The 144,179-nt window shown below is 42.1% G+C and overlaps 1 protein-coding gene across 1 annotated transcript; it reads right to left on the reverse strand.

Annotated features, from left to right (window-relative positions):
• Positions 1–1,265: 1,265 nt before the first annotated feature.
• LOC126278887 (uncharacterized) lies at positions 1,266–73,557 on the reverse strand. Its single transcript, XM_049979161.1, has 5 exons — positions 73,491–73,557; positions 59,300–59,379; positions 29,474–29,627; positions 22,590–22,908; positions 1,266–1,387 (listed from the first exon to the last, which is right to left on the reverse strand). The coding sequence occupies exons 2-5, from the start codon at positions 59,365–59,367 to the stop codon at positions 1,266–1,268; spliced, it is 663 nt and encodes a 220-aa protein (XP_049835118.1). The 5' UTR covers positions 59,368–59,379; positions 73,491–73,557.
• Between the last annotated feature and the right edge of the window lie 70,622 nt (positions 73,558–144,179).

Consider the following 144,179-nt stretch of genomic DNA (forward strand, 5'->3'; position numbering starts at 1 on the left):
CTCAAAATTCTACCAGGTGGCTTCCTCTTTCGTTGCTTACCCCCAATCCATATTCACCTACTATATTTCCTTCTCTCCCTTTTCCTACACTCGAATTCCAGTCATCCATGACTATTAAATTTTCGTCTCCCTTCACTATCTGAATAATTTCTTTTATCTCATCATACATTTCATCAATTTCTTCATCATCTGCAGAGCTAGTTGGCATATAAACTTGTACTACTGTAGTAGGTGTGGGCTTCGTGTCTATATTGGCCACAATAATGCGTTCGCTATGCTGTTTGTACTAGCTTACCTGCACGCCTATTTTTTATTCATTATTAAACCTACTCCTGTATTACCTCTATTTGATTTTGTATTTATAACCCTGTAGTCACCTGACCAGAAGTCTTGTTCCTCGTGCCACTGAACTTCACTAATTCCCACTATATCTAACTTTAACCTATCCATTTCCCTTTTTAAATTTTCTAATCTGCCTGCCCGATTAAGGGATCTGACATTCCACGCTCCGATCCGTAGAACGCCAGTTTTCTTTCTCCTGATAACGGCATCCTCTTGAGTAGTCCCCGCCCGGAGATCCGACTGGGGGACTATTTTACCTCCGGAATATTTTACCCAAGAGGACGCCATCATCATTTAAACATACAGTAAAACTGCATGCCCTCGGGAAAAATTACGGCCGTAGTTTCCCCTTGCTTTCAGCCGTTCGCAGTACCAGCACAGCAAGGCCGTTTTGGTTAGTGTTACAAGCCCAGATCAGTCAATCATCCAGACTGTTGCCCCTGCAACTACTGAAAAGGCTGCTGCCCTCTTCAGGAACCACACGTTTGTCTGGCCTCTCAACAGATACCCCTCCGTTGTGGTTGCACCTACGGTACTGCTATCTGTATCGCTGAGGCACGCAAGCCTCCCCACTAACGGCAAGGTCCATGATTCATGGGGGAAAGTTACAATATTCCAGCTGCCATACCAGAGGAGAAAGAAATTATTATGTGTCACTTTCCGATCCTCCCTCGTAAAAACATTGGGGCCGGGATACAATTAAGTCAATAAAACGAAAATACAGGGAAATAAATCGAAAATAACCTGCGGTAGGACTTGGCACAAAGTGCTAATTCCTTTTCCAACAAATTATCATGTGAAATTTTAATTGTTATAGCTGTCAAGCTCCATGTTTTGTCCACACATGTACTGTGTTTGAGAATGCAAATTACGCTACGAACACGATGCTACTCACGCCATGCAGACCCTGGCACCGTGTGAGCTCAGTGTTTCTTGCCGCGCTTCTCCTCCGGGTAGAGCAGCTTCTCGTTCATGATGCGCGCGCCCGTCGCGCTGACGCCGTCCTGGTACTCCGTCCTGCCCGTCACGACGCGAGCCGGCAGCTCTGACATACACAAGCAAACACATACCACGACGTTAGGCATATGACAGCGACAAAAACACTGTTGGCGGCACTTTGGTGTACCGCACCATGGAGATAAAGTGATTATACAGGTTGATTTTTTCCACCGTGTACAAACTCTAGGAATTAATCAATGAGAGGGTACAGAAAAAAGTCTAATGAACATATCCGGAAATTTATGGTTTCCATGCTGAAGACGATGTATTTAATCATACTTTGTTACAGAGACTGCGGTCTAATACGCGCTGTTAAGAGTACGCATGTTGTCCGCCCCCGGTAGCCGGCACGGTGGCTCAGCGTGTTAGGTCAGAGAGCCGATGGCCTCTGTAATAAAAAACTGAGTGGAAGGATCAACCACCGAACTTGAACAGGATGTCTTGCGACGTCCGCAACGACCAAGTACAACGATCAATAAGGAGCTAAAGAGCAAAGAAAAAAAAAGTGGTCAGAGCGACAGAATGTCAATCCTTAGGGCCCGGTTTCGATTCCCGCCTGGGTCCGACATTATATCCGTTTAGGGACTGGGTGTTGTGTGGTCCTAATCTTCATCGTTTCGTCCCCATCGACGCGCAAGTCGCCGAAGTGGCGTCAAATCGAAATACTTGCACCCGGCGAACGTTTTCCCCGACGGGAGGCCCTAGTCACACGACATTTATATTTAGTAAGCATGGTTTCCTCCTAGAGGGTGCTATGACGACAGCAAATAATCAGTATCGGTGCAGACGGGATGTATGGGCCAGAATAACTGGCGACAGTATTTTGGGACCAGTATCCTTTCCACGTTGCCTAACAGAGTTCTTGCGGGTGACTTTGCCTGTCCTGCTGGAAGAAGTGCCATTGATGATTACAAGGGTTATGTGGCTGCTACATGATGGTGCTCAAGCCCACTTCGCCCTTAACGTCCGGACGCATCTCAATCGTGTCTTCCCTGGTCGATGGATCGTATGAGAGGGTCCAGTGGCATAGCATGCTTGTTGATCGGATCTCAATCCGTGAGATTTCTAGTTGTGGGGTCATCTCGAAAGCTTTGTGTTTGCAGAGCCCATTCTAAATTTCGAGACACTGCCTTTGACACAGTTCGGATGCAGCCTGTCCGATGTGAACGTGTGAGACAGAACATGCTACGGTGTGTACATGCATGGGTTGAGGCACATGGAAACCATTTTCAACACATACTGTAACTGTGGCTGCATGGTACAGCCCGTATTAGAAAAATAAAAAAAGGTTCAAATGGCTCTGAGCACTATGGGACTTAACATCTGTGGTCGTTATTCCCTTAGTACTTAGAACTACTTAAACCCAACTAACCTAAAGATATCACACACATCCATGCCCGAGGCAGGATTCGAACCTGCGACCGTAGCAGTCCCGCGGTTCCGTACTGAGCGCCTAGAACCGCGAGACCACCGTGGCCGGCCAACTATTAGACCGCAGTCTCAGTAACGAAGTATGATTGAATACATGGTCTCTAACATGGAAATCACGCATTTCTGGACATAACTTTATTACACCTTTTTTATTCCGTATCCTCTCATCGATTAAGTGTGTGTGTGTGTTAGGGCTTATGGGCGCTCAACGTCGAGGTTTTCAGCGACATGACACACATTAAAAGGACCGAATGTGAACAGACCTAATAAAACCGAAGCACACACGTAAAGAAAGCAGGGAAAGAAGGTAAACGCTACATAAGAAAGTAAAACGCAAGGAAAGCGAAAACGTAGCAGCAAGAATGCCACAGGAAATTGTCAATGGCTGGCCACTTACATAAAATATGGGGAGCTTGTCACACAGTGAGCAAATTAAGACCCTCTCCCTAAAATCTTTGTAAAAACATTTGACAAGGTACAGAACTTTAAAACTTTAAACACATTCGTCTGAGTGTTTCCTAAAAGAGATAGCAGATCCGCTGGACAGAAAATAAAACGCAATCCGATAAAACGTGGCGCACTGTGACCTGGACGCCAAAAGTACCACACATTGGTGGGTCCTCTCGCCGGAGCAGGAAGCCATGCGCCATAGGGATGTGGCCTATCCGAAGCCGAGTGAGGAGAACCTCGTCTCGTCTACGTGACTGGAAGGAAGTACACCACACACGCTTTGTGGGCTTGACTAAACGGAGGTTATTGTCAGTCATTTCCAGCCACTCATCCTCCCACCACCGCATGGCTATTGAGCTCAAAAGCGAGGTGAGTGCGAGCAGAGGGATGGCACACTGAAATACTTGCGGATCGAGACACACCTCCTTGGCTGCGAGATCTGCCCTTTCGTTCCCAGCAATGCCGACGTGCCCCGGAACCCAGCAGAAAGACACCACCTTCCCCAGTCGCTGTAGTTGGAGGAGGGCACCCTGGATGGTCTGGACTATTTTATCTGCTGGATACAAACGTTGCAATGAGTGAAGGGCACTTAGTGAATCGGAACAGACAAGGAATTTAGGACAGGAAGAATGTCTCATCTACTCCAGTTGTAAGTAGGCTGTTTAGGTTTTTTTATTGGTAACGGCGTCACCACGTAGCGCTCTGTATAAAAATCACTGGCTGTGCCGTGTGCAGTCTGTGGCTGGTTTGCATTGTTGTCTGCTATTGTAGTGTTGGGCAGCGGCAGCTGGATGCTAACAGCGCGTAGCGTTGTGCAGTTGGAGGTGAGCCGCCACCAGTGGTGGACGTGGGCAGAGAGATGGCGGAGTTTTGTAATTTGTAAGAATTGGTGTCATGAACTGATATAAAGACCCAGTAAAGAATAACTTCGTGATATACTTCCAAAAAAATGAGGGAGCACAAAAAGACATTGCCCTTCACAGGAACTGCATACATAATTTTCTTTTCAAGTACTTGGTAATTTATTTCATTGAATAAGTAGTGGTGCACCATTTTAATTACATAGACATTAAGATGTGAATGTACATTTCCCTTATCTGTGTTGTTGTCTTCAATGTACTATTTTTTCTGCTTGTGGGTTTGTCATGTTTAGATATAAGTTATTACATTTATTGCTGCTTGCTTTGCTTACCTGCACCTTTTTTTAATTGCTGTTTGTATTAATTGTTTTGATCTGCTGCATTGCCTCGTCCCTTAGTTAAGCATCTGAGCTCAGTAGATTTAAGTTAGCTTGAGAGGGGTTAGCCTATGTAAGAGAATGAGTTGCGATGGATTTGAAGAAATGCACTGGGAGGTTATATGAGAAAAGTACAGAAAGCAGGTATAGGTCGAATTTTCTTGTAAATAAATGATGAGGTAAGACACTAGAAAATAAATGATGAAGTAAGAAATATGTGAACATATAAATACAGAAAGCATGCTTGGATAGGATTTTTTTGATGGAAACAAATGTTGAAATAAGACGAAAGATCTAAGGAATGAAGTTTTGGGTTGTACTGCAGTACCAAATGTTACACTGAAAACAAATCCTGCCCTTTCCTCTTGTGTTAACCCACTATGTGTTTGTGTACCCTTGGGTATTTGTGTTCTTCCTGTGTTTATGTGTTTATCTGATGAGAGTTACGTAGTAGAATTTTTATGATAGTGTGTTATTTACTTTGTAAAGATGTTTAGACATTATTTATCTGTTCTGTTTTATTGCTCATGTGTGAAGTTGATGTTTCAAAAGTTATTCTGATCTTTTATGTATGTACTTATGTCATAATTTTTGCAACACTGATGTATTTGTTATTTCGATTCTTTTGTAAAGCCTGTACTACTACAAATGTTATCTGTATTGTTTTGTTCTTTAATGATGTATTTTGTACCTTTGTTATTGTATTCTTATAAAATTGTAATTGACACCAGTTGATCAAATTAAGTAATTTGTAAGTTACATTTCACTGCACACATTTCTGTTGGTCATAGTATATGGACAATATGTGAGAAGTAGGGACTGATAGTGTTTGCACGTGTGTTAATAACTCAGTAAGGGACTGGATAACAGCATTGCTGGTTCTAAGGACATTTCAAAAACAATTTTTGTGAGTGCACAAGTGGTGGTTATGGACTTGCTATATTATCCGCAAGACTCTTCAATGGTGATTGTGCACCTGAACAGTCAAACAGATGGCTGCTGGCCATCTCTACAAGGACTACAGTGGGTCTACACCTCTGACGACCCACCAATACCATTATTTCTACAAGGACTGCAGTGGGTCTGCACCTCTGGTGGCCCACCAATAGTAATCTCTACCAGGACTACAAGGGGTCTACTCTGTGATGACCTACCTACCAATAGTCTTCAACTTCGACTGACTCTGCTGTGGGTTTGCTCTGTTGTGGCCCATTACCTGTCAGCAAGTCAAGAGTCAGCACTGTCTTTCCGTTGGAAGGACAACACTACTTCTTCAAGACTGCATGGAAATCCGCTACTGCCGTGTGAATTTTCTTTTACTACTCAGACTTTGAGAAAAACACTGCAATTTTACTTTGATGAATGATCAGGACTGTCTTAATGGACTGTGAGAAAATTTTAGCTTTTGACCAACATTGTATCGATAAGTGTGTGCATTTCATTTCTTTGTCATTGTAATTATGAAAAAATTTTTCAAATCTGTATTGGCCACTGCCCAAAACAATTTGTAAATTATTTTGTGGGGAGCATGGGGGCTATGTAAGTAGGCTGTTTAGGTTTTTTTATTGGTAACGCCGTCACCACGTAGCGCTCTGTATAAAAATCACTGGCTGTGCCGTGTGCAGTCTGTGGCTGGTTTGCATTGTTGTCTGCCATTGTAGTGTTGGGCAGCGGCAGCTGGATGCTAACAGCGCGTAGCGTTGCGCAGTTGGAGGTGAGCCGCCACCAGTGGTGGACGTGGGCAGAGAGATGGCGGAGTTTTATAATTTGTAAGACTGGATGTCATGAGCTACCATATATATTTTGACTATTAAGGTAAATCCACTGTTTGTTCTCTATTAAAATCTTTCATTTGCTAACTATACCTATCAGTAGTTAGTGACTTCCGTAGTTTGAATCTTTTATTTAGCTGGCAGTAGTGGTGCTCGCTGTATTGCAGTAGTTTGAGTAACGAAGATTTTTGGTGAGGTATATAAGTGATTTGTGAAGGGTATAGGTTAATGTTAGTCAGGGCCATTTTTTGTAGAGATTTTTGAAAGTCAGATTGCGTTGCGCTAAAAATATTGTGTGTCAGTTTAAGCACAGTCGTGTACAATTGTTCAAAGGGGACGTTTCACAGTGCCCGCAAGATCGTAGACAATTCTGCATCAAAGACAGTGGACGCAAGCTGGTGAACCAATAAGTTTACGCCTCTGCACGCGGTATTTACCTTAGCTGCGATGAGTTGTCTGCATGGCTGCTCTCGCCCACTGAAATTCCTATAAAATCTAATTAAGTCTTTCCTGACTTTTCCAGCTGAAACTCTTCCAATGTCCAGATTGTATACCAGTCAGGTTCCTCTCAGAGTATGCTGATATAATAGCTCCATATTTAATAATTATATACAACCTCTCGCTCATAGAAAGATCCGTACCTAAAGACTGGAAAATTGAAAAAAAGTCACACCAATATCCAAAAAGGGAAGTAGGAATATTCCGACGAATTACAGGCCCATATCACTAACGACAATTTGCGGTAGGGTTTTGGAACATATCCCGGAGTCGAACATTATGAAGTACCTCGAAGAAAACGATTTATTGACACGTAGTCAGCACGGATTCAGAAAATATCGTTCTTGCGGAACATAACTAGCCCTTTACACTCACGAAGTAATGAGTGCTATCGACAGGGGATGTCAAATTGATTCCATATTTTTAGATTTCCAGGTGGCTTTCGACACCGTTCCTCACAACTGTCTTCTACCCAAAATGCGTGCCTATGGAATATCGCCTCAGTTTTGCGACTGGATTCGTGGTTTCCTGTCAGAAAGGTCACAATTCGTAGTAATAGACGGAAAGTCATCGAGTAAAACAGAAGTAATATCCGGCATTCCACAGGGAAGTGTTATAGGCCCTCTATTGTTCCTGATCCACATTAACGACATAGGAGATAATCTTAGTAGTCCTCTCAGATTGTTTGCAGATGATGCTGTCATTTGCCGTCTTGTAAAGTCATTAGATAACCAAAATGACTTGCAAAATGATTTAGATAAAATATCTGTATGGTGCGAAAAGTAGCAGTTGACTGTGAATAAAGAAAAGTGTGAAGTTATTCATATGAATACCAAAAGAAATGCGCTAAATTTGGATTACGCGATAAGTCACACAAATCTGAAGGCTGTAAATTCAACTAAGTACTTAGGAATTACAATTACAAATACCCTAAATTGGAAAGATCACATAGATAATGTTGTGGGTAGAGCCAACCAAAGTTTGCGATTCATTGGCAGAACAGCTAGAAGGTGCAACAGGTCTACTAAAGAGACTGCTTACGCCACGCTTGTCCGCCCTATTCTGGAGTATTGCTGTGCGGTGTGGGATTCGCTTCAGATGGAACTGACAGATGGCATCGGAAAAGTACAAAGAAGGGCAGTTAGTTTTGTATTATCGAGAAGTAGGGGAGATAGTGCCACAGACATGATACGTGATTTGGAGTGGCTATCATTAAAACAAATGTGTTTTTCGTTGCGACGGGATCTTCTCATGAAATTTCAGTCACCAGTTTTCTCCTCCGATTTCGAAAACATTCTCTTGGCATCCACCTACATAGGGAGAAATGATCGTGACAATAAAACAAGAGAAATCAGGGCTATCACAGAAAATTTTAAGTGCTCGTTTTTCCCGCGCGCCCCTCTAGAGTGGAACGGTAGAGAGACAGCTTGAAGGTGGTTCACTGAACCCTCTGCCAGGCACTTTATTGTGAATAGCAGAGTAATCATGTATATATAGATGCAGATGGGGTACGTTCTCCCTTCGTCTTTATGATGATATGAACTCTGCTGGGGACACTCTTATTGAGGAGTCTGTGGAGGAATGGCAACCCATTCTCTCTGAAGAGCAAAAACAAGAGAAGGTAGTGATGAATGATGCTGCGGTCCGGAGTGAAGACCACGTCCTCACGCATCACAAAGGTGTTCTATTGGATTCATTTTGGGACTCTGGGGAGGTTAGTCCATTTCAGGAATGTTACGTCCACAAATGTTTCCCTTGCAGATGTTGCTTCATAAGAAGGTGCACTTTCATGCTGATACAATCACCGTCTCTGAACTGTTCCTCTACCGCGCGCAGTACAGAATGCCGTAAATGTGTTCATACCCTTCCGCATGTAGCGCTTGCTTAAGCCCAATAAGGGAATCACATCGTAGCCATGAAAAACACCTCCGAACAATAACATCTCAACGTACTTCATTGTAGGTACTACACACAGTGGCAGATAACCATGGACGAAGCCAGGAATTCGCCCTTACATGGGCACTCGACACCACGTCAAGCGTCATTTAGTATTGAGTTTGTGAGGAGCTGTCGACGATTGTCCACGATTCACCTCCTGGTAGCTGAGTGGTCAGGGCGACAGAATGTTAATCCTAAGGGCCCGGGTTCCATTCCCGGCTGGGTCGGAGATTTTCTGAGTGCAGGGACTGGGTGTTGTGTTGTACTAACCTTCATCATTTCATCCCCATCGACACGCAAGTCACCGAAGTGGCGTCAAATCGAAAGACTTGAGCCCGGCGGACGGTCTCCCCGCCGGGAGGACCTAGTCACACGACTTGTACTGCTTAAGCCCAGTCACTCTACTTTCTGGACTGCTGGTAGCACTTTGGATTCCTTTCCGTGATTTAATGTGATTTCTTACAACCACGCTCCTCAGTGCGTAACGGCCCTGTCGAACTGTATATGTGGTCTGTGTGGTCTTGGTTTAGCTTTGGTTGTTCCTTCGCATTTCTACTTCACAGTCACGTTACCACCAATACTTCTGAGCAGCTTTGGAAGCGTTGACTTGTCGCCGATGGGTTTTTTTTTTCTTCTCCCAGACGGCATACACTGACTATTCCACGTTCGAAATCATTGAGTTTCCCATGCCGACCCATTTGCTGCTTCTGTTCCTCTACCGACAAATTAGGCGTTTCGCCCACCCGCTAATACTAGCTCGAGCCCACCGCGCTCGGTCATGCCTTGCTCGAGTATGAACGCTTGAGCCGGCAGGTTGTGGTCGAAAGAGGCGCCGCGGGGAGAATGGACAGAGGCCGGCCGATCTGGCGGGCTCGCCGCTCTGCTTTTGCGACCCTCCTTTTAGCAGCTCTGTGCGCCTGCAGGCTGGAGTCGCTCGTGACATGCTCGCACCAACTGATGGACCTACTCTCACATCACTTTAGTTATGCTGTACACTTATGTTCCTGGGTGGTAGTGTCTAATAGCGACACCGTTATAATAGACAGAAGAAAATGGTGTGCTTTATGCAATAATGAAATTTTTACAGGAAAACTAAGTAACTACAAAGTTTTATCGGCCTCATAACGAAAAATCACATTGTTGTTTTTATCACAACATCTGCTTTATTGATTCAAATCTGCGTTTGTGAACTTGACAACCTAACTAACTGCTCGCCCGGTTGGCCATACGATCTAACGCACGGCTTTCCGGATTGGGAAGGAGGGCCTCGTCCCCGGCTCGAATCCGCCCGGCGGATTTGTGTCGAGGTCCAGTGGGCCAGCCAGTCTGTGGATGGTTTTTCGGCGGTTTTCCATCTGCCTCGGCGAATGCGGGCTGGTTCTCCTTATTCCGCCTCAGTTACACTACGTCGGCGATTGCTGCGCAAACAAGTTCTCCACGTACGCGTACAACACCATTACTCGACCACGCAAACATAGGGGTTACGCTCGTCTGGTGTGAGACGTTCCCTGGGGGGGTTCACCGGGGGCCGAACCGCACAATAACCCTGGGTTCGGTGTGGGGCGGCGGAGGGGTGAAGTGGACTACGATAGTCGTCGTGGGGTTGTGGACCACTACGGCTGCGGCGGGGACGGAGCCTCTCCGTCGGTTTTAGGCCCCCGGTTAACATACAATACAATAGCTAACAAATTAGGAATCTAACAAGAACAAAATTATTTGGAAATTATTCCGTTGGCGTAATTACAATGAATGGACTTGTTTCGGATCAAGTTCGCTTCGTCCAAAAAATGGTTCAAATGGCTCTGAGCACTATGGGACTTAACATCTGAGGTCATCAATCCCATAGACTTAGAACCATTTAAACCTAACTAACCTAAGCACATCACACACATCCACGCCCGAGGCAGGAATCGAACCTGCGTCCGTAGCGGTAGCGCGGCTCCAGACTGAAGCGCCTAGAACCACTCGGCCACAACGGCCGGCCCGAGCAATTCGAGCGAGCGAAAACGTCAGATACAGACCTATAACTTACAACTCATACTCCCCTCCTAGACGTATCATAATCTTTACAGTAGTTCCTCAGACTAGCCCGGACACAGAAAAGGAAGTTTATATAGTAGGTACAGAAGATTTATTAAACTGTTTCCTATTTGCTTACTAAAACATGACTATATTTTGCGTTTTGTGTTTGCATACAGTAATGTTAATCTATTGTGCCCCTGACGTGTGATGAATGCAATGTAAAACAAGAGATTTTTCATGTGACATAACTACAATTTAACCATTCTCAGATTTTTTCTAAAATTTTTACACCGCTATGGGACGGTAGTCCTTTGTATGTGACACACATCTGAACTTCGTACGCCTACTCCTTCCTGAGGAAAAGGATCTTAATACACGGATGGATAAATGGACAGACGGGAAGAATGACAAAAAGTTTTGTCGCTTCACGCAATTACAAATTAACAATTATCGGATTTTTCCTTTACTGGTACTGCGAAACCTTGCTTAGTGCCAAATTTCATGATTCTGGGTCAACGGGAAGTACCCTACAGATTTTGACGAGTATGTTGGTGAGTTTCGAATTATGCGAGATAAATGAACGAATCTTTTTACTGAACTGACTTAGAAGGTTAAATATTTTACGTCGCCAAAGTATCATGGACGTTAGTATGTGGCACAAATTTCCCAGAGAAAAACGGTTCTTAACAGTGGGACAGACAGACAGACAGACAGACATCAAATCGATCCTACAAACTGGCGAGTGGGAGAGCTGCCATCTGTGTTGACCTAACGAAGGCTCTTGAGACGAGTTTGTACAGCGAGCGGGGACAGTACTCTGTCAATCCACTGCAGTGTGTAGACCGTTGAAGGTCACAGCAGTAGTGCAACCGCCCTAACATCAAGTTTACAAAGAAGAGCAGTGGCCTTGGCTCAGAACTGAAATGGCACGAGGTTGGAGTACGCAAGAATGTTTCTAGGGACTACTTGAAGCATATGGTGACGCAACGTTGCCATACAGCACAATCGTACGATAGATTAAAGCTTCCAGATGAGGCAGAGATCGAAGAATCACCCCAGTACAGGACGACCCCACGTGGAGGGCAATCAAGTCAACTACTTGTTTCCTTACTGGACGTTGTCGCCGCTAGACTGTGCGTGAATTAGCAGCAGAAAATAGAGCATGCCACAAAACTGTGCACCACGTTCTGCACGACTTTCTGGGATACCGCAAAATTGCGGCATGTTGGATACCCCATGAGATGTCCGAGGTGCAACAATGGCACCCCTATGCCGTTTAACAGGATATCTTTGGCCTGGACAAAAGGGAAGGTAACGACTTTCGTCGACGTATCATCACCATCGACAAAACCTTGGCGCACTCGTACGAAACAAACTTGAAACGGAAATGATTGGAGGCATCCCGGTTCTCCTCGTTCACAGAAAGTGCCCGCTACACCGAGTGGTGTGAAGGTGACGTTCATTGTGGCGTATGGAAATGTTGCGGTGATACTGCATTACTTTGTACTATCAAGGGTGACGGCAGACGGTGCCTATAACTGCACATTCGTGCAACACCAACTTCGTCCAGTGCTCAGCAGAAAGCAGTAGCCCATCGTTCTGCATGACAATGCACGATGTCACACCACTGCTGCTGTCCAGGACCTCTTGCGTCGCTGGCATTGGGAGAGTCTGAAACATTCAACGTACTCACCCGACATGAGTCCCTGCGATTACGAACTCTTCACTGAAGTGAAAGAACCACTGCGAGGGACCCGGTCAACGCCAGAGATGACGTTACCCATGTCGTGCGGCGGTCAGATGGGACTCAACCAAAAATGGACGCGCAGATGGTATACGACGGCTTCTGGACATTTGGTTGGTTGGTTGGGGGAGGGGAACAAACAGTGTGTTCATCTGTCCCGTCGGATTAGGGAATCTTGGTGAAGGAAGTCAGCCGTATCCTTTCAAAGGAATCATCCAGGCATTTGCCTGAAGCATTTTAGGGAAAGCGAGGAAGAGCTAAATCAGGATGACTGGAAGCGAGTTTCAGCCGTCGACCGCCCGGTTGCGCCGGCCGCTGTAGAAGAGCGCTTCTAGGTGCTTTAGTCCGGAACCGCGCAGCTGCTACGGTTGCAGGTTTGAATCCTGCCTCGGGCATGGATGTGTGTGATGTCCTTAGGTTAGTTAGGTTTTCAGTAGTTCTAAGTCTAGGGGACTGATGAACTCAGATGTTAAGTCCCATAGTGCTCAGAGCCATTTGAACCGATCCGGTTGCGACCCCAGGTGTTCTAACCACTGCGCCACCTCGCTCGGTCGGACATTTGGCAAAAACGGGGACGTTTATGTAGCATTTGTGTAACGATAAGTACCTCTGTTAATAAAGTCATTTCGCAGAAAAATAATGGTTCTCAGTTCATTTTATACAGTAATTGTATTAGGGTTCCGTTTTTACAGCCTGAGGTACAGAACCCTAAAAATCAAAGTAATTCTTAAGTCAGTAACAGATCAAGAAAAGGTAATAGTCAGTCATGTGAAACTGTCACTTTGCTATGCCATTTATGTGCACTTTTGTTTTGTATCGTCAGTATTCTGACTAGTTTGATGCGGTCCGCCACAAATTCCTCTCTTGTGCCAACATTTCCATCTCAGAGTAGCAGTTGCAACCTACCAATTATTTGCTACATGACTTACAATCTCCGCCTTCTTTTACTTTTTTTACTCTTTTCGCGTCTGTAACATCTCAGGCTGTAGGAAGATTTCGAAAGTTACCAGCGCGGCTTCACGCTCTGGAAATAAAACGCTGAAAAAATGTTAAAAGGTTCAAAATGGTTCAAATGGCTCTGAGCACTATGGGTCTTAACATCTGTGGTCATCAGTCCCCAAGGGCTTAGAACTACTTAAACCTAACTAACCTAAGTACATCACACACATCCATGCCCGAGGCAGGATTCGAACCTGCGAACGGAGCAGCAGCGCGGTTCCAAACTGAGGTGGCTAGAACCGCTCGCCCACACCGGCCGGCAAAATATTAAAAGCGGCCGATATAAAGTATAGAGGAGGTCGTTAAATATGAATTGATGTGGAGTAGTTGCCGATGAGGAGCCTGTGGATAGGTGAGAGTTTGAACCAGGGCAGTATGTGGTTTGAGCTCGCTGCTGTCAAGCAGAGCAGGTAATGTGCAGGGTCGACTCACAGGACGCGTGGGCAGAGAGCGAGGGCGTGCCGCGGTCGGCAGTGAAGGTCAGGCGGCAAGCAGAGCGCCGAGTCAGCCGGATTCCACGGCAGTGTCACGCTGAGGTCAACAGGCCGGCCACCGAACACGAGCACCGCAGCCAGTACGTTGCATATGGCGGGCGTGGCCGCTCTGGTAGTGAAACATAGCCATCACTGTCTAACACAACACCATTTACACACTACACATGTATACAGGGTGGCCCATTGATCGTGACAGGACCAAATATCTCAAGAAATAAGCGTCAAACGAAAAAATTACAAAGAACGAAACTTGTGTAGCTTGAAGGAGGAAACCAGATGGCGCTATGGTTGGCCCGCTAGATGGCTGCCATAGGTCAAACGGATATCAACCGAATTTTTTATAAATAGGAACCCCCATTTTTATTACATATTCATGTAGTACGTAAAGATATATGAATGTTTTAGTTGGACCGCTTTTTTAGCTTTGTGATAGATGGCGCTGTAATAGTCACAAACAAATGGCTCACAATTTTAGACGAACAGTTAGTAACAGGTAGGTTTTTTAAATTAAAATACAGAACGTACGTACGTTTGAACATTTTATTTCGGTTGTTCCAATGTGATACATGTACCTTTGTGAACTTACCATTTCTGAGAACGCATGCTGTTACAGCGTGATTACCTGTAAATACCACATTAATGCAATAAATGCTCAAAATGATGTCCGTCAACCTGAATGCATTTGGCAATACGTGTAACGATATTCCTCTCAACACAGAGTAGTTCGCTTTCGGTAATGTTCGCACACGCATTGACGATGCGCTGACTCATGTAGTCAGGCGTTGTCGGTGGATCACGATAGCAAATATCCTTCAAATTTCCCCACAGAAAGAAATACGGGGACGTCAGATCCGGTGAACGTGCGGGCCATGGTGTGGTGCTTCGACGACCAATCCACCTGTCACGAAATATGCTGTTCAATACAGCTTCAACCGCACGCCAGCTATGTGCCGGACTTCCATCATGTTGGAAGTACATCGCCATTCTGTCATGCAGTGAAACATCTTCTAGTAACATCGGTAGAACATTACGTAGGAAATCAGCGTACATTGCACCATTTAGATTGCCATCGATAAAATGGACGCCAATTATCCTTCCTTCCATAATGCCGCACCATACATTAACCCGCCAAGGTCGCTGATGTTCCACTTTTCGCAGCCATCGTGGATTTTCCGTTGCCCAAAAGTGCATCTTATGCCGGTTTACGTCACCGCTGTTGGTGAATGACGCTTCGTCGCTAAATAGAACGCGTGCAAAAAATCTGTCATCGTCCCGTAATTTCTCTTGTGGCCAGTGGCAGAACTGCACACGACGTTCAAAGTCGTCGCCACGCAATTCCTGGTGCATAGATACATGGTACGGGTGCAATGGATGTTGATGTAGCATTCTCAACACCGACGTTTTTTAGATTCCCGATTCTAGCGCAATTTCTCTGCTACTGATGTGCGGATTAGCCGCGGCAGCAGCTAAAACACCTACTTGCGCATCATCATTTGTTGCAGGTCGTGGTTGACGTTACACATTTGGCTGAGCGCTTCCTGCTTCCTTAAATAACGTAACTATCCGGCGAACGGTCCTGACGGCTGGATGATGTCGTCCAGGATACCGAGCAGCATACATAGCACACGCCCGTTGGGCAGTTTGATCACAATAACCACATCAACACGATATCGACCTTTTCCGCAATTGGTAAACGGTCCATTTTAACAGGGGTAATGTATCACGAAGAAAATACCGCCCACACTGACGGAATGTTACGTGATACCAACTACTTATACGTTTGTGACTATTACAACGCCATCTATCACAAAACGAAAAAAGTGGTGCAACTAAAACATTGATATTTCTTAAGTACTATACGAATATGTAATAAAAAATGGGTGCTCCTATTAAAAAAAACGCGGTTGATATCCGTTAGACCTAAGGCAGCGCCATCTAGCGGGCCAACCATAGCGCCATCCGGTTTCCACCTTCAAGCTAGATGAGCTTCGTTCTTTGTAGTTTTTTCGTTTGATGCTTATTTCGTGAGATGTTTGGCCCAGTCACTATCAATGGACCACCCTATATATATATTTTGTTTTGCTTTGTTTCTACTGGCACTTCAAGAACAAGCAGTAAATGGTAATTCCGTGTCTGCTCCGCCTACGTATTTTTATTACTGCGTCACGTGCTCGCAACGCCACGAGGCGGCATGCAACGTCGCGGTGAGCAATGGCCGTAATGTTTTGGCTTATCGCTGTACAAGCACCGCTGTGTAGGGAAAGGATTCAGGTGGCATTCGTGTCTCCCCGACATTTGTGTGGCAAATGAGGAAACGTGAACTATGGCGGCATTATTACCTCGTGCTTCCAGACTGGACCAACGTCCTGTTAATCTTTTCTTGGTTGTCGAAGGACAAACACCAGTAGACATCCATCGGGGAGTGACTCTACACCGAGGGTATCCACTAGGGACATGCCCTACGTTACTTTCTTTTCTGTGTAACATTTGTCGTCCAGTATAAAGTACTGGGTTTGATTAGTCAAGTATTCCTCGAGACACTCATGTCTTTGCGAATGCGATCTGTATGATCGTAATCAGATGCCTGTCCAACAGAAAGGAGCATAGTCACTCTCCGACATTAACCTGAATTCAATTATTATAAAATACTACAAAATAGAAATACACTAGAAAACATTACAATTTAAATAGTGTAAGAGAAGATAAAAAAATGTAAATGTCGTGTGACTAGGGTCTCCCGTCGGGTAGACCGTTCGCCAGGTGGAAGTCTTTTGATTTGACGCTATGTCGGCGACTTCCGTGTCGATGGGAATGAAATGGTGATAATTAGGACACAACACCTAGTCCCTGAGCGGAGGAAGTCTCCGACCCAGCCGGTAATAAAACCCGGACCCTTAGGATTGACATTATGTCGCGCTGACCACTCTGCTACCTGGGGCAACTAACTGACAACGATATTAGGAAGTTAAAGAGTGCTAGAGGCCATATCCAGCGGCGGAGAGACAAGAGTTTGCTCAAAATAAATGCACATCAGATAAAAAAAAGGTACGTCAAACCTTAAGAGTCAAGTAGGTTATCTGCACCCAGATTCGATATGAAAGTGTCACCCTGATGTAGATACATAAACAGCAAAAGGCTAAAGAGACAAGTGTGCCAACAACTAATCGCAATGTATTTCGTAAGTCATACATTTAAGAACCCCAAGAATAAATGTCACAGTAACAACTTATATTAATGATGCTCTGCGTTGCGGTAAGAATCCATTATTACTCAGTGGCTGAATGACATGCATAATCACCCATCCTGCTGCGCTGCTGAATGCCTTTTAGATGAGAGAATTATATTCTCTGTATCGTCACTCTTAGTGGCACTTGGAACATTAAAAGTTGCTACAGATTATGCGGTGCTTTTTAAATTACATTAGTCGGTTAAAGGGTTGCTGTTTTGGGTATTGCAACAGTTAATTAAACAAAGAGCAACCTTTTTTCGTCCTTGTGGGAATTATTTAATTATTCGCATTACTTTAAAAGTGGTATGTTTTATTGTATTTTATATCTGTGGTATACGCCACTTCTAACAAACACTGAACAACGCGCTCCAGTACGCGGCCTCCAAAGACATCGCTGGTCACACTTGTCTGGGCGGCCCGCTGCTTCCATCGCTGGCCGTCTTCACACGCACGCTCCCTTACGTGGCCGAGAAATACATCGCTGGCCGCACTTCTCCGGACGGCTCGCGGCTACCATCGCTGGCCGCCTTCGCGTGCGCGCGTTTGTCAGCACACAGCAGTTGGCTACGCCAGGAAACATTGCGATTGGTTTTCCCTGGAAAACAGCGACCCCAGCCGACGGCTCCATTAACTAGCAAGCCTTATATAAACCCGGCCGCCGCCGCAAACGACAGCTCTCATCGGGGAGTGCAGTACGCCGTGTTCCAGCTGCTTGGGGATTACTCACCGCACCACCCGAGGTTACCTGGCTGCTCGGCGGGAATCTTGCGACTTCACTCGGAGAGACTGAACTTCACTGGACTTGGGAATAATTACCGGACGTGCACCTCACCATGCACATTTGTACATTGGTAGAACCAAACTTTAATTATGCGTTACTTCTGAGTGTGAGCCTGGGTAGACGCTTGGCTAACATAATTGTTAAAAAGTGATTTGTGATTTAATAAACCAAAGTGAAGAGGTTATTGTGTTATTCCTGGTTATAACACAATCAATTACATTTAACGTCACAGTCAAATAGTTACTTCTTATTGTGTAAACATTGCATAAGGGAAGCAACTGTAACTATTTGTGAAAACAGTTAATTAATGGATAGTGAGAGGTTGAGGAACTCATCATTTCTTATTCTGTGGTGGCCAGAAACCCTCAGCACCCCTCCCTTAACATACAGAAGACTCCATGAGATTTTTAAAGAAGTTGTGGTGTTGTTAACGACCAATATTTGGAAATATCGCCAGTAATCTACGGAAAGTGGTTGCCATTGGCATTCTTAAACTACCACTGGAGTATCTACCCAGCTTGAAACTATGTACAACTGATTTTTTTTGGTGGAGCTAATTGACTAGAAAATCAACAACAGCACACTGCACTTTACAGTTTCTCACAGTCTCCACACAATGTTTCGGCATAATTCTTGACTATAAAAAAAGATACGGCGAGTGATAATGTTAATTTGTGTTTAATGAAGTGTTTCCAATTTCAAAATGTTGTAGTCAGAAAGTGATTACGAAAATGTGGATTACAAGAAGTGGCATTGAATCGTGGAATTAATTGCCACAGTGGAAACGCAACTGACGTGCTGCCTGCGCCCGAAGAATCCAGCGGACAGTGCCTGTTGGCTGGGGTAGTTAAAGGGCAGATTCAGCAGCAGAAGCTTGCGCAAGAAAACGACTAACCTAATAAACGAACAAAAAAGAGAAATTTCCTGACGAAGCAGTAGTACCAACGTGAGTTGCTTGGGCATTCCCGAGAGACTAGTTATAGAAATCTTTCTATGGCGAGACGTCGTATGTCGTTTTGAAATCCCCGCAATATTTTATCGGCACAGATGAGCGACATGTTCCCTTGCGACGGACACACTAGTGAGGTACAAATAAAGGCTCCATTTCATACCTGTGAAATCAGAACGCACGGGTCGACAGCAGTCCGCTCTTATTCCGAACTTTATGAAACTAATTCAGTTCTTCCTATTCCTGTACAGGAAGGAGATGGCGAAAGAAGTAAATACGTTCAATAAGCTTCGGAATAAGACGAGCAGACTGCTATGTTCACTCAGATGTCGGTCAGCTGCGCCGATGAAACATTGTGGGGATTTCGTGATGATATCTGACGTCTCGCTTTTGAACCATTTCTGTAATAGTACTAATGGTTGAATGACGCTACGGTGTCAAAAGTGGTTTTGTGGGGTAGAAAGTAGTTCTCTTTTCTCTATTTCCTTGTTATGATATTAGGTTTCTTCATTGTCGTACTGTCATAAGATAAGTGTTCTTCATTGTAGTTTTTAAATTGCCAGGTAGTAAGTATTATTATATAACGGTTTGTATTAGATTATCATCTAAGACTAAATCCCAAAGACACGAAGACGGGCGCATTTTACTTAAGAAACATTTACATCTACATGGTTTCTCTGCAATTCACACCTAACTGTCTGCCAGAGGGTTCATCGAACCATTTCCATTCGAGCTCTGGGTCGGTGTCAACAAAATATTTTCGCATTCGTAAGAGAAAGATGGTGATCGAAATTTCACAAATAGATTTCGCTTCAAAGAAAACCGACTTTGTGTAAGTGACTCCCACCCCAACTCGCGTATCGTATCTGTGACACTCTCACCCCTAATGCGTACTAACACGAAACGAGCTGCCCTTCTTCGCACTTTTTCGATGTCCTCCGTCAATCCTACTTGGCAAGGTTTCCATACAGCGCAGCAATATTCCAGCAGAGGACGGACGAGTGTAATGTCGGCTGTCTCTTTAGTGAGTTTGTAGCATCTTCTAAGTGTACTGCCAACGAAGTGCAGTCTCTGTTTCTCCTTCCCCACAATATTATCTATGTGGTCTTTCCAATATAAGTTGCTCGTAATTGTAATTCCTAGATATTTAGTCGAATTGACAACCCTTAGATTTGTGCTATTTATCGTATACCCAAAATTTGTCGAATTTCTTTTAGAACCCATGTGGATGTGGATGACCTCGCACTTTTCTTTGTTTAGTGCCAATTGCCACTTTTCGCCCCATACAGAAATTCTCTCTAGATCATTTTGTAATTGGAATTGACATCTGATGATTTTACTAGACGGTAAATTACAGCGTCATCTGAAAACATCTAAGGGGGCTACTCAGATTATCACCTAGGTCATTTATGTAAATCAGGAACAGCAGAGGGCCTATGACACTACCTTGCGGAACGTCAGATATCACTTCTGTTCTACTCGATGATTTATCCTCTATCGCTGAGAGGAAATCACGAATCCAGCCACAAAACTGAGACGATATTCCATATGCACGCAATTTGATTAGTAGTCGCTTGTGACAAACGGTATCATAAGCCTTCTGGAAATCTAGGAATATGGAATCGATCTGAGATCCCTTGTCGATAGCAATCATTACTTCATGTGAATAAAGGGCTAGCTGTGTTGCACAAGAACGATGTTGTCTGAATGCGTGTTGGATATGTATCAATAAGTCATTTTCTTCAAGGTAATTCATGATGTTCGAGTACAGTATATGCTCCAAAATCCTACTGCAAATTGAGGTCAGTGATATGAATCTGTCATTCAATGGGCTACTCCTATTTCCTTTCTTGAATATTGATGTGACAACGGAGAAGCTTGATGGGGACTTGGTGTCACGTGGCAAGACAAAAAAGGCTTCAACGTTGCGCAACACTTGTGTGTATGTGAATTACTATTGACCGTACACTGTCGTTCAAGAAACATTCCCATAATACCAGGCAGAAGATCAGAGCAAGGGTCAATATTTTGAGGGAGCTAACAGCCATCACCTGGGGAGCTAAACGTCACAACCTGAGAACTTCTGCTCTTGCGTTGTGTGTTTCAGCTGCACAGTATGCACATTGTACGTGGAGCGCATCTGCTCACTCCACAGAAGATGCGGTCCACTAAAAATAAAGTTTTAACAAAACGTCAGTTCGGTTTCCAGAAGGGTTTTTCAACGGAAAGTGCTATATATACTTTCACTAATGAAATATTAAATGCTCTGAGTAACCGCGAGTCAGCCGTTGGGATTTTTTGTAATCTATCAAATGCTTTTGACTGTGTAAATCATGGAATACTTCTAAATTAGCTCAAGTATTGTGGTATGAATGGGACAGTGCTCAAATGGTTTCAATCATACCTAACTGGAAAAGTGCAGACATTTGAAGTATTCATTTCACATAATTGCAAAAAACTGGTGATTTCTCAAACTGGGGAACAATCAAGAATGGGGTGCCGTAAGGTTCGGTCTTGGGTCCTCTGCTGTTCTTAATATATATTAATGACTTGCTATTCTATATTCACGAAGATGCAAAGCTGGTACTTTTTGCCTATGACACAAGTATAGTTATCACACTCAACACACAAGAATTAACTGGTGAAGTTGTAAACGATGTTTCTCGGAAAATGATTAAGTGGTTCTCTGCAAATGGGCTCTCATTGAACTTTGACAAAATACAGTATATACAGTTCCACACAGTAAATGGAATGACACCATTAATAAATATAAACTTCGATCAGAAATCAGTAGCTAAGGTAGAATATTCAAAATTTCTTGGTGTAGGCATTGATGAGGGGTTGAACTGGAAAAAACACACTGAGGATGTGCTGAAACGTTTGAGTTCAGCAACTTATGCTGTTAGGGTCATTGCATATTTTGGCGATATACATCTGAGTAAATTAGCTTAACGCGCCTATTTTCATTCTCTGCTTTCGTATTGCATCGTATTCTGTGGTAACTCATCATTGAGTAAAAGAGTGTTCATTGCACAAAAGCGTGTAATCAGAATAATTGCTGGAGCTCATCCAAGATCATCCTGCAGACACATATTTAAAGAGCTAGAAATCTTCACTGTAGCTTCACAACATATATATTCACTTATGAAATTTGTTATTAATAATCCAAATGAATTCAAGAGTAATAGCTGTGTACATGGCTACAGCACTAGGATAAAGGATGATCTTCACTACTTACGGTTAAATCTAACTTTGGCTGAGAAGGGGGTAAATTATGCTGTCACAAAAGTGTTTGGTCACTTACCTAATACCATCAAAAACCTGACAGATAGCCATAGAGCATTTAAAAGGAAATTAAAAGAATTTCTTAATGACAACTACTCCTACTCATTAGATGAATTTTTGGATGTAGTAAGGAGGTAATTTCCCCAACCCACACACAAAAAAATTAAAAATATTAAGTGTCATGTAATATTTTGTGTAATGTAATACCTTCCATAGACACCTTTATTAATCTAACTTGCTCCACATCGTTACGAAGTGTCGCATTCATGACTATGGAACAAGTACTAATCTAATCACTTGCGCGTATGACCTGTACTGGAACAACCATGCACGACCATCAGAGTTGGTACGTGCTGTAAATGCTATGAATGAGTTAGGCAGTGAAATGTCGGTCGTGCGACCTGTGTCGGCTTCCTTACCGCCGCCCTCCTTCTTCTCCGTGGTGTGCGGCTGCTTGGAGACGGTGGCGGCGCGCGCCGCGAGGCACGAGGGCGCCTTCATGCGGGGGCGACACTCGTCGCCGGGCAGCGACGAGCCCTGCGTGGCCGGCGGCGCCACGCCCCCCGCGGCGGGGGCGGCGGCCACCACGGCCGCGTACTGCTCCGGGGGCAGGTCGCCGTCGCGGCAGTAGTCAGCCTGGTAGGTGGTGCGCAGCCGGTCGCGGTACACGCGCGCGATCAGGTCCTCCGGCGGCAGCCGCTCCAGCACTTGGAACAGGAACGGGTACTTCTCCTGCAGCTGTGGGCACAGCCGCGCGGCGTCAGTCAGGGGCAGTGGAATACACTCATCAGCCACAACATTATCACCGGCTATCAATATAAACCAAGTAGGGACTGCAGCGACAAAACCTACTTGGACAGTCCAGTGTCAGGGACACTCTCACTGGGATTAGCTCGGTGAGCAGGCCACAACAGGAGGTTTATATATGAACTGGCACAACTGTAATCGCTGCAGAGTATTTTAGATTACAATAGATTAACCTTGCTCATAGTTATGCCAGTTTTAGAAAATTATTGTAACAATGCTGCTGATTCATGTTGTATCATATATATGGACCCACTCCTTAGTTAAGGTGGTGGGTTTTGTTGTGTCATATTGTATTGTGTTAATAAAGATTTCTTGTTTCGTGTTATCGCACAATAGGGGTGAGAGTGTCACTGATATATATAATTAAGGTGTTACAAAAAGGTACGACCAAACTTTCAGGAAACATTCCTCACACACAAATAAAGAAAAGATGTTATGTGGACATGTGTCCGGAAACGCGTAATTTCCATGTTAGAGCTCATTTTAGTTTCGTTCTTCCACCAACGCTCAATGGAGCACGTTATCATGATTTCATACGGGATACTCTACCTGTGCTGCTAGAACATGTGCCTTTACAAATACGACACAACATGTGGTTAATGCACGATGGAGCTCCTGCACATTTCAGTCGGAAGTGTTCGTACGCTTCTCAACAACAGATTCGGTGACCGATGGATTGGCAGAGGCGGACCAATTCCATGGCCCCCACGCTCTCCTGATCTCAACCCTCTTGACTTTCATTTATGGGGCCATTTGAAAGCTCTTGTCTACACAACCCCGGTACCAAATGTAGAGACTCTTCGTGCTCGTATTGTGGACGGCTGTGATGCAATACGCCATTCTCCAGGGCTGCATCAGCGCATCAGGGACTCCATGCGACGGAAGGTGGATGCATGTATCCTCGCTAACGGAGGACATTTTGAACATTTCCTGTAACAAAGTCACGCTGGTACGTTCTGTTACTGTGTGTTTCCATCCCATGATTAATGTGATTTGAAGAGAAGTAATAAAATGAGCTCTAACATGGAAAGTAAGCGTTTCCGGACACATGTCCACATCACATCTTTTCTGTATTCGTGTGTCAGGAATTTTTCCTGAAAGTTTGGCCGTGCCTTTTTGTAACACCCTGTGTAAACCCCATCGAGAAATGACTGCTAGTGAGGCACACGCACGGTGCATGTAGTATCAGTGAGCATGCTCCCAGTGAGTAGAATAAGGAAGCCGCACGATCTGTTCGAGTTTGACCGAGGGCAGATTGTGATTACCCGGAGGCTCGGCACGGGTATTCCGGAAAAGTGCACGACTTGTCGGGTGTTCGAGGAGTGGCCTGGTAACTGCCTTCAACACGTGACGAAACCAAGGCGAAACCACGCCCACACACAGTGGGGTTGGCCACCCCTCATTACAGGTGTCGGACGACGTAGACTGGGGCCACTGGTAAAACAGGTGGCGAACTGTGGCACAACTAACATCAGAGATTAATGCTGGGCAGAGTACGAGTGTATCTGAACACACATTGTACGGAACACTCCTAACGAGTGGCCTCCGCAGCCGACGACTTATGGACGTGCCAATTTTAACACCGCGATATCAGCAAATACGACTGAAATGGGCACGTGGTAATTTGCACTGGGCGTTGGCGCAGTGGCACAGTGTTGCATGATCTAACGAATCCTGATATCTTCTTCACAACGCCGATGGGAGGGCTTGTCTAGGGGAACAGTTCCTCGACACCTGTACTGCACCGACCGAGGTGGCGCAGTCGTAAGCACACTGGACTCGCATTCGGAAGAACGACGGTTCAAATCAGCGTCCGGCCATCCTGATTTAGATTTTCCATGATTTCCCTAAATTTCTTGGGTCAAATGCAGGGATTTTTCCTTTGAAAGGGCACGGTCGATTTCCTTCCCCATCGTTCCCTAATCTTATGGGACAGATGATCTCGCTGTTTGGTCCACTCCCGGAAACCAACCAAAAACTGTACTGCGCCGCGGAGAGAAGCTGGCGGTGGCTCCGTTATGATGAGTGGAACACTGATATGCACATCCATGGCTCCAGAACAGCTCGTGCAAGTCACCATGATACCCAAGTAGTATGACTATCAAGTTTGACGATGGCAGTGGCAATTTTCAACCAGGTAAAACACCATGTCACAAGACCAGGAATGTTATGCAGTTGTTCGAGGAACACACTGGCTGCTTCAAATTGACGTGGCCAGATCTGAACCCTGTCGAACACATCTGGGGTGTGACTGAACTTGGCTTCAGAGCTCAAAAAATATTGAAAGGTTCAAAATGGTTCAAATGGCTCTGAGTACTATGGAACTTAACATCAGAGGTCATCAGTCCCCTAGACATAGAACTACTAAAACCTAAATTATCTATGGACATCACACGCATCCATACCCAAGGCAGGATTCGAACCTGCGACCGTAGCACCAGCGCGGTTCCGGACTGAAGCACCTAGAACAGCTCGGCCACAGCCGCCGGCAGGGAAAACAAATGGTGTCTACAGTAAACGAAATATGAGGAAGAAATCACATTTTCAGGGAAACTACGTCACAGACCTTAAAACATGACACAATAAAACCACATACACTTTGGAACTGCGGCGATAAGACGAGTTATTTGTAAGCGCGATTCTACGACAAGTAGCGTATTAAGAAAATTACTTTTACTTTTAGTTTTGAATGTTACACAACAGTCAATAGAAATCAGCAAAAATTAAACAACTGGAGCGATTACATCATATGAAGTATCAAATGAAAGTTGAGGACATAAAGAAACACTACCACAAGCTGCATTTCAAAACCTGCATGTACTTCGAAAGTTGCTGATGTATTTATAAAATATAGTTAGACAAATGTGCCGGAGTCATGAACACTCCACAAGCTACAGCAGTACGAAGATCACATGAGTTAACTATTAAACGACTTGCTACAGTTAACTATTAGAGATACTTTAATGATTATAATAAAAACGACGTATGTGCGTACGTCCTTCTGTCCTGTAGCCGTATGTTCTTTCTAAGGCATTTGCTCTACCGGTTGAGTTACCCAAGTAGGAATCATAACTTGCCCTCACAACTTCATCACATTTACTTGCGATGGTAATGTATTCTTACCACTTGACTCACGTCCTAAAAGCAGTGTATCGTATGACAATTGCCAAGACGACAGAAGAACAGACACGTCAGTGACCGGACGGACAGTTCATACTTTTGTGAAAAAAGAGGGATACGATGAAAATTTGAACACGGATCTCTCGCTTCTTCGTCCAACACCGTGACCACACAACCATGACCCCGTGAGACTTGCAGTGCGCTCTATGTTGCAGATCTTGAGCTTGGACAGTTCACTGTGTCTCTTTAGCTTCTTTTTTCACAATTAAGTACACGTTCTTCCTGTTTCCATGCTTGATCTGCGTTTAGTTTTTGACGGGCTATCCACTAGGCCATCTAACCACTAAATCTGAGGGAGCTGCAGTGATGAGTTTGTCTTGTCAGAATCACTACTGCTAGACGCACGACTGTAAACAAATTTAGAAGTTGGTCAATGTGTAGTGAATGTCGGATCATTGTCATCACTTTCATAACTGTCAACGCTGTTGTCACTAGAAGGAATTTCATCAAATAATATTCGGTTACATTCTTCCTCTGTTATTCTTGTTTGGCGAGACGTACTGGATGAAGCAGAAGGGTGGTGGTTAGCGCCATTAACCATACAGAAATCCATATGTGAAGTACAGATAATTCTGTTCGAATAAAAAGTGATATAGCCCGCCCGGCTAGCCGTGCTGTCTAACTAGCAGTTTCCTGAATGGGAATGTGTGTAAGTCCACGCCACGAATCCGTCAAGCGGATTAGTGTCGAGGTCCAGTGTGCCGACCAGCCTGTGGATGGTTCGGTGTGCGGCGGCGATGGGGTGGGGTGTATTGCTGTGGCCTTTTGTGGGGATGTGAACCACTGAAAGTTATGCTGGGACGAAGAATCTCCGACGTTTCTAGGTCCCCAGTTTAATACACAATATACAAACAAAAAGTAATATTAGTTGTAGAGTTATGAAAGGTCAGCACATAAATGTAATCAATTACTTACCAAACATAGCCCTATAGAGAAGAACTAGAGAGAGAAATGCAAGACTCTTCCACGAACAAGTACAACAATGTATGAAATACCATTTCGTGTAGTAAATTCGCGGCAAAAATGCCGCACTGTGATTCTCCCTGTATCTAGTGAATCTTCAGTGGACAATTAGTTTACTTGAGAGAACTACCGCCCCTGAGCGGTAAAATGAGAAAATTAACGTGTTTAGTGATGTGAAGATCGATGACAGCATGTCAACATCTCACACAAATGCAGGATGCTTTTCGATCGGTATTTGCAGTGGGATGATACAGGCTAACACGAGTGGGGTGATTGTAGGAATCTGGAAGACTTTAGTAAATAACTTTTAACTAACTTTGTCCTGCTACTGCACTCCAGGAACATAACTAATGACAACTATCTTTCTTGAATACAAATTACTCATTAACAAACATTGAAAATGAAATGTCGTATGACTAGGGCCTCCCGAAGGGTAGGCCGTTCGCCTGGTGCAAGTCTTTCGATTTGACGCCACTTCGGCGACTTGCGTGTCGATGGGCATGAAATGATGACCATTAGGACAACACAACACCCAGTCCCTGATTGGAGAAAATCTCCGACCCAGCCGGGAATCGAACCCGGGCCCTTTGGATTGACAGTCTGTCGCGCTGACCACTCAGCTACCGGGGCGGACACTAACAAACATTATTTATATTATACGACTTTGAGTCAAATGAAAACCTTAAATTTGTCATAACAAATCGAAATTTCGCGCCGTTATCCTGTAAGTTGGTAGGCGTACTACAAACAGCGTACAGAATTGCCTGTAGGTGGCAGCATAGTGCAGATGCACACATGCCGTCGCAGTATCAGTATAAAGATGGCCGCCCCACTTGCGACTTACACCAGGGAAGAAGAGTGTTCTGTTATTCGGTTTTCGCGTAGTGATGGTGTGAAACCTATTGAAATTCATCAACAAATGATGGTTCAGTACGGTGATGCATGTTTGACACAGCAGCAAGTCTACAGATGGAGTAGGAAGTTCGCAAATGGTGTGACTTCAGTGGAAGATGCTCCTCGTCCAGGTCAGGCACAACGAGTTGTGACTCCACAGAACATTGCAGCAGTTGAAGCCATAGTGAAGGAAAACCGCCTAGTGCCACTGAATGACATTGCAGCATGTTTACAGATTAGTCATGGGTGTGATGTGCGTGATGTGCTCCAGTTTCACAAAGTGTCTCCAAGATGGGTGCCACAGCAGCTGACTCATGAAGTGAGAGAACGACGTGTTGATGCTTGTGAAGAACTTCTTCGGCGCTTTGAAAGAGAAGGTGATGGCTTCCTTGCAAGAATCATCACTGGGGACGAAACCTGGGTTCACTTCCACCAATCGGAAATGAAGAGAGCGAGCAAGGAGTGGTGCTATTCCTCATCACCAAAACCAAAGACGTTTGTGACAGAACCATCAGCAGAGAAGGTTATTCTGACTCTCTTTGGGGCGAAAAAGGCGTCATTTTGGAGCATCACACGCCTAGAGGGACCACTGTTACCAGTGCATCATACACAGATCTCCTAAAAAATCATCTGCGGCCTGCAATCAAATCAAAGCAACGTGGTTAGCTGTCAGCAGGCGTCGTTTTGCAACATGACAATGCAAGACCCAACACTGAGCGTACAACAGATGCAACAGTCACAGACCTGTATTTTGAGAGTCTTCCTCATCCAACCATACTCACCAGACCTTGCCCCAAGTGATTTCCATATGTCTGGACCAATCAAAGACGCAATGGGAGGAAAGAAATTCCGTTCTGATGAAGAGGTTATGCCACGCGGAGCATGAGTGGTTGCGCGGACTACCAAAAGAATTTTTTTTTTCGAAAGGAATTTATGCACTTTGTAATCCCTGGAGGACTTGCATTGAGCGTGGGGGAGATTATATTGAAAAGTGATACAGCTTTGTACTTCTTCTGCACAATAAATAATATTTTTTAAAAATATTTAAGGTTATGATTTGATTCACTCTCGTACAAAAAGTAAGATAACACAATTCTGGTATAGCGTGCATAATGCATGCAGGAACTAGCGGCTGCGAACCTAGCGAGCTGAAGATTATTCTAATGTGACTTCGCTCACGACCTGTAGCTGACTTGGCCGGTGCGATCTGCAAGTCTCTGTCTGTGCCGGTGCTGAAAGCGCCTTCGTGTCCAGTGAGGTTTGCAAGTGCTGAATCACTGTCGATTATCGTAACCTCTAGCGTGGCGTCTAACGCTGACACCACAGTTAGCTACAGCGACCACGGCTTCTACGTATGTGGTAGGTTACAGTGGTGCCCGCCCGCCAGAGAGTTAAGGCGCCTGGCGTGTTCTCCTCGTGAGTACTGCAATTGTAGGCAGCCAGCTGCCGCGGTACCGACCTTGCGCAGGTAGTGGCAGGGCTGGTCGTAGAGCGAAGTGTCGGCCACGGGGGGCGCGCAGAGGCTGCCCGTGACGCCCGGGAAGCCGGTCATGCCCTTACAGCCGCACTGCGGACACGGCTGCGACGCGGGGTCCACAGTGCCGGGCCCGCCCCTGCAACAGCGCAGCCACTCTGCAGGCGAGGCACAACGCTACGGGAGACGCTAGATTCACCTCGGTGATATTTCTCCGTGAAGTCACTTACGTGTACCGCGGCCCACGAGAAAGACAGGCCGCGGTGCGTACGTCACGTGGGTAGGCCTGACCGCGATGCTCGCTCAGCTTAGCAGACAAACCACGTTCTACACCTGTTAACTCGCGACTAGGTGTTTACGTACGTACCAGAATTACTTCTACTGAAATCTGCTATTACAGTCTGAGGTGTGGGGTTGATCTGTTATTCTGCGCAACGGATTAATCTGAGATGTACCCTTTACCCTGTGGTTCCTGCAAGATGCAATTTCCACCCCCACACTACTACAGAAGTCAGACAGACGCTCCTAACGTTCTAAAGAAAAATGCCTGAAAAAATTTCAGCAATAAATATCTTCTGGAGTCGTCCGCTGTAAGGAAATGACACAAAAATTCACAAAATTTCTTACGTAATTAGTGGGATACTTGGGTACTGGAGTAGTGCTTGTTGGTGTAAGAAAAACATGAAACTAACGAAAGTTATTATTATTTTGCAAAAATTATGAGAAATCACAATGGCACTTTTAGTTATGATTTGAACAAGTTATATCCTGGTTCTTTTCAGAATGTGAACTTACCTCTCAAGGATAGGATTCGCTAATGAAATTTCTATACAAAGTTTAAGATGGTTGTTGACTTCGCAGAATGGCTGAGAGGCGTGCCTACTCAACCTGAATAATTATCCTTTAGAATGTTGCTAGGTAAGGTCGAAGCTGTCATGTCTGAAATGCAGTGAAGTGTACTGTTGTGGAGGAAATATGGGGCTCACAAGAGCTGTAGCACCCAATACCATAAGCTGCGATGACTGCTGTCTGCGCCGCTCGCTGCTGACAAATAAGATAATTCTCGTTCTATCTGGATTGACCGTCGCCAATCAAACTCTCCCTACTCCTTGATGAAGTCAAGGACTCCTATTCGCCCCTAGTCTACCTATTGGCGTGGTACACCAGTCAGATAACCAGTCCACCGCGATGCCACTCACAATTCGCTCGCAGGCGTTTAACTATGACTCGGTCCATTCACATCGCACAATAAGTGTGTCAGCCAACACAGTGAACAACGCTTAATCGCAAGGACTCAATATAGAGTCGCACTTCGATTCGCTCTCGACAGAGGTGCTCTCCCAGTGAAGTACTGAGGGGAGACTTGTTCCTCGCCCCAAGAGCGATAACGGAACGGCGCCTCTCCACATCAGACGTGAAGGGGTATATCTTTCGGTCTCTTCCATTATTCCTTCAGCTCAAAGCGTCAGAAATATCGCCTGCCAATCTGCATTGCTCTTCTAAAACGGGAGAATGACGTTTCGTTTAAGGTGACCAATCCGGAAACCTGTAGCATTGGCGTTTGCTGTCTCCCTGTGAAAATCTCTGAAACTGCGTGCTATGTGTAAACAATGCGTAGGCTGACTGCTCCAACACAATGTAGCGGAATTTGCTTTTATGTCGAACACGGGATGATTCCCTCCTTTCACTCGGGCCCACGCTGTCCGCTACACGGGCGGTCACCGGCCGACATGGCGGGTCGTGCTATGAAGGGACCAGCGTCCCATTGTGCGGTTTCTCTCCCGAACTAAAAGCTTCTGTGACCGTCGTGTCTGGAATATATGTGTGTACGCCAGCCTCGAGTATTTCAACCACGGTGCGCTTACTTGTTAATTGCATATCGTTTACATGAATTCATACAACATTGGCTTTATCTTATCGAGTTTGCGTTCGAATGAAGCCTCTTGATGTGCGGAATATGATTGTGAGGGCGGAATATGTAAGCAATGAAGGTCGGGAGACCACGACGTCTTACAACAGACACTTACTGATTACTAGTAATACACACATCAAACTAAGTTTTGCATCAGTTCGGTTTCGAGAGTTCTGGAACCTGTAGAAAAAATTGCAGTAGGGATCAACATAAACATCACTTCCGCCCTTTTTATTGATCATGAAACATTGCATGTTGTACCACGATACAGCGAGATCTTCAGACGTGGTGGTCCAGATTGCTGTACACAACGGCACCTCTAATACCCTGCAGCATGTCCCCTTGCATTGATACAAGCCTCTGTTCATCAAGGCTCTGTTGGTTCAGATTGTCCCACACGTCAACGGCGATACGGCGTACATCCCTCAAAGTGATTGGTGGGTCACATCGTCCAAAAACAGCCCTTTTCAATCGATCCCCAGGCATGTTCGATGGGGTTCATTCCTGGAGAACAGGCTGGCCAGTCTAGTCGAGCGATGTCGTTATCCTGAAGGAAGTCATTCACAAGATGTGCACGATGGGGGCGCGAATTGTCGTCCATAAAGACAAATGCCTCGCCAATATGCTGCCGATATGATTGTACTATCGGTCGGGGGATGCCGTCCACGTATCGCAAAGCTGTTACGGGCGTCTTTTATGACCACCTGCGGCGTACGTCGGTCCCACATAATGCCACCCCAAAACAGCAGGGAACCTCCACCTTGCTGTACTCGCTGGACCGTGTGTCTAAGGCGTTCAGCCTGACCGGGTTGCCTCCAAACACGTCCGACTATTGCTTGGCTGAAGGCATATGCAACACTCATCGGTGAGCTCATCTGTATCGCGCCGCTGCATGGTGTCGTGGTTGCAAAGATGGACGTCGGGAGTGATGCTGCACATCATGCAGCCTATTGTGCACAGTTTGTGTCGTAACACGACGTCCTGTGGCTGCACGAAAAGCATTGTTCAACATGGCGGCGTTGCTGTTAGGGTTCCTCCGAGCCATAATCCGTAGGTAGAAGTCATCCACTGCAGTAGTAGCGCTTGGGCGGCCTGAGCGAGATATGTCATCGATCGACAATTCCTGTCTCTCTTTATCTCCTCCATGACCGAACAACATCGCTTTAGTCACTCAGAGACGCCTGGACACTTCCTAGTCGAGAGGTATTCCTGGGACAGCGTAACAATGCGGACGCCATGAAACTGTGGTATTGACCGTCTAGGAATGGTTGAACTGCAGAAAACACGAGCAGTGTACGTCCTTCCTGGTGGAATGACTGGAACTGATCGGCTGTTGGACCCCCTGGGTCTAATAGGCGCTACTCATGCATGGCTGTTTACATCCTTGGGCGGGGTTAGTGACATATCGGAAGAGTCAAAGGGGCTGTGTCAGTGATACAATATCCACAGTCAACGTCTATCTTCAGCAGTTTTGGGAATGAGGGTGATGCTAAACTTTTTTGGATGTGTCTATAATAAAATACACAACTTTGCACTATGCTTTAGTTCGAGATCCATCCTCATTCGCCGATGACACGGCGGTCGGACAGTCCCGTTGGGCCACTTGTGGCCTGAGGACGGAGTGCTATAATTCGAGATCACTGTTCGACAGGAATGGTGTAACGGCTTGTTTACAGCAGTTAGTCTCTTCTGCTTAACAGTCGGCATATCATACAAGATGTGATGCCTCATGCAACCAATAATCCTAATGGTACAATTTTAATTTTCTTGTACCGCAGTGCAGCCGTAACAAATTGTTGGTTGGTTCATGGCCTTTCAATCGTTGAAGGTCAAATAAACAGTAAGACTCCATAATAGTGGATTTAAGTAGAAGATGCCATTCTCGGTTGTACGTAAACACTAGTTACGAGTTAAGAAGTGTAGAAACCTATTTTTTCTGCTGAGCTGAGCGAGCGGGCTCAGGCCACCTTCGTGACGTACCCGGCGCGGCTTGTCTTTCTCGTGGGCATCGAACGTGTACATGCCTCGTTTTGACCATCTGGGAATGTCTATAGACTTTCGTGGTCGTACCGAGTTCTGAGAAGTGGGAGAAGTCGTGCTTGATAGGTTTTAAACTAGTGTGGTCTATGAATATATGCAGTCTTAAACAGTGTATTATGTCGTAAACGCGTCGTTGTTGTACGATTTGTTATAATTAAACGTAAGGTAAAAACACTAGGGCAGTTTATCTCTTCGTGGTGTTTAAATGTAAAACCGAGATCCAAGTTGCAAGTGTCCACAGTGGCTTAGTGGTTACCGAAAACGCGTCGTTGTTGTTACAGTTTATTACAGTTAAATGTAAGGTAAAAACTTAATGGCAGTTTATCTCTTCATGGCGTTTAAAGGTAAAACCGAGGCCCAAGTTGTAAGTGTACACAGTGGAGTAGTGGTTAGACTGTTGAGTTATGAGAATGTGTGTAGCTGGTGCCTCTGTTCGAGTCTCGTCATTTTTTAATTTTCGCTTATCTAAAAGATTCTGGCACCTTATTAACTTAAGGAAAGTATGTTCTGGTATATTGTAAGTAGGCTGTTTAGGTTTTCTTATTGGTAACGCCGCTTAGCGCTCGGTATGAAAAATCACTGGCTATGCTGTGCGCAGTCTGTGTTTAGTTTGCATTGTTGTCTGCCATTGTAGTGTCGGGCAGCGGCAGCTGGATGCTAACAGCGCGTAGCGTTGCGCAGTTGGAGGTGAGCCGCCAGCAGTGGTGGATGTGGGGAGAGAGATGGCGGAGATTTGAAATTTGTAAGAATTAGTGTCATGAACTGATATATATATATATTATGACTATTAAGGTAAATACATTGTTTGTTCTCTATTAAAATCTTTCATTTGCTAACTGTGCCTCTGTAGTTAGTGACTTCTGTAGTTTGAATCTTTTAGTTAGCTGGCGGTAGTGGTGCTCGCTGTATTGCAGTAGTTCGAGTAACGAAGATTTTTTGTGGGGTAAGTGATTTGTGAAACGTATAGCTTAATGCTAGTCAGGGCTATTCTTTCGTAAGGACTTTTGGAAGTCAGATTGCGTTGCGCTAAAAACTATTGTGTGTCAGTTTAAGCACAGTCGTGTAATAATTTTACAAAGGGTACGTTTCATATGGCGACCCTGCCAGGATACCTCACTGGAATCTTCTGATTTTTTTCTTGTAGTTTGTGTAGTTAGTGTAGCCTCTGTTTATTGCTAGCGCGTAATCGTAGAGAGAATTTCCTTTGTAGTTGTAGTCTTTCATTGTTGTACAGTACAACAGTTGTGGCATGCATGTAGAGTTGCACCAAGTATTTCGCAGCTGCGCTTGCAATTAACTAGATATTATTTTCAGTGCTGTGTTAATGTGTTCTCTTATTTTTGCTCTTCAAATTGTGCTTTTATGTGTTATCGTGTGAAACATTGTGACAATAATGGCGTGTGAAAAAGTTAATACTAGGCTCCAAAGTAAACAGAAATGACAGTGAACGGACGACACAGTGTTGTTATTTGTACATTCTTGCTTGTTAGTTGCACGATTACATAACGACTATAAGGCTTACATTCTTAGAACATATATTGTTAATGAGATTTTAATGCAACATTTTGGTTTAGTTGATAAGACATTCTTTATTTGAAGTACTTTCTGTGAGATTAAAGATGACTTAGCATTTGGTTTCTTTGATAGCTACACGATTATATCACAATGCAACTAATGAGTGACAATTTACAGTGTTGCTTTTGCGGTGTTTCTGTTTTATATCTGCACAGTTTTCTGAATTCTTCAAGAAAGGAAAACATGTTTTAGTAGTAACTTTTGTGGTATAGCTACAATGAGACAGCCTTTATAGTAGCACAACAATACGTTACATTATAGTACTTTCTTGATCACGGTAAGGTATGTAATAACTACGATATCTATACGGAAAGCATTTCAGCTTCGTTTATGATGGGGTAAGTACATTGACTTCAGCAGAACTTTGCTTACAGAGGACGATAACTACGACAGTTCTACAGAATTATCTTACAGCAAAACGCACATTTAGCACTACAAGGCACGCATTTGAGTGATTAATTTGGTACTTAAAACATTTATTTATCAATATTGTTGAATTAAAAAGAAAGTTTTTTGTGATACATTTTATTCCATTGCTGTAATCTACAACACCTGAGGGTATAATTACATTAATCCTCAGAGGGGTACACGCTTACTTTGTGTACCATGTGTATGGCAAGCACAAGGAGCCCTAGCTAATATGGTATTTGCTTATACAACTTTACACATCGGTACCACATTTCTCTAACACATTAATTACACAGCTATTTGATCATTTAACTGGGAGAGACAAACATTCATTTTACTACATCAGTGACAGATGTTTCCGTAATTACACAGTTGGATAACTTCACACTTACGAAATTGTATTTTGTCTGTATTTTGTGAACTGTTCATATTTTTTCGGAACCATTGTGATACTATGAGAGCTTTGAATGACATATTTGGTATGAGATCATGATTTTTAAAGTACGTTTGAGGTAGATGACACTTTTGACATGAGCAGAGAATTTTTTTAGGTTTTGAAATTATTGGAAGAAGCTACGACGATTTTGAGATTTGGCTGAGGTTTTATGATGTTATGATGACGATGTGTATTACGCTGTTGCGGTATGTTTATGATCAATAAGCTAATGCTATATGAGTTATTTGGTTATGCTACGTATCTGTTATGATGACATATTGAAGAAGTGTCGACGAATAAGATAAGGAATAATGAGTAGTGGTTAGGGACTCGGGTTTGTGAAAAAGGTTGTTGGAAACCAAGAATCGTACTTTAAGAGTTATGAAATGTGTGTACATGCGTGAATGTATTACAATGCCGACGAAATTTTTTTTAGCACTGTTATATCAATAGGATTTTTTTTCTACAGATGTGTAACACAATTTCTTGACCTGTGAAATTTTTTATATGGGACTGCCACTGTAGCGGAAACTGGTGCCGTAAATATTTCGGTATGAAAGTTAAGTGACCGTGACGTAATGCGTTGTGAGCGGCCAGGTGTGCCAGCCGCCTTGAGAAAAAGTCATTAGTGTGTGCCTGTCAGAGGCACAGGTAGAAAAAAAAAGGAGGCCATTATCCTCGCTATTGTCATTCCTTTGTAGAAAGCATCGCAAATACGACACGCTCAAACTTAAAAACATATGATTATACTGTGGAGCTCTTAATTGATGATATTCATTAAAATGCCTAATGAAAGGACGAGAAACATTTCACGTCTATTGTCTTGCTAGTTGAAAGATTGTTTACTGCACTATGAAACGTTTTGCCTATTTTGTTTAATATCTAGTTTCTAACTGCACTGAAGCATTGGTTAAAATAAATTTTATGGATGTACTAACATAAATATTTTATGCCTACAGATCCAGTAAATATAACTTTATGATGTACTTAGAAAAAAACGAAGTAGCACAAAAAGACATTTCCCTTCACAGAAATTGCATACAGAATTGTCTTTTCAAGTACATGGTAATATTTTTTTACAATAAATTTTTGTGGTGCACCACTTTAATTGCATAGACATTAAGATGTGTGAATAGACATTGTCCTTATCTGCATTGTTGTCTTTAGTGTAACATTTTTTCTGCTTGATCTTTGTCATGTTTAGATATAAGTTATAGCATTTGCTGCGGCTGTTTGCCATTCATAGTGCTACTGAATGTCACTTTGTATTACTAGGTTAAGCCAATTTTATTATTGATTTATTTTTCTTGTTTGCTGCGCATTGCCTTATATTAGTTGTAATATTGCTGCCTTTTTTTGCCAATTTCCATTTTTTAACATTGCTGTTTGTGTAAATTGTTTTGTGCTGCTGCATTGCCTCATCCCTTAGTTAAGCATCTGAGCTCAGTAGATTTAAGTTAGCTTAAGAGGGGGTAGACTGTATAAGAAACTGACTATGATGAATTGGAAGAGAAGCATTGAGAAGGTATATGAAAATGATTTGGCCAAAAAAAAGTAGTGTATAGTGGAGAAAAACTATTTTTGAAAGAGGATGAGAAAAGTACAGAAAGCAGGTATAGATAGGACTTTTTGGAAATAATGAAGAACGAAGGGAGATCTCCGAGAAGTAAAGAAAGTTTTGTTTGCAAAATACTGCAGTAAAACAAACCCTGCCCTTTCCTTGTGTTATCCCACTATGTGTTTGTGTACCCTTGTGTATTTATGTTCTTCCTGTCTTTATATGTTTATCTGATAACACTTATGTTGTAGAATTTTTCTAATACTAAGCTACATTCACTATGATGAGGAATACTGTTATCCTCAAATATAATTTGCATTAATAACATGTTATTTACTTTGTAAAGATGTTTACACATTATTTATTCCGTTTTGTTCTAATGCTCATTCGTGAAGTTGATGTTTCGAAATTTATTCTGATTTTTTATGTATGTGCTCCTGTCATAATTCCTGTAACACTGATGTATATGTTATTTCGATTCTTTTGTAAAGCCTGTACTACTGCAAATGTTATCTGTAATGTTATGTTCTTTAAAGGTGTATTTTGTACCTTTGTTATTGCATTCTTATGTTATAAAATTGTAATTGACACCAGTTCATCAAATTAAGTAACTTGTAAATTACATTTCACTGCACACGTTTCTGTTGGTCATAGTATATGGACAATATGTGAGAAGTAGGGACTGATAGTGTTTGCACATGTGTTAATAACTCAGCACGGGACTGGTTAACAGCATTGCTGGTTCTAAGGACAATTCCAAAAACTTTGTGAGTGGACAAGTGGTGAGTTATGGACTTGCTATGTTATCCGCAAGACTCTTCAATGGTGATTGTGCGCCTGCACAGTCAAACAGATGGCTGCTGGCCATCTCTAAAAGGACTACAGTGGGTCTACACCTTTGACGACCCACCGGTAGCATTATTTCTACAAGAACTGCAGTGGGTCTGCACTTCTGGTGGCCCACCAATACCGTAATCTCTACCAGGACTACAGTGGGTCTGCTCTGTGATGACCTACCTACCGATAGTCTTCAACGTCGACGGACTCTGTTGTGGCCCATTACCTGTCTGCATGTCAAGAGTCAGCACTGTCTTTCGTTGGAAGGACAACACTACTTCTTCAAGACTGCTTAGAAATCCACTACTTCCAAGTGCAATTTCTTTTATTGTTCAGACTTTGAAAAAAACACTGCAATTTTACTGTGATGAACGATCAGGACTGTCTTTATGGACTGTGAGAAAATTTTAGCTTCTGACCAAGATTGTATCAATAAATGTGTGCATTTGATATCTTTGTTATAGTAATTATGAAAAATTTTATTAAATCATTATTGGCCACTGCCCAAAACAATTTGTAAAATTTTTTTGTGGGGATCATGGGGGCTATGTAAGTAGGCTGTTTAGGTTTTCTTATTGGTAACGCCGCTTAGCTCTCGGTATGAAAAATCACTGGCTATGCTGTGCGCAGTCTGTGTTTAGTTTGCATTGTTGTCTGCCATTGTAGTGTCGGGCAGCGGCAGCTGGATGCTAACAGCGCGTAGCGTTGCGCAATTGGAGGTGAGCCGCCAGCAGTGGTGGACGTGGGGAGAGAGATGGCGGAGATTTGAAATTTGTAAGAATTGGTGTCATGAACTGATATATATATATTATGACTATTAAGGTAAATACATTGTTCGTTCTCTATTAAAATCTTTCATTTGCTAACTGTGGCTCTGTAGTTAGTGACTTCCGTAGTTTGAATCTTTTAGTTAGCTGGCGGTAGTGGTGCTCGCTGTATTGCAGTAGTTCGAGTAACGAAGATTTTTTGTGAGGTAAGTGATTTGTGAAACGTATAGCTTAATGCTAGTCAGGGCTTTTGGACTTTTGGAAGTCAGATTGCGTTGCGCTAAAAACTATTGTGTGTCAGTTTAAGCACAGTCGTGTAATAATTTTACAAAGGGTACGTTTCAATATTCGATGTTGTATACAAGCAGGGTGTTCGGAAATTCCCGTCACAAATTTCTTCGACTTGTAGATGGGACTGAACAGATGATAATGTGAACTTTAATCCACGTCCGGAAACGTATCATTTCCGTGCTGCAGCCATTAGAAAACGTCTTGGTACCGCCCCAGTTTTTGCAAGTAATTAATTAGACGTGACCCAGTACATCACTTGCTTAGCAATTCCACCCCTGAATAATCGAAGAAAAAAAAAGGAAACTTAATCAGTTCTCACAAACGCTGTTGGGTGCGGCGTCTCCTTGGAGAACCACCGTCACGCCTGCTGACCATGAAGGTGCCCCTTTCTCGAAGCTGTTGCGTAATTGTGGCGAAAAGGGTATTCGATGGACTCACACGTTGTGCATAACGATCCTGATAAAGCCGATGAGCCATGAGCTTCGCCATAGAGAAGGATCATGTCTGTGTATTCTGCAAACGTGAACACAACCATGACGCTCTAACACTGTCAGACATGAGAATGAGACTCAAAGCACGTCAGAAAGGCAGGATGGACGTCAAATGACTTCAGCCGATCCGACGTAGGCACCTCCCACCATGACTATCCAGCCGCGCGGAGTGGCCGCTCGGTTTGAGGCGCCATATTACGGATTGCGCCGCCCCTCCCGCCGGAGGTTCGAGTCCTCCCTCGGGCATGGGTGTGTGTGTGTTATTGTTAGTATAAGTTAGTTTAACTAATATCTACATCTAGGGGCCGATGACCTCTACAGTTTGCCGCGCGGGATTAGCCGAGCGGTCATGGATGTGCGAATGGTCCTGGCGGAGATTCGAGTCCTCCCTCGGTCTTGGGTGTGTGTGTCTTCGCCTTTAGGATAATTTAGGTTAAGTAGTGTGTTAGCTTGGGGACTGATGACCTTGGCAGTTAAGTCCCACAAAATTTCACACACATTTGAACATTTGAACCTCTATAGTTTGTTCCCTTAGGAATTCAGACACATTTGAACATGACTATCCCATTGCAATCATACCAACAAACATGTTTTCAAAGGGCTGTAGCACAGAAATGATACGTTTCGGACGTGGATTCCTAATAAAAATATTAAGTACTCACTTCGCTCTTCAAGACTACGAGAGTGTTAAGGGAATTTCCGAACACCCTGTATAAGAGCGGTCTCTCCCAGCGGTGAGTTGGCAGTATCAGTGATTTACAAATCAAGCATGAAACACTATACCTTAAACGTTCGAAATACGTTCATCATCTAGTAAAACAAAGTACCATTCAAAATAAAAAACACTGAAAAGACTGATACAGTTGCAAAAGAATTAAAAGGTAATTTAGTCACAGCCATGTAAAAAGCATAAAAGAAAGTTTACAATGTAGTCATTTTCGGAGTCTTTATTTTCCAAACAAGAAAACCTTTTACCTATGCAGACGAAGTGTATTCTGGTGCTGGTACAGGAATGACCTACTGCTGTTTTTTCTCATTGCTTCAGTTACCTTCAAGAGCAAAGGAAGAAGTTCGTTTTCCTTGCAGTGAATTGTAATTTTTCGCACAAAGTGGAACATACTTCACACAGTCACTACACCTGCACCACTGATGACGCTTACTGTTAAGTAATTTTTGTAACAGATAATTACGTTGTGTAAGTAACGGGTATGAAGTTCGTAGTGTTCACCCTTTCAGAGAAAGAAAAGACAAGAATCGTTTCCAAAACTGCAGTGAATGTACCAATTGAAGATATGAGTTTTGCTTTAATTCGTGAGAAAGAACGGCTACCACAGTCACAACGTTACTCCTTATTTACAAACTTTTGACGATTTCAGAAGAATTTCATGGCAATATTACATTTAATATTCTGGTGTGTAAAGCACGTATAATTATGTACCAGTAACTAGATAAAATTACGCTACATATGTGGCCCTCAATTAAAGAAATAGATCAATTAAAACGAAGGCAGTAATCAGGTCAAATCTATTAAGAAAAAGAAAAATGTGACTTATCAAAAAATGTTCAAATGTGTGTGAAGTCTTATGGGACTTAACTGCTAAGGTCATCAGTCCCTAAGCTTAAACACTACGTAACCTAAATTATCCTAAGGACAAACACACACAACCATGCCGAAGGGAGGACTCGAACCTCCGCCGGGATCAGCCGCACAGTCCATGACCGCTCGGTTAATCCCGCGCGGCTGTCACTTATCCATTGGTACGCAACCAATAAATCAGTTTCAGTTTTTTTAATACTAACGAGGCATACACAATGACTGGGTATTTGCAGACTATTTCTCTAAAGAACATCGCCCTGTTATCCATACAACACTCTCAAGCTCGGAAATAATTAGATATTCGAAACAGGAACCAGTAAATTTTTCCAGATAGGTGAATTGCTATTACCAAATCATCCCCTATGTAGTGACATGTATTAACACGATGATGATGCCAACTCCCAAATGGTATTGTAGACCCATCGCGATGTTACCTCTCCGTAAGCGCAAGATGAATGATCGTTCCACACGAGGCTCATTGCAGTCGGAGTGCATTCGACCACGAAAGTCAATAAATGTACCCGACGGTCGAAACTGGGCATGTATACGTCATAATAATGTCACGGAGAAGTGTTACCAACGTGAATCCCAGCCTATTGGCTCCCAATAGCGTGAGAACCAGTCATTTACATAACTGACGATAAGAACAGCAAATAACGAAATATTACTTACAGCGCAGATATTGTATAGTAGGAAGCAAACATGATAAAATTTATATTTTGAGTTTACACAAAGTGAAAAGGCTAGTACACCGCTGTGTCACCTCGAGCAGCATCATCATCATCTCAAACCCAAATGGGCATCGGGTGCCACTGAGCGTGGATCACAGATACGATTCATCCGCTCCAGTGCTGGCAAGAAACTCTCTCGGCAACCCATGACCAGATGTTTCAATGTGTGAGACATCATAAGAATGTCCTGACAGAGCAACTATCGAACGCCTTCTCTATCGAGGTATGTCACGACAGCAGGGAAATTTACTGCCTTGCGTTCTCCTGTTGAAAAATAACGTCGCAGAGACCCCAAAGAAGCAGCATAACCACAAGCCGTAACATATCACATATGAAATGGAAGCTGTCCAGCTACGGGGCACGCGAGCCAGAGGGGACCGTGTTCTGTAACACATAAGCCATCACGCGCTTTTGTTCCCACGAGTTAGCGGTGGCGCATGAGGAAAGATGTATCGTGCTGAGACGCCGTATCTTTCGGCGTGCTTAGCGTTCCCTTCCGTCCAGTTTTCGGCAGGACTGTCCAGGAAATCAAAGTGCTGTCCACGATCAAGGATACAGGGACTCGAGATACACTTTTATCCCGTCTTGTGCCGAATTTGTGAATCATGCGAACGAAGAGAACGAATGACGCGTGTATCATTATACATGGTTCAATACGCACATTTCCCTCTTAAATTAGGGATTATTGGGCAGTTAAGTATCCAACGGGTTATACGTCCAGTCTGAGTATTTTAGAATTACACTCCTGGAAATTGAAATAAGAACACCGTGAATTCATTGTCCCAGGAAGGGGAAACTTTATTGACACATTCCTGGGGTCCGATACATCACATGATCACACTGAAAGAACCACAGGCACATAGACACAGGCAACAGAGCATGCACAATGTCGGCTCTAGTACAGTGTATATCCACCTTTCGCAGCAATGCAGGCTGCTATTCTCCCATGGAGACGATCGTAGAGATGCTGGATGTAGTCCTATGGAACGGCTTGCCATGCCATTTCCACCTGGCGCCTCAGTTGGACCAGCGTTCGTGCTGGACGTGCAGACCGCGTGAGACGACGCTTCATCCAGTCCCAAACATGCTCAATCGGGGACAGATCCGGAGATCTTGCTGGCCAGGGTAGTTGACTTACACCTTGTAGAGCACGTTGGGTGGCACGGGATACATGCGGACGTGCATTGTCCTGTTAGAACAGCAAGTTCCCTTGCCGGTCTAGGAATGGTAGAACGATGGGTTCGATGACGGTTTGGATGTACCGTGCACTATTCAGTGTCCCCTCGACGATCACCAGAGGCGTACAGCCAGTGTAGGAGATCGCTCCCCACACCATGATGCCGGGTGTTGGCCCTGTGTGCCTCGGTCGTATGCAGTCCTGATTGTGGCGCTCACGTGCACGGCGCCAAACACGCATACGACCATCATTGGCACCAAGGCAGAAGCGACTCTCATCGCTGAAGATGACACGTCTCCATTCGTCCCTCCATTCACGCCTGTCGCGACACCACTGGAGACGGGCTGCACGATGTTGGGGCGTGAGCGGAAGACGGCCTAACGGTGTGCGGGACCGTAGCCCAGCTTCATGGAGACGGTTGCGAATGGTCCTCGCCGATACCCCAGGAGCAACAGTGTCCCTAATTTGCTGGGAAGTGGCGGTGCGGTCCCCTACGGCACTGCGTAGGATCCTACGGTGTTGGCGTGCATCCGTGCGTCGCTGCGGTCCGGTCCCAGATCGACGGGCACGTGCACCTTCCGCCGACCACTGGCGACAACACTGATGTACTGTGGAGACCTCACGCCTCACGTGTTGAGCAATTGGGCGGTACGTCCACCCGGCCTCCCGCATGCCCACTATACGCCCTCGCTCAAAGTCCGTCAACTGCACATACGGTTCACGTCCATGCTGTCGCGGCATGCTACCAGTGTTAAAGACTGCGATGGAGCTCCGTATGCCACGGCAAACTGGCTCACACTGACGGCGGCGGTGCACAAATGCTGCGTAGCTAGCGCCATTCGACGGCCAACACCGCGGTTCGTGCTGTGTCCGCTGTGCCGTGCGTGTGATCATTGCTTGTACAGCCCTCTCGCAGTGTCCGGAGCAAGTATGGTGGGTCTGACACACCGGTGTCAATGTGTTCTTTTTTCCATTTCCAGGAGTGTAGAAAGGACCGGCGTTCAGAGGAAAGAAGTTTCGTCCTTCCTCTAATCATGAAGACAGTTCGTCAAGTTAGTCTGTTCCCAAGAAGAAAGTTAAGAGATATACGGCTTTCAACAAAGACTGCCTAGAAAACAAAGATTTTTGCACATGATTGATGAAGGAAAACGACTTGACTACGGTCGGTTCAAATGGCTCTAAGCCCTATGGGACTTAACATCTGAGGTCATCAGTCCCCTAGACTTAGAACTACTGAAACCTAACTAACCTAAGGACATCATACACGGCCATGTCTGAGACAGGATTCGAACCTGTGACGGTAGCAGCAGCGCGGTTCCGAACTGAAGCGCTTAGAACCGCTCGGCCACAGCGGCCGGTTTGACAACAGAGTTGTGATTTCTCTGCTGCGTTTTCGATAAAATTTGAAAGAGGTGAAGCTATAGTGGATCATCAGGAAACAGCTCTGACACTACAGTAGTGTCGTAAAACTAAAACAATTTGCAATTTTCTATGTGAAGAAACACGTATTTGAAGAAGATGCCATTACACATGCTGTAGTTGCATCTGTTTATCACAGTGTAAAACATGACCTTAGCTACAAATCATTGGAATGTCAAATGAAGTTGGATGATTCATTGCATCCAGACAGTAATATTGCAACTAAAATTTCGTGGAAGAACTAAGGCAACGGTTATCTTGGCCAATACAGTTAAGATGAAGCCGTAAGCGAGCTTCATAAACCTTTTTATTTTTGTGTCCTCAGATGATTCAAATTGAGGAAATATAATAACTTTTCTATAGGTAGGTCAGTACTTTGATGTTAAATAATGAATACGCCAGAGATTGCTAGATTTTTATGAAGACTTCGAAGAAATCCACAAAGACATTTTTCATACAATAAAGAACATTACAAAAGCTATTGGCTTTCATTTTAATCAAGTGAGTGCATACAGTGCCAACTTTGCGACAGTGAACTATGGCAAAAAACTCTGTTTTTTTCTTACCGAGAAACAAAAATACATTCATTTTGAGAGCTAACTGTGTTAAGACATTTCATTACGTTGTAGGGGCATTATTTCTCAAATCTGCAATTAATTTGATCTCTCTACATCAAATGTTCAGTCACTGAGAGAGTTTTCAGACTTTGTGGAAATAGAGTTAAAGGAAATATTACGCACGTCCGTACAAGATGGCTCTCACTACTTCCTGGAATTGACAGAATTGTATACTGCTGACCTTCTGTCGGTCATATTTTAATTTAAAGAAAGAGGAAGATTGTTGAATATTGATTTGGCAGTTAGTGACGTTAAGAACTTGGAGACACTGAACATGTACGTTTTGAGTAAAGTATTTCGTCCCAGATTGAAACTGCTGTTAGAAAACTGGAAAACAGCATAGTTACTTCTGTTGAGTTGGGAAGAATAATACGTGACATTAAGAGCAAGTTAAATAAGTTCTTAGGAAAGAAAGTTCAAGTAATCCTTGAAGAAATACGAACAACAATGAGGCAGAGTTTTGAAAATGATGCACAATCTTTGTCACGTTGCAGTGGTTATTTGTCCAAAAACTATATGTTTTTCAGAACATTGTAATCAGTGTGTTTACAAGTTTTTCGTTTAAAGAATAAGACGGTTTTCGTCGGCAGAGGCAATATGTTTTAAATGTCACTAACAAATTGAATCTCAGCCTTAATGAACATCATTTATACCACGAATTCTGTGATTTCCGCAGTGCATATGCTGGACTTAATGAAAGTAATCCTGAATATCAGATGTGGATAGATTTCTTTAAGCAGCAGACCATAATTGATATTTCTCGTTCCCACCTGTTTAGGCTTATTTCATACATATTTTCAGTTCTTACCAGTAACTTCTTTGCTGAAAGAAACATCAGAATGATGAAGAACCAGTGCTCAGAAGACAGAAATCGGATGTCTATGGCCTTAGCGAAAAGACAACTTCAAATAAAAGTGTGATATTCTGCAGGTTTCGGTGAATTTTTTAATTTTCGGAAAAAGAGGAGGGACAGCGAAGGACTACTGAAGGCAGCAAGGAGCAACATAAAATATGTATCCAAAAATAGCGAACAGTGACCACCTTGACGAAATGAATCTCGGGTGAACAGCCTGGTGTGAGTGTACAAAGGACACAATATTTCGGCAATCGATCTTGTTGCCATTATCAGATGTGCTGATGTACTGCCAAGGGACGGCAGGTGTGAGATATATGTCAGATATATACCTGTCCGACCTCGTAAGACATTGATAACAAGCGACTTTTCTTTGCATTCTATTAGGTCCCAGGTCAAGTCAAGATAGGTGAACGGGTTATGTTCTGCCGATTGCTGTTGGTTACATATCGTGCGGATGGATTTCGCTGATATTATTTTTATGCTACTTGAACGTGACATTCATGACTTATTTGTTGAGGGAGGTGGTTTACATATTACGGCTGAAAGACAGGAAACAACCTCATTGCACCACTGTATCCTGTAATAAGAAAGATAACACACGGTTCACTTTATTTCAGTGCCTTGTACGAATCAGCATACAATGTGAAATATTAAAGTACAAGCTATACATGCGTCAATTATTTTCCGTTGCACTGTGTTTTGAAAGTACGTGAGGGTGTGTGGCTGTTTCTATTCAACTTTACGAGTCAGATAGCACTTGGACGTGAATCTCGAGACAGTTTGGGTGTGTATCTCAGTGAGCTCTGTACATAGAACGCGGGTAAAGCATTGGATGGAGGCGTCCACACTATGCAGCGAACTGCGTGGAACTGTACTACAATGGTAGGATATGTTAATCGATTTGACCGAGGCAATCCTTTCATATTATTGAAATTCTTTTTGGGAACACGTCCGAGAACCACGTGGGGGTGCATTCGCCTCGCTGAAGCACGCAGTTCGCACATTCCCGTCTCAGCTGAGTCCGCATAGAATTCGCTGCCCGCTGATTAAAGGGCTTGCTCTGCGGGAACCAAGCAGAGAATTACAAGTGTAACTTTAGAGACTTAGTCCGTTCGTCCGCGTTATCTACCTTCCCGCGCTTTATATGAGAATGTAACGAAAAAAAAACAGTAATTAGTGTTCCAATAGGAAGTGCTCTCTGCCATGACTTGAAAGTGCTTTGCAGTGCATAGATGTAGATCTAGACATATGCGGGTTGGATAAAAATATGGAAACACCAAAAACTGAACACATAACCAGGTCTAATACGGGGTGTTCAAAAAGTCTCTCCGCAGTGCCGTATGATTGTCAGGCGCGCGTGCCGTATGATTGTTCGCCTGCCTGGGTTACTTCCCTTTAAGTGGACTCCCCCAACATTCCACTGTTTCGTTTATCTCAGTCAGGGTCATTTTTAGTCGAACAAATGTTCAAAGCTGGCGGTAAATAGACAGTTACAGTTCGTCAAACATTTGATTCAGTATTCCCGAAGACAACACTCCCACATCGCGATACTGTGCGATATTTGATCAACAAATTTCGAAGAACGGGTTCAGTGACAGATGCACCGAGAAGTGGTCGTCCTAGCGTTTTGTCTGAGAATAAACTACTCGATACTTCCGATAAAATGTCCGTGAGTCCAAAAGTCAGTAAGAAAACTCGCCCAGGAAATCGATGTTAGTGTCGGAACGACCCACACAGTTGTAAGGAAAAAATAGGAACCTTTCCCATACAAAGTGACAGCCGTGCAAGAACTGAAAAATAATGATCATGCAAGAGACTGCATTATTGTCAATGGTTCAAAAATTTTGTTCAATGAAATGAAAGGGATATTCTTAATGAAACGTTTTTCATTGATGAGGCGTGGTTTCATTTATTCGGGTACGTCAACTCGCAAAATTCTCGTATGTGGAGTATCTCAAATTCCTTGTTTATTCAAGACGAACCACTTCATTTCTAGACGTCGGATTGTGGGTTCCATATTTTTCAAGGAAACAATAAACGCACAACGAATCTGCAGTGATATTCTGCACTAATCCATAGGAGAACTTGTGAATACTGAACTGTTATTTTCAACAAGATGGTGCAAGCGCGCATACAGCTCGCGTTTCAATGTCACTGCTTGCTGATGCTTTTGGTGATCGCGTAATTCTACAGGGACTTTGGCCTCCACGATCGCGTGACCTAACACCACCTGACTTTTTCTTCTGGGGTGCAGCGAAAGCAACTCACTATCAAAACCGTCCAAAATCCATCGATGAATTGGTAACTGCAATATCCACTTTCATTGCCTCTGTTACAAAGAAATGTTACAGCTTGTGTTTGGAAACATGAATAGACGAATTAAATTGTGTATTCACAATTTGCACGTTGGCATTAGAAACAGCTTCCAGTCTTCTCTGAATGTATAAATAAACGTCCTGTGTGGTTTTCTAGGGAATCTTGTACCATTCTTCGTGCAAAACAGTGGCAAGTTCAGGTGACGAAGATGGAAATGGTTGGCGGTCACACACCCTTCTCTCGAAGTAGAGCACAAAGGCTCAATAATATAGAGATCTGCTGATCGTGTTGGCCCGGGAAGAAGCGACAATTCATCCTCGTGTTCACGAACCCACTCTCGACGACACGAGTTGTGTGAACAGGTGCCCTGTCATCTTGGAACACGGTATCACCATAGAGGAACTAACATTGCAACATGGGATGGGCCTGGTTAGCCAAATCACATAATCCATGGCAGTAATGCGACCTCGCAGAGTAACCGTGGGGCCCATGGAACAGCACGACACAGCTGTCCAAATTGTCACTGAACCGCTGCCATGTTTCACGTTTGGAACGTGGCCTCGGCCAGGAGCTGGAAACAATGTGCAGCAGCACTTATGCGACAAAATGACATTCTTCCATTACTGTATAGTCCATGATTTATGGTTTCGGCACCATATTTTCTTGTTGCAGGCAATTGAATCACTGATGTGTGGTTTTGGAATTCCAACTATCACTGCAGTTGCCTCCTTGTGTAACTCCTTTCTTATTATTTTCGTGAGGAGAGGGTTCGCTAGAGCGACATTCAGTTCTGCAGTGACTTTTACAATTGCCGTCGTCTTATTTTTAGTCACAGTTGTCTTCAGTGAACATCTGTCACTATCACTCAATATACAGGGTGGTCCAAAAGTCCGAAAACACCCTCACAAAATTCAAATGGAGTACAAACAAGGAAACAGAGTCCCTCCACATGAGGAACGGGAAAGGGGAAACTTTACAGGCTATACCACCAACATGGCGGCCATCTTGAAAGCCGCCGTATTGGATTCAATTCCAAAATTTCAAATGGGAATGTGGTCATGTGACATATCAAACAGATAGAGAATTTCACTAGAAAAACAATGCCGTTGTTATTTTAAACATAGCTTTATTCATTCTCGGGTTATAGCCAATTACTTGCGGCAGCAGTGGGACGCTAGGCAGCGTGAGTATTACGTACTGAGAAGTCATAAAATGGAGTCTGAAACGGTGCAAAGTGACTATCCTATGTCTGATATGTTACATGTGTTTAACTGTTTGGCATCATTTCCTCATGCTAACGTTTTAATCATTGTTTCCTTATTTACAGGTAACAAACTGTCGTTAACACATGAAGAAAGCACTGAAATCATCTTGATATCAGGAAAAAGAAGCACACGGGTCATTGCTGAGGATTTCAACAGTCGTCACCCAACCAGATAGCCCATCACTTACAGCGCAGTTGCCAAGCTTTTGGCCAAATTCCTAGCAACGGGTTCTGTCGCAGATAAACGTAAGGCTGGAAAACCAAAATCCGCCACCGATGAAGCAACAACAGTGAGCTTGTTGGCATCATTTAGCAAGAGTCCGCAACGGAGTTCTCATCGCCTGTCACAAGAATGTGGGGTTAGCCGTACCTCCATACTGCGTATTTTATCGCGGCACAAATGGCACCCGTACAAAATTCAGCTGCTCCAACACCTGAACGAGGATGACCCAGTTTGCAGAATGGGTGACACAGCAGCTGCAGATAAAGCCACGTTTCCCGTGATGGCCTGATGTGGTGTGTGGGGTACCAAAGTCGTTGGTCCTTTTTTTATTGATGGTACGTTAACAGCCGACGGTTAACTGATGTTATTGGAAGAAGAAGTGTTTCCCTCGTTGTTAACGGAGGACAGGACATTTCCGGAATTCTTCCAGCATGATGCAGCCCCACCACATTTTGGGCACAATGTGCGAGCATACCTGGATGTGCAGTGGATTGGTCTTAAAGGTGCTGTGGACTGGCCACCACGTTCACCAGATTTGACTCTTTTGGATTTTTATCTTTGGGGTCATGTCAAAGCACTGGTTTATTCTGTGAAAATACGGGATTTGCATCATCTAAAGCAGCGCATTGTTGATGCCAGATGTGTTGGTCAAAGTTCATCAGGACTGGGTTCGGAGGATAGCATTAACAATCCAACATAATGGACAACATATCGAGCCATTCCTATGACTGTTGGTGGTCTCTCGGGACTGTGTAACATCGGCGTAATGTCTCTTCGGCACATAGCACACATGCTGCCGAGCGTCCCACCGCTGCTACATGTAACTGGCTATAGCCCGAGAATGAATAAAGTTATGTTTAAAATAACAACGGCATTGTTTTTCTGGTGAAATTCTCAATCTATTTGATGTGTCACGTGATCACATTCCCATTTGATATTTTGGAGTTGAATCCAACATGGGGGCTTTCAAGAAGGCCGCCATGTTGGTGGCCAAGGAGGTATATAAACTACATAGAGTGGCTATCTGTGAGGTAACAGCGCTCCCAGCGGCAGCAAAAAGCAACACCGACCGCCATTTTTTGAGACGTCTACATGTCAGTATATTTACATTTGGTGTATAGTACTGGCGTTAGGAAATCACTGTTTTCCTGTTGTAATTTGTTTTAAAAGTCTTATTGACTGATCGCGAATCATGCCCAGTGTATGTGCAGTATACAATTGCGCTAATAGAAATGATAAAACAACTGGAATATCATATTTCAGATGAGTATCTAAATGCGTGTTGTGCTTAGCGTCTTGTGCATCATTTTAGTGTCTAAGCTGTATACAAAATGTAAATAAGCTACTGTATACACGTCTCTTTGTTTTTAGTTTTCCTCTGAAAAAGAAAGAGCTGTTAAGTCGGTGGGTAGCCAATATGAGGCAAGATAAGTGGCAGCCAACTCAGTAAAGCTACATATGCTCGTTTCACTTTGAAGATAGATACATGTATAGTACAAACGAGAAAAGGCGACTTCTGGCAAACGCAGTACCGATGATATTTACGTTTCCTGACCATCTGCAGAAAACAACTGTAGTATAGACACAAGCAAGGAAACTGCCTGTCAGTGAAGAATCAGCTTCCTTATCAAATGAACCAGGTAATATTGTTTGCTGTTCTTTATTTGCTATATGGGTTATGTGTGAATCTTACTATTAATCAACTTATGTTTAAAGAAAAATAAAACTTAATGATAATACTTCATTTTTGTAGGTGAAAGAGTGAATGAGAATGATCATACAGATCATTCTTATTGTTTGCCTAGCCCCAAAAAATTGAAACAGAATTATGAGGCACTACAGAAAAGGACCGAGAAGTTGAGGAAGCAAGCGAAACATGCAAGGCAAAGTGTTTCAAGAAAGAAGAAGCAAATGGTGACATGTATAACAGTGGTTGTAGGCCTAAATAAGAGACTTCAAGACTGTGCTTCTGAAGTGATAGGATGTGACAAAAATAGTGATATTCTGAAGCAACTTTTTGCAATGCAAAACAGATGTTCAATTCCTGAATATTCTAAAGAAATAAGACAGTTTGCCCTTACACTCAATTTTTTACTCCTCCAAAGCTTATAATTATTTGAGGAAGTTTGTTAAATTACCCCATCCTTGAACACTCCGCAGGTGGGCAACTACAGTAAATGGCAGTCCTAGATTTACAGAAGAAAGCTTAAAAAAATTAGCAAATGAGGTTCAACTTAGTTCAAAACCTATTTTAGCTGCATTTACGTTCAATGAGGTTGCTCTTAAAAAAGACTTAATATAGGATGGTAATAAGGTCTGGTGTTATGTTGACTTAGGGCAAGGAGGTGAGGAAAGTGATGATAGCCAAATAGCAAAAGAGGCACTAGTGTTTATGGTCAGTGGGATTAATACGAGTTGGAAAATTCCTGATTGCTATCGTTTTCTTAATGCTTTAACAGCAAGTGTGAAACTTAATTTACTGCAGCAATACCTCCGTAAATTGGAGGAAATTGATGGAAAACAGGTTTCATTGCAATAAAATGTATCAAAAATAGTTTTTATACTGCTTCGAAGGGTGTATTCAAATTGTTAACAGTGGCAGAAAGAGTTTTCAGGGACTGTCAAATCTGAATATGGAAGAAGAACTTCCTTCTGTAGTTGGGTGTGGAATTGTTCAGAATGTTGGGCGACAGGCCGAATTTATTTACTCGATTTTGACCATCTAATGGTGCCAGCTGTATTTTGAGAAGAGTCACATGACTCTTTTCTAGTCAGGATGCTGTTAAAATAGTATTTTAATTCTAGGTTACACCATTTGTGCAACAACCAGGCCAATGGAAAAAAGAGGGAAACATATTCGGCAAATATATACAAACTTATATCATTTAAGGGACAATGAAAGGTCCTGCTCTGTCAATATATCGTTTTTGGACCTACTGAACTATTTATAATTGTTTTTGATATAATCCATATGGCATTGCAGCGAAATGAACAGCAACATTTCGTAATAAACTTTTCAATTAATCGATGTCAGAAGTGTGTTTCATTTATTTTAGCCTTCATCGCTATATGTTTTACAGTGGAGAAATCAGATTGTCAGTGCAGATTGGATTTTTTTGCGCCATGCGTAGTAAACAATAACAACATTGAGTGTTAGCAAACGACGTGTAGGCTGCACCTTGACATTACAAGACATGGCGGCTCAGTTTCCAAGTTGTTTCAAAGATGGCGGTGCCATAGCCAGTCTATGTTGTTTACATAGGTCGTTGTTGGTGGCATAGCCTATAAAGTTTCCCCCTTCCCGTCCCTCGTGTGTAGGGACTCTGTTTCCTTGTTTGCTACTCAGTTTGAATTTTATGAGGGTGTTTCCGGACTTTTGGACCACCCTGACTTATGAGATGATGTTTTTTCGCTTTCCGTGTATGTGGTATAACTATTCGATACTATGCCTCTTGATACATGAAACACTTCGGCTCACTTGCTTACGGAAGCACCCACCACCCGAGCACCAACAGTTCGCCCACGTTCGAATTCATTCAGTTCCGACATAATGTAGTCACACCCACACAGAACACTGCTCCGACCACGACTGCAACGTAGAGAAGACACTGCACAGCCGTCGTTCGTAGTCCACCACAACAGTGCAACACCAGGTTTGGCTAGCATCTTCATGTATGTTCAAGCATGCACTTCTGTTAGCGTCTCCATATTTTTGTCCAACTCCTGTATCTTGCGGTCATAGGGAGGTTCCCTCTCTACAGAGGCTGACGAACAGACAGAACATGCAGGGTGATTTAAACAGACAAAGCAGATTTCAATTGTTTTTTTACAGACGAACTATGAAAGAAAAACGTATACCTCATGTCACTGGATAGAGAAAGGTTCAAAGTTGTCTGTTCGCACAGACAGTACAGCATATACTCAACATGAGTATCATGCGTTACTTGAGAAACATCGAAACAGTAGTTCATTAACCGACAGCTTCAACATCTCGATTCCTCAGTTCTTGAAGAGTTTCTGCCATAGGTGGGACCAAGACCCCACAGAAAATGATCGCAAGGTGTGAGGGATGATAGCCTTGGAGGCCAAAAGCAATAAACAAGATCTTGTTATCGGCCTCGTCCAGTCCAATGTTGTCGGATGGTGATGTTAAGACCACGTCGCACCTCGAGGTGAAATCATTGTAATCTTCGCGGACGTGAAGAAACAACCAGTTTTGCAGGCTATCCAGGTGTGAAATTTCTGTAACAGTTCCCTCCTACAGAAGTGAAGGGCCATAAACTTTGTGAACAGAAACGACACAAAGCACATTCAGTTTCGATGAGTCTCTTTCACGTTTGACGAAGATGCCAGGATTCTGTGACATCCGAATTCTTACACTGTGGCGGTTTACTTCACCCAATAGATAACACGTCGGTGCTTCCGAAAAGATGAGTCATACGTAAAATGTGTCCCTGCCGTATCCTGGAGAAATGAAATACAGAATTCGCACCTTCTGCTACGCTCACTGCGGCGCAGTTGCTGAAGTAACTGCAAATTGTAAGGCTTCATATGGGGGGCTGTCGTTTCAGAACACGCCACACCGTTGTTTGAGGAAGTTGGAGTTCCTGCCCGTCTTGAGGACTTACGGGGGCTCCGTGTGAACTCACCTCGGATACGGTCGACATTTTCATTTTTGGCAATTTGTGGTAAGTTCCTATGGGACCAAACTCCTGAGGTCATCGGCCCCTAGGCTTACACACTACTTAAACTACCTTAACAACGCTATGGACAACACTCACACCCATGCTCGAAGGAGAACTCGAACCTCCGACGGGGGAAGCCGCGTGAACCGTGACAAGGCGCCACAGACCGAGGGGGCGGGGGGGGGACTCGCAGCTACCCCGCACGGCGACGTTTTCATCACATGGGTGTGGCCGAACACTGCTCCTCCGCTTGTACATGCAACCTACTTCCCAGAATTTTGTATGCTGGTCATAAATCTCTTGTGCAGAGGTGGCTTCTTGCTGAATCGGCAGGGGATTACTCATTTCACTTGAATAATGGATTGACTTCCTGCATATTCTAACAGACAAAATGATTTCTCTTGTGCTGTAGTCGGCATGTTGGTACAAACAACAACGCAGCTTTGTCAACAGTATGAACCTTCCTCTCTCCAGTGACATGCGCAATGCTTTTTTTCTATCTTTTATAGTTTGTCTCTAATGAACAATTTAAATCTGTTGTTTCTTTTTTATCAACCATTATAATGTGAAGCTATTAAATCTCTGCTTGAAATCTGTTATTTCTTTTTTATCATCCGCTATAACGTGCAGCTGTTAACTCTCTGCTTGGGAACCACTCAGCTAGTCTTAAAATCAGCGGCCAGCGACCTCTTCGTCGCACTTTCGCACTGAAAACACATTTCGTTGTTTGATCTGTTTCCTTGCAAAGTGTTTTGTGGTGGCGGTAAGATAGAAACTTTATAACCTATCGGCGGTTAACCTACATATACATCTACATATACACCTTGCAAACGACTCTGAAGAGCGTGGCAGAGGATACATTTCACAGTGCCACATGCTTGCGTTTATGTACATTACATTCATGTACGGAGCGAAGGCTGATACACTGATTAAACGTTTCTGCGCTCGCTTTAATTTGTCTAATCGTCACTAGAACGTCCTTATGGGAAATGAAAATGATCGTATGGCGTCAGTGCCCGGGAGTGTGCAGACGGAAAGTTTGGTCGCCAAGTGCAGGTCTTACTATTACGCCACATTGCGCGACCTGCGCGTCGACAATGGGGATGATATGATGATACGGACAGCACAATATACAGTCCCCGAGGCGAGAAAATATCCCTCTCCAGCCGGGAATCGAACCCGGGTCCTCTTGCGTGGCAATCCAACGCGCTGACCATTCAGCTTTTTTAATCTCATTTTGTTCGCTGTTGCTCGTTCCATTTGCTCGGGGCGGACGTCGTAAGACTTCCGTTTAAGTTCGTTGTCGAACGATTAACTCAGTTTTTTTATTACAGAGGGCAGGTAACCCTCTGACCGAACACACTGAGCTACCGTGCCGGCGTTAATGGGTCGGACGTCCCGATGGGAAGGAACTATATCTCTAGATACGCCATTTAATAACAATTCTTGAAAACTTTTTAATCAGCCTTTTACTGGGTAGCTGACGTCTGTTATTAGGTGTCTGCCAGGCAGGCGTTATAGCAGCTCCGTGGCGCTTTGAAATCGGACACAGAATTCTGTGACCATTCGTGCTGCCATTCTCTGTATACATTCAATATTCCTCAATACACCTATCTAATGTGGGTTCCACAAATCTGAGCAATAATGTAGAATGAAGCGGGCGATTGTTTTGTTAACCATCTCCTTTGTAGACTGTCTACTAGTTCCTATTACCCCGTAAATGAAAAAAAAAATGGCTCTGAGCCCAATGGGACTTGACATCTCTGGTCATCAGTCCCCTAGAACTTAGAACTATTTAAACCTAACTAACCTAAGGACATCACCCACATCAATGCCCGAACCAGGATTCGAACCTGCGACCGTAGCGGTCACGCGGTTAAAAACTGAAGTGCCTAGAACCGCACGGCCACACCGGCCGGCCACCCGTCAATGACTCGAAGTCTCCACGCAACTTTACCTCTACGACAATCGCACTTCATATCTCCACAAACTGCTACACCCATCTATTTCTATGAGCTGACTAATTTCAGTTTTGACACATTCGTATTTTTAGTCATATTAATCTAAATTTCTGCGATTTGATAAGTGTCTAATTTTACGTTTCTAAACATTAAAATAAATTCATCGAAGTTTGTACCATGTATAAGTCTTATCAAGATGTGACTGAGGAATTGTGCAGCACTTTTCAGACAGTGTCCACCTTCGTAGCCGAGTGGTGAGTGCGGTAGAATGCCATGCAAGGGAGTGGACGGGTTCGATTCCCGGCCGCGTCGGAGATTTTCTCCACTCAGGACTAAGTCCTGTATTTTCCTCATCATCACTTCATCCTCATCGACATGCAAGCTGTCGCAGTGGCGTCAGCAAAAAGAGTAGAATCAGGTGACCGGTCTAACAGACGGCAGGCCCTAGCCACACGCACATTTTATTTCGTTATACATAATAGCATCATCTAAAAGAAATCTCCATCTAGTGAGGAAGATGTATGAGACAGGCGAAATACCCTCAGACTTCAAGAAGAATATAATAATTCCAATCCCAAAGAAAGCAGGTGTTGACAGATGTGAAAATTACCGAACTATCAGTTTAATAAGTCACAGCTGCAAAATACTAACGCGAATTCTTTACAGACGAATGGAAAACTAGTAGAAGCCGACCTCGGGGAAGATCAGTTTGAATTCTGTAGAAATGTTGGAACACGTGAGGAAATACTGACCCTACGGCTTGTCTTAGAAGCAAGATTAAGGAACGCAAACCTACGTTTCTAGCATTTGTAGACTTAGAGAAAGCTTTTGACAACGTTGACTAGAATACTCTCTTTCAAATTCTAAAGGTGGCAGGGGTAAACTACAGGGAGCGAAAGGCTATTTACAATTTGTACAGAAACCAGATGGCACTTATAAGAGTCGAGAGGCATGAAAGGGAAGCTGTGGTTGGGAAGGGAATGAGACAGAGTTGTAGCATATCCCCGATGTTATTCAATCTGTATAATGAGCAAACACTGAAGGAAACAAAAGAAAAATTCGGAGTAGGGATTAAAATCCATCGAGAAGAAATAAAAACTTTGAGGTTCGCCGATGACATTGTAAATTCTGTCAGAGTCAGCAAAGGACTTGGAAGAGCAGTTGAACGGAATGGACAGTGTCTTGAGAGGAGTATATAGGATGCACATCAACAAAAGCAAAACGAGGATAATGGAATGTAGTCGGTTGATGCTGAGGGAATAAGTCTAGGAAATGAGACGTTGAAAGTAGTAAATGAGTTTTGCTATTTGTGGAGCAAAATAAGTGATGGTAGTCGTAGAAGAGAGGATATAAAATGTAGACTGGCAATGGGAAGGAAAGCGTTTGTAAAGAAAATAAATTTGTTAACATCGAGTATAGATTTAAGTGTCAAAGTCGTTTCTGAAAATATTTGTATGGGGCGTTGCAATATATGGAAGTGAAACGTGGACGATAAATATTTTAGTCAAGAAGAGAACAGAATCTTTCGAAATGTGGTGCTACAGAAGAATGCTGAAGATTAGATAGGTAGATCACATAACTATTGATGAGGTATCCAATAGAATTGGAGAGAAGAGAAATTTGTGGCACAACATGACTAGAAGAAGGGATCGGTTGGTAGGGCATATTCTGAGACATCAAGGGATCATCAATGTAGTGTTGGAGGGAAGCGAGGAGGGTTAAAATCGTAGAGGGAGACCAAGAGATGAATTCACTAAACAGTTTCAGAAGGAGGTAGGTTTCAGTAGGTACTGGGAGATGAAGAAGCTTGCACAGGATAGAGTAGCATGGAGAGCTGCATCAAACCAGGCTCTGGACTGAAGACCACGACAACAACAAAAGAAATTTTATGTTAGTATTGATTTTGTCTGCCAGGAAATTAAAATTTAACGTGAACAAGAAGGTCCCGAAAACAGTCTCTAAGGCCCCGATAACTCTCTTGGTGATCACCACGGTTCTTGTTTGGGATAGGGAGCACAGCAGTGTGTTCGTCAGTACCAATGGTCTCTTAGACGACATATTGAGGGCAGTTAAAAATAAGTTCAAAATGGTTCAAATGGCTCTGAGCACTATGGGACTTAGGTTAGTTAGGTTTAAATAGTTCTAAGTTCTAGGGGACTGATGACCACAGATGTTAAGTCCCATAGTGCTCAGATCCATTTGAACCATTTCAATTAAGTGAGCCCAAAACTGAAAAATATTTCGCATTTGACGAGTTAAAATTGACGTGTTCAGGTAAGCTGAACGTAAAAGCGTTAACAAGAGGGAGATAAGGTTCGTATAACAATTTAGGTGCTCAACAACCTACTCTCGTAATCGCTACAAGCTCTCAGGTTCTTCCTAGAGGGTCATCGCTCCTGGAAAATTTGCAGGACTCTTGGTATCGGAATGTCAGGTGTGCAGGATATCAGCTTTCGTAGGTCATGGATCATTGTCATTAACGTCACTGGCCCAAGTTTTACGCTCAGCAGAAAATGCAGGTAGATTACGATCACCGGAAGTCGACATGAGAGTATGGAGACGGCAGTATGTGGACGAGCTGCTACCGAGACTTACTGGTCAGTGTGATGCTCTGAAGAACTTACCCAGTGTGGTGCTCTGAAGAACTTACCCAGTGTCTCTTGGTGGTTGCTTGGGCCATACGTAGTCCTTCATGTAGGTTGACATGAAGGCGTCCATGGTGAAATATACCTGGAACAAAGTCACGTTCCATCTGTACGTCACGCTTACACAAAGTGCGTAGCACAATCACTTTCTCAACAAAACAAAATTTTCGTGTAATTTTTCTTTGCATCATCCGTTAATTCCATGTTACATGGTTCGCTTTGCACGATATTGCATAATGAAACAAAATATATCAGTTTACAGAATGTTAAATTAACTGGTATTTAAATATAGCCGAATGCTCACTTTTTACAAATGAGGTACATAAGAGGAAACAATATTTAACGTAAAAGTGAGCATGTAGCACTTTTACGTCAAATAAGATACAAATTTCTAAAAAAAGAATTGTTCTGTGAAATAGAAAAGGGTGCTCAGAAGGAACTTTTTCATGCTTATATAGCTTCACTGTCTGTCAGGCTTTTAGCATCATTGGATTAGTGATAAAAATTTAGGAAGCAGCGACATTCACTCTTTTCTGAGCTGAAATCAATTTTAATGAATACTAATGATGGTCGTGTTTTCTTCTAATATTGTAACTATGGATATCATTATTTGTGTTTAATTCTAATGGCTTACAGACAGCTCCACAAGAAAGCCTACGCCGTTATATGCACGAAATAAAAGACACTATTATAAATTTATGTTTACATGAAAGTACATGTTAATGCTAATTGCACAATTACCTAATAGTTAATCCAATCGCCGACATTATCGATTATATCGTGGCACCTTAGCCCTATCTCTAATAAATCATTCACGTTTCCAAACTCTAAATATCGTTTGGCCCATTTCGCAACGAATGTCTTTGACTCTCTAAGAATTTTAGCAGCAGCACCATATGAAAGCTTTGGTCCCTTTGGATGATTTACAAGGAACACTGCCTCGTGACGCTTAAGATATTTTGCACCCATTTTAAACTGTAACCGGCAAAACAAAACATTCAGTTCTCACACTACTTATCTATACACTGTTCACAAGAGAATTGATTACGGATTCGAAACCCCTACCACAGATAAAATATGAACTGTGATGCTGCAGTTAAAATACTTAACTTCTCAATCAGCTGCCAACGATATGAGTACCACACATAATTCTTAAGGTACCCTTCTGTGCAATATAGGCTTTATTTCTCAGAGATAAGATATTTCACAATTACATATGACATTACCGAGTGAAAATAAGCAGTGTACTTTAACTCACTGTACTCTCTCCCTACAATGCTTGCAACACCACGAAGTGCAAAAGTTACTCAATTAAGTTGTTTTTAACAACTTTTTTAAATTTAAATTTCATCACTATGTATACCCAATACCCTCTATTACTCTGTTTTTCTCAATAACTATTGTCCTTGTGTAATATCTATCACTGGTGTTATACTCCTTGATGTGTGGAACTTAATATGCTGCGTTTTGATAAAAAAAGTTGAGAATATTTTCAGAAAATGAATCAATGATCTTTCTACAACATTACTAAAATAGATTTTGACTCAATAGTACGTTTTAGTAATACTGACAGTTAATGTAGGCTCATCTAAACTCAAGATATTCGGTCATGGAGTGATGAGTCGCCATACATATTTTTCACAAAAAGCCGGTGAACAACCACGAAGAGTAAGATTTGCGGTAGTATATTCCTGAGGTAAAAGAGTCTCCCATTCGGATCTCCGAGTAGGAATTACGCCTCAGAAGCTACCATACAAAATGAGGACGTTAAGTAGTGTGCACGTGCAATATTAGAACGCAAATGCACTGTGGTATACTAGAAAATCTAAAGGTGAAAACGAAAAGGATGCAGGTAGATATTTTAGGAATCAGTGAATGTGACTGACAGAAGAGGGGGAGATTTGGCGTGGGGATCAGAGGAAACTGGTTACAGACAAAGGGTTAACTGCGCCATAGTCAAAAAGAACGTTGATGGTGAAACTGAATGGGTTTTGTAAACACACAGGTATGCACGTCAACAACAGATGGAGGCGATGGTGACGTTCAACCAGTACACGGTAACATTAATGGAAAAATGTCAGAGGGCATGAGAATAATCATAATGGGAGACTGGAGACTGGAATGCAGTCGTTGGTGGTTGCAGGGAAGAGAAAATAACGGGAAAAGTGGATCTCGTCAATCGAAGTAAGGGGGAAGAAACATTAATAGAATTCAGCGTTGGACACAAATGTTGCGAATACACTTTTCGCGAAAATTTTGAAAAGGGCGTTTGCGTAGAAGATGCAAAGGGCTATAACAAACTGTTTGACTATATTTTGGTAAAATATCGATTTTGTAGTGAAGTTAATAACTCAAAGAGATACTTAGATGCTGACGCTCATAGTGACCATAACCTAGTACTAATGAAATTCCAAGTTCGACAGAAAGAAACAATTGCTAACATTCGGGTATATACACCTTTGGACCAGAAGAAGATTCATGAAAAGCTACTGCATGGCTAGGCATTCTGTATGATAAGACAGAAATAAAACAATTAGAAGCCCTTGAAATAAGGTGTTACGTGACGCTGTTTAAAATCAAATGTATTGACCGAGCAGAACCCCCTGTAACGAGTTAATGAGGAGATAATCACTAATACAGAACACAGTGAATCGAAGGAAGACTGGTAGGGTACATTTGACCCAACGAGCCGTTGCTGAAAACTGCAGCTGAACGGATGGTGGAAAAAAGATATGCAGAGCGACATCTAAGCATACAGTAGAAGGTGGATTGCGCAGGATGTAGCAGCGAGGATAGCCAGCGAGGGACAGGAATGGAGACTACGTCAAACATAAAAACAACAAATTTTCTGTTACTAGTAACAGTATATTTAATTTCCACTGATCGCTTCACACGTTTAAAGTTTCAGCATCAGGTGAATTTATGTGAAATAATACGAGTTTGCAGGTGTCGTGTTACGAGTGGCACTGTCGAGTAGCAGCTCACAAAAAGAAAGCACTATTTCAGAACTTGGCTCATAGTTTTTGCTATGCGTTATAAAAGGAAAAGTAGAAATAAACGTACAAGTAAAAATCCCTACAGTAGCCACGGGTTCATTTTTCTTTCGTGTTGCACCTGTAAGTAGGCTGTTTAGGATTTTTTATTGGTAACGCCGCCGCCACGTAGCGCTCTGTATGAAAATCACTGGCTGTGCTGTGCGCAGTCTGTGGCTAGTTTGCATTGTTGTCTGCCATTGTAGTGTTGAGCAGCGGCAGCTGGATGCTAACAGCGCGTAACGTTGTGCAGTTGGAGGTGAGCCGCCAGCAGTGGTGGACGTGGGTAGAGAGATGGCGGAGTTTTGAAATTTGTAAGAATTGGTGTCAAGAACTAATTTATATATTATGACTATTAAGGTAAATACATCGTCTGTTCTGTATTAAAATCTTTCATTTGCTAACTATGCCTGTCAGTAGTTAGTGCCTTCAGTAGTTTCAACATTTTATTTAGCTGGCAGTAGTGGTACTCGCTGTATTGCAGTAGCTTGAGTAACGAAGATTTTTGTGAGGTAAGTGATTTGTGAAACGTATAGGTTAATGTTAGTCAGGGCCATTCTTTTGTAGGGATTTTTGAAAGTCAGATTGCGTTGCGCTAAAAACTATTGTGTGTCAGTTTAAGCACAGTCGTGTAAAATTTTTCTAAGGGGACGTTTCATATGTCGACCCTTAGCCGAGGATACCTCACTGGAATCTTCTGATTTTTTCCTTGTAGTTTGTGTAATTAGTGTAGCTTTTGTTTATTGCTGGCGCGTAATCATAGAGAGAATTTCCTTTGTAGTTGTAGTCTTTCATTGTTGTACAGTACAACAGTTGTGGCATGCATGTAGAGTTGCACCAAGTATTTCGCAGCTGCGCTTGCAATTAACTAGATATTATTTTCAGTGATATGTTAATGTGTTCTCTTATTTTTGCTTTTCAAATTGTGCTTTTTTGTGTTGTCGTGTGAAATAATGTGACAATAATGGCGTGTGAAAAACGTAATACTAGGCTCCAAAGTAAACTGAGAAATGACAGTGAAGACGAAAGCAGTGTGTTAGCGCCACCATGTAATGAATTAACTAATGTTCAAAGTAGTAATTTGGTAATAGTGCATAGGGAAATGGAGCGGGTTGCAAATAATGGTGTAGGCAGTGAAACAATTAGTGAACAGGAAAGCGTTATCGATCGATCGGTCGGCAACAGCTCGCCTCAGGATTTCGAAATGACAGGACACAATATTGCAAATACTGTAGATTCAGGTTTTGCGTCCTCACCGTTTTCTCAAATAAGTCAAGACACATTTTCTGTTTTTCAAACTGCGAATATTGCCGGTGCCTATGCATTGCCGAATAGGACTAAGGAACATGTTTCAGACACCAGTGCATTGTTATTACAATTAATGCAACAAATGGGACAAAAGCTTCAAAAGTTAGACACAACGCTTGAACAAAATCAGAAACAAATTGGACAGAATCTTCAAAAGTTAGACACAATGGAACAAAATCAGATACAAACACAGCAACAGTTGGACAGAATGGAACATAATCTTCAAAAGTTAGACACAATGGAACAAAATCAGAGACAAACACAGCAACAGTTGGACACAATGGAACATAATCTTCGGAAGTTAGACACCACACTTGAACAAACACGTGAAGATTTAACTACTGAGTTACATAACATTGAATCGAAATGTCAAAAAATCTGTAATGACGTAAAAACACAAATTTGTGAGCATTTTCAATCTATTTTTTCGCGGCATGAAAACTCATTACAGAATCACGAAGCAGCCATAAAAGAATTGCAAACTGTTGTTCGTGAAAATCACGACACCTTGCAAGCTAAAATGGACTCATTTGCATCCACCGATTCGGTTACGCAACTTGCAAGAACTCAGGAAAACTTAAAGGACACAGTAGATTCGATTTCAACACAAATGGACACTCTGAAACTTGGTTCAGAAAAACACACTGAGGAAATGTGTTCACTATCGGAGAAAGTAGCCGAACTTTCGGATCAGTTCACTAATTTATCTACGAAGGTAGATGATAATCTGAATGACACAAAACCGGTAGTCTTTAATGACACAGAAGAGTTCGACCAAATTAGGAAATTCAAACAAAATCAGAATCAAATTAATACGCAACACCAAAGAGAAATCCGGGAAGTACAAGATCAGTTGACACAGGTAATACAAGAATTACGTATTTCAGAGGACACTCGCACTCCAATACGGGAAGAGGGACATAAAAATACGGAACTGCCACAAAATAACAACACAGGGCACTTTGGAGATTATGAAAGAAATTGGCAAAGTACACCGAATTTTGAGATGGAACCGCCGAAACGACGTAACAATGACCGATATGCGACCCGCCGACACGATGATTTTGACTATAAGCTGTTCATTACTACACGTAAATTCAAAACATTTAAGAATTCTGGCAACGACATTCATCCACAAGCGTGGCTCCATCAATTCTCTCATTGTTTTCCTCCCAACTGGTCACTAGAGCACAGATTAGAATTTATGTGTGGCTACTTAGAGAATGAACCAGCTGTAAGAATGCGATCGGTCATTCACGATTGCCACAGTGAAGGAGAATTTTACCATGCCTTCCTCTCAGCATATTGGTCCCAAGCCACACAAGACCGAGTAAAACATGGCATCATGATGATGAAACATTTCGAACAATCTGAATTTTCCAGTCTTGTGAAATATTTTGAAGAGATGTTGCACTAGAATCAGTACCTGTCAAACCCATACAGCCCGTCAGAACTCATCCGCATTTGCTTAATCAAATTACCGGAACATTTACGGCATATTATTTTGGCAGGACGTTGCAAAGACGACATTGAAGCTTTTCAGGGACTCTTACAAGAATTAGAAATTGACACAGACAGTCGCGGGATGCGAAAACAGGTAAACAATCACTACAGGTCACATCCGTCACAATTACGCGATGAAAGAAATAATAACTGGGCACGACAAGTCTATTCTTACAACGCAAATCGTGACGAAAACAGACACCACCCATATGACAACCACTGGCAGAGTAATAGCTACAGAGAAAGATCGCATTTCCGTAGTAATGATTATAACAGAGACAATCGTAGAAACAGACAATATGGGAACAAAAACAATTATTATCAGGGGAGACAGGATAACTTTAGACGCAACGGTCCAGCACGCAGTTACGATTCAGGGAGAAATTCTCCACCACGTGACCGACAAGAAAGAAACTATGGAATCTACCGACATGACGACAGACGATATAACCATAACGACAGACCCGAATTTCATCAGAACTGGCAGGATTCAAACAGGGCTCGGCCCTCTCGGCAAGTTAGGTCTCCTAATCCCAATAACGGCGCGCGCCAACAAAGAGACAGACAATGACTCGCACCGCAGCCAGCCGCGTGCGCCGGCTGGCGCAGAGAAAAATAACATAGACGCTAACCTCGAGAAAAATTTTAGCATTCCTATACAACATGTATACAACATGATAATTACTTTGAAGTTGAAACTCTGCGCACTAGGAAGAGTAAAGGTTTACACCGCATTTCACATGTAATATCGTTTATTGAAAGATTATGTGCTTTTTAACTTTGTCTTTGCCATAAAACTTTTCACTTCACGCTACTAGTACAATTTGTCAGACTTAGAATCTGTTAACATGCAACAATGTTTTGAAGTTAACTATCCAGTCTAGAACTTAGAGAACTTATTTACACAGTATTTACGAGTGCATTGTTATAGTGAACAGACGTCACAGTGTTATTGTGTGTGTACATTCTTGCTTGTTAGTTGCACGATTACGTAACGACTATAAGGCTTACATACTTAGAACATTTACCAGTACTGCTAATGAGATTTTAATGCAACATTTTGGTTTACTTGAAAATACATTCTTTATTTGAAGTACATTCGGTGAGATTAAAGTTGACTTAGCATTTGGTTTCTCTGATAGCTACACGATTGTATCACGACGCTAATAATATGTGACACGATTTACATTGTTGCTTTTGCGGTGTATCTGTTTTATATCTGCACAGTTTTTCTGTATTATTCTGGAAAGTAAAACATGTTTTAGTAGTAACTTTTGTGGTATAGCTACAATGAGACAGCCTTTATCGTAGCACAACAATACGTTACATTATAGTACTTTCTTGATCCCGGTAAGGTACGTAATAACTACGATATCTATACGGAAAGCATTTCACCTTCGTTTATGATGAGGTAAGTACATTGACTTCAGCAGAACTTTGCTTACAGAGGACGATAACTACGACAGTTCCACAGAATTATCTTACAGCAAAACGCACATTTAGCACTACAGGGCACGCATTTGAGTGATTAATTTGGTACTTAAACCATTTATTTATCAATATTGTTGAATTAAAAAGAAAGTTTTTTGTGATACATTTCATTCCATTGCTGTGATCGGTAACACCTGAGGGTATAATTACATTATTCCTCAGGGGGGTACACGCTTACTTTGTGTACCATGTGCTTGGCAAGCACAAGGAGCCCTAGCTAATTGGTATTTGTTTATACAACTTTACACATCGGTACCATATTTCTCTAACACATAAATTACACAGCTATCTGATCATTTAACTGAGAGAGACAAACATTTACTTTACTACATCAGTGACAGATGTTTACGTAATTACACCATTGGATAACTTCACACTTACGAAATTGTATTTTGTCTGTACTTTGTGAACTGTTCATATTTATTCAGAACCATTGTGATACTATAGGAGCTTTGAATGACATATTTGGTATGGGATCACGATTTTTAAAGTACGTTTGAGGCAGATGATACTTTTGACATGAGCAGAGAATTTTTTTTTTTAGGTTTTGAAATTATTGGAGGAAGCTACTTCGATTTAGAGAGTTGACTGAGGTGTTATGAAGTTATTATTACGATGACTATGTGTAATATGCTGTTGCCGTATGTTTATGGTCAATAAGCTGATGCTATATGAGTTATTTTATTATGCTACGTATCTGTTATGATGGAATATTGAAGAAGTGTCGACGAATAAGGTAAGAAATAATGAGTAGAGTTTAGGGACTCTGGTTTGTGAAAAAGGTTGTTGGAAACCAAGAATCGTACTTTAAGAGTTATGAAACGTATGTAAATGCGTGAATGTATTACAATGCCGACGGAACTTTTTTGGACACTGTTATATCAATAGGATTTTGTTTCTACAGATTTGTAACGCAAGTTCTTGACCTGCGAAATTTTTTTATATGAGACTGCCACTGTAGCAGAAACTGGTGTCGTAAATATTTCGATAAGACAGTTAAGTGACCACCTGCACGTAATGCGTCGTGGGCACCCAGCTGCGCGACAACCACCTGACAAAAGAAAGCCATTAGTGTGTGCCTTTCAGAGACACAGGTTAAAAAAAAAAAGAAAAAAGAAAAGAGGCCATTATCCTCCCTATTGACATTCATTCCTTTGTAGAAAGCATCGCAAATACGACACGCTCAAACTTGAAAACATATGATTATACTGTGGAGCTCTTAATTTATGATATTTACTAAAATGCCAAATGAAATGATGAGAAACATTTCATGTCTATTGTCTTGCTAGTTGGAAGATTGTTTACTGCATTATTAAATGACTTATGGCTAGCAAATGATGTTTCACGCCTTGCTTTGCCTATTTTGTTTAATATCTAGTTTCTATCTGCACTGCAGCATTGGTTAAAATACAATTTAATGGATGTACTAATATAAATATTTTATGCCTACAGATCCAGTAAATAATAACTTTATGATGTACTTAAAAGAAAAAACGAAGTAGCACAAAAGACATTTCCCTTCACAGAAATTGCATACAGAATTGTCTTTTCAAGTATATGGTAATATTTTTTTACAATAAATTTTTGTGGTGCACCACTTTAATTGCATAGACATTAAGATGTGAATAGACATTGTCCTTATCTGCATTGTTGTCTTTAGTGTAACATTTTTTTCTGATTGAGCTTTGTCGTGTTTAGGTATAAGTTATAGCATTTGCTGCGGCTGTTTGCCATTCATAGTGCTACTGAATGTCACTTTGTATTACTAGGTTAAGCCAATTTTATTACTGATTTATTTTTCTTGTTTGCTGCGCATTGCCTTATATTAGTTGTAATATTGCTGCCTTTTTTGCCAATTTCCATTTTTTTATCATTGCTGTTTGTGTAAATTGTTTTGTGCTGCTGCATTGCCTCGTCCTTTAGTTTAGCATCTGAGCTCAGTAGATTTAAGTTAGCCTAAGAGGGGGTAGCCTATATAAAAGAATGAGTTGCGATGAATTGGAAGAAATGCGCTGAGAGGTTATATGAAAAATGTACAGAAAGCAGGTATAGGTAGGATTCTCTTGGAAATAAATGATGAGGTAAGATACTGGAAAATAAATGATGAGGTAAGAAATATGTAAACATATAAATACAAAAAGCATGCTTTGATAGGATTTTTTTGGTGGAAACAAATGTTGAGATATGATGAAAGATTTACAGAATGAAGTTTTGGGTTGGACTGCAGTACCAAATGTTACACTGAAAACAAACTCTGGCCTTTCCTTGTGTTATCCCACTATGTGTGTGTACTCTTGTATATTTGTGTTCTTCCTGTCTTTATGTGTTTAGCTAATAATATTTACATTGTAGAATTTTTCTGCTGTTTAGACATTATTTATTCTCTTTTATTTTAATGCTAATGTGTGAAGTTGATGTTTCAATAATTATTCTGATCTTTTATGTATGTATTTATGTCATAATTTTTGTAACACTGATGTATTTGTTATTTCGATTCTTTTGTAAAGCCTGTATTACTGCAAATGTTATCTGTACTATTATGTTCTTTAATGATATATTTTGTGCCTTTGTTATTGTATTCTCATGTTATAAAATTGTAATTGACACCAGTTCATCACATTAAGTAACTTGTAAATTACATTTCACTGCACACATTTCTGTTGGTCATAGTATATGGACAATATGTGAGAAGTAGGGACTGATAGTGTTTGCACTTGCATTAATAATTCAGTAAGGGACTGGATAACAGCATTGCTGGTTGTAAGGACATTTCAAAAACAATTTTTGTGAGTGCACAAGTGGTGGTTATGGACCTGCTATATTAACTGCAAGACTCTTCAATGGTGAATGTGCGCCGGCACAGTCAAACTGATGGCTGCTGGCCATCTCTACAAGGACTACAGTGGGTCTACACCTTTGATGACCCACCAATACCATTATTTCTACAAGGCCTGCAGTGGGTCTGCACCTCTGGTGGCCCACCAATACCGTAATCTCTACCAGGACTACAATGGGTCTACTCTGTGACGACCTACCTACCAATATTCTTTAAAACTTCGACTGACTCTGCTGTGGGTTTGCTCTGTTGTGGCCCATTACCTGTCTGCATGTCAAGAGTCAGCACTGTCTGTCCGTTGGAAGGACAACACTACTTCTTCAAGACTGCTTAGAAATCCACTACTTCCGTGTGCATTTTCTTTTACTACTCAGACTTTGAGAAAAACACTGTAATTTTACTTTGATGAATGATCAGGACTGTCTTTATGGACTGTGAGAAAATTTTAGCTTTTGACCAACATTGTATCGATAAGTGTGTGCATTTCATTTCTTTGTCATTGTAATTATGAAAAAATTTTTCAAATCTGTATTGGCCACTGCCCAAAACAATTTGTAATTTTTTTGTGGGGAGCATGGGGGCTATGTAAGTAGGCTCTGTATGAAAATCACTGGCTGTGCTGTGCGCAGTCTGTGTTTAGTTTTCATTGTTGTCTGCCACTGTAGTGTTGAGCTGCGGCAGCTGGATGCTAACAGCGGGTAGCGTTGCGCAGTTGGAGGTGAGCCGCCAGCAGTGGTGGACGTGGGGAGAGAGATGGTGGAGTATTGAAATTTGTAAGAATTGGTGTCAAGAACTAATTTATATATTATGACTATTAAGGTAAATACATTGTCTGTTCTGTATTAAAATCTTTCATTTGCTAACTATGCCTGTCAGTAGTTAGTGCCTTCAGTAGTTTCAACATTTTATTTAGCTGGCAGTAGTGGTGCTCGCTGTATTGCAGTAGCTTGAGTAACGAAGATTTTTGTGAGGTAAGTGATTTGTGAAACGTATAGGTTAATGTTAGTCAGGGCCATTCTTTTGTAGGGATTGCGTTGCGCTAAAAACTATTGTGTGTCAGTTTAAGCACAGTCCTGTATAAATTTTTCTAAGGGGACGTTTCACACCATATGCATTTTGTAAATACCAAAATAATCAGCGATGACGTCTACAATATCAGCAGTGCAAATAATTCACAAAATAATATGGATACCAACATTATCAAAACCAAAACACTATTTTGCAGCTAGTCTCAAAGCACTATGATGGTCCTTGGTTGCAAAAGTGAACAGAAGTACAACGTAAATGTCTCCAGTAGACACAGAGTCTTTTCCTGACGACTCTACATAACATATATCTTGTATACATCTCAGTAAGAAAGCACGGCGGGTTAGAAAAAATAAGCGTAAAGATCATATAAAGTAATTGTGTAGTGTGTAACCAAGAGTTGAAAATTTATTGGTTATTATGTCCGACATACAGTTTTCATCTGACAGGAAGTTTCATATCAGCGCACATTCCGCTGCAGAGTGAAAATCTCATTCTGAAATAAATATACTGATAATGCTGTTGTGTTTGGGAAGTCGCAGTACAAGCTAAATGCAGTGACATATTTGCATCTCCTGTGCAGGGCCTGACAGTCGCGCTCAACATAAACGATGTAACGAATTATGTACAGAAAATAAAAAAAGTTCTTTATTCTTCTCCCACAACAACAACCGTAAAATGCCTAGGACTATGTGTCTGACCCGACCTAAAGTTGAACGAACACAAAAAAATAATAGTAGGAAAAGTAGATGTCTGACTGGTATTCATTGGAAGAATCCTAAGAAATGTAATTCACTCACAAATAAGGCAGGCTATTAAACCTTCGTTTGACTGCTCTTTTCAGAATTGCTTTTCAGGGCGTCGGCTGCTCTACCTCTGCGTGTTGCTGTTCGCAATTCGTTTCTGTTGGTCGTAGCTAATCGGGTGACAGTTTGCAGTAGGCATTGACAGTCGCTCAATCTGATGTTTTCTTTCGGCAGAAAATACGAATTGATTACTTTTATTTCTGACACAGATAGCGCGGGAGTGACGATTATTGGCGTGGCTACCGTAGATTATAAAAATTGGTTTCTAGTTTTCGAATGTACTTCTTGTACTACAAGTTTCTCGGAATTTGGCAGGAATTCTTGGGATACTATTTCGTATTCCACTGTTATAGTTTGCTTAAGAATTTTGGAAGACGAAAAATTGGGGGGGGGGGGGGGGGGGGGAACTGGGAACGGACCGATCTGTAGCGAAGCGCGGAGTCTACGTTAGATTGAAATCTACAGTTTGTTTGTGAGTTTCCGAATCCAACGAATGTGAATGTAAGGAAACTGATTCTGGTGACAGACTGTTCTGTAGCGTAGCCCAATGATCATTTTGAAAAGTTTGTCTTTTTTTGTCCGATGTTGGGATTACGCAGGAATTTAAGAGTGCAAGGAAGGAGGCAGGAGGTCCCGTCTATATCGAGGTCTTTATGGATGGAGCACAAGCTCATTTTGTGTCAAGTATGGGGAAGAAAGTCGGTCTTGCCATTTCAAAGGAACCATCCCGGCATTTGCGTGGAGCGATTTAGGGAAATCACAGAAAACCTAAATCTGGATGGCCGAAGGCGGCTTTGAACCATCGTTCTCCCAAATGCGTGTCCACTGTCCTAATAACTAAGCCACATCGCTCGGTCCGAAGAGTACAGTTCAAGCGTTACGGATGAGTCTGTTTTACACGACCACATTCTGCGCAATGTATTTAATTATACCGCCACGTAATTTCATACCCTCCGCGTCGCACTATTTTGTTATTGTTATGCCATCTCGTATAATCATCACAGCATGAAGAATTACCAACTACATCATCGTAAGTGCACTTTTAGCGTGCGTCTGTTTAAGAACCTCATCATATAGTCTTAATAGAGGAGACAGAAAATACTCAAATAAGAACAGTATTTTTCTGTTTAGCTAGCGCGGGAAAGACACGGAGATGGCCATCAAAATCCAATAGAATACGCTATAAAAGGGCGTTTCGTGTCGGACTAGTTTACTGTCAAATATCAGAGTACGCACATTCCACGAAAAGTCAAGCACCGAATCACTTCCTCGACATGTCTCATGAAATGATCTTCACAAATCAGAGATAAATCGAGGCTTATCAGGCTTCATTTTTCCTGTGCAATGTACACGAAAAGAGCAGAAACGAATTGAAACCTAGTGTTGCCCAAAGCATTCCCTACTACAGACCGTAATGTAGTGTGGAGTATGTAGAGTACTGATAGCCAGCTAAAAGCATCTAAACTTACGCAAGCAATAAAGTAACCCTTCTAAAATACAGCTAAAAATCTGATGTGTTCACTGGCGTCTAACGCTTACAAAAAAAGTCAAATGACAGTTATAATTCTAACCAGTTGGTTGATTGATAACAGCATCCACCTTACATTTTCATCAGTATTTGAATGAATGAAATAAATATACAGCAGAAAGAGAGAACAAGAGAAAAAATAAGGACATGGCTTTACTGTTGTAGACAATTTTTCTAGTCCTCCACGGTGATAACAACGAGTTATAAAAAATGCGGATGCGTTGGCAGCTGTTAATGTGTGAAAACTATTATCGAATATTTGTGGGTGTGAGAGAAACATGAACTTACGGTACTCATCACATTATCGCTGAATCACAGGAAAAATGTAATAGCAACTGAGCAGAAGTCCTCGTGGATTAACGAGGTTTTGTACTTCTGGCTAATACGCATTATCAGCAAGTTATGCGCATCGATATCCGAAACTTCTAATTGTACAAATGACTTTTCCAACAAGTTAGCAACAGGACAACATAATACAATTTTCTGAAATTGTTTTCAGACTGTGAATAGTGTGGCACAAACAGCCTCTCTTACAAGACCAAAAGCCAAACAGTGTACTTCATTTCTATTCCCGGTTGTTTTCACTAAGCATATCATTATCTTAGCAACTGCGAAATTGTTGTTAACATTATACGATGCAAAGCCAACTGCAGTACCAACACTTACTTGTAAATTTGGAAGTTCCTGGGCCGAAAAGATGAGGAGATGGATGTAGGCAAGTTTCACGCTACTGTATTAGAGAATCTCTGGAAAAGAGCTACAGCAGAGATAACACACGACATGGAGTAGACATTTGATATCGTTGCAGAATGATGCACTACTAGCTTATGAACACACAGCACTTAAAAAGGAGGAAAACTTTACACTTTATCGAGCATTAATTCTGAATATAATGATAACTGATCTTATCTTTGATTATTCTCAGCGAGTAAGGATTTTACTATGGAGAAAATCGAACCTATTGTTGTTTGCAACACTTAAATATTCCAGGACAATAGAACGCAGCACGAAAGCTAACTGTGTTTATATGCTCGCTATAAAGAAATCGTATGACTCCGTTGGATCCCAATCCCAATTTGGGTCTCACTTTCCATCGGTGTTGCCTGATTATCGACGTAAACGAAACATTCGGCGACCCATTGTCTCTGTAAAATGTATTTCCTATTTATTATTTTCCCAAACACTTGAACTTCGTCTGCTCTAATCTAAAGAGTACATGTAATTAACACATAATCAACGTTATAATTTTAAACATAAAAATTTCTTTCTCCCCACTGAAGATAAATGAAGGTATTTCTGTTACAACGAATAGAGAATTTCGCTATACTACACGGATACGTTCTTGTTTCATCCCCAGTAAGAATTACGAACTGTGGTGAAGTCAAAACATTTGAGAGAAACGATGATCCCGATACGTCTCCGCCACGCAGAGTTGTAAACAGCTGTTCAGCCAAGCGAAAACGTAACTTTCATTGATTTACTTGTCACTGAAATATTTGTAGTTCATGTATTACATTATCGATAGGTTTTAAGCTAACCACTACAAGTTAGAAAAAGAACATAAACGTTATAAGTATTTCGAAGGCCAATAAATAAATAAAAGTATAAGGTAACGAAATTCAGATGTGGAACGTGATGCCTATACCTTGGTAACAAACTATAATCGTTAACGTTCGTTATAGCAATAAGACATTAAACTATTACTTAAATGCCGGCCGGGGTGGCGGAGCGGTTCTAGGCGCTACAGTCTGGAGCCGCGCGACCGCTACGTTCGCAGGTTCGAATCCTGTCTCGGGCATGGATGTGTGTGATGTCCTTGGGTTAGTTATGCTTAAGTAGTTCTTTGTTCTATGGGACTTATGACCTCACAAGTTAAGTCTCATAGTGCTCAGAGCCATTTTTTTCTATTACTTAAATATGTTCATTGTTGTTGTCTGGATGCCGTGAAATATACTCGACTGATACGTTGTCGTTTTAATAATTCTGTACCTACTTAGGTCGAAGTTCGAAACATAAATAACAGCAGATTTTCTGATTAACACGCAACGACCTATTTCCAGTTAACATTACGCCAGAATGAAACTGGAAAGTGGCAAAGCAACGAGACTGCAAAGAAGTTCACTGAACAGCTCTTACTTTTTCTGTAGCCACCTCCATCCCGATGTCTTTCCTTCATCGTGACACGCCTCAGTTCTTCTGCTGAACCCCTTTCAGCAGTTTTACTTAGACCAGCAGTTGCTGGTCGGGAAAAGTTAACATCATGTAATTTGTTTTTCAGTAAATCTAGTTACCCTTTTAGGCATGCTCTTGATACTTGTTTTTCTTCACATAGCATCCTATTTTGCCTAAGAGTAATTTTATCGATTTACCCTGTCAGTTATTGCTGGGATCGTGTAATCCAACAGCATTCCAGAAGGGAAGCTCTCAGTAAAGTAATCTGGCGAGCAGAATGAGGCGGCATCCAGACTAAACCGTAATTATACGGTGCGCCGGTGATTAATGGCGGAACCACCGCAGGGCGACAACTACCACGCCACCAGGTTTGCCTGGCTCATTGATTAGCACGGTGCGTGCGTCGGTGCGTGTGCGTGCATGTGCGTGCATGTGCGTGCATGTGCGTACTTGTGTGTGTGTGTGTGTGTGTGTGTGTGTGTGTGTGTGTGTGTGTGTGTGTGACACCAACCGATTTGCCGGCAGTCGTGTTTCAAGATTGAGTATCCAGCCTAAACGGTCTGGGAGAACATTATTCAGATTCTCAATGCCAATTATAGTTTGTTGTTGTTGTTGTGCTCTTCACCCGAAACCTTATTTGCTGCAGTTCTCAACGCTGCTCTAACTGTACAAACCTCTTCATCTCCGAATAACTACTGCAACCTACACCGTTTGCGTCTCCTTACTACACTACTGGCCATTAAAATTGCTACACCACGAAGATGACGTGCTACAGACGCGAAATTTAAACGACAGGAAGAAGATGCTGTGATATGCAAATGATTAGCTTTTCAGAGCATTCACACATGGTTGGCGCCGGTGGCGACACCTGCAACGTGCTGACATGAGGAAAGTTTCCAACCGATTTCTCATACACAAACAGCAGTTGACCGGCGTTGCTTGGTGAAACGTTGTTGTGATGCCTCGTGTAAGGAGGAGAAATGCGTACCATCACGTTTCCAACATTGATAAAGGTCGGATTGTAGCCTATCGCGATTGCGGTTTATCGTATCCCGACATTGCTGCTCGCGCTGGTCGAGATCCAATGACTGTTAGCAGAATATGAAATCGGTGTGTTCAGGAGGGTAATACGGAACGCCGTGCTGGATGACAGGCATCTTATCCGCATGGCTGTAACGAATCGTGCAGCCACGTCTCGATCCCTGAATCAAGAGATGGGGACGTTTGCAAGACAACAACCGTCTGCACGAACAGTTCGACGACGTTTGCAGCAGTATGGACTATCAGCTCGGAGACCATGGCTGCGGTTACCCTTGACGCTGCATCACAGACAGGAGCGCCTGCGATGGTGTACTCGACGACGAACCTGAGAGCACGAATGGCTAAACGTAATTTCTTCGGATGAATCCAGGTTCGGTTTACAGCATCATGATGGTCACATCCAGTTTGGCGACATCGCGGTGAACGCACATCGGAAGCCTGTATTCGTCATCGCCATACTGGCGTATCACCCGGCGTGATGGTATGGGGTGCCATTGGTTAGACGTCTCGGTCACCTTTTGTTCGCATTGACGGCACCTTGAACAGTAGACGTTACATTTCAGATGTGTCACGACCCGTGGCTTTACCCTTCATTCGATCCCTGTAAAACCCTACATTTCAGCAAGATAATGCACGACCGCATGTTGCAGGTCCTGTACGGGCCTTTCTGGATACAGAAAATTTGCGAGTGCTGCCCTGGCCAGCAAATTCTCCAGGTCTCTCACCAATTGAAAACGTCTGGTCAATGGTGGCCGAGTAACTGGCTAGTCACAGTACCCCAGTCACTACTCTTGATGAATTGTCGTATCCTTTTGAAGCTGCATGGATAGCTGTACCTATACACCCCATCCAAGCTCTGTTTGACTCAACGCCCAGGCTTATCAAGGCCGTTATTACGCCCAGAGTTGGTTGTTCTGGGTACTGAACTGCATGAAAATGTAATGAGATGTCAGTTTTAGTATAATATATTCGTCCAATGAATACCCGTTTATCATCTGCATTTCTTCTTGGTGTAGCAGTTTTAATGTCCAGTAGTGTATATTTATGTCTTGGTTTGCCTCTGCAATTTTAACCACCCCCACTTTCGTAAATTCCCAAATTGATGATTTCTTGATGTCTTAGAATGTGCAACCCAACCCTTTTTTAGTCAAGTTGTACTACAAATTTAGTCTCTCCCAAACTCTTTTCAGCACCTTCTCATTAACTACATGATCTACCCATATAATTTCGAGTATTCTACCCTAGCGTCACATTTCAAGGGATTCTATTCTCTTGTCTGAGGTATCTATCGTCCACTTTTCATTTCTGTAGAAGTCTAAAATTCCATACAGAATCTCCAGAAAAGAATTCGTAACACTTAAATTTATATTCGATGTTAATAAATTCCGCTTTTTCGGAAATGTTTGGCTTCCTAGAGTCAGTCTGCGTTTCGTATTCTCTCTACTTCGGCCATCATCAGTTATTTCGCTGCCCAAATAGATAAACTCAGCTACTAATTTCAGTGTCTCATTTCCTCATTTAATCTCCTCAGCATCCTCCAATTTGGTTCGACTTAATTCCATCGCCATTGTCTTACTTTTGTCGATTCTGAACTTCTTTTCGAGACACTATCCATTCTATTCATCTGCTTCCAAGTCCTTTGCTGTCTCTGACACAATTCCAATGTAGCTGCAACCCTGCCTAAACTTTCATTCCTGCTCAAAATATTTCTTTGGTTTCCTTTGCTACCTGATAATGTAGGGATTGAACAAGATCGAGGATGGATTACAACCCTGTCTCACTCCCTTGTCTGTCACTGCTTTCCTTTCATATCCTTCGAATCTTCTACCTTCACTTTATTGAAGATTACCTTTCGCTCCCTTTATGTTATACAAGGTGTCCCACATAAAACCGGTACGCCTCGCACCCAAGGTCCACTCAACAAAAATAAATAAATAAATAACAGTAACGTTGAAATACATGTAGTTACGTGATTATAAGAGATACGTACTGGAATTGATGGCCATGGGCATCCAGGGATCGCTAACTTTGTGTATTGACGTCACCAACAGCATACTGTAATTCTGCAGATTGTTGATTTCTCTAGTAATGCTCTGTTTAAGATTTTCCGAGCATTGTCAGCATACACTTTGCTTTCTGTGTGCCCCATCAATAAAAATTAGACAGTTTAAGTCCGGGGACCTTGAGGGCCAAAGGCCCTTACTGACAAGTCTGTTTTCAGGGAACATGTTGGTGATGTGGACCGTACTGTGGTTGGATGTGTGAGGGGTTGCTCCATGTTGTTGCAATACTGCATCTGTTAATTATGCATAGAGTGAGTCAAAGCTCTCTAGATATCTGACACTGTTTAAGGTGTTATTGAAATATATGGGACCAATAATGCACATACCGGAAAACGCTCGCAAAACCCCTATCTTCTCTGAGTGGAGAGCTTCTTTATGCAGAACGTGTGGGTTGTCCTGCGACCAGTATCTGCCATTCTGGTAGTTTACGTAACCTGACAAATGAAACGAAGCATCATCTGACATGAATTAAAGCAAGGGTCCAACTAATCGTTAGTAGCTGATGTTAACAGCCAGTTACAATTATGAGCTCTCTTTTCCTGAGCCTGAAATTTCAATTCTTGCACCACACTCACACAACAGGCATCTAATTTCAAATCTTTTAGTACACGACGACACGACGTACGAGGTGCACCAGCCTGCTGCGATAACGTTCTTATCAACTTGCGGGGACCTCTCGTAATGACAATGCGAATTCTATCTATAGTGTCATGGGTCCTCACTGTCGATCGCCTATTCCTCCACACATTCTGAACTGAGCATACAGCCCTCCTTGCTTGCAGAAATCTTGAATAGTGCTGATCGTGGGGAGTTTCCAGCCAGGATAGTTCGCTTGAAACATTTCTATTCGTTCCTTGATGGAGCTTCTCTTTATGTAACACTCGGCAATATCAATTCGCTGTTCTAATGCATCTGCCCAATTTCTGCAACAACTCAACAGTACGAGCTTCTCACAACAACTGACGCACGAACGCACAGCTGTACTCAACTTTCCGGCAAATGCAGTGTAGCCAACTTCCGAGACACTGTAGTCACTACACAAGCAGTTCGACTAGAGATGATTAACCGGTACTTGAGGCGTAACAGTTTTATGTGGGACGCTCTGTACCTATCAACTTCATAGTCCGAAAATGTGTTCCAGTTAACATTGACAAAAGCCTTCTTTAAGTCTACAAATACTATGAACATAAGTTCACCTTTCTTCAACCTGCGTTCTGCTGTGCTTGCAAGGGGAATTTTCTTCGGTATGCTTGTCTTGTAATCCGAGAAGATTTTAAACTTCCTTTTATTTGAGAGGCAATCACGTTGTATAAGACAATCTTGACCAGTTTCTTCCTACACTGCCCATCATCAGACGCTGCAATTGGAAAACAGAAAAAAACCTATATTAATATCTTTTTCTAGTTAAGCAAACTTAAATTGAAATCCTTGTCGCTCTTACCCAATGTTTATTACATGCGTCACAGAACTAGGTGCAGTAACAAAAGTTAGGAAGTTAGGCGGGTCACTTTCCTTACTCTTTGTGCTATGTGCGCCCACCTCTATAGGGAGAGGATGTTATTCACTCCGGCATAGGTTTACTTCAGGTAGTCTACTAATTCAGCGTTCCATTTAACATTTAAATTTCGCCAAAAAAATTACAAGCAAAGAAATCTGGCGAACAAGGGCGGTCATCAACCACTGTTTGTTGTGCGTTCTTCAGTGAAGGCTACACGAGTGTTGGACAGTGACTGAGGTGCTACATGTTCTCCATCTTTCTGTAAAAAGCATAACTGCCTTTCATACTAGTTTCACGGAAAATAGAAGTTCACGAAACTCTGGACAGAAACTTCTATGTTTGAGTTTGGTTTCGCAGACTATCTGGCCAATAATGTGACTACCAAGAACAACAAACCAAAGTACTTTCTTTCTTTTTTCGACCTTCTTTGCTTTATCAGATGGAAGTAATTTCCGAACACAAGGTTTCAGATGTAAAATCTTAAGTCCAGAGGTCTCGAAAGTTGCCAGAAATTTTTTCTGGCTAGCACAAATTTTATGCAAATGGTTTGCAACCGCTTCCGGCGTTCGACCTGAAGATCTATAGTTACGCTTGGACTTAGATATGTTACTGCTGAGCAGCCATTTTCTGATCAGCTTGTGAAAACTACTTTTTGCAGGAATACTGGAGTTCTCGAATTGCTCAAGTAAATTTTCACAAGTCCTCTAAACTGAACCAGCACAGATGTGATCATCAACTACACACACTTCCATTTATATCTATATTTTGTTCTACACTAAGGTGAATCTGTGAAACCGTCGTGTCTTTAGAACTCACTAATCTCCAAAATTGATAGAATTTTCATAGGGTTTTCAGGGGTAACTTGAGCGCAGCTTCGAGCAACTTATAGGCTTCATTTCAGTTAAATCGTTTCACTGAAAAAATGTATCGTGATTCAAAACTTTACCTAAAACTGTTGTATCTGCTTTTTTTTTTTTTGTCTGAACCTTTAATCTTCAGAACTACCAAACGAGTTTTCACAGAGTTTTTACAGGTAACTTGAGCATAGCATCGGACATTGTGTAGGCTTTATTTGCTCAAAATCAGAAAACGGAAAAAAAGATATCATGATTTAAAGTTTTACCTAAAACCGTCGTGTGTGTTTGTATGTCTGTTTGAACACGGTTATCTCCAGAACTACAGGACGAATTGTCACCGAATTTTTACAGGTAACTGCAGCGTGGCGTGGAGCAATGTAAGGCTTTATTTCAACAAAATTTGATAACCGAAAGAAGATACCGTGATTTAAAGTTTTATCTAAAACCGTTGTGTCTATTTGCTTGAACACGCTAATCTCAAAAACTACTAGAAGAATTTTCATGGTGTTTTCACAGATAACTTGACAGTAGCTTGGGGCGACGTATAGGTTTTATTTCGTCAAAATCGGGCAATGGAGAAAGAAAGATTCCGTAATTTAAAGATTTATAAATCCGGAACTAAATCTGTCTGTTACGTTTTCACGACTAAACTGCTGAACCTATTTCTATAAAAGGTTATGTGGAAATAGGTTGAACCATAAGGAAAAACATAAAAACATGTTGTTGTTGTTGTGGTCTTCAGTCCTGAGACTGCTTTGATGCAGCTCTCCATGGTAGTCTACCCTGTGAAAGTTTCTTCATCTCCCAGTACTTACAGCAACCTACATCCTTCTGAATCTGTTTGGTGTATTCCTCTCTTGCTCTCCCTCTACGATTTTTACCCTCCACGCTGCCCACCAATACTAAATTGGTGATCCTTTGATGCCTTAGAACATGTCCTACCAACCAATCCTTTCTTCTAGTCAAGTTGTGCCACAAGCTCCTCTTCTCCCCAATTCTATTCAATACCTCCTAATTAGTTATGTGATCTACCCATCTAGTCTTCAGCATTCTTCTGTAGCACATTTCGAAAGCTTCTATTCTCTTCTCGTCTAAACTATTTATCGTCCACGTTTCACTTCCATACATGGCTACACTCCATACAAGTACTTTCAGAAACTACTTCCTAAGACTTAAATCTATACTCGGTGTTAACGAATTTCTCTTCTTCAGAAACGCTTTCCTCGCCATTGCCAGTCTACATTTTATATCCTCTCTACTTCGACCATCATCAGTTATTTTGCTCCCCAAATAGCAAAACTCCTTTACTACTTTAAGTGTCTCGTTTCCTAATCTAATACCCTCAGCATCTCCCGACTTAATTCGACTACATTCCACTATCCTCGTTTTGCTTTTGTTGATGCTCATCTTATATCCTCCTTTCAAGCCACTGTCCATTCCGTTCAACTGCTCTTCCAAGTTCTTTGATGTCTCTGACAGAATTACAATGTCATCGGCGAACCTCAAAGTTTTTATTTCTTCTCCATGGATTTTAATAGCTACTCCGAATTTTTCTTTTGTTTCCTTTACTGCTTGCTCAATATACAGATTGAATAACATCGGGGAGAGGCTACAACCCTGTCTCACTCCCTTCCTAACCGCTACTTCCCTTTCATGCCCCTCGACTCTTATAACTGTCATCTGGTTTCTGTACAAATTGTAAATAGCCTTTCGCTCCCTCTATTTTACCCCTGCCACCTTTAGAATTTGAAAGAGAGTACTCCAGTCAGCATTGTCAAAAGCTTTCTCTAAGTCCACAAATGCTAGAAATGTACGTTTTCGTTTCCATAATTTATTTTCTAAGATAATTCGTAGGGACAGTATTGCCTCACGTGTTCCAACATTTCTGCGGAATCCAAACTGATCTTCGCCGAGGTCGGGTTCTACGAGTTTTTCCATTCGTCTGTAAAGAATTCGCGTTAGTATTTTGCAGCTGTGACTTATTAAACTGATAGTTCGGTAATTTTCACATGTGTCAACACCTCCTTTCTTTGGGATTGGAATTATTCTATTCTTCTTGAAGTCTTAGGGTATTTCGCCTGTCTCATACATCTTGCTCACCAGATGGTAGAGTTTTGACAAGACTGGCTCTCCCAAGGGCGTCAGTAGTTCCAATGGAATGTTGTCTACTCCCGGGGCCTTGTTTCGACTCAGGTCTTTCAGTGCTCTGTCAAACTCTTCACGCAGTATCGTATCTCCCATTTCATCTTCATCTACATCCTCTTCCATTTCCATAATATTGTCCTCAAGTACATCGCAATTGTATAGACCCTCTATTTACTCCTTCCACCTTTCTGCTCTCCCTTCTTTGCTTAGATCTGGGTTTCCATCATACAAGTGCTTCTCTTTTCTCCAAATGTCTCTTTAATTTTCCTGTAGCCAGTATCTATCTTACCCATAGTGAGATAACCATCTATGTCATTACATTTGTCCTCTAGCCATCCCTGCTTAGCCATTTTGCACTTCCTGTCGTACTCGTTTTTGAGACGTTTGTATTCCTTTTTGCCTGCTTCATTTATTGCATTTTTATATTTTCGCCTTTCATCAATTAAATTCAGTAATTCTTCTGTTACCCAAGGATCTCTACTAATGATCTTACTAATGAAGGATCTTACTAATGAATAAATCCTTACGATTAAGTCATCCTTTAATTAAAATTATTAACAACTCTTTAATTGATTTACCTGCACCAACAAACATTTCATTTTGATGAAATATTGGGTCCCTGCTAGGGTTATGCTGGACGTACCTCGTCATTATGCGTTGAGGCAATTGCGGGGCTGGGGACACACGTCACAGGCTATGCTGACCCGAACAGGGGGACATTTGATGGCAGCTCACGTTATTGCAGTTACATCTGTTCGCTTACTCGCCATCACTCATGACAACAAATCTACTAATAAGCGAGCATAGCCTTGGGTAACTGCTAGTTAATAGCATGTGTGTGTATGACCAACCCAGATGACTTATTTAGCCATGTGTATTACTGTGACCGCGTGACAGGGAAGCAAAGCAGACAGCGGGAAAATGTGGTTTCGCCACTATCGACAAAGGCGAAGATCCAGCCATTGTTGGGCAAGGAGATGTTCAGTGCTTTTTGGGAATGGCATGCCGTGGTGCTATTATATTTTCCTTGTAAGGCGTATATTATCACAGAAACATGCTAAGAAAAAGTCCTGAAGAGATTACGGGAGTCTGTCGGTATTTACGGTCCACATTTCCCCAGCACGTTCTGCACAGGAGTCAGTCGATAAGCTGCTTTTCTGGGCTGTCAAATTCTACCTTAGCTCTCGTATTCTCTTGAAATGCCACTCATTGACTTCTACCGCTCCCTTCAGAGGAACAGATCATTACATCCAAGGCATTTCCAAAATGACTACTACGAGAATTAGGAGGTGAACTTTTTCTGAACAGCTGAAATGCAGACTTCTACAACCGACATCACCGTCAAGCCACCCGTCGTTATGAAAGGTGTGTCGCATTGAAGGCTGAATGACAGAGGAGGCCTAACATCACCGAGCTTCACGGTCGATGCTTAACGTTTTGAAGATGACTCTGTGTCGTAGATAAGGCTTCTTGTATATTCAGTACCACGGTAGTTATTATCTTTTATATGAACGGTATTACACTACTGGCCATTAAAATTGCTACACCAAGAATAAATGCAGATGATAAACTGGTATTCATTAGACAAATATATTATACAAGAACTGACATGTGATTACATTTTCACGCAATTTGGATGCATAGATCCTCAAAAATCAGTACCCAGAACAACCACCTCTGGCCGTAATAACGGCCTTGAGACGCCTGGGCATTGAGTCAAACAGAGCCTGCATGGCGTGTACAGGTACAGCTGCCCATGCAGCATCAACACCATACCACAGTTCATCAAGAGTAGTGACTGGCGTATTGTGAAGAGTCAGTTGCTCGGCCACCATTGACCAGACGTTTTCAATTGGTGAGAGATCTGGAGAATTTGCTGGCCAGGGCAGCACTCGCAAATTTTATGTATCCAGAAAGGCCCGTACAGGACCTGCAACATGCGGTCGTGCATTATCCTGCTGAAATGTAGGGTTTCGCAGGGATCGAATGAAGGGTAGAGCCATGGGTCGTAACACATCTGATATGTAACGTACACTGTTCAAAAGTGCCGTCAATGCGAACAAGACGTGAGCGAGACGTGTAACCAATGGCACCCCATACCATCACGCCGCGTGATACGCCAGTATGGCGATGACGAATACACGCATCCAATGTGCGTTCACCGCCATGTCGTCAAACACGGGTGCGACCATCATGATGCTGTAAACAGAATCTGGATTCATCCGAAAAAATAACGTTTTGCCATTCGTGCACTCAGGTTCGTCGTTGAGTACACCAACGCAGGCGCTCGTGCCTGTGATGCAATGTTAAGGGTAACCGCAGCCATGGTCTCCGAGCTGATAGTCCGTGCTGCTGCAAACGTCGTCGAACTGTTCGTGCAGATGGTTGTAGTCTTGCAAACGTCCCCATTTGTTGACTCAGGGATCGAGACGTGGCTGCACGATTCGTTACAGACATGCGGATAAGATGCCTGTCATCCAGCACGGCGTTCCGTATTACCCTCCTGAACACACCGATTTCATATTCTGCTAACAGTCATTGGATCTCGACCAGCGCGAGCAGCAATGTGGCGATACGATAAACCGCAATCGCGATAGGCTACAATCCGACCTTTAACAACGTCGGAAACGTGATGGTACGCATTTCTCCTCCTTACACGAGGCATCGCAACAACGTTTCACCAAGCAACGCCGATCAACTGCTGTTTGTGTATGAGAAATCGGTTGGAAACTTTCCTGATGTCAGCACGTTGTAGGTGTCGCCACCGTCGACAACCTTGTGTGAATACTCTGAAAAGCTAATCATTTGCATATTATAGCATCTTCTTCCTGTCGTTTAAATTTCGCGTCTGTAGCACGTCATCTTCGTGGTGTAGCAATTTTAGTGTCCAGTAGTGTACTTAACTGCTCTGCGCCGTTGCTTCATTACTTTTTAGACGCTGGCGTAACTCCCGCATTGGCTAGGTATTGGACTTTGAGGATTCTTAGATCTGTTTCGACGAAAGGTTTCCTCTGACATGAGTTTCCTGTAACTGAGGGTAAGAGTGATATTTTGTAATTTCGAGCGTAATACGGATTTTCATATATTTTGTGGTGAATATTTTTATCTGTATGCGCTGAAACTGTTCGTTGCAAATTTTTGATATGGTTTTCGCTTCTTCGGAAACACCATTTTTGACTTTGTTACGATGTCCTGAAAATGGGTCTCCTCTCGAAACTAGTCATCGAATGAATACAAAACGTAAAATTTGGAACTTTCGACTGGTTTTCCTTTGTGGTGGTTAACGTAAGTTGCTGACCCGCAGCTGCTCCAGCGTGCTGGAAGTTCGTGGATATTTTTATTGTATGACTTTGAATCCGAGTAGTTACCTGCAAGCTCTTCACGACGCCACCTGAATCAGTGTCCTAGCTAAATGAGTTTGCACCCTACACTACTTTATAACTTCTCACAGAGATAATTCGTAATGATCACACGCGTGGGACCGCGTACGATGACGTTACAGGAAAACAATACTGCCGGCCGCTGTGGCCGAGCAGTTTAGGCGCTTCAGTCCGGAAAAGCGTTGCCGCTACGGTCGCAGGTTCGAATCCGGCCTCGGGCATGGATGTGTCTGATGTCCTTAGGTTTGTTAGATTTAAGTAGTTCCAAGTCTAGAGGGCTGATGACCTCAGAAGTTAAGTCCCATAGTGCTTAAAGCCATTTGAAACATTTTTTTAAAGCAATACTGCCCAACAAACACGCACAGACATGCTCTATTTGACACGACGCACAACACTTACGTGCTGTGTTCTTTTTTGGCTCAACCAATTCTTACGAATTATTAGTCTCTTAGTTATTAGCGACTCAAATCTCAAGGTCTTTTACTACGCGAGAAAGTTCGACTGATGAACGAACACGCGTTTTGACACAAGAACAAGTCAAGACGGCGCTCGGGGTGTGGTTTCCGAAGAGCGAGATACCGTGATGAAGTTGGTACCTCACAGCAGAACAACAAGCCAAAGATAGTCGCTACCAGCAGCAGCCGCGAATTGCAGACGTCGACGAAGACACACACTCCAGAGGTTCCGTACGCCGCCGATGCAGGGAAGTTTACTCACATCAGAGCTTAGACCCTCTGATATCAACCTCAGCATAGATTAGACCCATTAGCGAACTGGAGTCGTCAGACGGAACGGTGTACTAACGTTCAGAGTTAAATTAAACAGGTGATGTTTCACTGTCTGTTAGGCTGAGAATATGTCTGTGTAGACAGTTATTCAGTAAAAGAACCATAAACAGTTGCGACAAAAGTAGTATTATCGCTGTACGTTCAGTTAATCATTGAGTGTGTTCCGAGACTGTATTATGTGATGATGATGAGGCCCCATACTCCGAGAGCGTAGGGGACGATGCGGGAGACCCGCACTACCGACTGGGCAATGTCCTAGCGGAAGTGGTTTGCCATGTACCGAGCGCTGTCCGGGTCAGAATATACCTTGTAAGTAGGCTGTTTAGGTTTTTTTTTATCGGTAACGCCGCCGCCACGTAGCGCTCTGTATGAAAATCACTGGCTGTGCCGTGTGCAGTCTGTGGCTGGTTTGCATTGTTGTCTGCCATTGTAGAGTTGGGCAGCGGCGGCTGGATGCTAACAGCGCGTAGCGTTGCGCAGTTGGAGGCGAGCCGCCAGCAGTGGTGGATGTGGGGAGAGAGATGGCGGAGTTTTGAAATTTGTAAGACTGGGTGTCATGAACTGCTATATATATATTATGACTATTAAGGTAAATACATTGTTTGTTCTCTATTAAAATCTTTCATTTGCTAACTGTGCCTATCAGTAGTTAGTGGCTTCCGTAGTTTGAATCTTTTATTTAGCTGGCAGTAGTGGTGCTCGCTGTATTGCAGTAATTCGAGTAACCAAGATTTTTGTGAGGTAAATGATTTGTGAATCTTATAGGTTAATGTTAGTCTTTTGTAGGGATTATTGAAAGTCAGATTGCGTTGCGTTAGAAATATTGTGTGTCAGTTTAAGCACAGCCTTGTATAATTTTTCTAAGGGGACGTTTCAACCTCACGGTTGGTTCAAATGGCTCTGAGCACGATTGGACTTAACTATTGAGGTCATCAGTCCCCTGGAACTACTTAAACCTCACTAACCTAAAGACGTCACACACATCCATGCCCGAGGCTGAACTCGGACCTGCGACAGTAGCGGTCGTGCGGTTCCAGTCTGAAGCGTCTAGAACCGCTCGGCCACCCTGGCCGGCTGCACGGTTGGTGCCCTGAAGGACATTCTTCCTATCAAATGGCTCTGAGCACCATGCGACTTAACTTCTTAGGTCATCAGTCGCCTAGAACTTAGAACTAATTAAACCTAACTAACCTAAGGACATCACACACATCCATGCCCGAGGCAAGATTTGAACCTGCGACATTAGCGGTCGCTCGACTCCAGACTGTAGCGCCTAGAACCGCACGGCGACTCCGGCCGGCCATTCTTCCTACAAATATATACTGACGTACGAGTATGTTCCATTAAATGTATGATGTATATAGTGTATACTAAGTGAATAAATCAACGATACAATAGATTTCGCAAGCACTTAGCTGTATACATCTTCGACAATGGAAATCTAATTTTTTTTATTACTATAAGGCTTTCTGCGAGACTAAATTTTGGAACTTGCTAGAAAATTCTGAAATAACTTTAAAACATTGTAAGAGATTTAAACTATAGTTTTTTAAACATTTAATTGTATAACTCTATTAAAAGCTTTTTAATAATTACAATTATTAATAATTATCGAAATTATTGATAACTGGTTTAGCGCCCGCTGCTTCACTCTCGTTTGCGCAGTAATTACAATAGAAATAATTTTATAAACATTATTAGGATTGCTGAAAGGTTAATTTATTAAAGAGTCGTTTTTCTACGCAATTCTGACAAGTCCGATATGTCGACTTGACTTTAATAGCTTTCTTTGATTTAGTTCACAAATTGCGAAACCTTCTAAACTTTTCATGCTAATTAAGGCCTTAGAAGCATGGAATATGCTTCTGACCACAAAGTAATTCCAACCTGGAGTCGAAGGTTTTTTGGTAATCGCGCCTTTTGAGTTACTTTAGTGATATTTCGATAGAAAGTTTCATCCCCCAAGATAGATTTCTTTATTTCTAACTGAGAAGACAAATATAAACTTCATAAATTTAGCTTGAAAAATGTTTTAATATACCGCTAACGAAATATTCCCATAAAATTTGTCATCCTTTAATTCAACCCTTAGGTGTTGAATTTCCGAAAACACTGACACTTATTTTTTAACTCTACCGAAAAGTCAAAGACATATTTTCACAGATTTAACTTAAAAATGTCTTCATAATAAAATATTTCCATCAAAACATTCACCCCTTCCTTCATGTACTTAAGTGCTGAATTTCCAAAAACACTGAAACACTTTTTTTTTGTTTCCAACACAGAAGCCAAATGCAAATTTTCATAGTGTTAGATTCAAAAGTGCTTTCATAATGAAATATTTCGATAAAAACATGTCATCCCCTAATTGATCGTGTTACAGGTTGAATTTCCAAAAGGACTAAAAGATAATTTCTTTAAATTCCTAACCATTAAGTTTTTTTTTCTTTTCTAATTTCTAACCGTTAAGTCCCCCGCCATGAACCATGGACCTTGCCATTGGTGAGGAGGCTTGCGTGCCTCAACGATACAGATAGCCATACTGTAGGTGCAACCACAACGGAGGGGTATCTGTTGAGAGGCTAGACAAACGTGTGGTTCCTGAAGAGGGGCAGCAGCCTTTTCAGTAGTTGCAGGGGCAACAGTCTGGATGATAGTCTGATCTGGCCTTGTGACAATAACCAAAATGGCCTTGCTGTGCTGGTACTGCAAACGGCTGAAAGCAAGGGGAAACTACAGCAGTAATTGTTCCCGAGGGCATGCAGCTTTTCTGTATGGTTAAATGATGATGGCGTCCTCTTGGGTAAAATATTCCGGAGGTAAAATAGTCCCCCAGTCGGATCTCCGGGCGGGGACTACCCAATAGGATGTCGTCAGCAGGAGAAAGAAAACTGGCGTTCTACGGATCGGAGCGTGGAATGTCAGATCCCTTAATCGGGCAGGCAGGTTAGAAAATTTTAAAAGGGAAATGGATAGGTTAAAGTTAGATATAGTGGGAATTAGTGAAGTTCAGTGGCAGGAGGAACAAGACTTCTGGTCAGGTGACTACAGGGTTATAAACACAAAATCAAATAGGAGTAATGCAGGAGTAGGTTTAATAATGAATAGGAAAATAGGAATGCGGGTAAGCTACTACAAACAGCATAGTGAACACATTATTGTGGCCAAGACAGATACGAAGCCCACGCCTACGACAGTAGTACAAGTTTATATGCCTACTAGCTCTACAGATGACGAAGAAATTGAAGAAATGTATAATGAGATAAAATAAATTATTCAGATAGTGAAGGGAGACGAAAATTTAATAGTCATGGGTGACTGGAATTCGACAGTAGGAAAAGGGAGAGTAGGTAACTTAGTAGATGAATATGGATTGGGGCTAAGAAATGAAAGAGGAAGCCGCCTGGTAGAATTTTGCACAGAGCATAACTTAATCATAGCTAACACTTGGTTCAAGAATCATAAAAGAAGGTTGTATACATGGAAGAATCCTGGAGATACTAAAAGGTATCAGATTATATAATGGTACGGCAGAGATTTAGGAACCAGGTTTTAAATTGTAGTACATTTCCAGGGATAGATGTGGACTCTGACCACAATCTATTGGTTATGAACAGTAGATTAAAACTGAAGAAGGTGGGAATTTAAGGAGATGGGACCTGGAGAAAAAGAAAGAGCCAGAGGTTGTACAGAGTTTCAGGAGAGCATAAGGGAACAATTGACAGGAATTGGGGAAAGAAATACAGTAGAAGACGAATGGCTAGCTCTGAGGGATGAAGTAGTGAAGGCAGCAGAGGATCAAGTAGGTAAAAAGACGAGGACTAGTAGAAATCCTTGCGTGACACAAGAAATATTGAGTTTAATTGATGAAAGGAGAAAATATAAAAATGCAGTAAATGAAGCAGGCAAAAAGGAATACAAAGGTCTCAAAAATGAGATCGACAAGAAGTGCAAAATGGCTAAGCAGGGATGGCTAGATGACAAATGTGAGGATGTGGAGGCTTATCTCACTAGTGGTAAGATAGATACTGCTATACAGGAAAATTAAAGAGACCTTTGGAGATAAGTGAACCACTTGTCTGAACATCAAGAGCTCAGATGGAAAACCGGTTCTAAGCAAAGAGGGGAAAGCAGAAAGGTGGAAGGTATATATAGAGGGTCTATACTAGGGCGATGTACTTGAGGGCAATATTATGGAAACTGAAGAGGATGTAGATGAAGATGAAATGGGAGATACGATACTGCGTGAAGAGTTTGACAGATCACTGAAAGACCTAAGTCGAAATAAGGCGCCGGGAGTAGACAACATTCTATTAGAACTACTGACGGCTTTGGGAGAGCCAGTCCTGACAAAACTCTTCCATCTGGTGAGCAAGAAGTACGATACAGGCGAAATACCCTCAGACTTCAAGAAGAATATAATAATTCCAATCCCAAAGAAAGGAGGTGTTGACAGATGTGAAAATTACCGAACTATCAGTTTAATAAGTCACAGCTGCAAAATACTAACACGAATTCTTTACAGACGAATGGAAAAACTGATAGAAGCCGACCTCGGGGAAGATGTTTGGATTCCGTAGAAATGTTGGAACCCGTAAGGCAATACTGACCTTACGACTTATCTTAGAAGAAAGATTAAGGAAAGGCAAACCTACGTTTCTAGCATTTGTAGACTTAGAGAAAGCTTTTGATAATGTTGACTGGAATACTCTCTTTCAAATTCTAAAGGTGGCAGGGGTAAAATACAGGGAGCGGAAAGCTATTTACAATTTGTAGAGAAAGCAGATGGCAATTATAAGAGTCGAGGAGCATGAAAGGGAAGCAGTTGTTGGGAAGGAAGTGAGACAGGGGTGTAGCCTCTCCCCGATGTTATTCAATCTGTATATTGAGCAAGCAGTAAAGGAAAATTCGGAGTAGGTATTAAAATTCACGGAGAAGAAATAAAAACTTTGAGCTTCGCCGATGACATTGTAATTCTGTCAGAGACAACAAAAGACTTGGAAGGGCAGTTGAATGGAATAGACAGTGTTTTGAAAGGAGGATATAAGATGATCATCAACAAAAGCAAAACAAGGGTAATAGAATGTAGTCGAATTAAGGCGGGTGATGCTGTGTGAATTAGATTAGGAAATGACACACTTAAAGTAGTAAAGGAGTTTTTCTATTTGGGGAGCAAACAACTGATGATGGTCGAAGTAGAGAGGATATAAAATGTAGACTGGCAATGGCAAGGAAAGCGTTTCTGAAGAAGATAAATTTGTTAACATCGAGTATAGATTTAAGTGTCAGGAAGTCATTTCGCAAAGTATTTGTGTGGAGGGTAGGCATGTATGGAAGTGAAACATGGATGATAAGACAAAAATGAATAGAAGCTTTCGAAATGTGGTGCTACAGAAGAATGTTGAAGATTAGATGGGTAGATCACATAACTAATGAGGAGGTATTGAATAGGATTGGGGAGAAGAGAAGTTTGGGGCACAACTTGGCTAGAAGAGGGATCGATTGATAAGACATGTTCTGAGGCATCAAGGGATCACCAATGTAGCATTGGAGGGCAGCGTGGAGGGGAAAAAATCGTAGAGGGAGCCCAAGATATGAATACACTAAGCAGATTCAGAAGGATGTAGGTTGCAGTAGGTACTGGGAGACGAAGAAACTTTCACAGGATAAATTAGCATGGAGAGCTGCATCAAACCAGTCTCAGGACTGAAGACCACAACAACAACAACGCCACGTAGCGCTCTGTGTGAAAATCACTGACTGTGCTGTGTGCAGCTGGATGTAAACAGCGCGTAGCGTTGGTCATTTGGAGGTGAGCCGCCAGCAGTGGTGGATGTGGGAGAGAGATGGCAGAATTTTGAGAGCGGACGATCAGGACGGTGTCCATCAGAAAGAGTAAATTTGTAATACTGATGATATATAAGTTCGGGTAACGATCTTTGTTGTGAGGTAAGTGATTCATGAAAGGTATAGGTTACTGTTAGTCAGCTCCATTCTTTTATAGGCATTATTGAAGGTCAGACTGCGTTGCGCTAAAAAAATTGTGTACCAGTTTAGCGTTGATCAGAATAAGTAAAGAGAGAAATGTCTGAGTACGTTCAGTTTTGCTTAACTGCTTGAAAATCAAATAACGTAAGAGATTTTGATAGAGAACAAACAATATATTTAACTTAATAATGTTCAAAAGTCATCATATATCAGTTCATGATATCCAATATTACAAATTTACTCTTTCTGATGGACGCACGTCCAGATCGTCCGCTCTCAGAATTCTGCCATCCCTCTCCCCACATCCACCACTGCTGGCGGCTCACCTCCAACTGCGCAACGCTACGCTCTGTTCACATCCAACTGCCCAACACTACAATAGCAAATAGTCCAACAATGCCAACCAGCCACAGACTGAACACAGCACAGTCAGTGATTTTCATACAGAGCGCAACGTGGCGTTACCAACATAAAAACGTAAATAGCCTACTTACACGGTGTACTAACGTTCAGTGTTAAATGTGACAAGTGATGTTTGTCTGCCCGTTAGGCTGAGAATATTTCTGTGTAGACAGTTATTAAGTGCTGAGAATATTTCTGTGTAGACAGTTATTAAGTACTGTAAACAGTTGCGACAAAAGTAGTTTATCGCACTACGTAAAAAAAAAAAAAAACAGTTTATCATTGAGCGTGTTCTGGGACTGTATTGTGTACTAACCGTAACACCCAGCGTTGTCTGGGTCATAATATACCGCACGGTTGGTGCCATCTCCCTATCAGAAGTATTCAGACGTACGAGTATGTTCAATTAAACTTACGATTTATATAGTGTATACTAAATAAATTAATCAACGATGTGATAAATTTCTCAAGCATTTAGCTTTATACATCTTCTACATTCCCATAAAAACTTTCACCCCTTGCTTCATGTACTTGGGTGCTGAATTTCCAAAAACACTGAAACTCGTATTTTTTGTTTTGTTTCCAATACAGAATCCAAATGCAAATTTTCGTAGAGTTAGATTCAAAAACGCTTTCATAATGAAATATCTCGATAAAAACTTTTCATGCCCTATTTCACCCCGTTAGGGACTGAATTTCCAAAAACTCTAAAAGATGTATTTTGTTATTCATAACCGTGAAGTCAAATACCATAGCTCTTAGACGTAGCTTTAAAAATACTTTAGTAATTCTTTAGCAATTCATTTTCAAAATAACCTTTCACGCACAATTTAAGCCCCTAGGGGTAGAATATCCAAAAATGCTGAAAAACGTCTTTTTTCGGTTTTTGACCAAGAAATCAAATGCTACTTTTCGTAGTTTCAGCTACAAAATTCCATAATTGCGACATATTTTCAACACAACCTTTCATCACCTATTTCACCCCTTTAGTTGTGGAATTTCGAAAAATCCATTTTTAACCGTTGCCTACATTATAAAATAAACATTTTCTCCAAATTTCAAGTTTTTGTCCTTAGCGCTTTGGGACTGGCGGTGATGAGCCACTCAGTCAGGACATTTCCTTTTATATGTAGAGATAATGTTGTTTTACACGCTTCTTATAGACACGCTGTAAGGGAAACAAATTTGGAACCTGAAAATGATTTTACAACACGAACAGATCCTGACCATTACCTTTGTCGACTTCAAAAAGGCGTACGACTCTATCGACCGGAAAATTCTCTTCAAAATTCTAGCAGAATACAAAGTAGACAACAAAACATGGGCTATCATAGAGCAAACTTTAACCAACACGACCTCCAAAGTAAAGTTCTGTGGGGAACTATCAGAGCCCTTTGAAATTCGCACAGGTGTCCGACAAGGCGATGGCCTATCACCTCTCCTTTTCAATCTGGTGTTCGATAAGGTAATAAAAGAATGGGAAACATCACAACAGGGGATAACCTTGGGAAACCTACAGATTAAATGCCTGGCTTTTGCAGACGATTTGGAGATTGTCACGAAAGATATAAAGGAAACAAAAGACACTGTTGAAAAACTACACGAAATCGCTTTCAAAACTGTACTACAGATATCTTATGAAAAGACACAGTTTATGAGCACAAAGAAACTCATCTCTGAACACAAAGTATGGCACGATTTATAAAACGGCAAACTTCGAATACCTCGGTGAAACACTACAAATGAGTGGACATAACAGACTCAAACGAAGGAAGAAGGACTAAACTGGACAAGGCATTCAAAGTAGTGTGGAATCATTACAACAAGAATTCTATCTCACAAAAAGCCAAATTACGCCACTACGACACGGTGGTGTCCCCGAGGCGCTATATGCAGCAGAGACCACACTAATCCTAGGGCATACACGTATCAGACAATTAGAAAAAGTAGAACGGAAAATGCTTAGGAAAATATTTGGCGCAACTAACAACAATGGAATATGGGTCAAAAAATCTACAGAGGAACTATACAAACATACGGAGACAATCACAGAAAAGTTTAGAAAACGCAGACTACAATTCTGTGGACACCTATACAGAATGCCATCACACAGGCTGACCAAACAGATCTTTGACTGGGTAACCACTAGAAACAACATATGGGTGGCAGAGGTAGAAAACGACCTCAACCAACTCAACATAATAGCAGACACAATAAACGACAGAATAAAATTAAGAAACGTCATTAAGAAAAGTAAACTACATGAGATACAATGTGACAAACGAACACGCGTAAAATGGACTGAAGAACGCAAGCAAGATCACAGCCGAAAGACGAAACAAATATGGGCAACCAAAAAGGCAATCAAGATGAAGCCGAAGACACAAAGCCGACAAAAAGTATGGACAGAGGACCGGAAACAGAAACACAGCGAGCGAATAGGGGAAGTTTGGGCAGCAAGGAAGGCAGCAAAAGGAACTGGCCATGTAGTTTAGTGCAAATGCGCTCTTTAAGGGCAAAACACCAATTATATATATATATATATATATATATATATATATATATATATATATATATATATATATATAATTTTCTCACATATGGACGTCTTCTGAAGATAGATATTTGTTATTAAAGTGTTTTACTGAAACTGATCTAATGATATTTGCATGTTTTAAAACCGTAGAATTGTTGTCTAGGCTTGCTACGACACATAAAACTGGGAGCCGAGAGAAACCGTTGCCCTGTCACGGAAATGCAGAGACTGCCACGAACCACGGCCCCGTCAAAAAGCTGGCACTACCCGCTTCCCGGAGCAGATGGGTCTGCGAAGCGCGGAAAATTGGCCTGCCAAGGGTTTCTTTGGGGAACGCCCACGCATAGTCTTCAAAGAAAAGTCGGCCGCGCAACGACGCAACGGAAAGGGGGTGTCGGCAGCTGAGAGGCGTCGTACAACTTTGCGACGTCTCCGCAAGGCCGAACGCCGGGAATTCAGGCGTCAATCGTCTGCGATTAATGGTTCTCTAAACAGACTGTGTAATAGAAAAACTTTCCTCCACTGCGAATCCAATTCCTCCTTCTTCAGAACTTCTATTTGCAGGAGTACTACAAAGAATCTCCACCGTTTCTCCGAACAGAAGGCGAAAAATGGAAATAGCTATGACTTTTATAAGATAATCCGAAAACGAAACAGCTAAGGCTGTAAGAGAATAAGTTTCCACCCTAACTCCGTGGATGTATTTCAAGGATAGTTCCGATCGTTAATTTTACTGGGGGAGTCAAAATTTGTTTAGCTGGGGCAGAGGGGGACAGCTTACTCATAAAAAAGCACGGTAACGATGTGCCTAACATTCCTCCCACGTTCTTCTGTAGATTTAATTATATTCTAATCATCATTCATTTTTAGTTCTTGTGGTCTATAGTAGGAGTTTGTAACTTCCATAATGCAACCATAAAAGTAAATGGTGAACACATGAAGTTTTTCGATTAAACATACAGAGTCAGACAAGGTTGCTTACTGTCAGCTCTAAAACACAGATGTATAGCGCGTCATCAGCGACGCATGAATAGCTGGAAGGTCGAATCTGAAGTGACTGCAGCAAAATATACTATCTACTCTTTGCTGATGGCACTATCCTCAGTGCAGGAAGTGAGAAAGAGATTAATCATCATTTCTCCAGAGTGAAGACTATTGGTTTAAATTTCAGTCTAGAGATTAACAAGAAAATGACCAAAGTAATCGTTGTTAGTTGACAAGATTTACATTAAATCCAACTTACAACTTACTTAAAGGCTATGAAGGTAGAGATTTTGTGTATTTCTAGGATATCTGACCAATGACACAGGAAATTTGGATTTAAAAAAAATGAAACGACAAATAGTCCTTGGCAGAGCATCCATGGTGAAACTCACAAAGATCTGGCAGAAACGGGCCACATCCAAAACAACGAAGATGCGCTTGGTGGAATCGTTGTCGTTCTCCGTGTTCTTTTATGGCTGCGCGTTGTGGACCGAGAAAGCTGTTCAAAGGAGCCGAATTGATGGCTTCCAGGTACAGTGTTCGAGGAATGTGTTACGCGTACAATGGACAGAAAGAAGAACCAATGGCCGGCCGTCGTGGCCAAGCGGTTCTAGGCGCTTCAGACTGGAAGTGCGCGACCGCTACAGTCGCAGGTTCGACTCCTGCCTCGGACTTGGATGTGTGTGATGTCCTTAGGTTAGTTACGTTAAGTAGTTCTACGTTCTAGGGGACTGATGACCTCATATGTTAAGTCCCATAGTGCTCAGAGCCATTTGAACCAATATGCATTTAAACCTCGTCAAAACATCAGCATAATATAACGACTGGAAAACTGACTTTAATGTAGAAAAATGCGTAGCTGTGCATTTCACGAAAGGCAAACGCTTGAATCTGCCTGTGTCGCAATCACAACTTTGGAAACAATTATTTCTTGTATGTATTCTGGCTCGAAAACATACTGCAAAGATTTCTGTATCAAGTGATCGATTACTGAGCGTATCAGTCTTTGAATATCTGAGAAGGGATGTCTGAAGTGAGATACTTTGACGAGTTGGAGCAGTAGCAAATGATAAACCATGATTTTCCGCTTGGTCTCGCCATGCGTGTCCGTTTGAGCCACACAAAGCAATCTAGTGGCTTCCTGTCGGCTTTTTCAGGTGCTTTCCTGTCGCAAGCGGTCTTGGCTGATGCTTCCATGTTTTTGCTGTGGAGGAGATTGCAATGATCTGCTTTTAAGGTGCTTTCTGGCGCTCATTCTCATGCGAGAAGTTGCATAAAGTATGGTGAGACTGCAACTCGCGTCATGCAGCTTGGTTGGAGCATTTGGAGATTTATGATGTGGCTTTACTTGTGGACAAACTTAAAGACTGTTGCTCAGTGGTTAGCTTCCGATGCACATCGTACAGAATCGAATTTTCATTAATCCATCCGAATAAGAGTCACGTTGAGTACATCACACTCTCGTTTATTTAAATGTCTCTAGCATTTTCCTGTGTATCTATAATTTATTGCTGTTGAATTCTTACTTATCTGGTGTTTGGTATGGGAAGTGTTTTAAGTGCGGAAAATTGTATTCATTCTTGTATCAAGGATAACGAAATAATTACCAACCGAACTGAAGCTTCTGCGATTTACTCACATTCCCGTGCTACTGGTGAATCCATGTTTAAAGACTAGCTTCCTTACGTGGTGTTGTGAGAATTTCGTTTTCTGCATTTCACTTAAAGCGGAAAATTACCCATGCGTTCTCTGCCTTCAGCAGGAATGCTAGTCTCAGCGAGGCACAATTACAAACAGAAAAAATTTCATCAAGAACCGTAATTAGCACGAAGCTGGCATGCTTTTCAGGTTAGTAGGTATAAAACGGCGTTAAGATTCTGTTATTGCTAGCTGTTCATCATTTCTGGTTCCAGATTGAAAAATGTCAGGTTATCGGGCTAAACAATGTATGTTCATTGGATATAACTCGCCTATGAGGTGGGTCATCTACACATTATAATGAAACAGCTAGACCATGATTAAAAAAATCCACTGAAATATTCATTTACGTCCTCAGTTCCTTCTGTTGCGAAAAGTAAGCATTAACCTTAAATATGTTCCTTTGAATGTTGTCAGACTTGGTTATACATTATTTCTTCAGTCTAAACCTTATGTAGAAAGGGACATTTATTCAGGGCATTTTTCTGAAGAAAGCTTTATATCCTTTGACAACAGCAGTAATAGACTACAGTCACATTCAGCATTGGCTTTCATATGCTGGGTGTCCCTCGTAAGAGTCGTCAGGCGAATGTTATCTGTGTTTTGCCATATGTTTGAAATTTAATTTTTGCAGCGTGTAGCCCACGACGACAAGAGTCGGTTTGTTTCCCTTAACACACAGAATGATTTTTAAAGCGGTGTTTTCACGTGTCCATTCGTTAGAGCGGTCTCAGATTAATTTTACTTCTCCTGGGCCTGAATTGTTGTAAATCTCTTGTTGAGACATTAAACAATTTTTGCCAATAACGCTGCTATAACAGTAGGAATATTTAATTCAGCTGTTCTTGTACATATGAGCTTATTTAGACATCATGGTCATTTTCAAGAACACATAAAAATAGCGATACGAACCAGTTCTAACATCAAAACAGAAAATCATAATGTAAGCCAGACATAACTCGCTACAGAAATATTGCTAATAACACCAAAGGGTCCGAAACTATATTTTTTGGAAGGAATCGAAATTAACCCTCATACGTGCAGTTACCCGAACAAAATCTTAAATGAACAAACTGAATGAAAACATAAAAATTACATCGACAGCTTTATTGAAATCATCGAAAACGATCATGCATTAATAATTTAGGTAAGCGTAGTACCACCGATAAAAATCGAAGATAATAACATCCCACAGATCTATGGATTAATCATGTAGGTAAAAACAGAAGGGGTGTGGCATTACGTCACAAACTTGAAGCCGATTTCCGTCATCTTAACTAGCCCCAAACATTAGGTTCATCTCATTTACACATCTATAGTTCATCGTTGTGACACTTCCCTGTGACGTGACTCTGACTGTGTCGTATTACTAGAGCAAATACACATTCAAAAACAGAAAAACGTTCCAAATTGCCTTCCTGCCACTAGGACATTCATGTAAGTTCTATAATTTTTAGCGTTTAAAACAGCTATTGCGCGGACATGACAGAAATAATTAACAGGAAGCACTCTTAACAGTAGTATGCTAATGTTCTTGGCTACTTAAAAGGTCGGCAGGCTCCATCCACTCTGGCTTCAAAACAACGTACAGCATAAGTTGTAAGTAGGCTGTTTAGGTTTTTTTTATTGGTAACGCCACGAAGCGCTCTGTATGAAAATCACTGGCTGTGCTGTGTGCAGTCAGTGGCTGGTTGGCATTGTTGTAATAGTCGCCATTGTAGTGTTGGGCAGCTGGATGTTAACAGCGCGTAGCGTTGCGCAGTTGGAGGTGAGCCGCCAGCAGTGGTGGATGTGGGGAGAGAGATGGCGCAGTTTTGAAATTTGTAAGACTGGATGTCATGAACTACTATATATATTATGACTATTAAGGTAAATACATTGTTTGTTCTCTATCAAAATCTTTCATTTGCTAACTATGCCTATCAGTAGTTAGTGTCTTCCGTAGTTTGAATCTTTTATTTAGCTGGCAGTAGTGGCGCTCGCTGTATTGCAGTAGTTCGAGTAACCAAGATTTTTGTGAGGTAAGTGATATTTGAAACGTATAGGTTAATGTTAGTCAGGGCCATTATTTTGTAGGGATTATTGAAAGTCAGACTGTGTTGCGCTAAAAATAGTGTGTGTCAGTTTAAGCACAGTCATGTACAATTTTTCTAAGGGGACGTTTCATATGTCGACCCTTAGCCGAGGATACCTCACTGGAATCTTCTGATTTTTTTCTTGTAGTTTGTGTAATTAGTGTAGCTATAGTTTATTGCTAGCGCGTAATTGTAGAGAGAATCTCCTTTGTAGTTGTAGTCTTTCATTGTTGTACAGTAAAACAGTTGTGACATGCATGTAGATTTGCACCAAGTATTTCGCAGCTGCGCTTGCAATTAACTAGGTATTATTTGCTATGTTAATGTGTTCTCTTATTTTTGCTCTTCAAATTGTGTTTTTCTGTGTTGTCGTGTGAAATAATGTGACAATAATGGCGTGCGAAAATCGTAACACTAGGCTCCATAGTAAACTGAGAAATAACAATGACGACGAGTGTAGCTTACCAGCACCACTGTGTAGTGAATTAACAGACATTCAAAGTAGTAATTTGGTAACTGTGCATAGGGAAATGGAGTGGGCTGCAAATAATGGTGTAGACAATGAAACAAGTAGTGAACAGGGAACAATTATCGATCGATCAGTCGGCAACAGCTCGCCTCAGGAATCCGAAATGACAGAACACAATATTGCAAATACTGTAGACTAAGGTTTTGGGTCCTCACCGTTTTCTCAAATGAGTCAAGACACATTTTCTGCCTGTCAAAATGTGAATGTTGCCGGTGAAAATACACTGCCAAAAGGCATAGAGAAACAGATTCCAGACACTAATACATTATTATTGCAATTATTGCAACAAATGGAACAGAATCAGAAAGAAATGGGGCAAAATCTTCAAAAGTTATACACAATGGAACAAAATCTTGAAAAGTTAGACATAATGGAACAACACAAGAGACAAACACAGCAACAGTTAGACACAATGGAACAAAAGCTTCAAAAGTTAGACTCAGTGGAACATACGCTTGAACAAACACGTGAAGATTTAACTACTGAATTACATAAAATCGAATCGAAATGTCAAAAAGTCTGTAATGACGTAAAAACACAAATTTGTGAGCATTTTCAACCTATTTTTTCGCGTCATGAAAATGCATTACAGAATCACGAATTAGCCATAAAAGAACTGCAAACTATTGTTCATGAAAATCATGAGACCCTGCAAGCTAAAATTGACTCAGTTGCATCTACCGATTTGGTTACGCAACCTGCAAAAACTCAGGAAAACTTAAAGGACACTGTAGATACTCTGAAAATTGGTTCAGAAAGACACATGGAGGAAATCAGTTCATTATCAGAGAAAGTAGTTGAACTTTCAGATCAGCTAAATAATTTATCTACTAAGGTAGATGATAAACTGAATGACACAAAACCGGTAATCTTTAATGGCACAGAAGAGTTCGAACAAATTAGGAAATTCAAACAAAATCAGAATCAAATTAATACGCAACACCAAAGACAAATCCGGGAAGTGCAAGATCAGCTGACACAGGTAATACAAGAATTACGTATGTCAGAGGACACTCGCGCTCCAATACGGGAAGAGGGACATAGAAATACGAAACAGCCACAAAATAATAACACAGGGCACTTCGGAAATTATGAAATAAATTGGCAAGGTACAACGAATTTTGAGATGGAACCGCCGAAACCACGTAACAATGACCGACATGCGACCCGCCGACATGATGATTTTGACTATAAGCTGTTCATTACTACATGTAAAATCAAGACATAAAAGAATTCTGGCAACGACATTCATCCACAAGCGTGGCTCCATCAATTCTCTCACTGTTTTCCTCCCAACTGGTCATTAGAGCACAGATTAGAATTTATGTGTGGTTACTTATTAGAGCTGTAAGAATGCGATCGGTCATTCACGATGCCTTCCTCTCAGCATATTGGTCTCAAGCTACACAAGACCGAGTAAAACATAGCATCATAATGGTGAAACATTTCGAACAATCTGAATTTTTCAGTCTTGTGAAATATTTTGAAGACATGTTGCACAAGAATCAGGACCTGTCAAACACATACAGCCCATCAGAACTCATCCACATTTGCTTAATCAAATTGCCTGAACATTTACGGCATATTATTTTGGCAGGACGTTGCAAAGACGACATTGAAGCTTTTCAGGGACTGTTACAAGAATTGGAAATTGACACTGACAATCGCGGAGCGCGAAAACAGGAACACAGCAATTACAGGTCACATCCGTCGCAATTCCGCCATGAAAGAAATAATAACTGGACACGACAAGGCTATTCTTACAACGTAAATCGTGACCAAAACAGACACCACCCGTATGACAACCGTTGGCAGAGTAGTAATAATTACAGAGAAAGATCGCATCTCCGTAACAATGAATATGACAGAGAAAACCATAGAAACAGACAATATGGGAACCAAAATAATTATTATCAAGGGAGACAGAATAACTTCAGACGCAACGGTCCACCACGCACTTACGATTCAGGTAGAAATTCTCCACCACATGACCGACGAACAAGAAACTATGTAAACTACCGACATAACGATAGACCTGAATTTCATCAGAACTGGCGGGATTCAAACAGGGCTAGGCCCTCTCGACAAGGTTAATTTGTAGAAGTTTGGTCTCCTAATCCTAATAACGACGCGCGCCAACAAATACACAGACATGACTCGCACTTAAGTCAGTCAAGTGCGCCGGCTGGCTCAGAAAAAAATAACATAGACGCTAACCTTGAGAGAAATTCCAGTATTCTTTACAGACGTATACTGCATGACAATTGCTTTTAAGTTGAAACTCTGAGTGCTATGAAGAGTAAAGGATTGCACCACATTTCACATGTGAAACTGTTTATTGAGAGATAATCTGCTTTTTAATTTTTGTCTTTGCCATAAAACTTTTCACTTCATGTTACTAGTATGCGTTGTCACACTTTGAAACTGTTATGATGCAACAATGTGTTGAAGTTAACTATCCAGTCTAGAACCTACGGAACATACAGTAATTACCACTGCATTGTTATAGTGAACAGAAGACACATTGTTACTGTGTGTGTTTACATTCTTGCTTGATAGTTGCACGATTACAATACTTAGAACTTATACTGTTAATGAGATTTTAATGCAACATTTTGGTTTAGTTGAAAAGACATTCTTTTTTTGAAGTACTTTCTGTGAGATACCAGATGACACAGTGGTTAGTTATGTGACAGCTACACGATTTCAACACGACGCTACCATTGAGTGACAATTTACAATGTTGCTTTTGCGGTTTATCTGTTTTATATCTGCACAGTTTTTCTGAATTCTTCTGGAAAGGAAAACATGTTTTAGTAGTAACTTTTGTGGTATAGCTACAATGAGACAGCCTTTTCCATAGCACAACAATACGTTACAGCACAGCACTTCCTTCATCACGGCAATAAGCGCAATAACTAAGATATCTATAAGCAAAGCAATTCACTTCGTTTATTACAAGGGAAGCATATTGACTTCAGCAGAACTTTGCTTACAGAGGACGATAACTACGACACTTCCACAGAGATTATCTTAGAAGAAGACGCACAGTTTAGCGCTACATTACACGTATTTGAGTGATTAGTTTTGTACTTAAAACATTTATTTTTAAAGATATTCGAAGGACAATGATACAAAGGTTTCCCGTGATACATTTCATTCCATTGCTGTAATCTGTAACACCTGAGGGTATAATTACATTAATGCTCAGGGGGGTACACGCTTACTTTGTGTACCATGTGTGTGGCAAGCACAAGGAGCCCTAGCTAATATGGTATTTGCTTATACAACTTTACACATCGGTACCATATTTCTCTAACACGGAATTACACAGCTATGTGATCATTTAACTGAGAGACAAACATTTTTTTTTATCATGTCAGTGACACATGTTTACGCAATTACACAGTTGGATAATTTCACACTTATGAAATTCTGTTTGGTCTGTACTTTGTGAAATGTTCATATTTTTTCAGAACCATTGTGATACTATGAGAGGTTTGAATGATGTATTTGGTGTGGAATCATGATTTTTTTAGTACGTTTGAGGCAGATGACACTTTTGGCATGAGCAGAGAATATTTTTTAGGTTTTGAAATTATTGGAGGAAGCTACGACGATTTTGAGAATTTGACTGAGGTGTTATAATGTTGTTATTACGATGATTGTGTATTACGCTGTTGCGGTATGTTTATGATCAATAGGCTGATGCTATGTGAGGAATTTGATTATGCTACATATTTATTATGATGAAATATTGAAGAAGTGTATACGAGTATGTATATGTATAATAAGGTAAGGAATAATGAGTAGTGGTTAGGGACTCTGATTTGTGGAAAAGGTTGTTGGAAACCAAGAATCGTACTTTAAGAGCTATGAAATGTATGTAAATGTGTGAATGTATTACAATGCCGAAGAAAATTTTTTGGGCACTGTTATATCAAAAGGATTTTGTTTCTACAGATGAATAACGCAAATTCTTGACCTGTGAAATTTTTATATGAGACTGTCACTGTAGCGGAAACTACTGTCGTAAATATTTCGGTAAGAAAGTGAAGTGACCACCTGCATGTAATGTGTCGTGGGCACCCAGCTGCGCGACAGTCGCCTGGAAAAATGCCATTAGTGTGTACCTTTCAAAGGCACAGGTGAAAAAAAAGGGCCATTATCCTCGCTATTGACATTTCTTTGTAGAAAGCATCGCAAATACGACACATCCAAACTTGAAAACATATGATTACACTGTGGAGCTCTTAATTTACGATATTTACTGAAATGAAATGATGAGAAATATTTCACGTCTATTGTCTTGCTAGTTGAATGCGTTATGAAACGCCATATGGCTAGTGAATGACGTTTCACGCCTTGCTTTGCCTATTTTGTTTAATATCTAGTTTCTAGCTGCACTGCAGCATTGGTTAAAATAAAATTTTATAGATGTACTAATATCACTATTTTCTGTCTGCAGACCCAGTAAAGAATACGTTTATGATGTACTTTCTTCGAAAAGAGAGCACAAATAATCATTTCCCTTCACAGGAACTGTATAAATAATTTTTTTTACAATTTGGTAATTTGTCTGCTAGAGTAAGTTCTCGTGATGCATCACCCTAGTGTAAGATGTGACGTAGGTATTAAACATGGTCATTTTTACTGTAATATTTTTTCTGCTTGAGCTTTGTCATGTTTAGGTAAAAGTTATTGCTTTTGCTGCTGCTGTTTGCCGGGTATAATGTTACTGAATTTGACTTTGTATTACTCTGTTAAGCCAGTTTTACTACGGATTTATTTTTCTTGTTTGCTGCTCATTGCCTTATATTAGTTGCAATATTGCTACTATCTTTGACAACTTCCATTTGTTTATTGCTTTATATTAGTTTTAATATTGCTGCTTGCTTTGACAACTAACATTTTTTTTCATTGCTGTTTGTATTAATTGTTTTGTGCTGCTGCATTGCCTCATCCCTTAGTTTAGCATCTGAGCTCAGTAGATTAAAGTTAGCTTAAGATGGGGTAGGCTATAAAAGAGAATGAGTTGCAATGAATTTGAAGAAATACACTGAGAGGTTATTCGAGAAAAGTACAGAAAGCAGGTATAGATAGGACTTTTTGGAAATAATGAAGAACGAAGGGAGATCTCCAAGAAGTGAAGAAAGTGTATTTGCAAAATACTGCAGTAAAACAAACCGTGTCCTTTCCTTGTGTCATCCCACTACGTGTTTGTGTACCCTTGTGTATTTATGTTCTTCCTGTCTTTATATGTTTATCTGATAAGACTTATGTTGTAGAATTTTTCTAATACTCAGCTACATGAACTATGATGAGGAATACTGTTATCCTCAAATATAATTTCCATTAATAATATGTTATTTACTTTGTAAAGATGTTTAGACATTATTAATTCTGTTCTGTTTCAATGCTCATATGTGAAATTAATGTTTCGAAAACTATTCTCATTATTTTATATATTTACTTACGTCATAATTCCTGTAACACTGATATATCTGTTTATTTCGATTCTCTTTTAAAGTCTGCATTACCACAAATGTTATCTGTATTGTTATGTTCTTTAATGATGTATTTTGTACCTTTGTTATTGTATTCGTATGTTATAAAATTGTAATTGATACCAGTTCATCAAATTAAGTATCTTGTACGTTACATTTCATTGCACACGTTTCTGTTGGTCATAGTATATGGACAATATGTGAAAAGTAGGGACTGATAGTGTTTGTGCGTGTGTTAATAACTCAGTAAGGGACTGGATAACAGCATTGCTGATTCTAAGGACATCTCAAAAGAATTTTTTGTGAGTGCACAAGTGTTGGTTTATGGACTTGCTATATTCTCTGCAAGACTCTTCGATGGTGATTGTGCAGCTGCACAGTCGCAGCAGATGGCTGCTGGCCATCTCTACAAGGACTACAGTGGGTCTACACCTTTGATGACCCACCAATACCATTATTGCTACAAGGTCTGCAGTGGGTCTGCACCTCTGGTGGCCCACCAATACCGTAATCTCTACCAGGACTACAATGAGTCTACTCTGTGACGACCTACCTACCAATATTCTTTAAATCTTCGACTGACTCTGCTGTTGGTTTGCTCTGTTGTGGCCCATTACCTGTCTGCATGTCAAGAGTCAGCACTGTCTTTCCATTGGAAGGACAACACTACTTCTTCAAGACTTCATGGAAATCCACTACTTCTGTGTGCATTTTTTTATACAACTCAGACATTGAGAAAAACACTGATATTTTGCTGTGATGAACGATCAGGACTGTCTTTATGGACTGTGAGAAAATTTTAGCTTTTGATCAACGTTGTATCAATAAGTGAGTGCATTTGATTTCTTTGTTATTGTAATTATGAAAAGTTTTTTCAAATCTGTATTGGCCACTGCCTAAAACAATTTGTGAAATTTTTTGTGGGGAGCATGGGGGCTATGTAAGTAGGCTGTTTTTTATTGGTAACGCCGCCGCCACGTAGCGCTCTGTATGAAAATCACTGGCTGTGCTGTGTGCAGTCAGTGGCTGGTTGGCATTGTTGTAATAGTCGCCATTGTTGTGTTGGGCAGCTGGATGCTATCAGCGCGTAGCGTTGCGCAGTTGGAGGTGAGCCGCCAGCAGTGGTGGATGTGGGGAGAGAGATGGCGGAGTTTTGAAATTTGTAAGACTGGATGTCATGAACTGCTATATATATTATGACTATTAAGGTAAATACATTGGTTGTTCTCTATCAAAATCTTTCATTTGCTTACTATGCCTATCAGTAGTTAGTGTCTTCCGTAGTTTGAATCTTTTATTTAGCTGGCAGTAGTGGTGCTTGCTGTATTGCAGTAGTTCGAGTAACCAAGAGTTTTGTGAGGTAAGTGATATGTGAAACGTATAGGTTTATGTTAGTCAGGGCCATTCTTTTGTAGGGATTATTGAGAGTCAGATTGCGTTGCGCTAAAAATAGTGTGTGTCAGTTTAAGCACAGTCATGTACAATTTTTCTAAGGGGACGTTTCAAAGTCTTCTTGTTACCTCGGAGGAATTAGTAAACGAGAGATGTAACCATAGTATATCGATCATGGAGATAAAAAAGAAGGGTGTTGTCGTTTTGTCAAAGACAAGGAGCCTACATTCGCCATCTTACATAGCCCAAAATATTAGATCCACCTCATTTATACCTTCATGGTTCACTGCGGTGATACTTCTCCGTGACGTCACTCTGACGTGCCTGTGATCAGTTTCGACGTTTGGGGATGTCTATAGACTTTTGTGGTCGTATCCTCAATAGAATTTGAGGCTTTGGTCGTGCGGACACGTAGCTGTTTCATCAAAAATGCCAGCCTGCATCATTTAGTGGTGTACTAATCGATCCTATTGTAATCTAAAGTTTTCATTTGTAAGTGGAGTTGTTTAAGCAATATTTTCCATTGTTTACATGAATTAAGTTTTCACTGTTTTCTTTTATTCTTTCCTGTATTTTTCATTGCCTTCCATTCCGCAAATGCTTCGACATCGGAGCTACACTGTATCGTCGGTCTCGTCCCCATTCAGCACGTGGCTACGTCACCGCGCTGATTGTTGGTTGTGTGTTAGCTGAAGAGCCAACACCGTGTTACGAGTGGAGGCTGAAATGCACGCGTTTTAGCTCACGCAGGATGGCGTGAGGAGGGAAGAACTATACTGACGTGAGGTCTGGAACATGACAAGGAATCACTGATATACGCGACACGTGGGTCCGATGTATACTAACGGACAGTGGCCGATTTAAAGGCTACCACCTAACAAGTGTGGTGTCTGGCGGTGACACCACAGTTGGTGCAGCTCTAAATTCTTCCCGACGATAATTATTTATTGTTCACATTTCCTCCCTTTTTAAAAAAGATTTTGTCTAGAACACCCGGAGACAGCCGTCACTTGTACGCGTATGTGTGCTTTGCTTTTTTTCTGAAGAAGACTTTGGGCGAAAACGTATGTGAACAGTCTTTTCGTAGTGCCTGCGTGCTACTTCACAGTATAGTTATTCCCTCATGAAGTTTGTTGTAAATAAGCGACTGGACTTCAACGGGAACAATGATGTACATAATTACAATACCACAAGAAGAAAGTGACCTTCGTTATGCCAAATTAAGGTTGCCTGTAGCACAATCAGAGGTGTAGAATGCTGCAACCATACATTTTGATCACTCACTGATTGCTATAAAATGCCTTACAGACAGCAAAATAAAATCTGAAACTAAACTGAAAACGTTTCTCTTTGACAACTCCTCCTAATCCGCACTAGACTATCTATTACTGTAAAGTGTGACTTGTGATGGGTAGGAATTACTGACTAACATCATTCTGTCTTTGATTTTACTGACTAACATCATTCTGTCTTTGATTAAAAAAAAATAAAACAAGTGATCAGCATGGAGGCATGTATACAAAAAAGTAATGTTAATATAAAATGACTCGTTCCATATCAATACAACTTATGGTGCAAATGATACGTGGAACTAACTAACTAGCTATTGGTATATCACAGAGCATGGTATAAAATTATATACTTTGCAAACCTTACAAGAAATTCATATAAAAATGAAGTAGATGGCCAGCCGTGGTGGACGAGCTGTTCTAGGCGCTACAGCCTGGAACCGCTACGGTCGCAGATTCGAATCCTGCCTCGGGCATGGATGTGTGTGATGTCCTTAGGTTAGTTAGGTTTAAGTAGTTCTAAGTTCTAGGGGACTGATGACCACAGCAGTTGAGTCCCATAGTACTCAGAGCCATTTGAACCATTTGAACCTGAAAAACTGACAGAGCTGTTTTCGAGAAATATTCCGGGAAAAGAAGCAAACAGGCCACAGTAGGAAAGGTAGGCCTACATGTTACTAAAAAAATGACTTACAGTAAAATATCCATTTCACGAGTTCTACTAATTTGATACCATTTTCTTAATCACATTTATAGTGTTGCACAATGCTGAAATATGTGCCAAAAATTGTATTATTCTTTACTCTGTAAATTGCTATTATTCGTTACACACTGAATGATGCTTCATAGGTAAGGTTTCAAAGTGAGAAGATGTGTAAACTACAGTGAAACTAATGCACTGGCAATCTAGTAAAACAGGAACTCTGTTGTGCGCTGAGGTATACCTCTGTGCACACATTTATGGGCTAGCAAAGAACATGTATGTAATTTTTTTGCAAATGTGAACATTAAGAACGTTGTGCATAAGAGTTGAAAGCTGAAAATGTAATAAACATGAAGCAGTACCAATAAGCAAACAAGCATTACGAGAGGTGTAATAAGGCAACACATCTTTTTCTGAAAGCAGGTTGGTTCTATTAAGGATCCCAATACACCATATTATTCCCAGTCTTTTGGCTACAAAACCCTATTTTTCAACATAATCACCGTTCAGTGCGACGGTCTGTGGGAGGGCTTATTGTACCACTCTACTGGTCGACGTCGCAGCCAGTATCTTGCTACATCAGTATAATTACCATCATCCAAGTACTGCATCCCACGGAGTGCATTCCTCGTAGGGCCAAACAGATGGAATTCGGAAGTCAAGCTGTAGGGTGGAGGAGGAAGAACAGTGTAATGGAGTAGTGTGACCTCCACTTTGGTGCGCCATTTGTGAGGCCTTGCGTTGTCATGGAGAAGGAGAAGTTCATTTGCACTTTTGTGGCGACGAATAAACTGAAGTTTATATCCAGCTGTGTGCTGCTGGCCGGCGTGCGGGGATCGACCTTCTTGCGATGATGACAGATGCCTCGCCCAACAACTCAGCCATGTTTTTGTGGACTGATAGGTCTCCGTAGACATTCTGCAAGTCCCTATGAATACTTGAGATGCTCTGGTTTTCCGCCAAAGAAACTCAGTGACAGATCTCTGTCTGGAACACACTTCTGTTACAGGCGCCGTTTTGAAGACTACGTTTTGCCACCAACTATCGGAACCTCAAGGAACTGCATGGGCTGAAGCGGGAACATTCCGCGATGTCCCACAACAAATTCCACATTTTTTCAACCGAAATTTTCCAAGAGAAAAAATGTGTTGCACTACTTATTGTAAGCCCTTGGTACAAAAAACTTAAGAAGCAACTCGCAAGGGTACCCTCCATACTGTAAATCACGATTTTGATGGGCTTCAACTATGTTGTAGAGGCACTCACGCTAAGTACCTGGCTATCCGGTTTTTTAGCGACGGGCCTTGATTTTTGAGAAAATCGATTTTTAAGTTCACTGCCCGCTTTTTATACCCGTAACATTACACACATTTCGAGCAAGTCAGCGGAGGGCGGCGGTAAAGGGCTACGGCTTCCGCCGTGGAGGTACCGTGTTCGAGTGATGGTCGTCTATTTTTTTTTTCAAAATCGAAGGAATTTTTCAATTTTATTTCAAAGAATATCAACAAACACTGTAAAGTGTGCGAAATTAGAAAGGTATATTGAGTTATTAATTTTTTCAAATATTCATTCCGTTTGTGGTTTCCATCATATTCTCCCAATTCATTTCTTCGTTGAAACCTATCAATTCATCATCAATAATGATCTGTGTTTCGGCCAAGAGATCCTGTATTGCGATTATTGCGATACATATCTCATCGCCAATTGCAACGGAATTGGCAGAGATCACGCTAGGCGGTGTATTCGTTACGAGATTCAAATCGCGGAGTAGATTTTCGGTTTATTTAATGGCATTTGTGATTCCGCCTTTTGATTCTTCGTTCAACTCCTCTACTTGCCGATCTTCTTCTGGCTGCACTACTGCAGAAACACTTGGATCTTCCAGTTCACAGAATTTTTCTAATACACAGCACTAGGGACGCTTTGTGAGCAACTGATGCTGTAGTTAGATTCGAACGTAAAGGAATGCAACTCGCATCCTCATTGGCCTAGCTGCTGGGGTTCCCGTTATGGCTAACGGTATTCACGGGAGAGGGGACGGTAATGGGCGGAGATCGATTTCAGGTAATACAAGAAGCGACTGTTGTACAAACATTTGGAACTCCAACTGCGTACCACAAACGGAATGAATATTTGAAAAAATTAATTACTGAATGTGTATTTATAATTTCGCTCACCTTGAACTGTTTGTTGATATTCTCTGAAATAAAATTGAAAAATTTGGTCGTACCTCCAGGGCCGTAGCCATAAACCTCGACCGCTGCGCTACGCTGACGTGCTCGAAATATATGTAATGTCGCGGGTATACAAAGCACTCAATGGACTTCAAAATCGATTTTCTCACAAACTGAGGCCCGTCGCTAAAAAAAAAGGATAGCCTGGTACTCACGGTAAGTGCCTCCACAACATATTTGAAGCGCTTCAAAATCCGTGATTTACAGTATGGGGGGGTCCCTTGTCAGTGTTCATCGCACTTGGGCTATACTGACTTTTTGCCACCACTGTTTTCCATGTGTACGTCTTCCGTGTATAAGTATTACAGCTACGAGATATTTATTACTGTGAAGATAGGTTTGGCTTCCAGATCATTGTTGGTCGTTTGGCACCATCGAGAGGTCATGGGAAGAAATTCTTAAGATGACTCCTATGGACGTAAGCAACTTCCAGCGCACAACAGCAACTGATTAACTGATGAGCTCAACGAACCCCATAAATATTTCACCATGTAGAGGAGACTCATACCCTGTCTTTCTAAAACCGAATTCAGCAGTTCCCACTTAAATCATCAAATCAGCAGACTATGTACTGAAGGTTCGCATGAACGACACTGTGCTTCCCTACCAGAGTCGCCCAAATTATCTTGAAATGACTCTTGGTAGGACACTTTCAGGAATCATCTCTAAAAACCTTCTTGGACATCAAGCGCACGAAACGACATAGAACCTCTCCCTATTTTGTACAGCTGAATTTTGTGCTCCATTGTGGTTGAACTGCCTTAACTTAAATCAGTGAGAAGTATCTCTGGGTACATAAGAATTCCTTCACTGTACTGGCTTCTAACACTCAGCCACATAGCCCTCATCTGTTAAGAAGACCTGAAGCCGTTTTGCAAGAATATTCGAAAATACTGAATAGTTTTTACCTTTCCATCCATGAATATATTCACAGGCTGACAACAAACCAACTTCGTTCCAGAACTCCATTCCTGCGGCTCGCCACCAGCTAACTGGTAGCAATTTCATCACTGACAGCAAATTACATGAACCTTGGACAACGAAAGCTCCATCTCAAGTGCGACATTTTATTGGCCTTTTATAGACATCCAAGAGCTTCGCACTCCCACGGCATGAGTGGAAGAATATAAGTCGTATCCAACAGAACACGGAGTGGGTGCACACAACCCACAGCCAGTTCAGGCCCCGAATGTAGAAAACCGAACAGACCATAGGGCACATTGTGGAGGAGCGTAAATTGAGAGCCTACCTGAGTTATCCAAACGACTTTTTCATGGCTGCACCATCAATTCATTGGCTGGGCAAGGAGACAGGGCATTAGCATATCTAAATCTCCATCTACATCTACACGCCGTAAGTCGGCTTACTGTGTTGCGGAGGGTACTTTGTGTACTCCTGTTACTTTCCCGCTTTCGTCTTCCAGTCGCGAATGGTTCGCGGGAAGAATGATTGCCAATAAGCTTCCGTGTATGATCGAATCTCTCTGATTTTATCTTCATAGTCTTTTCGTAAGATATACACGTAGGAGGCGTCTTCCACTCGAGTTGGTTGATCATTTCAATGACACTTTTATGGTTACTAAATGAACATGTAACGAAACATGCTGCCCTTCTTTGGATCTTCTCTATTTCCTCTATCAATCCTATCTGGTAAGGATCCCACACTGATGAGCAATATTTAAGATCGGTTGAACGAGGGTTTTGCAAGCAACTGCTTTTATTGACGGACTGCATTTTCTGAGGATTCTTGCACTGAATTTAGTCTGGCATCCGCCTTTCCTGTGATTAGGTTCATGTGCTGGTTCGATTTCAAATCGCTCCGTACGCATATTTTCTGGATATTTTATGGAAGTAACTGCGTCCAATGATTTTTCTGCTATCGTGTAATCATACAGTCATACGGCAATGGGTCTTTCTGTGTACATTTTGTAAGTATGCTGTTTAGGTTTTTATGTTGGTAACGCCACGTAGTGCTCTGTAAGGAAACCGCCTGACTGCACTATGTGTAGTCTGTGGCTGGTTGAAATCATTGTTGGAATATTCGCTTGTGTAGTGTTGGGTAGCTGGATGTTAACAGCGCGTAGCGTTGCGGAGGTGAGCCGCCAGCAGTGGTGATGTGGAGAGAGAGATGTCGAGTTTTGAAATTTGTAAGAATTGGTGTCACGAACTGATATATATATTATGACTATTAAGGTAAATACATTGTTTGTTCTGTATTAAAATCTTTCATTTGCTAACTATGCCTATCAGTAGTTAGTGCCTTCAGTAGTTTGAATCTTTTATTTAGCTGGCAGTAGTGGCGCTCGCAGTATTGCAGTAATTCGAGTAACCAAGATTTTTGTGAGGTAAGTGATTTGTGAAACGTATAGGTTAATGTTAGTCAGGGCCATTCTTTCGTAGGGACTTTTGAAAGTCAGATTCCGTTGCGCTAAAAAAATATTGTGTGTCAGTTTAGTGATGATCAGAATAAGTAAAGAGAGAAATTTCTGAGTACGTTCAGTTTTGCGCATCTGTTTGAAAATCAAATAACGTAGAAGTTTACCAGCACAGTCATTCATAATTTTTCAAATGGGACGTTTCAATACACGCAAACTTTGCGTTTGTTTATGTTGGGAATCAGTTGTCACCACCTGCACAAAGTGTTGATCCTCTGTTTCTTAATTTAATATATCTTTTGTATTTATGTCTTGAATTTTTTCCTCGTATTTCTGATTGTATTGGGTTAGTGCATAAGTTCGTAGAGTTTTCACGCAAACGCCTTTTCATTCGGAATGGAAGTTCCTTGGAAGTTGTTTGATAGCAGAAAAGGAGAAAATCTGAGAGCAAAGATCAGGTGGATAAGGTGGTTGCGGAATGACTTCCCAACCCAACTCGTTAATTGTATGTCTTGTCAGTCTAGCAGAATACGAGCGGGCTTTATCACGGCGTAGCATGACTTCGCGCAGTCTTCCTGGTCGTTGAATTTCGTCTGCAAGATGTCTCAGTTGTCGACAATAAATGTCAGCAGTGATGGTTACACCTTGGGGAAGCAATTCGTAGCACTCCAAACCGCCGCTGTTTCACCAAAGGCATAACATTATGTCTTTGTAAGGTGAGTTGCTGCTTTATTTGGGCTCAACCATTCCATTCTTTTCCTTATGTTAGTATAAAGACACCATTCCTCGTCGGCAGCATACAGGACAGCAATGGCCGCAGCTGTTCACGAACCAACTGATAACGAGCAAACAGAGATGCACATATGGTCACTCGCTGATTTTTGTGATTTTGGTTTAGAGCATGCGTTACCCTTAAACCCGATTTTAGAACCTTCCCCATTGCATGCAAACGTCGCACTATAGTGGAATGATCACAGTTCATTTATCAGTTCTCGTGCACACCGACGCTCTTCGATCCTGCCTCGGCTGGGGTGTGTGTGATGTTCTTAGGTTAGTTAGGTTTAAGTAGTTCTCAGTTCTAGGGGACTGATGACCTCAGATGTTAAGTCCCATGGTGCTTAGAGCCATTTTTTGACGATCTTCGTCAGAACCCGAAGGTCTCCCTGAACGTGGAAATCATGTGAAAACGATCCCGCTTAAAACGGAAAAACCATTTTCCTGCCGTGCTCTGTTCAGTATTATCCCCATATAGGATGGAAATGTTTCTGGCTGACTCCACTGCTGGCATTTCTCTACTTAACTCAAACAGAAGAATATGCCTAAATGTTTCTATTTCTCCACCTGACACTCCATTTTCCAGCATCCATAGCTCCGTTCACTATCTCCAAATAACAAAACGACAAAATGTGAACTCAAATATCAACAGTGAACTGGAAATGAAAAAATTGACAACTGATAAATAAACCCACAGGAACCGAAATATCAACATGCAAAACAAAAGCGGTACGAACTTATGCACCAGCCTAAGGTCAAGTGGACAAAAATGGCTCTGAGTACTATGGGGCTTAACATCTGAGGTCATCAGTCCCCTAGAACTTAGACCTACTTGAACCTAACTAACCTAAGGACATCACACACATCCATGCCCGACGCAGGATTCGAACCTGCGACCGTAGCGGTCGCGCGGTTCCAGACTGAAGCGCCTAGAACCGCTCTGCCACAACGGCCGGCTCAAGTGGACAGAATCAATAATAAGTGCCATGTAAGGGAAAGGATACCCAAGAACCCTACGATATACAGAGGCATAGTGCTAGTAAACCAACCTTTCAAAATATTCACAAAAGGAAAGAATAAAGTTAACAATCGACGAACACTTCCCCGGAAGCGAAATGGGAAAGGAAGGTATTTATAGACCTCACACAAGCTTTTGCCTCCATAAACAGCAAGCTGGTGACGAAAAAACTAATGGAAACCGTAGCTGAAAAAACATAAAAACACGAATCATAAGTGCAATAGTGCGATGTAACGAAATAAAGATCTCAGATATCCTCTGACTATCAGAGCCAGTACTCCAAACGAACGGAGTCCTTCAGAGAGACTCAGTGAGTCCTCTGTTATTTATTCTTGCAGCGGAAGCAGTTGTAAGAATACCGCAACGGGAAGGGTTTAATGGTTCAAATGGCTCTGAGCACTATGGGACTCAACTGCTGTGGTCATCAGTCCCCTAGAACTTAGAACTACTTAAACCTAACTAACCTAAGGACATCACACACATCCATGCCCGAGGCAGGATTCGAACCTGCGACCGTAGCAGTCGCACGGTTCCGGACTGCGCGCCTAGAACCGCGAGACCACCGCGGCCGGCAGGAAAGGGTTTAATCTCACGCGATATGCAGACGATATTGTAATAGGCTCAAAGGACACTGTATAGCTATAAGAAACAATAAACGATATGGAAGACTGGTGTGTCGAACACGTCTTCGAAATAAATGTGGCGAAATCAAAAATGATGGTGCTCAGAAATGGAGCAAGAGCACCTGCATCAGCAGAGATCTGCATACGGAAGAGAACACTGGAAATCGTACCAGAATTCAATTGCACAGGGTTCACGATACAGACAAATGCAAAACGTTTCACGAAACATGTCACAGAGAAAGGAATGCAAGTAATAGTGGTTATCCATGAAACAGGACAGATGAAATCCCTCGGCTTAGAGACAGCAATGGCACTATTCAGAGCCAAAATCTCGTCATTACTGACGTACGGCATAGAAATAATCGGACCACATCTAACAGTAAAAGATCTAACGACACTAGGGACTTCTATAAAGAAAGCGATCGGAGTTTCGAAACAGCGCGATCCTGAGTTATATACCTACTGGCGAGGAAATTCTTCCTCATTGAAGACTTAAGGACAAACCTCATGCTACCCAACCCCAGCGCTTCTGAGTGTCTACTAAAAACACTGAGTAAAAAGAGGGAAGTCATATCACTAGAATTTTAAAATACTGGCGTCATGGTTGACCGAACGTGGACAGTGGGAAACTTCGAGATGAGACACGTTTTTACATGAATGGAAGTCCATTGTTTCCACTACCTTATTTTAGGCGATACGTCTGAAACCTAGTAGTCAATGGAAGGCAGGATTCGGTTACGATTGTGGACGGGGCCGTAATCAGTTACTGTTGCTTGCCTTTTACAGTTACACACAATTTATTTTAAAAGAGTAATTCCAGACTCAACAATAAATAAAAAATACCTCATGTTATTATCATCATCATCATTTAAGACTGATTATGCCTTTCAGCGTTCAGTCTGGAGCATAGCCCCCTTATAAAATTCCTCCATGATCCCCTATTCAGTGCTAACATTGGTGCCTCTTCTGATGTTAAACCTATTACTTCAAAATCATTCTTAACCGAATCCAGGTACCTTCTCCTTGGTCTGCCCCGACTCCTCATACCCTCTACTGCTCAACCCATGCGTCTCTTGGGTAACCTTGCTTCTCCCATGCGTGTAACATGACCCCACCATCTAAGCCTGTTCATCCTGACTGCTACATCTATAGAGTTCATTCCCAGTTTTTCTTTGATTTCCTCATTGTGGACACCCTCCTGCCATTGTTCCCATCTACTGGTACCTGCAATCATCCTAGCTACTTTCATATCCGTAACCTCAATCTTGTTGATAGGGTAACCTGAATCCACCCAGCTTTCGCTCCCACACAACAAAGTTGGTCGAAAGATTGAACGGTACACAGATAACTTAGTCTTGGTACTGACTTCCTTCTTGCAGAAGAGAGTAGATCGTAGCTGAGCGCTCACTGCATTAGCTTTGATACACCTCGCTTCCAGTTCTTTCACTATGTTGCCATCCTGTGAGAATATGCATTCTAAGTACTTGAAACTGTCCAACTGTTCTAGCTTTGTTCCTCCTATTTGGCACTCAATCCGTTTATATTTCTTTCCCACTGACATTACTTTCGTTTTGGAGATGCTAATCTTCATACCATAGTCCTTACATTTCTGATTTAGCTCTGAAATATTACTTTGCAAACTTTCAATCGAATCTGCCATCACAACTGAATCATCCGCATATGCAAAACTGCTTATTTTGTGTTCACATATCTTGCTCTCACCCAGCCAGTTTACTGTTTTCAACATATGATCCATAAACAATATGAACAACAGTGGAGACAGGTTGCAGCCTTTCCTTACCCCTGAAACTACTCTCAACCATGAACTCAATTTACCATCAACTCTAACTGCTGCCTGACTATCCATGTAAAGACCTTTAATTGCTTGCAAAAGTTTGCCTCCTATTCCATAATCTCGTAGAACAGACAATAAATAACTTCCTCCTAGGAACCCGGTCATATGCCTTTTCTAGATCTATAAAGCATAGATACAGTTCCCTGTTCCACTGATAACACTTCTCGATTATTTGACGTAAGCTAAAGATCTGGTCCTGACAACCTCTAAGAGGCCTCAACCCACACTGATTTTCATCCAATTTGTCTTCAACTAATACTCGCACTTTCCTTCCAACAATACCCGAAAAGATTTTACCCACAACACCGATTAAAGAGATACCTCTGTAGTTGTTACAATCTTTTGTGTTTCCATGTTTAAAGATTGGTGTGATTACTGCTTTTGTCCAGTCTGATGGAATCTGTCCCGACTCCCAGGCCATTTCAATTATCCTGTGTAGCCATTTAAGACCTGACGTTCCACTGTATTTGATGAATTCCGACTTAATTTCATCCGCCCCAGCTGCTTTATTGCACTGCAATCTATTGACCATTTTCTCCACTTCCTCAAATGTGATCCTATTTTCATCATCATTCCTATCCCATTCTACCTCGAAATCTGAAACATTGCTGATCCTATTTTCACCTACATTGAGCAGCTCTTCAAAATATTCCCTCCATCTGCCCAAGGCATCCACAGGATTCACCAGCAGTTCTCCTGACCTGTCCAAAATGCTTGTCATTACCTTCTTACCTCCCTTTCGAAGACTGCTAATTACACTCCAGAATGGTTTTCCAGCAGCTTGACCCATAGTCTCCAACCTGTTTCCAAAGTCTTCCCAAGATTTCTTCTTGGATGCTGCAATTATCTGTTTGGCTTTGTTTCTTTCTTCAACATAACTTTCTCTGTCTACCTGAGTTCTAGTATGTAGCCATTTTTGATACGCCTTCTTTTTCCTTTTACAGGCTGCCTTGACTGTGTCATTCCACCAAGCTGTTTGCTTTATCCCACTTTTACACACTACTGTTCCAAGACATTCTTTACCCACTTCTAGTACTGTGTCCCTGTACCTTGTCCATTCCTTTTCCAATGACTGTAATTGACTACATTCAACTAACTGGTACCTTTCTGAGATCGCTGTTATGTACTTGTGCCTGATTTCCTTATCTTGAAGTTTCTCCACTCTTATCCTCCTACATATGGACCTGACCTCCTGCACTTTCGGCCTCACAATACCAATTTCACTACTGATTTAATAATGATCAATGTCATCAAAGAATCCCCTGAATACACGTGTGTCCCTCACAGCCTTCCTGAATTCCTGATCTGTTATTATATAGTCAATGACAGATCTGGTTCCCCTGCCTTCCCAAGTATACCGGTGAATGTTCTTATGTTTAAAAAAGGAGTTTGTGATTACTAAGCCCAAGTATACCGGTGAATGTCCTTATGTTTAAAAAAGGAGTTTGTGATTACTAAGCCCATACTGGCACAGAAATCGAAGAGTTGTTTCCCGTTCCTGTTGGCCTCCATATCCTCTCCAAATTTACCCATAACCTTTTCATACCCTTCTGTTCGATTTCCAATCCTGGCATTAAAATCCCCCATGAGCAGAACACTGTCCTGTCCATTACTCTAACAACTACATCACTGAGTGCCTCATAAAAACTATCCATCTTATCTTGATCTGTCCCTTCACAATGAATGAGAATATACCGACACAACCCTAGTTTTCTTGCTAGACACTGTCAGATCTATCCACATCAGTCGTTCGTTTACATACCTTACTGCAACTACGCTGGGTTCCATTTCTTTCCTGATGTAAAGCCCTACACCCCATTGTGCTATTCCTGCTTTGACTCCTGACAGGTAGACCTTATATTGTCCCACTTCCTCTTCTTACTCACCCCTTACCCGAATGTCACTAACAGCTAAAACGTCCAGCCGCATCTTACTTGCAGCCTCTGCCAGCTCTACCTTCTTCCCAGAGTAGCCCCCATTGATATTAATAGCTCCCCATCTCATTACCATTTGTTTGCCAAGTCGTATCTTAGGAGTCCCTGGTTTGTCAGTTAGAGGTGGGACTCCGTCACCTCCAAAGGTCCGAGCCATTTTGCTCTGATTGTTGCCAGCATCATTTTTAAAGTATCGGGGAAGCAGGTTGCTAGCCTTACTTGGCCCGAGTCCCATTGAGTTTTATCCCTAACGGTTGAGGGACTAACCGGTGGATTTGGTAGTCTTTGCCGTATGAGCACAAAGGTGACCACGACTCAGAATATGTACGATATGCCCAGTCTTACTCCAATGTAACCGGTATCCCGACTGACGGAACCACTTACTTGGCCACTCATACGTTGCCCGTGGTTCATGAACTAGGTCATGGCTACAGGAACCCACACCATATTAACGAAGGCATAAACAACTGTGTAAATAATAGTGTTTTCAGTGAGTTACAATTTAGCAAATCACCATTAAATACAGATACAGCAGATAACGTTTTAAAAGCAAGCCACTATGATCTGGGCATAAGGCCTTGCACGCCAGAAATGGCAATAAATTAAGAATTGTTTAAAAGTCGCTAAAAATTACAAATTACAGGTATTGAAATATTAAAGGCAAGTCGCCACAAACATTGCAGGAGACGTCAGACGCCAGGAACGGCAATAAATAAGGTTTCAAAGGCTTACTGCTTAAATACAAATACTAAATAGAATCTTAAGGCAATTGAACACAATCACAGCTGAAGGCCTTACGCGCCAGGAACGGCAATAATATAAAAAGTTTAGAAATATGCTGTAAAACAGCAAATACAATAGCAAAGGTCAATTAAAAAACAAGCAGCTGCTCACCAAACGGGTGAAATAAGATGATGGTAAACTTTGTAACACAACCCTTAACATCAACTGGACAGTACACTGCTAGATTTATTCCATAAGGCGACCTTTAATGTAGGCATTAGAAGGTATTGTAATAAATCATACAGTAATAAAACACAAGGACCAGTACATTAGATCCTTAAAGGGTACTCAGGCAGATCATACCCACAGAAGGCGTGGACTGAAGGAGCGTTACACTGAACTACAGGCCATCAGACCTCCCTTTAGAACACATATGTCTTACAAGAACCAAGAGGCCACAGACGGTCCTCCAGGAATCGATCCCTAAGGACGACAGCAACGAACACTTCCGCGAGGGATGAGACAGGCAGCCAAGAGTTGCATTCACTTCACAAGGTGGTAACTCAGACTAGCGGAAGCCGCGCGGGATTAGCCGAGCGGTCTGAGGCGCTGGAGTCATGGCGTGTGCGGCTGGTCCCGGCGGAGGTTCGAGTCTTCCTTCGAGCAGGGGTGTGTGTCCTTAGGATAATTTAGGTTAAGTAGTGTGTAAGCTTAGGGACTGGTGACCTTAGCAGTTAACTCCCATAAGATTTCACAAACATTTGAACATTTGAACACTAGTGGCAGTCTAATAAATGACTAATGATAATCTTGCTGAAGCTACCTGACGTCCGATAAACCAAATGCAACGTTGGATCAATACGCCAAAGCCGGAACCGGTAGTCTGCACTACGTCCTCAGAATATTGTGTTTAGAGTGCCCGGAACGAGAAAAGAATCACTATCAACAGAGTAGAAGAATCACCAACCGGCCTAAAATCAAGAAAGCTGTCAAAACTACACCCCTTACCAGACAACAGTGGCAAGGAGAGGAAACGTACACTGCCGTTACATACACTAACCCCCAGGGCAGGTAACTGGGGCGTTAGCGGCCACCAGGCAAGAAAAATTACCCATCTGAGGTCAGCAGTACCCTAGACTTAGAACTACTTAAACCTAACTAACTTAAGGACATAACATACATCCATGTCCGAGGCAGGATTCGAACTTGTGGTCGTAGCAGCAGCGCGGTTCCGGACTGAAGCGCCTAGAACCGCTCGATCCCAGCGCCCGGCGAACTTAACAAATTTTAACAAGTTGAACGCAGTAAATAGTAATAAGAAGTCGACGAAAGCTAATCATCCGCCTTCCACTGTACTCCACTAGCTGCTCTTCGCCTCGGCGACACTACGAGCAGCAACACGAACACAAGTCACTGGAGAATGGCGAGATATGACAATGATGGAGGTTTCCCTACTTGGATTGAAATGCACTCACCTTAAAGCTTGTTGCATCTGGTTTACGATGAGGTCGTGCACCGTCGTGACCACAGCCGTTCGTGCTGCCGGCGGTTGCGGCGTGTTCTCGCACTGCGCGGACCTGGCTCCTACTGAGTCCCCAACCGAACTGGCCCACTCACGCGACCCGGAAAAACAACGACGTCGCCCCAAAGAGACGGCATCAGTTACTACATATCGATAACCGCTGCTGCTGCCACTACCGGAAAGGCATCGCTTGCGAAACTGACTGGCGCCAGTCAACGTGAGAAGAAGACAAACAACCGCAACCATGCTAACTAAACGATACCGTCTGGCCACTAGAAAAGGGCGGAAACCTACATACAGCACCAACGCGAACCGCAGCAAGGCTCAACGTCATTTCACGAAACATACTCATTTTGTAGCCTCTCCCCGATGTTGTTCAATCTGTATATTGAGCAAGCAGTAAAGGAAACAAAAGAAAAATCCAGAGAGAAGAATAAAAACTTTGAGGTTCGCCGATGACATTGTAATTCTGTCAGAGACAGCAAAGGACTTGGAAGAGCAGTTGAACGGAATGGACAGTGTATTGAAAGGAGGATATAAGATGAACATCAACAAAAGCAAAACGAGGATAATGAAATGTAGTCGAATCAAGAAGGGTGATGCTGAGGGAATTAGGTTAGGAAATGAGACACTTAAAGTATTTTGCTATTTGGGGAGCAAAATAACTGATGATGGCCGAAGTAGAGAGGACATAAAATGTAGACTGGCAATGACAAGGAGACCGTTTCTGAAGACGAGAAATTTGTTAACATCGAGTATAGATTTAAGTGTCAGTAAATCGTTTCTGAAAGTATTTGTGTGGAGTGTAGCCATATATGGAAGTGGAACATGGACGATAAATAGTTTGGACAAGAAGAGAATAGAAGCTTTCGAAAAGTGGTGCTACAGAAGAATACTGAAGATTAGATGGGTAGATCACATAACTAAAGAGGAAGTACTGAATAGATTGGGGAGAAGAGGAGCTTGTGGCACAACTTGACTAGAAGAAGGGATCGGTTGGTAGGACATGTTCTGAGGCATCAAGGGATGACCAATTTAGTATCGGAGGGCAGCGTAGAGGGTAAAAATCGTAGAGGGAGACCAAGAGATGAATACATTAAGCAAATTCGAAAAAGACGGTCGTGTGAAACCCAGTTCGCGCTATTCCTCCGCGAGACTGAGAGGGCCATAGACACGGGTTCACAGGTAGATGCCGTGTTTCTTGACTTCCGCAAGACGTTCGATACAGTTCCCCACAGTCCGTTAATGAACAAAGTAAGAGCATATGGACTATCAGACCAATTGTGTGATTGGATTGAAGAGTTCCTAGATAACAGAACGCAGCATGTCATTCTGAATGGAGAGAAGTCTTCCGAAGTAAGAGTGATTTCAGGTGTGCCGCAGGGGAGTGTCGTAAGACGGTTGCTATTTACTATGACCTTGTGGACGACATCGGAAGTTCACTGAGGCTTTTTGCGGATGATGCTGTGGTATATCGAGAGGTTGTAGCATTGGAAAATTGTACTGAAATGCAGGAGGATCTGCAGCGACTTGACGCATGGTGCAGGGAATGGCAATTGAATCTCAATGTAGACAAGTGTAATGTGCTGCGAATACATAGAAAGATAGATCCCTTATCATTTAGCTACAATATAGCAAGTCAGCAACTGGAAGCATTTAATTCCATAAATTATCTGGGAGTACGCATTAGGAGTGATTTAAAATGGAATGACCATATAAAGTTGATCGTTGGTAAAGCAGATGCCAGACTGAGATTCATTGGAAGAATCCTAAGGAAATGCAATCCGACAACAAAGGAAGTAGGTTACAGTACGCTTGTTCGGCCACTGCTTGAATACTGCTTAGCAGTGTGAGATCCGTAACAGATAGGGTTGATGGAAGAGGTAGAGAAGATCCAACGGAGAGCAGCGCGCTTCGTTACAGGATCATTTAGTAATCGCGAAAGCGTTACGGAGATGATAGATAAACTCCAGTGGAAGACTCTGCAGGAGAGACGTTCAGTAACTCGGTACTGGCTTTTGTTGAAGTTTCAAGAACATACCTTCACCGAAGAGTCAAGCAGTATATTGCTCCCTCCTACGTATATCTCGCGAAGAGACCATGAGGATAAAATAAGAGATATTAGAAACCACACAGAAGCATACCGACAATCCTTCTTTCCACGAAGAATACGAGACTGGAATAGAAGGGGGAACCGATAGAGGTACTCAAGGTACCCTCCGCCACACACCGTCAGGTGGCTTGCGGAGTATGGATGTAAATGTAGATGTAGATTCAGAAGGATGTAGGCTGCAGTAGGTACTGGGAGATGAAGAAGCTTGCACAGGATAGAGTAGTATGGAGAGCTGCATCAAACCAGTCTCAGGACTGAAGACCACAACAACAACTCATTTTGTAAGTGTAAATTCTGTCATCGAATGTGGGAACGTTACCATACAGAATTCTGTGCCAAATGGACAAGGTCAAAAAATGACTATGCAAATCACAATACGTAAAATTTCTAATTTTGTGTATTTTTATAACAGAACTTTGATCTTATATGTCTATTTGGCTACAGTAAACGCATTATTAATATGTCAAAAGTGGTGCTAAGTAAATAAAGCACTGTGTTGATTTTGCTACGATACGTCCAACATTGTGCAACAGCCTCAAGCAGAGCAACGCCGCTGTCTGTTTCGCCACGTCCGGGTACCGGCATTATTTAGACTGCGCAGTGGTTGCCTGAGGCCAGGTCTAAGCCGTCTGTGCGTGAGTCTGCAGTGGAACTGTAGGAGACGCGACCCAGCCTCCATCCCGGCCTAATGTCCGCTTTTACACGCTAATGACCAACTTTCCCTTGGTCAGGACTCGGTAACAGGGGCCGCGGATTGTGATTCTAAGACTTCGGCCTAATGCCAGCCAGTCCGCCCTGGAGAGAGGCAGCGAGTGAGCCAGCGGGAGAGATCGGTTCAGCTCTAAGCCCCGCAATGACATCCGACCAAACAGTTTGCTCGCCTCGGGCTGCCTCTGTGTGTGTCTAGGGTTGGTTGGCTGCTATTACCGCGGCGGTATCACTGCGCTTCCCGCCCGCGGCACAACACCTGCACGTAATTTTGCTCTCCCTCCCCACCCCTCTCCCTCTCTCTCTCTCTCTCTCTCTCTCTCTCTCTCTCTCTCTCTCTCTCTGCTGCTCGTCCACTGCCAGCGAGCGCTCACCGGAGGGGGCAAAAATTATCCTGCAGCCAGGATCCTGCGACTGCCCTCAGCTGTCATTAACGCGGCAGGTTCCTCCTATGCAGCTAGTTGCAGCAGAATCATAGCACGTGTTACAAAACGAAGAAGAAAACCAGACACACACTGGGACGCACGCGATGCAGCGTAGAGGAGTTTCGCATCTATACAGTGTGTCCGAGCTAGAGACATACAAAAACATTTGTTCGTGCCATTGCCAGGAAAAAACTTAGTACACCCTGAAACGCGACGTCGATTTTCACCTGACGACGGCATACACCACCTGGGGGATAGTAAATGTACTGACAATGGTTTCAATGTCATCCTCCAAAGAAGAGCATAGCAGATCAAACAGCGAGGTCATTGATCCCATCCGATTAGGGAAGAATGGGGAAGGAAATCGGCCTTGCCCTTTCAAAGGAACCATTCCGGCATTTGCCTGAGGCGATTTAGAGAAATCATGGAAAACCTAAATCAGGATGGCCCGACGCGTGTTCGAACCGTCGTCCTACCATATGCGAGTCCAGTGTGCTAACCTCTGCACCACCTCGTTCGGTGATCTGAAAATGTGATTATTTCAAGTACTCCATATGCACTGTTGCAACAATAAATCTCGATTGAATTGCAAACCTCTAAAAGGGTGTATTGATTTATTTTCAGTAGTTAATTCAGTATCTATTAACTTTTATAACTGATGAAAAATATTATTTTAAAGGCAAGAAAGCATTTTATTAACTTTATAATTACACCATGGATACGAAAAAAACCACATTTACTGGAAAAAACAGAAGTTGCACACAAGCCAAGAATAAAGATATTGACAGCAGAGTCATGGAGCAGCACATAAATATAGACGTCAAGGAAATTTTTCTTTTCTTTTAACACTTCCTCCAAAAGAAAAAATCATGAAATTATTGCTTTGTCTCTTGCATGCTAATTTCTGAACATAGAAAATTAAATCAAACTCGTTCAAGGGGTTTCGTCAAAATATCTGCCAACTGGTTGTGTCCATGAATGTGTTCCAAGAAAATTTCACCGTTCAGATATCTTTCACGAACATAGAAATGTCGGACCTCTATATGTTTAGAACGTCGATGATATTCTGGATTTTTTGCCAACTTCAATAAACTAGCATTGTCAATGTAAAGAACTGGAGGCTGCCCCGACATTTCCACTAATTCTGATAGCACACGACGTAACCAAACTAACTCTTTCGCTCCTTCACTAGCTGCAATTATTTCCGCCTCGGTTGCGGATGTGGCCACTACTTTCTGCAACCGACTTGTCCATGACACTACACCACCTGAGTACTTTGCAAGAATTCCAGTTGTTGAGCGCCTTGTCCGGTTATCACCTGCGAAATCTGCTTCAGCGTAAGTCTTTAACTCTTCTTTTTTTATTGTATACAATTCCAAAATTTAAGGTCCCTTTCAAATACCGGAAAATGCGCTTTACTCTGTTCCAGTCTTCAGTGGTTGGTTTCTCCATAGCTCGAGCAGCTTTATTGACTGAAAAAGTGATGTCTGGACGAGTTACTGTTGAAAGGTACACGAGACAACCAATTGCTTCACGGTAGGGCGCAGATGACGAAACTTCTTCGTTTTGATTATTGTCCTCACGTCCAATAGGAGTTGAGATTGTGTTGCATTCTGCCATTCGAAATCTTTGCAGAATTTCTTCTGTGTATTTCTCTTGACTTATCATTATTGCTCCATCTTCATATTGCTTTATTTTTATGCCAAGAAAATTGTCAAGACTGCCAGTTGTTATTTCGAATTCATGTTGTAAAACATCCATAAAAACAGCAATTTCTTTCTTGTTACTGCCGACAATCAGGCCATCATCAACGTAGATTGCCACAAAAGGCTATTTCCATTTTGTCTACTATAAAATAGGCATGGGCCTGCATCACTGTTTGAAAAACCAGCTTTCTTCATGAACTCAACAAAACGTTTGTTCCAGCAACGCGGCGGTTGCTTCAACCCATAAAGACGTGTTTTTTTAAGAAACATACTCGGCCTGTACCATCTTCGAAACCCTCTGGTTGTTCCATATATACTTCATCTTCAAGTATTCCATTCAAAAAAGCTGTCTTTACATCGAATTGTTCTAGCAGCATTTTCTTTGAAGCAGCTACAGCCAACAGAGTTCGTATGGTGTCATGACGTAGCACAGGGCTAAAGGCGTCGTCATAATCAATTCCTGCTTTCTGAATACAGCCTTTTGCAACCAATCTGGCTTTAAAGTGAGTACCTCCATTGACTGCGACCTTTCGCCGTAGAACCCAGCGGTTTTGCAATACTTTGGCATTCTTCGGACGGTCAACCAGCACCCAGGTATTGTTTTTCTTTGGTGATTGAAGTTCGTCACTAATAGCTTGCATCCATTCTTCCTGCTCGTTTGACTGCAATATTTCTGAAAAACAGTTTGGATCTTTGTATTCAAGTGCATCAACTTTTGCTGTCATACAAAATTCACCACTTTCCATCCAGGGTGGTTTTCTTCGTTGTCTTTTATTTTTCTGTTTCTCTTCATTAGAAGATTCAGCAGATTCTGATTTTAGAAATTCTGTTAATTCTTTATTTTCATCAGATTCACTCGACTCTTGACTTTCTCTAGAATCGAGAGTGCCAATTTTTTCTTGAGTTTGGCTTCCTCCAAAAGTGTACAGCCTAGGAGATTTACATTGGTCATCCTTAGATGAATTCTAATCATTAAATTCTTCCTGAGGGACTTCAAATTCAACATGACCGCTATGTAAATGACTAACAATTTCTGGCTTAAATTTCACATCGTAACTCAACACCACTTTTCTTTTAGATGGAATCCAAACCCTAACCCCATCCTTGTCATTAACATATCCAACAAGTTCATCACGATAAAGGATGACAGCCAAAAACAGTTGCAGGATAAAAATTTATTAAAATTCTTGACTAAGGTTTCGGTACATATAAATATACCTTCGTCAGAAGTGAAAAATCTAAAATTACATCATGAAATGGAGATTAATTTTAGTTTTTTTACTTCTGATGAAGGTATATTTATATGTACCGAAACCTTGGTCAAGAATTTTAATAAATTTTTATCCTGCAACTGCTTCTTGGCTGTCATCCTTTATCGTGAAAAATTTCAACAGTTGCTGTTGCAGCCATGTTTAAAATCTTGAAATATCCAACAAGTCGTCCAAAAACTGCCTTATCATCAAACTTGGAACGGAATTGCTTGTTAATGTGAACATAGCAGCCTGTGCCAAAAATTCTGAGATGATCAATTCGTCCTACTGGTTGATTAAACCATAGTTCATAAGGGGTTCTATTTTCAACTGAAGATTTTCCAGTTCGATTTATTAGGTAGACTGCTGTGTTACATGCCTCTGCCCACAGCCCTTTAGGTAATTTACTCGGATTTAGCATTGACCGGGCAGCTTCAACAATGGTCCTATTTTCCCGTTCAGCCACACCATTTTGTTCAGGAGTGTAAGGAGGAGGAATCAGTAGCTCTATTCCCCTGTCTGCAAGCAGTTCACTGACATTCTTATTGTTAAATTCTTTGCCACCATCACATCTAAATTGTTTGACAACATGTCCATAAGTTCGTGCTTCATTTAAATACTGCTTAAGACCAGTACACACTTCACTTTTGTGTCTTAAAAAGAAAATTCGACGAAATTTACTAAAATCGTCTTCGAAACGTACTTAATAATGCTTACCTCCAAAAGATTTCGTGCTCATTGGTCCATTGACATCCGCGTGGATTAATTCACCAATACTGGTAGCGAGTATTGTTCGTGTTTTGAATGGCAGCCTATGCATCTTTCCAACCGCACAGCCGTCACAAAATTCACTCTCGGCATCTTCCACATTAATGTTCATTCCATTTAAAATATTCTTAACATGTTGTTTATTTTGATGACCAAACCTTTCATGGTACACTTGCAATGTTTTGGATGAAGTCATCAAGTTCACACGATTGATTTTTGCATTTCTAACAACACGCATGTTCAACACATAAAGTCCATTTTTCACATAACCTGTCATAACAATATTGCCACTGACTTGTTTTCGGACACAGACATTATTATAACTAAAATTAGTACTGTAGCCTCTGCAGGCAAGGGTTCTCACAGAGAACAGATTAGCACTTGCATCAGGGTCGTACAAAACATTGTCCATTCTAGCAATGTACCGTTTATTGTTTCGTCGAATTTGGATGTAAACTGTTCCTTGACCGTACGCACACATTTTGACATCTTGCTTTCCCAATGAAATTACTTGAGGAGCATCAAATTCACTATACGAAACAAAATACTATTTGTTGGGAGTGATATGATTTGTAGCGCCACTGTTGCAATACCGTTTATTTGGGTCACTGTGGTTACTGGTAAACACACCCATAGCTTATGAAGTAAATGCAGCGTATTCACTTTCTCGCTTCTTCTCTTTTCTTTTATTGCTGTCACGAGTGTTCTGTGGACACTCTGCTGCCCAGTGACCTAATTGTTTGATAATATTACACGAAAACTTCTGTTTTAATTGTGACTTCGTCATCTTTACTTGCTGATTACTTGTTTGCCGTTTTCTTGTTTTAGAAACGACAAAAGCTGCACTTCCATTAATGTCTTGTTCACGCAGTTCAATAGCGCAGAGTTTTCCAGTCAATAAATTCAAGCTTTGCTTTTCTGTCGGTATCGTATCCCAGATATCCTTAAAATTGTCGTAGTCTTTTCCCAGTGTAGACAAAATTCGACCATTTAAGATTCTTTCAGATAGCGCATTTTCTTCATGTTTTGCTAATTCATCGTTCAGGTCCACAAATAACTTTTGCAGTTTGGCCACATGTGTACTAATATCTTCCGTTTCATCACGTTTAACACGAAAAAATGTTTCGATCAACATATTCAAACGCTCAGTACTGTTAAGTTCAAATCGGGCGCGTAATTTGTCCCAGATTTCTTTAGCATTCTTGCACGTTAAGACGATTTCTGCAACAGGTTTACTCAGTGCACTTGCTATAAGACTTGCTGCCTTTGCGTCGTCCTTGTGCCATTCCACATACGCTTCTTTTTGTGCACTTTTCGCATCTTGCGGCAACTCTACAAGTTCACGAGTACCGTTAATAATATCTTCTAGTCGATATGAACGCAACACCATAGAAATATACCATTTCCATTTGACCCAGTCGTCAGGTCCTTCAAGATTATCAATGCTGACCTTATAATCGCCGCTAGCAGTCATGTTTCTTTACAGACATAGGCTCATTTCAAATATTGTTTTAATTAAACAATGTTGTTTGCTTTTACACGGGTACTGGGCCCAGAACCTGATGAAAAATATTATTTAAAGGCAAGAAAACATTTTATTAACTTTATAATTACACCCTGGTTACGAAAAAAAACACATTTTCTGAAAGAAAAAACAGAAGTTACACACAAGCAAAGAATAAAGATATTGACAGCAGAGTCATGGAGCAGCACATAAATATAGACGTCAAGGAATTTTTTGTTTTCTTTTAACAATAACATTATTGGTCCAACATTTTACTCAGTAACTCAAACATCTGTGTGTATTTTTGTACAGTTTAATGTGGACACCGTTTGTATATCAACAGATACCGAAAGGGTACTCCACTTTTCGTCGCATAACACGTGTTATGGGCTCTATTGTAATGTAGATTCGTTGTCTCAAATCTACCAGATCTCGAACCTTTGTTCTGCAAACAATGTCCTCGATAAACCCTGAAACGTCCCCTTAGAAAAATTTATGAATTACTGTGTTGGTAAACCCCCTACGTTATTTGATTGTCAAACAGCTGAGCAGAACTGAACGTACTCAGACATTTCTCTTTACTTATTCTGATCAACACTAAACTGACACATAATATTTTCAGCACAACACAGTCTGACTTTCAATAATCCCTACAAAAGAATGGCCCTGACTAACAATAACCTATACCTCTCATGAATCACTTACCTCACAAAAATCATCGATACTCAAATTACTGCAATACAGCGAGCGCCACTACTGCCAGCTAAATTAAAGATTCTAACTACTGAAGGCACTAACTACTGATAGGCATAGTTAGCAAATGAAAGATTTTTATAGAGAACAAACAATGTATTTACCTTAATAATATTCAAAAGTATATATATATATATACACTCCTGGAAATGGAAAAAAGAACACATTGACACCGGTGTGTCAGACCCACCATACTTGCTCCGGACACTGCGAGAGGGCTGTACAAGCAATGATCACACGCACGGCACAGCGGACACACCAGGAACCGCGGTGTTGGCCGTCGAATGGCGCTAGCTGCGCAGCATTTGTGCACCGCCGCCGTCAGTGTCAGCCAGTTTGCCGTGGCATACGGACCTCCATCGCAGTCTTTAACACTGGTAGCATGCCGCGACAGCGTGGACGTGAACCGTATGTGCAGTTGACGGACTTTGAGCGAGGGCGTATAGTGGGCATGCGGGAGGCCGGGTGGACGTACCTCCGAATTGCTCAACACGTGGGGCGTGAGGTCTCCACAATACATCGATGTTGTCGCCAGTGGTCGGCGGAAGGTGCACGTGCCCGTCGACCTGTGACCGGACCGCAGCGACGCACGGATGCACGCCAAGACCGTAGGATCCTACGCAGTGCCGTAGGGGACCGCACCGCCACTTCCCAGCAAATTAGGGACACTGTTGCTCCTGGGGTATCGGCGAGGACCATTCGCAACCGTCTCCATGAAGCTGGGCTACGGTCCCGCACACCGTTACGCCCTCTTCCGCTCACGCTGCAACATCGTGCAGCCCGCCTCCAGTGGTGTCGCAACAGGCGTGAATGGAGCGACGAATGGAGACGTGTCGTCTTCAGCGATGAGAGTCGCTTCTGCCTTGGTGCCAATGATGGTCGTATGCGTGTTTGGCGCCATGCAGGTGAGCGCCACAATCAGGACTGCATACGACCGAGGCACACAGGGCCAACACCCGGCATCATGGTGTGGGGAGCGATCTCCTACACTGGCCGTAAACCTCTGGTGATCGTCGAGGGGACACTGAATAGTGCACGGTACATCCAAACCGTCATCGAACCCATCGTTCTACCATTCCTAGACCGGCAAGGCAACTTGCTGTTCCAGCAGGACAATGGACGTCCGCATGTATCCCGTGCCACCCAACGTGCTCTAGAAGGTGTAAGTCAACTACCCTGGCCAGCAAGATCTCCGGATCTGTCCCCCATTGAGCATGTTTGGGACTGGATGAAGCGTCGTCTCACGCGGTCTGCACGTCCAGCACGAACGCTGGTCCAACTGAGGCGCCAGGTGGAAATGGCATGGCAAGCCGTTCCACAGGACTACATCCAGCATCTCTACGATCGTCTCCATGGGAGAATAGCAGCCTGCATTGCCGCGAAAGGTGGATATACACTGTACTAGTGCCGACATTGTGCATGCTCTGTTGCCTGTGTCTATGTGCCTGTGGTTCTGTCAGTGTGATCATGTGATGTATCTGACCCCAGGAATGTGTCAATAAAGTTTCCCCTTCCTGGGACAATGAATTCACGGTGTTCTTATTTCAATTTCCAGGAGTGTATATATATATATATATATATATATATATATATATATATATATATATATATATATACACACTCCTGGAAATTGAAATAAGAACACCGTGAATTCATTGTCCCAGGAAGGAAGAGTATTACAAATTTACTCTTTCTGATGGACACACGTCCAGATCATCCGCCCTCAAAATTCTGCCTTCTCTCTCCCCACATCCACCACTGCTGACGGCTCACCTCCAACTGCACATCGCTACGCGCTGTTCACATCCAACTGCCCAACACTACAATAGCAAATATTCCAACAATGCAAACCAGTCACAGACTTCACACGACACAGTCAGTGATTTTCATACAGAGCGCTACGTGGCGTTACGAATATAAAAACCTAAACAGCCTAGTTACAAAAAATTTTACAAATTGTTTTGGGCAGTCGCCAGTAATTATTTGATAAAATGTTTCATAATTACAATAACAAAGATATCAAATGCGAACACTTATTGAAGCAATGTTGGTCAAAAGCAAAAATTGTTCTCATAAAGACAGTCCTGATCATTCATCTTTATTTAAATGTGTGTGCCTGTACTTAAATTGCAGAATGACTGAGAAGATGAAACTTCTACGTTATTTGATTCTGAAACAGCTGAGTAAAACTGTACGTACTGAGCCTACTTTGTCTTTACTTTTTCTAATCATGTCAATACTGACCCACAATATTCTAGTTCAACGCAACCAGACTGCTCAAAGCATTACAACCTGACTTCAAATAATTAATGCAAACGAATGGCCCTGACTAAAAAGAATTCTTAACAATAACCTACACTTTTGATTAAGCACTTACCTCACAAAAATCTTCATTACGCGAACTACTGCAAAACAGCGAGCGTCAATAATGCCAGCTAAATAGAAGATTCTAATTACTAAAGCCACTAACTACTAACAGGCATGTGGTTAGCAAAGGAAAGATCTTGTTGAAAACCAAATAATGTTTTTTTTTACTTGAATAATGTGACATCTAGTTGAGACACGAGTCTCCAGTACAAAGATATATAATCATGAATAATTTTCAATCTCCAAGTCGGATACTTCCAGGTCGTTAGCCTACGCTAACACTTCAGACCTCTACCCTCCATCAATGCTAACTTCTCACATCTAACATGCACCACTGCTGGCTCTTCACCTCCAACTTCCCAACAGTACTTCCATCACTGCTGGCGGCTAACTTCCAACAGTACTGGCGATTAACTTCCAACAACGAGTCCAACCAGCCATAGAGTCTCTTACAAAGAAAGCGCAGTCAGAGATCGAATGCTAAGCTCTACACAGCGCTGCCAACATAGAAGCAGCCCACTCACAGGCGGTCGGCTAGTTCCCTACTAGCTTGTCTAATGGATTTACGTAGGCTTTTAGCGAATGCTTCGCGCACACGTTCCACTTTCTCTTCATTCACATGCGTTTTAGGAGCTCACTTTCTAAGAGTTCAGTTCCACTGATAAACGGATTTACGTATGGGAGAACCCACGTTCCATTCCCTTCTTACACGCCCGCCGCTCAACACGTGTTACAGATATTAACTCTGCAAACCGTAACATACACTGCACCTTTCTTTGTGGCCTCCACGTGGTGACTCTCAGGACTTCGTCTGCCTGCTGCACAGTAAACAGTTGAAGGCATGCGTGCGTGTGCTCCGTACAATTCAGTGTTGTTCATCAATTAATGGTGTCCCCATCGGTCGTGTCTTTACCCAACAACATAAAATTTCGTTAAAGGCAGTTACTTGTGTATACCTCTTGCGCGGGTATCTTGCAGCAGACAGTTGAACAGAACAAGTTAGACAACACTTGGTGGTGAATTCTTGGACGGGCTGGACGCAGCATGCGATTAAGTCCACATAGTGCTCATATTCGTAATTCATCCAGTTAAAATTCTGTGATCCTTGTTACAACAAGCTAGGCTCATTTGAATTCAAACGTCAGTGAGCTCGTTTACCGAGACCTGATCTCGGTTTATTGGTTTCATATTCATACGACACCATGGAGTGTCTATTTTCTTTGTGTTAGTTTCACTAATCCACTATTCCTGGTGATACAATACGGCAAGGTAACTACAGTTTGAAATGTTTCTCACCCAACTACACGTACATCTGTATCTACATCACACTCCTCGGAGGGTACTTTTTGTACCTCTAACTGAGCCCTCCAACTCCGATAACCACATGAACTGAAGGCTGACACACCTAGTGCGTCATAGGATTACTCATGTTGTAAGTAGGCTGTTTAGGTTTTTTTAATGGTAACACCACGTAGCTCTCTGTATGAAAATCACTGGCTGTGCTGTGTGCAGTCTGTGGCTAGTTTGCATTGTTGTCTGCCATTGTAGTGTTAGGCAGTTGTCTGTTAACAGCGCCTAGCGTTGCGCAGTTCGAGGTGAGACGCCAGCAGTGGTGGATGTGGGGAGAGAGATGGCGGAGTTGTGAGAGCGGATGATCTGGACAGAGACAGTAACTTTGTAAGACTGGATGTCATGTTCTGATACATATAATATCACTTTTGAACAATATTAAGGTCAATACATTGTTTTTTCTCTATCAAAATCTTTCATTTGCTAACTATGCTTATCAGTAGTTAGTGCCTTCAGTAGTTTTAATCTTTTATTTAGCTGGAAGTAGTGGCGCTCGCTGTATTGCAGTAGCTTGAGTAACGAAGATTTTTGTGAGTTAAGTGATTTGTGAAACGTATAGGTTAATGCTAGTCAGGGCCATTCTTTCGTAGTGATTTTTGGAAGTCAGATTGCATTGAGCTAAAGATATTGTGTGTCAGTTTAAGCACAGTCTTGTATAATTGTTCAAAGGGGACGTTTCAATGTACAAGGTTCAGGAACAGATTTCAAATTATGTTGAGATTTTGCATCCAGAAATATGTGATGCTAAGAGCTTTGCCTTACGTCGTAACTAGTGCAGTCGTTTTCTCCTATGTATAATACTTGTTCCATATAACTGACGCACTAACTGTGTCAGCCGGCCGCGGTGGTCTCGCGGTTCTAGGCGCGCAGTCCGGAACCGTGCGACTGCTACGGTCGCAGGTTCGAATCCTGCCTCGGGCATGGATGTGTGTCATGTCCTTAGGTTAGTTAGGTTTAAGTAGTTCTAAGTTCTAGGGGACTAATGACCACAGCAGTTGAGTCCCATAGTGCTCAGAGCCATTTTTGAACTAACTGTGTCAGCCTTCGGTTCAAGTGGTCATCAAGTTAGGCCTCTGAACTCGTTTGTCTGATTACCGTATTTAAAAACACATTGAACTCACCAAATTATTTTGTTCTGCAGTATATGTTCAAAAAGAGAATTCTAGTTTTTTCACGTTACCTTTACCACAGACATTGACGTTCAAAACTTCCAAAGTCCCTACGCCGATTATGTCGTACTCTTTCTTTATTTAACACTATGCATGTGACTCTCTCTAAGTGCTACCAGGTAACTGCGTTTCGACACACACATGCAATCATTACAGAGCTGAGACGCAATCAGATCCGTTATGCACCTGTTGGGTCTGTCTGTATTTGTATTCGGAAGGACTGCAATTCATATCCCTTTCGGACTACCCAAATTAATGTTTTCCTGGGATATGGCCTACAACATTCTGCAACTTTCTCGCCGTCTGAACGTGTATTCTGTCTCTAATTACTTCCTCGTCGACGTTAATCTTCTGGCAATAGCTTAATATCTATCTCAGATGAATAGGTAGCCTTGATTCCAAGTAGTAATGTTCAGAATAAAATTTAGATTTGCCTATACACTTGCGCTCGGGTGAACCGACGCCTTAAATGAGCTTGACTAATAGTCTCTTGGAAAACCTATTTTAGCAGGACAAAACACTTCACTTGGACACTAAATAAGGATATGGCTGCATACTGTAAGTATTCCGACGTTCACCAAACAGCTGAAATAAAAGTTGAAATTCCAAAGACTAAACAACTGTACGGAATCGATCTGAAGTCCCTTGTCATTAGAATTGTACACTTCATGCATATAAAGAGCTATTTGTGTTTCACAAGGACGATGTTTTCTAAACCCATGTTGACTGTGTGTCAATAAACCTTTTTCTTCGAGATAATTCATAATGTTCGAACACAATATATGTTCCATAATCCTTCTGCATATCGACGTGAATGATATGGGCCTGTAATTAAGTGGATTACTCCTACTACATTTCTTGAATACTGGTGTGACCTGTGCAACTTTCCAGTCTTTGGGTACGGATCTTTCGTAGAGCGAACGGTTTGATATGATTGTCAAGTATGGAGCTAATGCGTTGTAAGACTGTAAACCGAAAGATTCCAATGGAAACTCTCACAAGCTTCCATTAGAAGTCAACTGCATCCCAGTGACCATAACAGCGAGTAAGAATTTTGCATTTCAGTTCTCCAGGATATGGCAGAGGACAGTTTTTCCGAACGACTCGTCTTTCTGGACAGCTCGACGTTTCATCTGTCCCGTAAAGTAAACTCATAACGTAAGAATTTGGGGGTCTGAATGTCATGGCGTCATCGTCGAATATGCAAAAGATTTGCAGAAACTGAATGTGTTTTGTGTCGTTTCTTTTCACCAAGTTCACGGTTCTTTCTTCTTTGCGGAGGAAAATGTGACAGAAATGTCGTATCTGGACATGGTGCGAAACTGGTCGTTTCCTCAACTTTACGAATTTTCCTGTGATGTCTTTTTCATGCGTGATGCCTCGCCTCACTTTCACCTTGAGGTGTGCCATTGTCTTAACAACACCATCCAACAACATTGGATTGAAATAGGTGAACAACCAGATCTTGTTCATTGCTTTTGGCCTCACGCCTTGCGATCTGTGCGGGTACATAAAAGACGGACTCTTTGTCCCATCTTTGGCAGCTACTCTTCAATATCTGAGAAATCGAGCTGTTGAAACTGTTGACTCAATAAATGCAGATCTGTTCATACTTGTATGGAATGAAATGTACTACCGTTTCGGTTCCTCGAGCAGTGCATCGCACTAATGTTGAGTGTATGGCATAGTAGAGTGTGCGAACATAGAACTTTGATCTCGCTTCTGTTCAGAGACATGGAGGAAAGTGAAGGTAAACGTACGCACGGGGCAAGAGTACGCATCAGATTTTCAGGTCCCTAGAGCAGAAGTTCGCCATTTTCCCATCAGACTGCTCATATGCCATCGTCTCGTCAGTTCTATTCTGAAACCTCGTGGCAGTTAGATGCTCACAGCTGGAGAAAATGCGGTAAGGAATTTGTGAACTTTTCCCATTTAAAATTTGTATATAATTGAAAAGATAGATCACCTCGGTACGGGAACTAGCGGATATAAGCTTCCAATATCGTCCTAGATCTCCACGACTTTAGTTGGGTATGTGTTATCTGTAGATAGCCAGGAAAAAAAAATAGCCGAACGGGGTAAAAGTTCACGGGTCTATTGCCGTGGAAGTTCGCAGGGCGTACTTTTAATCAATCAAGAAACTGTTTGCGAACTTTTTGTCCCATAATCCGTACTGTGACTTGTGTAGTCCCTTCTACTGTATTCAAACATTTTTTGTTGGTGTTTATTTACCTTACAAGCCTTATTATTCACATTATAGAACGTAAATTAATATTTATTTTCTTTAGTTTATCTTTCGTTGGGTGGAAATTTTTTCCAACATGACCAGCTCTTAAACACGATTCGAATAGGATTGTTACCTATTGGGTTTTATATTGCGGAAACCGACAGAAACATCGACTCGATAGCCAATAACGCAGCCGCTCTACCATCAATCTCGTGGTCTTATTGAAAATGGGAGCATTCAGAGCTAGCTCGTTTTCAGAAGCCTCAGCGCCTCCCGCCAGAGGTTCGAATCCTCCCTCGGGCATGGGAGTTTGGGTTGTTCTTAGCATAAGTTAGTTTAAGTAGTGTGTAAGTCTAGGGACTGATGACCTAAGCAGTTTGGTCCCTTAGAAATTCACACACATTTGAACATTCCGAGGCACTTCAAACGGGCAAAGATATTAAGCACTTCAACCGATTCTTAAAAACTTTTTCATTCGAGAAAGAACAAGCAACAGTGCTGCACTGCATTTCCCTCGATAAACATTTATTCAGCCTTAGTCTCAAATCATTACAGCATTCAGTTTTTGAATTCGCCGAAATATGAAGAGTTCCTAACTTGTTTTTCCATGTATTTATTTGCAATCCCTTTTAGTTTCTTCGGATGCGGGCAAAAGTACGTACTGCGTACAGTTGCCCGAGGCCCACGTACCCCACAGCAGAGGATAAGAGTGAGCAAAAATACTTCTTCAGTAAAATAGTTATTACTCCTCCTACAATAACTGGATGAAAATGAAACCTTCTCGCTGTTTTACTAATACGTGAAACTAGATGTTGATATAGTATTGCGGCAAGTTTTTTAAAAAATATTTAGTGAAACCAAAAATTTTTACCTTCACTTACACTACAATGTGTTTCTGTCTCACAGTTTGTCTGTAATAAAGAATTTAAATCTTATCTTTCTTTTCGAATCGCCCTGCATATTATTTAAAATTTGTGCCACCACGTACTTTTCATTTTTAATCATGTAGTTCCTATCGGTGTCTAGTAAAATATTAAGTACAAGTCTTTTACAAAACGAAATGTTGTAAATGTTAAATGTCTCAGATGCCTTTTGCTGGAAATGTGCTACATACCCAGATATACCTGACAGGTATAACACATCTTAGGTATGGCTGTGTGTACTCTATAACAACTCATTAAAGATTACAAAATGTGAGTTTAGATTTTTTATTTCGAGCAGACATATATTCAGCCTGGCGTTCTCGTAGTTTTCTATCTCTGCCTCTATCTCCCTGTCCGGTCGAGTTCCGGTCGGCCGCCTCCGTAGCTCCGCGTTGCAGTGTGTGTGTGTGTGTGTGTGTGTGTGTGTGTGTGTGTCGCCGCGGGCTGGTCGTGTGTGCCGCGCTGCGGCGCGGACACGGTCGGAGGAACGCGCCTCGCCTGCGCTCCACACTGAACGGCGATAAGGCGCGCCCAGCCGTGACTGCCGGCATGGGGGCCGATGTATTTCATTGAAAGTCCTCAAACGGGGATCCTGTCTCTACGTCTGTACCTATACTCTGAAAGTCACCTTATGGTTTGTGCGGGAGAACGTAAGGGGCAGCCAAATGGAAGCCGAACAAAATGACTCTGAGCACTACGAGACTTAACATCTGAGGTCATCAGTCCCCTGGAAATTAGAACAACTTAAACCTAACTAACTTAAGGACAGCACACAGCCGGTCGGGGTGCCCGAGCGGTTCTAGGCGCTACAGTCTGGAACCGCGCGACCGCTACGATCGCAGGTTCGAATCCTGCCTCGGTCATGGATGTGTGTGATGTCCTTGCGTTAGTTAGGTTTAAGTAGTTCTAAGTTCTAGGGGACTGATGACCTTAGAAGTTAAGTCCCATAGTGCTCAGTAGAGATGGGTAGTTCGCGAACGAACGGGTGCAAAGGAACGGTTCACCAAGATGAACGAAAGGACCGAGGAACGAATTCCAAGGAACGATCGGTTCATCGTTCACTTCGGTCGCGGCGGTCTACTTATAGTTCCCCGGAACGAGGAACGATCGGTTCATAGTTCACTAGTTCACTTCGGTCGCGGCGGTCACTTCGGCAATTCTCGATTCAGCCTTGGTCGCGTGTTCGTCTCAGTCTCGGTCTCCCTCGGAAGCACTCGTCATTCTTCGTATGACCACCTGTCTCAGTTCCACTGCCGACTGCTTCCAGTTAGTTCAGTATCCAGTTGTTCGTTTCGTTTACTGCGCTCGCCCATTTTACATGTGTTCCAAACTGTTCTTGCACTTGGTTCTGGCTATTCATCGTCCACGACCGCTAATCCAAAAGTATTTTATAGTTACGTAAATTACATAAAAATTACGTTGTATCTAATAGGTACGTTTTTTCAGGTAACAAAAGGGCATATCAGCTCACTTCATTATATCGATGAATAGCAGAAGACATACTTATAACAAGGCAAGTTTTTTTGTTATTCATATAATTTTTGGTTTCATCGACTTTCAATAATTTGCTTAATTTTTAGTATAAGAAATTTCATATAAAACGATTTTCGTGTATCTTTAATTTAGAAAACATTACATTTAGGAAGGCTCTAATTATTTTTAAGTTTGGTTGTTTCCAATTTGAATTACCTGCTAGTTTGGTTTCTTTCAAAAAAAAAAAGAAAAAAAAGTGGGTTGTAGGTGATTTTGGCTCAGTAGGAAAAGCGGTGCCTCTCCATTTGAAAAGACATAGATTGTCATAAAATCGTATTTACTTATTATCTCAAAAACATTTGTTCAAAAGGAGCTTTCAAACCAAAAGCAGGCCGGAGTGGCTGAGCGGTTCTAGGCGCTACAATCTGGAGCCGCGCGACCGCTACGGTCGCAGGTTCGAGTCCTGCCTCGGGTATGGATGTGTGTGATGTCCTCAGGTTAATTAGGCTTAAGTAGTTCTAAGTTCTAGGGGACTGATGACCTCAGAAGTTAAGTCCCATAGTGTTCAGAGCCATTTGAACCATCAAACCAAAAACTTTATTACTGCGAACTTAATTATTATTATTATTGCTATATTAACTTTAATAATGCAACATAAAAACCTAATTTTTATTAAGCGTGTGACGCAAGTATGATGAGAAAACCACATCTTATTTTATGCTTCCATAAAGTCTCTACTTCGCCTACGAACTCAGTGACAACGTGAAGTATATATAGGGTGTAAACGATTATTGTCTACAACGTAGCATAGCTATGTAGTGGAGGTCGAAACGAAGAATTTTATACAAGACACTTGTGGTCTATTATGTTGGTAAACAGCCACCAACAGGTTTACAGGACTACATAAGCTACAGCCCATGCGCGTCGCGTGAGATTTCCATGTCGTCTTCTCCAGCTCTCTCACATCGTCATCGATTGTTTCGCAATTGTTGCTTGCATTTGCTTGTTGTTTCTTTACTGCCTAATTATTACATGTTTGTCTGTTTGTTGTATCTGCTCGTAACGGGCAACACATCGTCCGTAAATGGCGAGCAGTCTGTACTTGGGGCCGGTTATCCGTGCGCCACCCTATATCATTCCCCTGCGATCAGTCACACAACGCTACAGTTGGCTAAACGAGAGGTTCTGTAGAATCATAGAAATTACTTCTAAAAGTGTGTAATAATTCTGTAGTGAATAAAAACTCTATACTCCAGGGGGGAGGCAAGTGCCCCCTCTTGGTGCCCTCCATCCTTCAGTCACCTACACTACTAGTTTTCAGTTCTTCATAAGAACCACATACAAAGCACAAGTGAACGGTGAACGAGTGAAAATGAACGGTTCCCAAAAAAGAACGATCAGCAGTGAACTAGTTCCTAAGGATGAACGAGTTTGCCCATCTCTAGTGCTCAGAGCCATTTTTGACATCACACACATCCATGCCCGAGGCAGGATTCGAACCTGCGACCGTAGCGGCCGAGCGGTTCCAGACTGAAGCGCCTAAACCTGCTCGGCCACAACGGCCAGCTGGAAACCGAACACAGGCCAAAACAGCCCCATGGAGTGGTTCCATTCAAAAGTAATCACCACACGTGTTAAAACATTTATCCCACTGGGAGACGAGACGATCAAACCCTGTTTCTTAGACCGCGTTCGCTCACTGGCGGGTCTTCAGTCGCATCCACCCTTGCATTTCCTCGTCCGACTGAAACTGACGTCCATACATGTCTTCCTCTAGGTTGCCAAGGATGCGAAAATCGCACGGTGAAAGATCCCAACCAACTAAATGGTTGAAATGGCTCTAACCACTATGGCACTTAACATCTGAAGCCATCAGTCCCCTATAATTAGAACTACTTAAACCTAACTAACCTAAGGACATCACACACGTCTATGCCCGAGGCACGATTCGAACCTGCGACCGTAGCAGCAGCGCGGTTCCGGACTAAAGCGGCCAGAACCGCTCATCCACAGCGGCCGGCTAACCAACCAAATCGCTTAAGTATATCCTTCATACGACTGACAGTGTGGGGATGCATGTTATCGTGCAAGAGGATGCTTCCGTGTGACGTGTGTTTGGTTGTCAACTGCTCTCGTGTTATTGGTCCAGCTGTCATGTCTTCTTCCAAAGCTGTTTCACAGAGGAAGACTGCACTGTACTTCCTTCTCTAGATTGTAGCACAGTTGACAAAATGGTAGATATCGAAATAGACGACAGAGGGATAGAGAAACAATTAAAATCGCTCAAAAGAGGAAAGGCCGCTGGACCTGATGGGATACCAGCTCGATTTTACACAGAGTGCGCGAAGGAACTTGCCCCCCTTCTTGCAGCGGTGTACCGTAGGTCTCTAGAAGAGCGAAGCGTTCCAAAGGATTGGAAAAGGGCACAGGTCATCCCCGTTTTCAAGAAGGGACGTCGAACAGATGTGCAGAACTATAGACCTATATCTCTAACGTCGATCAGTTGTAGAATTTT

Source organism: Schistocerca gregaria, chromosome 6 (assembly GCF_023897955.1).
Source record: "Schistocerca gregaria isolate iqSchGreg1 chromosome 6, iqSchGreg1.2, whole genome shotgun sequence".
NCBI lineage: Eukaryota > Metazoa > Arthropoda > Insecta > Orthoptera > Acrididae > Schistocerca > Schistocerca gregaria.

Coding starts and splice junctions, on each gene's coding strand:
- LOC126278887 (XM_049979161.1), bottom strand. CDS start 59,367: ATGGACGCCTTCATGTCAACCTACATGAAGGACTACGTATGGCCCAAG. Junction 29,628..59,299: donor CAACCACCAAGAGACACTGG/GTAAGTTCTTCA, acceptor GCGCTGTTGCAG/GGGCGGGCCCGGCACTGTGG. Junction 22,909..29,473: donor CCTGCCACTACCTGCGCAAG/GTCGGTACCGCG, acceptor CTGTGCCCACAG/CTGCAGGAGAAGTACCCGTT.